This window comes from Mus caroli, unplaced genomic scaffold, assembly GCF_978045245.1.
Source record: "Mus caroli unplaced genomic scaffold, Mus_caroli_1 scaffold_4, whole genome shotgun sequence".
Lineage (NCBI taxonomy): Eukaryota > Metazoa > Chordata > Mammalia > Rodentia > Muridae > Mus > Mus caroli.
This window is the reverse complement of record NW_028227259.1, coordinates 143231476-143374695: the sequence shown is the minus strand read 5'-3', so window position 1 is coordinate 143374695 and position 143220 is coordinate 143231476. Positions and strand designations below refer to the sequence as shown.

The 143220-nt window shown below is 49.3% G+C and overlaps 2 protein-coding genes and 1 long non-coding RNA gene across 4 annotated transcripts; 1 reads left to right on the top strand and 2 right to left on the bottom strand.

Moving 5' to 3' along the window:
• Nucleotides 1-24103: 24103 nt before the first annotated feature.
• Foxl3 (forkhead box L3) lies at nucleotides 24104-25643 on the bottom strand. Of its 2 annotated transcripts, none has more exons than XM_021161704.1 (3): nucleotides 25537-25643; nucleotides 24710-24878; nucleotides 24104-24478 (listed from the first exon to the last, which is right to left on the bottom strand). In XM_021161704.1, exons 1-3 carry the CDS (start codon nucleotides 25641-25643, stop codon nucleotides 24104-24106), a joined length of 651 nt encoding a protein of 216 aa, XP_021017363.1. The 2 variants fall into 2 exon arrangements, with proteins under 2 accessions (XP_021017363.1, XP_085692461.1); XM_085836335.1 differs by having other exon boundaries at nucleotides 25455-25606.
• An 11157-nt stretch (nucleotides 25644-36800) lies between these two features.
• On the bottom strand, nucleotides 36801-91817 carry Fam20c (FAM20C golgi associated secretory pathway kinase). Its single transcript, XM_021163523.3, has 10 exons — nucleotides 90114-91817; nucleotides 88355-88533; nucleotides 78552-78630; nucleotides 52740-52832; nucleotides 50900-51015; nucleotides 40463-40643; nucleotides 39521-39630; nucleotides 39312-39393; nucleotides 38791-38850; nucleotides 36801-37755 (listed from the first exon to the last, which is right to left on the bottom strand). Exons 1-10 carry the CDS (start codon nucleotides 90701-90703, stop codon nucleotides 37506-37508), a joined length of 1740 nt encoding a protein of 579 aa, XP_021019182.1. The 5' UTR covers nucleotides 90704-91817; the 3' UTR covers nucleotides 36801-37505.
• LOC115031112 (uncharacterized) lies at nucleotides 54816-56612 on the top strand. Its single transcript, XR_003836712.2, has 3 exons — nucleotides 54816-55136; nucleotides 55656-55746; nucleotides 56239-56612. It is a non-coding gene; the product is annotated as an uncharacterized LOC115031112 (long non-coding RNA).
• Nucleotides 91818-143220: the final 51403 nt, after the last annotated feature.

Genomic DNA, 143220 nt, shown 5'->3' with positions numbered 1-143220 from the left:
GCAAGTTTGAAGGCATCCTGGGCTACATATGAGCCAATCTCAAAAACAAACAAACAAACAAACAACAACAACACCCAAAAAAAACCCAAAACAAAAAACAAAAAACAAAACAAAACAAAAAGCAGGTCAGTATCTGGAGAGAGGGAGGCAGGAATACAAATTTCTGGTCTGTATAGCAAGTTCTAGGCCAGACAGAGCTATTATAGTGAGACCCCCATCTTTTAAAAAGTTAACCAGTTAAAAATTAAGTGAGAAGACACAAGATGCCTTTGCTTCCCTGCATGTTGGGTGACTTGAAGATCAGGTAAGATCAAGGCCCTGGAGTCGGAACCCTCAGCCTTGGCATAGAACAGAGAGAAGGAGAGAGAAGAGGTGAATGCCTGGGTCTAGAGGGGAAGAGCTGCAGAAATGGGCTTTTATTTTAGGCACCTGGTGGGAACTTTTATTAAGGGGAAGGCATGGGGCATGACCAAGTTCAAAGGTCCCCTGGCAGCAAGAAGGTTGGTGGGAGGGGAACACGTAACAGGTGCATGGCCTTGGTGCGCTCTGGGGTGAAAGGCTCAGGAGAGGCTGGAAGTGGTTTTAGAGTTCACCATAAAGGCTGGGGATTTGCAGGGAGTGGGAGCCAATGAGGCTCAGGGCCAACTGCCAGCCAGGTTTGAGCTGGAATCACCCACAGGTGTGATGGGATCCCAGCCAGGACACTGTTTAAATGGCCCTGTTTTTGAGCTTGGTGTTACATTCCTCACATTATCTCAGTTACTGAGCATAAAAACCCAGGGCAAGGCGGCCCTTATCTACTCTGGTGGCACGCTACCAGCTGTGTGAGTAAGGCTTTATTACCCCTGTTCAAGGCACAAGGAAGCTGGCTGGGAGGTGACAGGGTTGCTGTTTTGGCAGCAGCCAAGGGCAACAGCAGTGACTTCATCTCAGGTCACACAGCACAAGTGTCGGGTGTGCGCAGTTTCAGTATTAAGATGCAACTCCCTTGATGGACGCTCGCCATTTCAAAGCACATAGTCCCACAGTGTTCGGTGTATTTATGGTGCAACACAGCCATCTCCACAACATTCACACAGCCCCTCTCCCCACCCCCCCAAGAAACTAAGGGACTAAGCAGGCAGCCCAGTCAGTAAAGCATCCTGCATAAACACAAGGACCTGATTTCAGGTCCCAGGATATGTGTAAAGGCTTGCATGGTGGCACATGCTTGGGATCCCAGCTCAGGGAAGCAGAGGAAGGAAGGTGGAGCTGCTCTGTGCAGCCAGACAGCCCAGCTCAATCAGTGAGCTCTAAATTCAGTGAAAGACCCTGTCTCAAAAACTAAGGTGGTCAGTATCCTGAGGCTCAATACCCAAGGTTGGCCTCTGGCCTCTCCGTGCACCCAGATTCATGAGCACGCATGCATGCGCGCGCGCGCGCGCGCACACACACACACTCACACACACACTCACACAAACACACGTGCATACACATACATACATAGGAAACCATGTACCTTTTAGCAGTTACCCCAACTCCTGATGGCCACTGAGCCTATGGCTTTTAGTTCTCTGGCTACATCACATATATAGCTTACCCAGTGTGTGGACTTTTGTACCCACTGAATGTCCTCAAGGCCCATGGAACATTTCTGTCTTGTGAAGGAGTGGCAGACCAAAGTGTGGTGTGGTGTGCCATTTTGGTATCCTGTCAACTGTTGATGGTTGCTGAGTGGTCCGTACATTTGAACTCTTACGATGCTGCTCTGAACGTTCATGGGGCAACTCCTAGTTTTAATTTCTAGCAAGTGGGGGCTGGAGAGATGGCTCAGTGGTTAAGAGCACTGACTGCTCTTCCAGAGGTCCTGATTTCGAATCCCAGCAACCACATGGTGGCTCACAGCCATGGGTAATGAGATCTGATGCCCTCTTCTGGTGTGTCTGAAGACAGCTACAGTGTACTTATATATAATAAAGAAATAAATCTTTAAAACAACAACAACAAAATTTCATAGCGAGTGTGTGAGAGTATGGATGGGGGTGGGAGAGGATTGTATGTACGAGGCTCGTATTTGGAAATCAGAGTACAGACCGGGGTATCCTCAGGATATCTTCCACCTTTGTTCAAGACAGGATCTCACTGGCCTTGAACTTCACCAAGTAGACCACTCTAGCTGTCCTTCAAGCTTCTGGGTAGCCTCCTGCCTCCATCTCCCATCCTGCTGAGCAGTGATTATAAGTATGTGTCACAGTATCCAGATTCTACATGAGTTTTGGGTATTCAAATTCAAGTCCCTGTGCCATCGGGACAGCTCCTGTTTCCAATTCGTTGGGCACACCCCGAGTGGCTAAGTTATCAGAGAATTCAGGTTAGCTTTTTCAGAAAATGCAAACGTGTTTTACAAGGCAGTGATTCCAATGCACATCCATCAACAGTGTAGGGCGGTCTCAGTTTGACCACACCCTCACCAACCCTGTTATGCCCATTTGTTTGTGTTGTGGAAGAGCAGAGCATGCTCTTAGGAGACAACTTGTGGAAGTCCATTCTTTCCATCACATTGTTCCCAGGGATCGAACTCATTGTCAGCCTTGGCGGCAAGTGCCTTCACCCACTACGCTGCCTCCCTGACCCAGTTGTCTCTTGTCCCTAGAGAATGTGAGGTAGTGTGTCTTGCTGGCTTTGATTTGTATCTTCTAGTAACCAGCATCCTGAACAGTCCTCATGAACTTGTCAGTCATTTCTACATCTTCTTTGGAGACATTTGTAGTCAAGTCTTTTGCCTGTTTTTATTGATTTTTGCGCGCGCGCATGTGTGTGTGTGTGTGTGTGTGTGTGTATGTGTGTTTGTGGGCACAAGTGCATATGCCCATATGTGGATAAATGCATGTGGAGGCAAGAGTGTTATTCCTCATCTTGAGTGCCCTTCCTCGGGAGTCTTGCTTTTTGAGACAGAATCTCTCATAAGACTGGAACTCATGGACTAGGCTAGCCTGGCTGACCAGTGAGTCCAGGGACCCACTTGGCTCTTCCTCTCCAGTGCTGCGAATACAAGTGTACACTACTGCACACATTTGTTTGTTGTTGTTGTTGTTGTTGTTGTTGTTGTTTTGTTTTCACATGGGTTCTGGGAATTGAACTCAGGGCCTCATGCTTGCAGAGGAAACAATTGCTACCCAAGCCATCTTCCCAGGCCCTTTGCCTGTTCTGAGATGGATAATTTGTCTTCATTAGTTAGCTTTTCGGGTTACTGTGACTGAAAAAAAAATCTGACAGAGCAGCTGTAGGAAGGGGAGGTTCCTGGTGGCTCACACTTTCAGGGGACACAGGCTGTCTCTGTGGGGAAGGAGGGACAACTTGGGTGGTGGGAGCCTGCAGGTTGGCCGGGACTTTTACAAGATGAAGAAGCAGAGGCTCACACCCAACCATTAGCAGCAGCCTGAGAAACCAGTCTCTAGGAAAAGCCATTCTTTGGGCTCTGTTTGTTTGTTTCTTTTGTTTTTGTTTGTTTTTTTTTTGTTGTTTTCCTGTTGCCACACCTTAGAAATAAAACATAGGGACAGGAAAACATGGAGAAAGCACTGGGTGGCACCTCGCAAACACTTTCCTTCTTCCCACAGTCCTCAGTGCAGGGTCCATCCCTGAACTTCCTGCTCTTGCCCTCAACCCCTGTGTCGTGATGGTGTAAGTCCCCTGCCAAGTCCTTTTTCTGTTGTGATGGGGGCTCCCTGAGTCTGTGGCTGGGATTCTAGGGCTAGGTTTGCACCTGAAGTAGGAAGGACATTGGATCTTATCAGTACCCACAAATGGCCCAGAAGAGGATCTGAGACCACATAGGGTGGCGCTGGACCACATCTTAGTCTCTTGTTGCTCTGTGATACAGACATAACTTTGGCTTCCCTGTGTGCCCTTGACCAGATAGGGTAGTTAGATGGACCTCCCAGGCTGGTTGGGAGCTCATTCAAGATTGGGTAGGTTCCAGGCCCAGGACACAGTAAGAGTTCAGTGAATAGGAACGTCCCGCAATCACAGTATGTTCCTAAATTCTCCTGGTGGGGAGGAGAGGGGGGCCAAGCTAGACCAAACAAAGGGATGCATTCCAGGTGCATTCTGGGAAAATTGAGATGTGTCTGCCTTTGGCACCTCTGTCTGCTAAGTAGTGAGTGAGTGTGAGAAATGATCAGGGGTTGGTAAACATGTGCTGGAATGTGTAGTGGACCGCTAGGGAGGAGAGCAACACAAACAGATAGAGTTACAGCCTGCGTGCAGGAGAGGAGTATGCTGTGGTACTGGAGGCTGCTTGGAGGTCTGGCATTGTTGACAAGTGTGGAGACCAGCTAAATTGTTCAAAGACCTCTGTGGAGGCAGATGGGCCCTTACTCTCCAGTGCTGTGTTCTGTTCCACAGCCTGCCTGGTCACAGAATATCAGCCCACAATGGGGTGCCACACAGTAGGGCCTGAGTTATTATATCTCTGAAGGCAGCACAGAAAGGGCCTCCCATGAGGGTTGCAACCCCCACAGCCTGAGCTAACTCCATAAAAACATCCCTCACAGCTGGGCCCTGCACAACCCCCAACCTCCCCCCAAAAGAGTCTCAATAAGTAGCCCAGAGTCTGAGCTGAATCCAGTCCTGACCTGCCATTACTGTTCAAGGCATTCAAGGGGTGTGCATGTGTGTGTGTGTGTGTGTGTAAAAATTGCTGTAGCAATGTATACACTGAAATTTCATCATGTACACTTTTACTTAAAAAGTCCAAACAAATTTTACTTTTTTGTGGTGCTGGGGATAGAACCTAGGGTCTAGCTTGTCTTTGCAGAGCCACACCCCAGCCCCTCACTGGGGGATTCTAGGCAGGTGCTCTACCACTGAGCCACGCCCCTAGCCCCTCCCTGGGGGATTCTAGGCAGGGGCTCTACCACTGAGCCACGCCCCTAGCCCCTCCCTGGGGGATTCTAGGCAGGGGCTCCACCACTGAGCCACGCCCCCAGCCCCTCACTGGGGGATTCTAGGCAGGAGCTCTACCACTGAGCCACGCCCCTAGCTCCTCCCTGGGGGATTCTAGGCAGGGGCTCCACCACTGAGCCACACCCCTAGCTCCTCCCTTGGGGATTCTAGGCAGGGGCTCTACCACTGAGCCACGCCCCCAGCCCCTCCCTGGGGGATTCTAGGCAGGGGCTCTCCCACTGAGCCACGCCCCCAGCCCCTCACTGGGGATTCTCGGCAGGGGTTCTACCACTGAGCCACTTCACCTCTTCACACCCCCGCCCCCAAACCAGTGAGAATGATTCAAAGGAGGCTTCATTAGCAAAAGCATGCCCACAGTTGATGACTCATGAAAGCTGTAACCCTGGTGCTCTCTATACAGCTTGTAGGCAGCTCAGCAGGTCAGACACAGCTCCTGACGGCTCTGCTGGTCACAGTCTCCAACCCATCAGTTGTTTATAAAGCTGGAGAGGAACCGTCTATAATTTTCAGAAGGAGCCATTGGCAACAGAGTGAAGCTGTCTGGCGTGTAGGTGAGCTGGGAGGAGCCCAGGCACACAACATTGGAGCATTCACAGGGAGCAGGCGGAGAAAGTCTTTGAGAAAATAAAGACAGAACAGTTTTCAAATGTGATGGTTTAAAACAGTAATAACAGGATGAAGGTGTGCAAGGAGCCCCACTTACAAGAAACCACACTGAGGCCCCTCCCATTCAAAACACCCAAAACAGATGAGATGGAGATTCCATAAGCAGCCAGAGAGAAAGCATGCTCCATATGGGGGGATAAAGGTAAGGGCAGCTGCGGGGTTCTCAGCAGCATTGGAATAGAAGGGAAGTTCTGTAGTCTGGGAAAGGTATCTTCAACAGTTATCTTCATATTCATCAAAACCATGCTTGACTATGAAAGTCTGAAAGCTTATCCTCCTAAGACCAGGACTCAGGCAAAGGTGTCCACTCTGGCATTCAACCTCAGGACAGACGTTCTAGCTAGTGTGATAAAGCAAGAAATGAGCAAAACCCAGCCAGACTGGAAAGTGATATATAAGGACAACAGGCACAACTTAAAAAGTCAAGAAATATCAGTGCAAAGAAACAGGCACAAACATGGCTGAATCTCAAAACTTCCTGAAAATGGTCTCATTCCCAAAGCTGATACAGTATAGGGCCTGACACAGAAGATGAAGAAACCTTGACAGCATCCCGTGACTTCCGGTGTGCTGAGCCACTGAGGGGTACGGGAGGACACTTTAGTCTCTGTCTTCATTCAGTATAGGTCATTGTTTTGGTCATTTTCCTCGTTGCTATAATGAAACATCCAACCAAACCAACTTGAGGAAGAAGGGTAGATTTTGGCTCACAGTCTGAGGGTTCACAGTTCATCTTGGCATTGAAGGCAGATGGCAGGAGTGTGAGGCAGCTGCTCACATTTTATCCACAGTCATGAAGCAGAGAGAGTTGGATGCAGGTACCAAGTTCCTCTGGTGGTTTGAATGAGACTAGTCCCCACAAGCTCATATGTTTGAATACTTTGTCCTCAGTTAGTGGAACTATTTGGGAAGGATTAGAAGGTGTGGTCTTGTCAGAGGAGGTGTGTGTGTGTGGGGGGTGGTGGTGGCAGGCAGGCTTTGAGATTTCAAAAACTCCTACCATGCATTTCCTGTTAGCTCTTTTTGCTTCACACATGTGGTTCAAGACATGAGCTCTTTGCCGTTCCTGCTGCCATGTCTTTATTTTATCACCATGGATGCAGACCTTCTGGAACTTTAAGCCAAAATACATACTTTTCTTTTATAAGTTTCCTTCTTCCATGGCGGTTTTGTCACAGCAATAGAAACTAATAATAAATAATAATAAACATAGTAACTAGAACAGCTTTGTTCACTTATTTATTCAGCCTCGGCCCCCAGACCATAGACAGTGCTGCCCACATTTAGGGTGGGGCTTCCCTCCTCAGATAATCCAGTCTACAAATTCCCTCAGGCATGCACAGAGTTTATCTCCTAGGTAATCCTAGATCTTTTCAAGGTAAACAGAAGGTCACATGTCTAGGAAAGTAGAAACTTGGAAGATTCTAGAAGGCCCTTCTCCAGCTTTATAAACAACTGCTGACAGTGGGGACTGTGTTCTGCAGAGCTGTCAGACCTGTGTGACCCTGTCGAGCTGCCCTCAAGCTATGACTACCAGGGTTGCAGCTTTTATGAATGTTTTCACCCACTTTGGAGTGTGCTTTTGGTAATGATGACCCTTTTAGGTTGTTCCTGCTTTTATAAGTAACATCTCCCCCAACCCCCAACACATTCCTGTTGGCAACACCACTGTCCACTGAGTTGATTTTGGTGCAACCAATAGTTTGCTCTACTGATGCTCTCTCTTTTGCGGTGACTAGTTGCTGGTCTGTGTACCAGAGGCTATCCGTGGATATCTCTGGGTGCCACTGCCCCAGCAGCTGCTGCTGCTCCAAGATACTGCACTGGCTGTGCTGAGCCAAGCTGGGCCGGGCCAACAGGGGGGCTGGCTAGCCAGTGACGGGAGTCCATGGGAGCTTCTGGTGGCAAAAGTTTTGGGAGAGCAGTTCTCTTCCCAGGCAGTGTTCCAGCTCTTATGACAGATGCTCTTAGATGACAGAGTAGTTCTCACACACCTTTATTGATTCCAGATAGGGTCTTCTATACAGTTTTGGGGTGGGTTGGGGTCTGACAGTAGATGCTTCCTATTGGCTTGGTCTGAGATGTTAGGGATGTCTCATCTACATGTGGCAGGGCTCGAGGGCACTTCTCCTATGAGACTGATGGACACAATTCTCTCGGGGTGGGGGTGGGGCTATGGCTACATGACAGGGGCCTGGTGACAGGAGTAGGTGAAGCTCCTACAGTGCAACCCCCAGGGTCCCCAGGGCTTCCAGTCTTATTTCAACCTTACCAGGCTTCCTCTCATGGTCCACCACCCCACACACCATATGTGTGCCTCCCCAGAGGAAAAAAGTCTCACACAACAGGTGGGTATATTGGTACCTTGGGAGAAAATGTGGGTGGTCTCTCACAGCCAGTGTTTACCATCCTATGCCCATACCAAACACCTGCCTAGATACTACCATGAACCAATTAGGACCACTTCAGGCCCCATGTTTCCAGAATCATTTTGATAGCAATACTCTTAAGTTCTACAGCACAGCATCTTACTGTCTTACCCCTAAAGATCTCCTTGTTACTTCTGAAGATAGATTCCTCTGCTCCCATCTATGGACTCATTTGAATCCCTTACAAATCCAGTGGTAGAGTGAACTCACCAGCCCTGGCCAAGCCCAGGTTCCATGCCCACACCCAACGGAAATCATACTGTGGGGGCTGTGCCAGCATGGGGTGGTGCTTCCTATATATGGTACCTATGCATGCATTAGTTAGCTTTCTGTCTCTGGTAAAAAAATTCCTGTGGAAACTGATCTAAAGGCTGGAAGGGTTATCTTGGCTCATGGTTTCGGAGTTTTCAGTTTGTGGTCACCTGGCTTTGCTGCTTTGGGACGATCTGTGGGGAGAAGAAAGCTGCTCATCTTTCTGTAGACAGAGTCCTGGGGGATGATAAGATGGAACCCGCCAAGGTCCACTCCTCAGTGAGCTCCAAGCATCTTTCCCTTTTCTTTCTTCAGTGTGTTTGTGTGTGAATGTGCATAGGTAGGTGTGTGTGTGTGCATGTGTGGACGTCAGAGGTTAACACTGGCTGTCTCTCTCAACCTCGCCAGCTGGAGAGATGGCTGGATGGGAAAATGCTTGTATAAACATGAAGATATCACATGATTCTCAGAAGCCATGTAGATGCTGGGCAGAAGGCCTGTCTGGAATCTCAGGATGTGGCAGGCAGGCAGAGGGGATCCTTGGAGCAATCTGGCTAGCTCGACTGGCTGCATAGAGAGCACATGGTTCAATTCCCATATGTCTATGCAGGTGCATGTGTGTGTGTGTGCATGCACATGGAGCCCAGGGGTTGAATCAGGAGTCTTCCTCGATAGCTTTATACTTGCTCCCCATGGCTTGTTCTGTCTATCTCTCTGTCTGTCTATCTATCTATCTATCTATCTATCTATCTATCTATCTATCTATCATCTACTATTGGTTTTTAAAGACAGTTTCTCTGTGTAGTGCTGGCTATCCTAGAACTCACTCTGTAGACCAGGATGGCCTGGAACTCAGAGATCTGCCTGCTTCTGCCTCCCCAGTGCTGGAATTAAAGGTCCATGCCCCACTACCTGGCTCAGCCTGCTTTCTTATACATCTCAAGACCTTCTGCTCAGAGGTGACCCATGATGGGTTGGGCCCTTCCACATCAAATATTAATCAAAAAATGCCCCCTCAGGCCTGAATACTGGCAATCTGATAGAACCAAGTCCTCATTTAAAATCCTCTCGTCCCAGATGACTTTGGCTATGTCAAGTTGACAAAAAACCATTACAGTCTGTATAGACAATGCTCTGGTCACCTGTCTGCCTGCAGTTTCTTTCATGGTATATGTTTTTCTGTTTTTTTTTTATTTTAATATTTTGTGTTCTTAGAGTTAAAACTCATTTCACATATGCAACATTCTCTCTCTCTCTCTTTCTCTCTCTCTCTCTCTCTCTCTCTCTCTCTGTATGTGTGTGTGTGTGTGTATGTGTGTGTGTGTGTGTGTGTATGTGTGTGTGTGTTAGAGACAAGATCCCTTGTAACGGAAGCTGGCCTTGAACTCTGCAGCCAAGGTTGACCTTGAACTTGGGACCCTTCAGCCTCCACATCCTGCATGTTAGGATTGCAGGTATGCTTCACTACATTTGTTCATGTGATGCTGGGATGAAACCCTAGGTTTTTTGAATGTCAGGCAAACACTTTACCAACTTAGCCACAACAGAAATCCTAATTGCATTGGACATCCAGGCAGATAGCCATTGGAGTTTCTCTGATTAAAAGTTAAGGTGACAAATAGTTCTCTTATTTAATGGAGCCCAGTTGGCTCCAGGGAGAGAAGGGATTGCTAGACTCTCCCTTCATCTTGAGTGTCAGAAAACTGCTGTAGTCACGATGGGAGGAACTGAGACTCAGAACTCAAAGGTCTTGAAAGAAGAGCTCAGGCTGGGTGGGGTTTCAGCTTGGGTGACTTCCTAGAGGAGGCAGACTTTGAGCTGAATCTTAGAGGGGGGCTGGAGAGGGGAGGTGCCTTGCCCAGCAGCACTGGAGGTGACAGAGAACCCAGAGGGAAGACAGAGCTTGGGAAGCTGAGGATAAGCAAGGTGTGGTCAGGAGAGAGGATGCTGCCACTTCTATCTGCTAACTGCTGAACAATGAAGAAATATTTTAAACAATTTAAGCATGATGACAATTCTTCAAACCTTAATTTACACACTCGGCAGTCAAGTAAGTTGGATGTCTTAGTGGTTGATGTCATGATTGGATATGTGCACTCTGTTGGATTACTGCAGTCTTGTGTGCACACACACACACGCATGCACATGTGAGTGGTGGCTATTGGTCAATGACAGTTGTCTTCTACAGTCACTTTCCGCCTTATTTTATTTTACTTTTTAAAAATTTGAAATGTTATTTTATGTATATGGGTGTTTTCTCTGCATGTTTACATGTGTATCACCTGTGCAGAGCCAGAGGAAGCCAGAAGATGGCATCAGATCCCCTGGAATTTGAGTTACAGACTTCTGTGAGCCCCCATGTGGGTGCTGGGAATAGAACCCAGGTCCTCTGGAAGAGCATCCAGTGCTCTTAACCACTGAGCCATCTCTCCAGTCCCTCCACCTTCCTTTCTGAGTTTCTCACGGAACCTGGAGCTCAACTGTTGGTCTCAGCTGACTGGCCAGTGAGCCCAGGGATCCGCTTACCCCTTCTTCCCCAGTGCAGGGTTACAGATGTGAACTGTCATACCTGGAGTTTTGTATGGGGTTCTGGGCATTTACTCAGGTCCTTGTGCTTGTGTGGCAAATGCTTTACCCAATGAACCATCCTGCCAGCTCCCATATTAGTATGTGTACATTCAGGATATCAACACATTGAGCACATATGTATGGAGCTGCGTGCACAGTCTCATGAGAGTTTGTGCAAAAAAATTTTTCTATACTCTTCACAAGGAGAGGCCTGGGGCCTCCTAAATCCTAGTGTTGGGGAGCCACACTCTCAGATGGCAGCAGCATTGACTGTCTATGTGGAGAGAGGTTCTGGGCTGATGTGAAGCCTCTGATGTGACCCAGGAAGGGGGCTGTGTCTGAGGTCTTGTCCTGGCAAGGCCAAGTGTGGCCTGGGGCTGCCTTGTCATGTGAGCTGAGCCCAACCTCAAGGATGCCTGTGGACAAGCTGTTCTCCCTGGGGCACTTGGAAAGTTCTCTGAGGTCCAGATGCTGTGCCTGTCAGCACCAACTGACTCCAGACACAGCATCCCCCTATATATCCATCCCTGGCATGCTCGCTGGAGCAGCTCTGTCCAGAGAGGAGGACCATCAATTCTGATGTGATTATGAACCATAAATGAACAAACGATAATTTCTTTTGTAGCCTGCTGTGGATCCATGTGGGTGAGCCCCTCGGACAGCCCCCGCCCCAAATTACATCTCAATCAGTGTTAAAAGCTGCCTGACATTTCCCTGTGATTTATGTATTAACCTTTACAGCGAGCGCTAAGCGCTGATGGCTGTCAGCCAAGCGGGGTAGCAGCTTCAGGCCCTCCCTTGCTCTCCTACAACACCCCTGCTGAGAGGAGCCTCAAGGACAGGAACTCACAGGGTGACTCAGGCCAGCCAGGGGAAGCTTGAAGCCAAGTATTGTGGGCAGTGCCTCCTTGGGAGGTTCTGGGGGTGGGGATGGGGGCTACAGAGGTTGTATTGTTGCTCCATACAACGTGGGCAAGAGCTATCAGACACTCTGAGGCCCCCAAAGTGTTTGATTTTGAGTTAACTGTGGGTCACTATACAGTGATTAGTCCAAAACCTTCCTTGTTATCAAAGTTTGTGGGAACCTCCCCGTATCACTGACGCAACCTTACATGGTGTCACAACTTAGAGTTTTATAATCAGGAATGTTTATTTTAAAGTTTCAGTATTTGCCTAGTGATAGTGCTGTGGCCAGAGAAACACACCAGCGGTTCTCAGCCTTCCTGATTCTGCGACCCTTTAATACAGTTCCTCATGTTGTGGTGCCCCGAACCATAGAATTATTCGCATTGATGCTTCATAACTGTAATTTTGCTACTGTTATGAATCATAATGTACATACCTGATATATAGGATATGATCCTTGTGAAAAGGTTGTTTGACCACCCCAGGGAACTGCTGGATTTAGCTTATGTATTAAAAATGTCTTGAAGAAATTGCTTCTATTTGGGGGTATATCAGCAGCTGGAAAGCCGATGGACAGAGGATCACAACTGTGCACACCAGAGCCATAGTTGGGGTTCCCAAGACCCCACCCAGCATTCCCGACATCTCCAAAGGAACGTGCATCTCAGATCCCACCTCTATCACCATTCACCTGTGCACGCCACACCTACACTCACCGTGTGCACCCTCAGCCCTGCCTGGGTGGGCATGGATACCCACATGTACCCAAGTTCCTGGTATGTGGTAGGTGCTGGCATCCAGGGCTCTACTCAGGTCACACTCTGTCACAACTATTCCTAGTAGCAGAGAGGCCAGGGACCTGGTGCCCAAACTGAATTGTGTATGAGAAGCCTTGGAGGGACATCTCAGCACCCAAGGGTGGGTGTTGTGCCATTCCAGGGAATTCTGATTCCATGGCCCATAGACCTCATTTCCAACACCCCCTTGACCTGGACCTCTGGTGTTTGTATGACTGTGTGGGCCACAAATCCTTCACTGAAGACATATTTTTCTGGCCAAAGCACTCACCATCATCAGGCAAATAGTGAAACTTTTGCAAAACACCCCTGGTTATAAAGCTATAGGTTGTGCAGTAATAGGGGTGGTGGTGAGAATTTTGGAGTTTTGGTTTCTTTAAAAAAACACAGAGATATTATAAGAATATGTTTTTGTTTTAATCACAGCTGTGGGATATGGGGCTGCTTGAGATTGTCCACGGCAGCTGACTGTGATTTGCCACTTGCTCGAGCAGGGGCGAGGCTTTGCCAGCTGCAGATAGTTTTGCAATTGTGTGACATTGGGAATTCTGGGGACTTTTCACAGGATCTATAAATGCTAAGGCCTCAAGAGGGGGGATTGGGATGGGGGTGGGGGTGGGTGTCGTTGGCTGTTGTTGGCCATGGTTTGTTAAATAGTCAGGCATAAAGAGGAAACAATAACAAGAAGAAAATAGATACTGTGACAGCCAAGATCAAACTTGCCCCAAGGAACTTGATGACCCTAACAAAAAGGAAGTAGTCTGATGAGCATGTTGCCCCTTTCCAACCTTTGACTTTGTTCAGGGATCCCTTCCCTTCCCTTCCCTTCCCTTCCCTTCCCTTCCCTTCCCTTCCCTTCCCTTCCCTTCCCTTCCCTTCCCTTCCCTTCCCTTCCCTTCCCTTCCCTTCCCTTCCCTTCCCTTCCCTTCCCTTCCCTTCCCTTCCCTTCCCTTCCCTTCCCTTCCCTTCCCTTCCCTTCCCTTCCCTTCCCTTCCCTTCCCTTCCCTTCCCTTCCCTTCCCTTCCCTTCCCTTCCCTTCCCTTCCCTTCCCTTCCCTTCCCTTCCCTTCCCTTCCCTTCCCTTCCCTTCCCTTCTCTTCCCTTCTCTTCCCTTCCCTTTTTATCTTTTATCTTTCTTCTCTAGTGTTAGGGGATTGAAAGGGTAGAAAAAGGAAGAACCCACAAAGTAGCAAAAGACAGGGGAGAGCCCCCACAAACTTTGGTAAGAAGAAAGATTTTGGAATAGGCACTGTACACTCAGCCACCCACCGTTAATTCAAAACCAACCCCATTGGGAACCTCAGCGTGTCTGAAGGCTCTTGTCCCAGTTGAACGGAACAATTCCCCTGCAGCCTTTTGACTCCACACAGCCTGTTCTCTGTACCACACAAGCCATCCACCACACAATGAGGCGGACGCTAGACTCCTTGCCTTTGAATTTTTAGGTGTCTTTGTTTTGTTGTAGGTGTATGGATGTTTTGTGTTGTGCGTATGTGCATCCTGTATGAGCTGGTTGGATCCCCTGGAACTGGGTTAAGGAGAACTGCCAGTCACCATGTGGGTTCTGGAAATTGATCGGAGTCCTCTGCAGGAACAATCACTCTTGACCGCTGAGCCATCTCTCTAGCCCAGGCTGTGGACTCTTAAGTGCAGAGTGTTTGGGACTTGAACAGTCTTCTGCAGCGTTTTAATAGTTTAATTACAGAAGAGACGTTTAATGTTTTCCTCCCATCATCCCTTGGGTGCAAGTATCAAATTAGCATATCTTTGGGTTAGTTTGTATTAGCATTTTTGATTTTTAAAACTCCCATTTGAGTTGTTGACCTGAGTCCCATGTAAAAACATTCAGTGGATTTTGGCTTGGGATTAAGATTGACCATGTAACAGTTTCTGAAATGGCCCTCAAAACACTTCTGCTATGTCTCCTTCACATGTATGTGATTCACTGACCTCAGCAAGGACGATCATAAAATCAAAATATTGACCAACTCTGAAAAATGTTGAAGTCATTTCTGTATCCTGAAGTATCAAGTATTCCATTAAGATTTTACGTAAAAACAAACAAACGTAGCTGTGCTAGGTGGTGCACTACTTTAAATTAATCCCAGCACTCGGGAGGCAGAGACTGACAGGCCTCTGAGCTGGAGGACAACCTAGTCTATAGAATGAGTTCAAGGATAGCCAGGGATGTACAGAGAGACTTGGTCTCAAACAAACAAACAAACAAACAAACAAACAAACAAAAAAACAAAAAAAAAAACCCAAACCAAAATCAACAATATCATTTGTATAGTAATACCATTTCACTAGTATGCAAATTTGCTTTCATCTTCAGCAAAAGGTAAATTATTATTATATATGCCAATATAGTATTGCTATATGTGATATATATGTATAAATATTATATGTATACCAAAGACTTGTTTGAGAATAAGCTTACCTATGATTTATTATCAATAAATTTTTAATTTTGTGTCTATTTTATATACCAGTGTAGCTAGAATTGTATAGACATTTCCCAGGTGAATGGAGACCCAAGGGCTGATGGGTATCAGCTGGAGGTATCTGACTGTAGCCACTTGCCATAAACCCAATAGAGAATGACTATAGCAGATAGCTGGAGAAGAATTCTACCTTCAGACATGGCTGGATCAAGGTGTCTCCATCGCTCCATCTAGTATCTAGTTCCATGCAGGCCATTTTCTGATAGGCTTTCCTTGTGTAGTTCCAGACCCTAATCTACCCAGCAGAAAATCCCTCTTCCCTACTCTCACAGTAGAAGTCACAGGGCTGGGGTCTAGTTTGCTGCTTTGGGGGTCATATGACTATCAGGCCATATGATCTTAAACCATTCTGTGAGGGTGGAAGTGTGGACTGACAGATCAATCAGTGTGGGTGGTCATGTACCAGCGAAGAATGAAGATGGGTGGAGCTGGCCTGGGAAGGTTGTCACAGGGGCTGGACAGACAGACTCCTCACTCGTAGCATGGGGACAGATCTGCCTCCCTATTGGTTCAGACTCAGAGTCAGGGCTGAAAATCCCACAAGCTTCAAGGGCTGAGGGTATATGTAGGTGATCTGAGGTTTGTGGGAGCAGATGGGGCTGGGAGTGGAAAGCAGGCCATCTTAGGAAGCTAAGGGGCCGCTCATAGGGAGAGCATGGCTCCTGTCTAGCCTGTGGACAGGACTGGACCTTGCCACAGCCCTGCCACTAACTCTCCTGACCTAGTCTTAGATCAATCCCTACCTCAAGTGGCCTTCAGCCTCAGTGGACCGGGGTCCATGAGCTGACAGAGGACAGTTGGAGGCTAGAGATTCTAGGCCAACATCTGTCCCAGTCAGTTTATCTAAACAGAAAACCGAGAAATCATTCCAGACGTCTCAGAAGCTCTGAACACATGTGGCTCGTTCTGCCTTCGTGTCTGGAAACACTGACCCACATCTGTGCGCCCAGGGCTTTTGAGGGAAAGCACGTTCCAGCACCTACCCTGTGTTGGGACAGACCTAGGTCCAGGAAGTGTGGATGGCAAGGATGTGGAAGCTGGGGACGTTTGTTTCTGGTGTGCTTCTGTTCCTTCTCTTAGCCTATGTCCCGTGTGACCCAGACCCTAGAGCCAATCACTCACCTGGATCCACAAGACTCTGGGGCAGGTCTCCATACCAATGGAGGGAGGCAATGAAGCGTCTCACTGCTCACTGCTGTTGCTGTTCACTGTCCTGCCTGGGCTGGAAGCTCTGTCCTGCCCTAGGCCACAGAGGCCTGGGCTGAGAAGGATGTGTTCCCACACTTAAAAGCCACAGGGGTGTTTATGAGGCTGAGCAGAGGAGAAAGGCATTACAACAAGGGGTTGCATGTGTGAGGCAGGAGGTGTGACGTGACAGCAGCAGGTCAGAGAGAGCCAGCAGCCTACCCTGGACCAGACACCATTCCCTCCTGATGGCCTAGCTGCCATCCTTGCTCTGCCATATGTATTTCAAACATGCTGGGCCTCTGGTCTGTGACCATATGTGTTGCGTGTGTGTGTGTGTGTGTGTACGTACACGTGACTGCAGGTGTGTGATGTGCATGTCTGCGCTGTGCATGTATAGGCATATGCTGTTACACTTCCTGCCTCACAGATGCAATCCCTTGTTGTAATGCCTTCCTCCTCTGCTGGCTTCATAAACACCCCTGTGGCTTTTAAGTGCAGGGACACAGCCTTCTGAGGCCAGGTCTCTGTGGCCTAGGGCAGGACAGAGCATCGCTGTGTGTTTTTGTGTGCACATGTATACACTTCCACTTGTGTGTGTGTGTGTCCAAGCATGCGAATCTGTATGCTTGTATCAGTGAATGGGTTGGTATCAGTGCCTGGATCTGCACCCTGTGTGCTGGTGTTGAGGACGCATACCCACTCGGCCTGCCCTTGCACTTCTGCTGGACATGCAGGTCCCCTGGCCAGCTGAGTCTACCTGCACTCAGGCATTACAGGGGCATGGTGAGAGCTTCCGTACCTAGGAAATGCTGGCTGGGGACAAGTGGAATTGGTGGCCTGGGTGGGAGAAAGCATTAATCTTTCCTACTTGGATGCAGCTAGACTGGGAACGTGGAGGCCTGGCTGATCTCTATACGCCTCAGCTTCACCTGTCTGAGGAGAACATTCACTCAGGTTGCTGGGTAAGGCCACTCTCCTGGTAAGTCCCACATGAGGGGTCCAATCTTCCCCTGGCTGATGCTGCCTGCAGACTGGCTTTTGTTGTTTCAGGGACCTTCCAGAGAGGCAAAGGCTAGCAAGGCCTTCTGGGCCCCTTGCTGGACTCTTAGGTTCCTGCAGTGATCCCAGTGCCCCGTGCCCAGCCTTTTTTCCAGTGGCTCAGCCATCCCTTGGTTTGTACAGAGTCCCAGCTGCTGCCCCTGCCTCCCAAGTTCAGAGGTCACCCTGGTCAGGAAAGAGCTGTCTTGCCCATCCAACTTCCTGTCTGGCGAGCGTTGCTCCCCAGTTCCTTCCAGCCACGACCAACCACATCTACATTCGAGGTTAATAAGAGATGGAGGCCTTGGGGGCACTGCAGCAGATTGCTCTGGAGGGTAGAATAGTCCTCAGTGGGGGTCCTCTCACCAGTTCAGGGATTGCAAGAGGTCCAGGAGGATGGAATATGTGGCCTCCAAAACACTGTCACACATCCCTTGCTCCTTGGATTCCACTGACACTTACAAAGAAAGCCTGGGAGTTGGGGACTCAGATCAATGTCACAATACTTGCCTAGCAGGTGCAAGGCTCTGGATTCCATTCTGAGTGCAGATTGGGGTAGGAGGACACAGAAAGAGTCTGAAGTTGGGCGTGGTGGTGCACACCTGTACAGTGAGCATCTGGGAGGCAGAGGCAGGATGTTCTCCGGTTCAAGACTACCTCTGTCTCAAAAGAAAATGTAAACCCAACTGTGATATCAACGCCCTGGAGGCAGAGACAGCATTATTTCAAGTGAGAGGCCAGCCTGGACTACATCGAGAGGTCCAGTGACAGAGCCCGGGACGTGGCAGGTCCCCAAGCTGGGTGAAGACAGGGCTGGCTGCATCACCCTTAGCTGAGGGCTCTTCTTTGTCACCTGGATTCTACACAGAGCACAGGGCCAAGCTGAATAAAGTCCTGACATTCTCATTTAATTTCCTCTTGAGAAATGGCAGCACCATGTGACCTCTCTCTGTGTTTATTATAAATCTAATACCCCGTGTTTCAGTTCAGTGAACGCACATCTTATTTGGAACCTAGGTTTGAAGTCGCCTAAAGCTGGCCAGAATGTAATTGTACTGGTGCATACAAGATCCTGTTAATTTCTGTTGGGCCTCACAAGCTCTGCACTGGTTTGGGGACTGTCCCTCCTGCACAGTGGAGCATGAGGACCAGGCACTTTTTGCCCAGGATGTGACTGGCATTTTGTGCAGTATGAAAATGAAAATGTAATTTTGAAACTGTTCACAGATTGTTAGTTTGTTTGGACAACAACAAAAAGTCATATCACAAGCCATTAGGTCAAGCCCTCTCCTCCCCTCCCCTCCCCTCCCCTCCCCTCCCCTCCCCTCCCCTCTCCTCCCCTCCCCTCCCCTCCCCTCCCCTCCCCTCCCCTCCCCTGTCCTCCCCTCCCCTCCCCTCTCCTGTCCTCCCCTCCCCTGTCCTCCCCTCCCCTCCCTTCCCCTCCCCTGTCCTCCCCTCTCCTGTCCTCCCCTCTCCTGTCCTCCCCTCTCTTGTCCTCCCCTCTCCTGTCCTCCCCTCCCCTCCCTTCCCCTCCCCTGTCCTCCCCTGTCCTCCCCTCTCCTATCCTCCCCTCTCCTGTCCTCCCCTCCCCTGTCCTCCCCTCCCCTCCCTTCCCCTCCCCTGTCCTCCCCTGTCCTCCCCTGTCCTCCCCTCTCCTGTCCTCCCCTGTCCTCCCCTGTCCTCCCCTCTCCTGTCCTCCCCTCTCCTGTCCTCCCCTCTCCTGTCCTCCCCTCTCCTGTCCTCCCCTCTCCTCTCCTTCCCTCCATTTTCTCCCCTTCCCTCCTGTTCTTCTCTTCCTTCCTTCCTTCCTTCCTTCCTTCCTTCCTTCCTTCCTTCCTTCCTTCCTTCCTTCCTTCCTTCCTTCCCGTCTTCTTCCCCTTTTTGGTGTAACTCCTCCTGAGGAAGTGGTTGATCATAGTGCAGCAGCAGATCAGCAGCTGAGCCACAGTGGGGGTTCTGGACTGTTCCAGGTCACCTTATCTTCTGAACAGTGATTCAGCTAGTAGATAGCATGTCCTGTTTTTCAATATTGCATCTAATTATGTTGTGTGATTGTGCATATTTGGGTAGGTTGTCACAGAGTACATGGATGTCAAGGGACAGCACTCAAGCGTTGGTATTTTCCTTCTACTGTGTGAATGTGCAATGTAGGAAACCAGGCTTGGTGGCAGGCACCTTACCCACCGAGTCATCAAAACAGGTTTTTGTTTTGTTATGTTTTTGAGATAAGATGTTACTATGCAGCTCTGGTTAGCCTGGAACTCACTGTGTAGCCTAGGCTGACCTGGAACTCCCAGAGGTCTGTCTGCCCCTGCTTCCCAAGTGTGGAGATTAAAGGTGTGCAGCACCAAGCCCTGCCAGAGATTGGTTTTTTACTTTTAATTCTATAAATTCATGCTCTCTCTGTGTGGCTATGCACACAGTGCAGGTGCCCATGGAGGAGAGAGGAAAGTGTTGCATCCCCTGGAACTGTAGTTACAGGTGGCCTGGAGGGTGTGGATGCTGGGAGCCAAACTCAGGCCTTCTAGAAGAACAGTACCTGTTCTTAACCTCCGAGCCACTTCTCCAGCTCAGCAGACAGTATTTCTTTCTCTCTTTTAAAAAAGATTTTATTTATTTATGTATATGAGTACACTATAGCTGTCTTCAGACACACCAGAATAGGGCATCCGATCTCATTACAGGTGATTGTGAGCCACCATGTGGTTGCTGGGAATTGAACTCAAGGCCTCAGGAAGAAGAGTAAGTGCTCTTAACCGCTGAGCCATCTCTCCAGTCCCCACAGACAGTATTTCTAACCCCAGGTTCCTGGCATCCTTGAGATGAGATGCTCAGAGCAGTGGCAGGCAGAGAGAAAATTTGGCACACACTGGCTTTTGCTGCTGTGACAAAGAGACCTGTCTGCCTGTCCTTGGACCATGTAGTGGGGTGTCCAGGCTCCTGTGGGTGACTGATGTCCTTTTACTTCTTCTTCTCCCAACCTGTGTGCCCGCAGTGCTGCAGGGGATAGCTTCCCAGCACCCCCCACCCCCTACTGTGCAAGGGTGGCCCTGTCACCATGCACCTGGGCATGGCCTTGTGCTGCAGTAGCTTTCCTACAGATCCTCTAGCCTGACCAGGAAGGACACCTTCAGCCTCTCTCCAGTCCAGGCACTGCCTTCTCTGTTCCCCACGAGACCTTTGATGGCTCCCACTGATTAGGAGACATAGATCAGCTGCCCAAGGAATGTATGCCAACATCTGCTCAAAGGTCAGAATTCCAAACTGCAGATTCTCAGATTTGAGTCAGTAAACATTCTGCATGGGGCAGAGTAACAGATTTCAACAGCACCTACTTAGGGGACCATCTGGAAACTACCCAGGTAGAGTCAATGGCTGGCATAGGTGGGGACAGGATATATCCAGGATGGTAGGGGTCAGACAAAGATGGACCTGGGCATTGGAAGAGACACAGGACGGCCATGGGTCCCACAATGCCTACATTAATTTTTACAGTTTGGAGACACGTAGGTTCCAACCCATGTTCTAAGCTTAGACTGTATGTGCTGAGATCTTCTGGGACCCTGGCTTTGAGACATGCACACTTTGACCTCACAACCCAGGTCTGCCCTGGGGCAGGAAGACTTCCTTGTAGTATCATAATTCAGAAGGTGGGAGAGAACCTGATTTTGGTGAGGAAACTGTGGTGGTGGTGGGGGGAGGCTGGGGGGAAATTGGGGGGTTGGGGAGGGGAGTCTGAGAGCAGGCAGCAATTGGAAATAGGAGTGCATTTATAATTATAATAGGAGACTATTCCAAAAAGTTGGGATAGAGCTACAGACAGGTGACCTTGACCGAGGAAAACACCTTTGTCTCTCTGTCTGCCTCAGATGCCCTAGGGAGACTGCAAGGTAACTTCTCTGGGGAATAGGAAGTGGCTTCAAGGAAGTGAGGTGTCCAAGAGATCAAAGAGGAAACTACTCAGTCCTCAATTCAGGTTGCAGCCGGTTGCAGCCGGTCCACATCCCTTCATCTCAATCCCAGGCACCACAGGGCAGACACGGCTGGATGTTGAAAGATGGAAGTCAGAACGTCAGGAGGGACAGACCGGTATAAATGAACGAGCTGCATTCCCAAGGTTAAAGAAGGGCCAGTCTGGCCTGGGGCAGGCTGGAATCTATTCCCATGTCTCCCTGTGGCTGTCTGTGCTAGCTGATCTACTCTACAAGCCCCAAATTCTCTCAGTCTTAGGGCAGGGCTCCCACAGGCATGCCTTTTCTCAGGGCCTCCGCTTTTGGCAGTGTCTGTGCCCCTGTGGCCCATGGTGGCAATGCCAGCATAGGGCGTTTGCTACATTGCCCTAGTCAACAGTTTCCAGGAGGCAGACTGCACTTGATGGGCAGAAGAACCCAGAGGTGTATTCTGGCTTGCGGTGGGAAACAGACATCTTTTGCTGCCAGCTAGGGAGGTTGCTGGACCTCCCACCAGGTCCTACATAGAGAGCCACAGCTTGAATTAGGCGGTCTGCCCTCTGAAGCTCACTGTACTCCCTCTGCCTTCTTCTGAGGCTACAGAGATTTGCAACCCAGCTCAGGAACTTTCGGTTGGGACCGTGGTAACTCACACATATTCCCCCACCCCACCCCCGAACTTGCACTTGGCAGCACCTCCCAACTTTGTTAATGGAAACCTACTGATCCGTGACACGCGCATGGCAGACATCTGCTCGGGGTAATGCGCTGGTAATGTACGTATTGATGATCAATCTGTGGATTTGCAAGAGCGGCATAAAGTATTTAATTATAATCACGTTGAGCAAGTCTGCGTGGTGGCAGCGACATTTGAATAGGTCACGGCCAGCCCTCACCCCTGTTATGTTATCGATATTAAATGCCACTCACTCCTGACATCCTGGGATATCACACGTTGGCAAACTGGAAATGTCCCTTTGCTCCTAAGAACATGATTGATAGCCTCCACAAAGTGACCGCCAAACCTCAAGGTATACTAGCCTCACCTAGCACCGGCTTCACCTCTCCCGTCCGTGGTTGTGGAGATGGCTTTTGGCAGTGAACCCGTGTACAGAGTCTCCCTAAGGCCCCCTGTCTTGTTCAGGGAATGGGGCTTTTCTGTTTCAAAACAGACTTTGCTAATAAGAACAAACTGTACAGGGCAAGTAAGCATCCCAGAGATCAAACACAAATTTTATTTGCTCAGTTGGTAGCCGGAAAAAAAATGTGTCTTTGGATACTGTCTGAGCCACCGCTGATGTATGTACCGTCTGTGGCATGAGCCATCTAAAGTAGATCCAGTGTGATTTGAATTGATGCTTTTAGCATACATGATGGACAGACAAAACAAGGACACAGACAGACGCATGACCTCAGTGCCCACACACCATCCTGACAGCTCAGACAAACCAGGACAGAGGAGGGAGCCAGCATGGAGCAAGCATGGGTCTGGGATCCTGCAGGTGGCTTTGCTAGGTGGGGGAATCTGCACCTTTGGAAAGCTCTCCCTTTTCTTGGAAAAGGGCTCCCTCTTTTCTTGCCAGGCTGGGGTGGGAACAGCTTTAGGTAAAGGCTATGCTCAGCAGGGTCTGGAGGTCAGAAAGAAGCCATGCTGCCTTAAAGTAGATCCACAGCAGGGTCCCAGAGGCTCTCCCATTTTCCCTAGCCGGTAAAGACTCTATGGATCAGGTATTGGAACAAAGACATTATTCCTTCAGCCCTGAATGGTGGCTGGGTCTAAGAGATCTCTCCTGTGACTCTATCTTGCCTCTGCCCACCTTCCTTTTTCTGTGGCCCGTTTCTAATTCCAGTTTTCAACTGAGACAGCCAGACTGGTTGGGGAGTGACTTTGTCTTTCAAAGGACTAATCAGAGAGCGTATCAGGTGACTAAATGCTCAGATCAAGTCACCGCAAACAGTAAATGCTGCAAAAAAGGTGGGTGGGGTGGTGACAAATGGAAACAGTGGGCATATAGTATCTCAGTGCCTGATAGTGTTTCTTAAACAGCCCGCCCCAATGGCAATAAAATCGTTTACATTTCCCGTGGAGTTTACCTCTGCTCCTGTCAGGAGCACTTCACTGTGCAGTTGGTACCCTCCGTCCCCTGCTAGAGTCCCTGCCTGTAAGGAACCTGGTAGGGATGGAGAAGAGTCAGGAGGCCTTGAACTCATAATCCTCCTGCCTCAGCCTCTTAAGTGTTGGGATGACAAGCCTGTGTCATCATGCCTGGTCTGGGAAGTTCATTTCTGCTGAGGACAGAGGACACTTCTGGTTCTGTCTCTCACAGTTTGACATCACTGGTAAGTAATTGTTACAGGATAGATTAACATCTGTCTTCACCGCCTTAAACCTCGTTATTTTTAACGACAGGGAACTCCTTCACCAGCCTCACAAATACGTTACTGAGCACACTTGTAACTTTGGAATGGGGTGTCTACAAAGCCATCCTGTCACACAACTGAGGACAAAATGCTACCTGATTCTGGGGAGCCTAGGGCAATTTTACTGTTTGAGTTTCAGTGAGACCACAGCAAATCCTGAAGTGGAACTGAATCTGAGTCAGGTCTTCCTGCGAGAGAACTGTTTTTATTCTTTATAAAGTCACAACATCACCATAAATACCTTTTATAAGAAGGTCTCCAGATCTCTCCAAATGAAAGGCTGAGTCCCCCTGGGCAGTCTGGGAAGAAATATGCAGATGTGTAATGTCCAGGTTCTTGATTCAAGATGCCCAGTTCAAGTTCTGCCTTCAGGGGAGATTCAGGCCCGAGTTCTCAACTGGCTGCAGCAGCCACTGGGGCAGAGACCCAAAGGCCACCTCATGCAGCCCAAAACTGAAAGCTCATTTGCTGGGGTTCCAGAACCGGGTACCTGGCTTCCTGTGAGTGACAGGACGACCTGAGAGTTGGGAAAGGGTCCGGGGAAGATAGGATGTAGTCAATGCTGAATTTGATGTCTCTGTGTGTCGCAGGGCTGGCCTGGGCCTCGCGATCTGGGGCTTGAACGCTGTCGGGGCCCGGGGACCCGCGCGCTGTTGGTTCGAGGGGACCCGGGGCCTCCTCGCGCTTGGGGCCGCGTCTCCTGCGTCGCCGACGGAAGTTGCCGTTCTCGAAAAGGTCCAGGAGGGACTCGCAGCCGCCCGCGAACGTCCAGTAGTTGCCTTTGCCCTTGTCGTTGCCCTCGGTCCGTGGCACCTGCGGGAGTGTGAGGCTCAGCGAGTGTCCCCAGACTTGGGGCAGGACGCCTCAGGCAAGTGTGTGCCGGGCGGTGGGGGTGGAAGTAAAGGTGGGAGCAGCGGGAATCTGCTAGAAAGAAACTTTGGTGCTGGCCGTGACACCCCGCTACCCTGCCCCTCTGCCAGTCACCAGGGATGACTGGGGACACTCGGGGGTCCAGTGTGCACAGAGGGCGGGGGAGGGGCTCACCTTGACGAAGCAGCTGTTGAGCGACAGGTTGTGGCGGATGGAGTTCTGCCAGGCGCGCTGGTTGGCGCGGTAATAGGGGAACTTGCGCATGATAAAGTCGTAGATGCCTGATAGGGTTACGCGGCCCGCGGGGCTCTGTTGGATGGCCATGGCGATGAGAGCAATGTAGCTGCGACAGGGGTGCCAGACAGAGGGGGCTGCATCAGTCAGGGTGACTCTGAACCGCAGAAGCGCTGGTGAAGTCAGACCTGCCCTGAGACTGGCTGGAACCCTTGAGACCAGATGGAACCTCCATCCACTGGAGCCCCCAAGGACCTGCTCAGCAGACTGCCTTGAAGCCTCTACAGATCCTCTGGAGTCTCCCAGAAGCACCCTGGTCCCTTTACAACACTCTTTACCATCTGAACCATGCCCCACCAGCTAGAGACCCCCGAGACCTTGTGAATCCCGAGACCCTCTGAACCCCGAGATTCTTTGGAGCCCAGGAAGTCCTCCGAAGTCTCTGATACCCTCTAGACTCTGCGGGACCCTTTAAAACTGCCCTGGGCCTATTGGACTCCAGTGGGGCATTGAGGGTACAGAAGAAGCTGTGGTTCGATAGTCTCACTGCTCCGTACTTTTACCCAGACCCCACTTTTAGCCTGCTCAGCACTTGGAGGATTCCCCCCTCACTGCCCAGTGGCTATCTCCAGAGTGCGCTGAAACATACCCTTCCTCAGAGATCCGCATAAAGAACGAATCCCACCTCTTCCTAGTCCTGGTGAGGTCCTGGCTACACAGACCTCTACCGCTCCTGTGGGACCCCTGAAACCTGCCCCCGGGGTCACCTGTACGCTGGCCTTGTAAGTCGCTTTTCCTCGTCGGAGCTGCCGGCAGGGTAGTCGTCAGCGTCGTCATTGAAGCAGTTATAGGGATACTGTGAGCTGTCAAACATCGTGGCCGCCCTGTACTGGCCTGCACTGCGCCGCCGCCGCAGCCTCCTCCTCCGTGCTGGCCACCGGCTGCCAGGGCCCAGCACTAGGTTCTCTTGGCTGGGACAACAGCGTCTGAGTGCAGGGAGCGGGGAGCCTGGGCTTCTGGGGTCCCCGCCTGCTCCGCCTGGTTCTCTGGCGTCCAATCCCAGTGCGGGGGTTGTCCCCAGCTACCACAGAGTGGGAAGCACAGTTGGGGAGCGCTGCTACCTTCTGACCTTCAGGCAAGGGAGGCCAAGAGAGTGGTCTGGCTTCACAGTCAGGACAATCCCTCTCCGTCCTCCCCTGAGGCCAAACCTGAGACTATGGCAGAGTCCACGCGTGGAGTCTGGATTCGCAGATTCTAGGGTCATTGCTGCACCTACATCTAGAGGCAATGGGGTGCGGGGGGGCAGTCTTAAAGAGCTGAACTGCTGTCCCCTTTCCTACAGGCTGGCTGCTTTCAGCCCCAGAGTCCAAAGACTGGTCCAGGCTGATGGGGGCTCCGGCCCCAACCTGTCTCCCTGTTTCTGCATTGTACCAGGTAGCTGATGGAGATCCAAGGCCCTGGGTTCCTTCCAACATCCGGAGCCCTCCTCCCACAGTCCATCCCTGCCTAGAAATAGCCTCTCATGGGTGCTCTGGCATCACAGAGGTTCTTCTGAGCGTCCTAGTGGCTCTCTGGGTTGGGAGGGGTAAAGTGCTTGTATAGGGAGGAGGCATTTGAGTCAAATTGGGAAACCGTGGTGAGATGGGAAGTCTCAGGGAGTCCTTGGCATCTCAGAGACTTCTTTCCAACAATCTACAGAAGTCAGACTAGGAACCACATCTGTGAGCCCAGAGAGATGAGAGGCCAGGGCTAGTCTTAGTTTTTTTCTTTCAGGGTAGCACTTTGACTTTGTTGTTGGGGCCTAGTGCTACCTCTCATATGACAACAAGTGGCCACCTAGGTGGGTGACACTGAGATGCTTTTTGGAGCAGCCTGAGTGACCGGGTCCTGCTACTTTGTGCCATGGTGGGGGCGTGACTACTGCCGCAGCTCAGGAGTCAGGAACTTGGGGGAAATAAAGTACAGAGTCCCTCTGTGAAACAACTGGCCATCGCTTTAAAATTTAAACACGTAGTCAGTAATGGTGGCAACAGACCTGTAATCCTGGAACTCGGTGGGCTAAGGCAGGAAGACCATGCATTCCAGGTCAGCCTGCTTTATACAGCGAGACCTTGTCTCAAACAAACAAACAAACAAACAAACAAACACAAACACATGGTTTCCCATATGATCCACGTATCTCATGATACACCATTATACACAGCCACAAAGAAACTGGAAATCAGCTAGGTGCTCAGAGGTTCACTGCAAACAATGTCTGATTGGAAACACACCTTACAACAGATGTGAGGTTGAGAAAACTACGCAGTGTCCACACTGTAGAGTACTACACAGGCAGTAAAAATGGAGGGACTCTGGGTATATGCGAAAGACCAATGAAAACGCTGATTTCAGAAGTTTACCCACTTTAGAGTCTGACTCAGAATGCACGTGAGAGACCAGGGAGATGCAACAAAGTCTCATGATTGCTTTAGTGATGACACTGTCTTTCTTTCCATAGTGACAGGGTCACTCAGAACCAAGGGGAGATATCCAAACTGATTTCCACAGGGAAGAGTATAAGGTCACACCGTGAGGAGGGCAGATGGGATGGATGGCACTGTGCAGCCGTCATCTTTGCTTTGTGAGGAGAGCCACTATGCAGCTAGATTTGTAAAATACAACACCACTTCAGAGGCCTGAAGGGATGACAGGAAGGACGATGGAACAGAGGAAGAGAGAGGATGTAACAGGAGCCTATAGACTCAAGCTGCAAGCCCCATAGAGCAGTTGGATAAAAATGTAATGGCATTAGATAAGGATGCAGATCTTCTGTCAGACATGAAACTTCTTCTGTTCTCTCCTATGCTGTGGTTGCCACGTGCTTCATAGCATCCCCTGAGGGACTCTAATATGTTCTAGTCTTTAAAATTATTTTTAAAAGAGATTCATTTATGTTTTATGTGCATTGGTATTTTGCATGCATTCATGTCTGTGTAAGGGCGCTGGATCCCCTGCAGCTGGAGTTACAAACAGTTTTGTGAGCTGCCATGTGGGTGCTGGTAATTGAACCTGGGTCCTCTGAAGAATCAGCCAGCACTCTTAACCATTGAACCATCTTTCCAGTCCCCTTAACATGCTTGATTTTGATAAAACACAACTACGACTGGCTTGTTTTTTCTTGTTTTGCCAGAGCTTTTGTTGTTACTCCATCCCAAGCTATGATTTCCCACAGTGTCTTCTACAAGAGTGGTTCCTATTCAGCTGTAGGCAGGGATGGTATCTGGCCTGTGTCACAGTGTGGGGGAACCCGAGGACATTAGGGGAGAAAAATCAATATGACACAAAAGTCTCAGTTTAACTCGTGGTGCCTGAGACAGGCAGTTGTGGTTAGAAAGGAGGAGTGGGAGTGTTGTGCAGGGATGGTGGTGTGGTGGTAATTTTTGACAGCCTGATGGGGCATAGCACTGTGAATATATTAATGCTGTTGAGCTGTACACAGGTAATCGTAGCACTCAAGAGCAGTTCAAGGCCAACTTGGGGTGGATACATGAGACCTTGTTTCAAAACAAACGAACAAACCGAACCACCACCACCACCAACAACAGCAACACCACTACCACCAACAACAAAAACTGCTTGAGAGTGGCTGGAGAGATGGCTCAGTAGTTAAGACCACTAGCTGCTCTTGCAGAGACCTGGGTTCTCCAAATGGCATCAGACAACGATCTGTAACTCTAGGCCCAGGGGGATCTGATGCCCTCTTCTGGTATCCCTGGGTACTGCACACATGTGGTACACATACATGCAGGCAAACACATATAAAATAAAGTGAAATGCTGCTGCTAACAGGTAAGAGTGTTGAAAATGCTAAAGTCTCACACCTGCTTAGAACAGAGGGGAGATTAAGATTAGTAAAAGTCAGAGACTTTGTGTGTGTGTTTGGGGGAAGGTTGTGTCCACATGAGGAGGCTGGAGGAGGACACTGGGTGTCCTTCTCTATGACTTTTCTTCTTCATTCCCTTGAGACAGGGTCTCAAGCTGAACCTGGAGGTACACTGGCAGCCAGCCAGTCCTGGTGACCTGACTGTCCCCATCCTTCACAGCACTGGGATTACACACATGCATTTAACCATACTTGACTTTTTCCACCAGTTCTGGGGATCCAAACTCAGGCCCTCCTATCTGCTAAGCCACCTCCCAAGCCCTGGCATATTAATTTATTGACATAAGAGCATCTCCTGCCTAAGCCTTCAGATCATAGGGCTGGGGTTCCTCTATCCAGGGGTTGGTTCCTGTGTGGCACTGGACGTGTGGGAACAGCCTGGGTAGCCCCCTCCCTTGATCCCCTCAGACTTGTGTTCCACTGTGGGGTTTGGGGGGTGTAGGGAACTGTATGAGCAGGGGCTGTGGGGCATGGTACAGACTCTGTACACATTGCAGGTCAAAGCTGAGAGGCCAGTGTGTAAAGGGAATTGAGGGACAAAGGAGACCCCTGAACTTGGGCTGAATGGCTGAAGGACATGGACATTGTCACCATGGGAACTGGGGAACAGGACAAAGCATGTGAGAAGTCTAACACCTGATCTTACAGATATGGCCACATCTGGACCCTCTTCTTGTCACTAGATGGCTTGGGTTGGCTACTCCACCCAGCAGCACCTGTCCTGTCCCCTGTCATGCCTGGGTACATGTGTGTTTCTAGTGAGAATCTTAACTGAGTTTACATCTTTTTTCCTCTGGAGAGTTCTAGAAGACTGATGTGAGTTCACACTTGCCAGAAGCCAGAGGGATGCTGAGTACTACACACCTTGATATTCCAGAAACATCCACTCAGTTAGGCTCCTTTATCTCTGTGTCATGTGACCTTTCCTGGGGAGATGTCAATAGGCTCACCCTAGGTAGGACTAAGGACAGATCAAAGAGAATATTCCCCCCAGGTTTAGTTTAATGAAGCAGTGAGTTTATTGGAATTCCCTATAGAAACATGACTCAAATGAGTGACATTTAGGAAAGCTACAGCCTCAAATTTCCCTGTAAGACTAGCCCAGGCTTGCCCTGTGAGAGCAAATGTTGCTGTCTGTAATACCCTGGGAGAAGCCTTGTGAAGCTTGTCAATTTGAGGAACTGCCTGAAACTTGTGAGTTTGTTTGCTTCTTAACTAGCAGCCTCTATGGAGAGATTGGCTCCATTCCTAGGAAAGAGCTTACTCAGTAGAAAGCAAAGTCTTTGGGCAAAACTGCATTTGTCTCAAAGATGCTCTGGCAGAGGTGGCCAAAGATGACTGAGTGGTATCCTAGACTTTCCAGGTGATATTGTGATCACTTATCTTTTTAAACATTTTTTATTAGATATTTTCTTCATTTACATTTCAAATGCTATCCCAGAAGTCCACTGTACACTCCCCCCTCCCTGCTCCCCAACCCACCTACTTCCAGTTCCTGGCCCTGGCATTCCCCTGTACTGGAGCATATAATCTTTGCAAGACCAAGGGCCTCTCCTTCCAATGATGGCCGACTAGGCCATCTTCTGCTACATATGCAGCTAGAGACACGAGCTCTGGGGGTACTGGTTAGTTCATATTGTTGTTCCACCTATAGGGTTGCAGACCCCTTCAGCTCCTTGGGTACTTTCTCTAGCTCCTCCATTGGGGGGCCCTGTGATCCATCCACTAGATGACTGTGAGCATCCACTTCTGTATTTGCCAGGCACTGGCATAGCCTCACAAGAGACAGTTATATCAGGGTCCTGTCAGCAAAATCTTGCTGGCATATGCAATAGTGTCTGCCTTTGGTGGCTGATTATGGGATGGACCCCTGGATGGGGCAGTCTCTGGATGGTCCTTCCTTCCGTCTCAGCTTTGTCTCTGTAACTCCTTCCATGGGTATTTTGTTCCCTATTCTAAGGAGGAATGAAGTATCCAGAGTTTGGTCTTCCTTTTTTGATTTTCGTATGTTTTGCAAATTGTATCTTGGGTCTTCTAAGTTTCTGGGCTAATATCCACTTATCAGTGAGTATATATCATGTGTGTTCGTTTGTGATTGGGTTACCTCACTCAGGATGATTCTCCAGATCCATCCATTTGCCTAAGAATTTCATAAATTCATTGTTTTTAATAGCAGTGTAGTACTCCATTGTGTAAATGTACCACATTTTCTGTATCTGGGTTCCTTCCAGCTTCTGGCTATTATAAATAAGGCTTCTATGAACATAGTGGAGCATGTTTCCTTATTACCAGTTGGAACATCTGGGTCTATGCCTAGGAGAGGTATTGCTGGATCCTCCGGTAGTACTATGTCCCATTTTCTGAGGAACCACCAGACTGATTTCCAGAGTGGTTGTACAAGCTTGCAATCCCACCAGCAATGGAGGAGTGTTCCTCTTTCTCCATATCCTCGCCTGCATCTGCTGTCACCTGAGTTTTTGATCTTAGCTATTCTGACTGGTGTGAGGTGGAATCTCAGGGTTGTTTTGATTTGCATTTCCCTGATGATTAAAGATGTTGAACATTTTTTCAGGTGCTTCATAGCCATTCAGTATTCCTCAGTTGAGAATTCTTTGTTTAGCTCTGTACCCCATTTTTAATGGGGTTTTTTGATTTTCTGGAGTCCAGCTTTTTGAGTTCTTTGTATGTATTGGATATTAGTCCCCTATCAAATTTAGGATTGGTAAAGATCCTTTCCCAATCTGTTGGTGGCCTTTTTTCTTACTGACAGTGTCTTTTGCCTTACAGAAGCTTTACAATTTTATGAGTCCCCATTTGTCAATTCTCGATCTTACAGCACAAGCCATTGCAGTTCTGTTCAGAAATGTTTCCCCTGTGCCCATAGTGACCATTCATTTTATCTTGAATCCCTGTGCCAGCACCTGCCAAGAGAAAAATGCCTGCCCTATTCTCACACCCAAGCAGTGTGGCATCTTTAGGATATCCAGTCAAGGCCCCACTAAAACGTGTAGTCATGGTGACCTGTGGTGGTTTGAATAGGAATGGCCCCCATAGGCTCATACATCGGATGCTTGGTCATTAGAGAGTGGTGTTACATGGCTGGGATGAGGAGGTCTGGCCTTGACAGAGGAAGTGGGTCACTGGGGGTCGGCTTTGGGGTTCAGAAGCTCAAGATGGGTTTGAGTGGTCAATTAGGCTAGATGCTAACATCTTAGTCACTTGAGGGATAAGTAAACATTAATAGGTGTACTGGTGGCTTTGTCCATAATCATGGTGATCACAGCATGCAGCTGTCCCTGGGTCCTCATGGTCTGTGTCACCTGCTCACTCAGATGCAAACCTGGTGAAGGTGTGAGAAAAGAGCAGAATGCCCTGGGGTTAGAAGGCAGTAGCGGGCTGATAGTGGTCCCTACCTAATCTTTGCCCATCCTTGTTGCAAGCATTCCCAACAGATGTGGTGCACCCATACCTTTTCTTCCAGGAAGTGGCTTTCAGTGGATTAATGTCTAAGGCTAAAAAAGCCCCGGTATAGCATGGACATATTATATATATTTAGCTCCTTTATTGTCCATATGGAATGATTGGCATTCTGATTGGGTACTTTAAGCTGCTTGGCAGTGAGGCTAAGAATGCTAGAATGTGGGGAGGGGAGCGAAGAGGATTGTGGGGAGAGGCAGAGAAGCCGAGGGTACACACGTACATCGAAGGACTAGCCAACACTGACCAGTTTCTTTCTCTCGGGTCTTCGAGTTCCCGGCCACATTGTGAGTCTCTGAGCATCATTTTATTTCTAATGTATGTGAGTGTTTTGCCTACATGTATGTATGTATGTGTAGCATATGCATGCCTGGTACCCATGGAGGCCAGAAGAGAACCCTGAATTCTTTAGAACAAGAGTTACAGATGGTTGTGAGCCACCGTGTGCATGCTAGGAATTGAACTCAGGTCCTCTGCAAAAGCAACTCAGAGCAACGGAGCTATTTCTAACCCCCTAAAACCCTGTTATACATTCTAAAAATGTGTTTTGTTCTCTCTCTCTCTCTCTCTCTCTCTCCCCACCCTCAGTGATGGGATCATATAGGGTCTATTTTCTGTGATAACTGAAGATTTGAAGGACATAGTCCTGGCTTTAAGACCTGGATCCTCACAGTAAAAATGACAATGGGGTTTGGATTAAGGGCACACAGTCACTTCAGAGGACACATGGCAATACAAGTGGATATCAGAGAGGCTCCAGCTAGAAATGTCCCAGACAGAGTGGTCAATCCTGTCTGCACCCTGGTTTCAGACTCATACTTTCCAAATTTTTCCAACTGCAAGAGAACACATTTCTGTTGTTTTATGCCACAAGGGCTGTGATCCCGTGTCACAGGTGTGACCTCGGGGCATGGAGAAGCTGTAGTCAACTATCAAACAGATATATTTGGGCCATTGCATGGACCTATGCAGTAGCTCTTAGCAGTGGAGGTAGATCTAGAAGTGTAGTCAGAGTGATCATCAGGTCGATGGAGAAGTCTTTAGTTTTTGTAAGGCAGCAACCTTCCTAATACTATTACCCCTTAATAAAGTTCCCTATGTTTGTAGAGACCGCCAACCATAAAATTAATTTATTACCTTATAACTGAAATTTCACTACTGTTGTAGATTGTAATGTAAATATCTGGCATACAGAGTATTTGACAGGGGACCCCAAAGGGATCGTGACCCACAGGTTGAGAACCACCGATGTAAAGCCACAGCACGGTGTAGTAGTTACTTTCTACAACTGCAAATATGCTAGCTTTAGCTAACAAGACAGGTGCTTCCTTCTTTATTTAACACATGTGTGATATATGCATATGTATGTGGTATATGCATGCACACATGTGCATGGGTGCACTTGTCTGTCTGTGTGTATTTGTCTACCTCAGTTCTTTCTTTCCTTGCTGTTAAGCGGCTTCCTTAACAGCACTCACTGATTGGCTAGCCTGGCTAGCCAGGGACTTGCCTGATCGATCACCCATGCTTGGCTTATAAACTTATACCACAGCATCTAGATTTGTACATAGGTGCCAGGGACATGAAACCAGGTCTTCATGCTCACAGGACAACAGTGCCATCACAGGACAACTGAGCCATCTCCCCAGACCCACATGGAGCCTGCTGGCCAGGGCTCCTCAGCCCTCAAGTCTTTGTGCCACATAGAGATGAGAGAAAATGCACAGCAACCTAGATATCTCATCTGTGTGGCAGCCATGGGTGTCACTGTCATATCTTTCTGTGGTCTCGCAGCTTCTTGAATTGGGATAAAGGGCAGGTGTTTTAGGAGATAAGGATTTTAGAGCCTATAGAGTAGTGATTCCCCTATGCCGGGGCCTAGCAAACACAGAAGTGGATGCTCACAGTCAGCTATTGGATGGATCATAGGGCCCCCAATGGAGGAGCTAGAGAAAGTACCCAAGGAGCTAAAGGGGTCTGCAACCCTATAGGTGGAACAGCAATATGAACTAACCAGTACCCCGGAGCTCGTGTCTCTAGCTGCATATGTATCAAAAGATGGCCTAGACCATCACTGGAAAGAGAGGCCCATTGGTCATGCAAACTTTATATGCCTCAGTACAGGGGAATGCCAGGGCCAAGAAGTGGGAGCGGGTGGGTAGGGGAGTGGGGGGGAGGGTATGGGGGACTTTTGGGATAGCATTGGAAATGTAAATGTGGAAAATACCTAATAAAAATATTAAAAAAGAAAAAAAAGAATAGTGATTCCCAACCTTCCTAACGCTGCAACCCCTTAAAATAGTTCCTCATGTTGTTGTGACCCCCAACCATAACATTATTTAATTGCTGCTTCATGACTGTAAATTTCCAATGATTATGAATCTTAATGTAAAGATGTGATATGCAGGATTGAGAACCAGTGCTCCAGAGACTTGTAGTACCCATGACAGGGACCGTGGGATGGTGGGCCAGCAGGATGTATAAAAAGCAGGTGTGGTTAGCCTACCTTCTATGGGCACAGGCTTAGGTGAAGCACAGAGGCCAAAGAAAAGCCAGAAGATTGGCCACCATCCCATGAAGCACCTGGCCTGTGTTTGACCCTAGGCCACCGCCTGGGATTTACGCCAGTCTGAGTACCTATGCTGTCCCACAGTGGATACAGTAGATGCTAGAGGGCAAAAGACTGAGTTCCGCATCCCCTCTCACTGACCTCTTGGCCTTCCCTCCCTGTGAGCACCAACATTCTGCATGCTCTCCCGACTGTTAGCTCAGCATCTGGTCTTGCCATTTGCACTGCATCTGTGCCTGGTGGCTCACGACCATCTGTTCTCCCCTTTCATTCTGTGGGTCCTGGGGACTGAACTCAGGTTGTCAGCCTCGGTGGAAAGTACCTTTACCCATCTCACTGGACTTGTTTTGTTTTCTGAGATGGGGTCTCGCTCTAGCCCAGGCTGGCCATCTTCCTGCCTCGGCTCTCCAAATGCTAGGGTTACCCATGAGCTGCCACACCTGGCTTGACCTCATTTTATAAGGGATGTGCCTTGTACCTCCCTTTATCCCTTATGACCATCTGCCCTGGGTGACATCTGTCCAGCTACATTCCTCACTGGTCTAGTGACTTGAGCATGTCTCTATCTCTGTCACTTCTGCAAGCCAGGGATGAAGACATGCTTTTCAGCCTGGCTTGCCACAGGGCTCCGTGGGCCGGTTCATAGTGGAGGATCTTGGAAGGATGGGGGTAATGGTGATGAGATGCCCTGTGACCTCTGTGGTCTTGGACAGGACATCTGCATAAGCCAACACTTATGTCCCACCTACTGGAAGCCTGCATTGGGATTGACAAAGGAGGCTGGCCTCTGTTCTTGGCCAGACTGCTAGATGGCGGTTCAATGCTTCCTGGGCCTTGTGCTGAGACAGGAAGATGGGAGGCAAGTTTGGGGGTGGGGGGCAGGCATTCACTTACTGTTTCATTCCCTTGGTGGTTCAGTGGTCTTAGGCCATCTGCTGGTATGCTATGCAGAACATTCCCTGAGACCAGGTAGGGATTTGGGGTCTAGCAGGTCTCAGCATCCCTAAGTGTCTATCTGGCACTGAGTTTGCCAACTCAGGAATCTGCTGGCTTTCTGTTTTTCACCTCACTTTCTCCCAGATAGAGAGTGGCAGGGGAAGATTTATGGCCTCAACCTCTGGCTTAAACACACACATACACACACACACACACACACGCATACACGCACACACATACACACTCACACACATACACACACACTCTCACACACACATACTCACACACAAACACCAACACTCACACACATACACATACTCACACACATACTCATACACAAACACACACATACACAAACACATACACACACGCACACACACACACTGAACTACATATATACACCTACGTAGGCCATGTACTATTGCATCTGAGAACATCGAGGACTTAATTGTTGGGTTCTAGTGCCTCTGCTGAGCACCCTGCCCCCAGACCCCCTATTCCCTACTAGGGAAGTGGCACATGAACAAGCCACAGGGTGACAGATGTGTGGAATAGGGGCAGGTCATTGTTTCATTGTTTGTTTTTTTGTTTGGCATTCTTGTGACTCAGGAGTGCAAAACTGCATAGTGGGTCCTCCCCACTGTCCTCTCCTGGACAAGACCTGGCCCTTGCCAAGCACGGCAGCAGCTTATGCAAGGAAGTAGGACCTATCTTCTAGCAGAGGAGATCTGAGCCCTGGGGCCAGCAGTGCAATGGCCTGCAGCTCTCATGGGCCCCTGGGCAACTCCTTCTACGGTCTTGCTCAGGTATGTTGTGGCCCTATGTAGGGCTGTGTGGCTCCCACTCTTGGAGGGCCTCCTGTGGCTCACAGCCCAAAGCTTTGCAGAAGTGGGGCAAGCCATAGCTGACCTCCTACCCTCTCCCTTGCCCGGCCCCTTTGGAGTGTAGACCTTGTTAGCCTGCTTACCTTTTAGGGGCTTGGTAGGCAGTTCCCTTCACAGACCTAACAAGCTGAAGACCCATAACACACAGACACCATAACAGCAGAGCTCAGCCACATTTGGGGGCTGTCTAGGAGGACAGCTGTGCCAAGGAGTGAGTCCCCACCTCAGAGAGCCATGGCACACGCTTGCTGTATCTTTATTGCACTGTTACCTCACTGCAAACTACTCCACAAAAATGTCCCAAGGCTGGCCTGCTGGCCAGGGGCCATGGGCTCTGTGTAGTGTCTTGACACCCATTGTCCAAAGCTCAGCCAAGGCAGGCGGTGCCCACCACCAACTAATAAGGCTGACTGCTCTGCAGCAGCGGACAAGTGCATAGCTGCTCATTGGTATCCAAAAACCCATTCTTGGGTGCCCATCTGCTCCGACACAGGCCATGATGTCCATCACTGTCTCCCCTTCCTAGAGCGCTACAGTCTTTGAGAGAGGAGGCCCCAGGATGGAGGAGCAGAAGGTGGGTTGTAATTGGGGGCCAGAGTGTGATCACATCATAGAAGGTCCTTGAAGTGGCTCAGAGGTGATCTCTGGTCTGCTGGATGGTTCTCCATTAACAGGAGTGTGAGCCTTTTGTTAAGTACAAAATAGTGAGTTAAAGGTCCCTCCCTATGGGAAGGACGGAGCGCTGGCCACTCTGCTGCATGTCCAGAGTGCTTTGTCTGGTTTCTGCTGGAATTGGAGGCCCATACATCCCTATCAGAACCATGAGGGAGACCCCATGCTCCCTGCCGCAGGTCACCCTATGGGGATGACCGATCCCGTCCGAATTCACTGAATTCACAGGTGGCTAGGCTCTGTGCTCCTCCTTCCTCATGGGCAGCGTGGTCACTACCTCTCCGTGGAGGCTCTGTGCTCAGTGGCTAGGTCGTCCTCCACCACACTGCTCAGCCCGTCCTTCTCCACACAGTCTCGCACAGCCTGCAGCACTATGCGCAACCGCCGGTCCAGGGCCTCCAGGTGCAGCTGGTAGAGCACGGGTGCCACCTTGTCATGCTGCAGGGACTCGGCCATCAGCAGGCTCAGTTTGTGTTCCTCTTTGGCTAGCAGCTGCAGTCTCAGGTAGGTGGACCTCCTGATCCTGCAGGGAGAGTAGGGTGTCACTACCGGGAAGGAAAGACGGTGGGGGATCTGGTGGGGGTGCTGGGGAGGGAAGGAGAGAGAGAGAGAGAGAGAGAGAGAGAGAGAGAGGAAGATAAGAGACAGAAACATGGAGAGACAGACTTGAAGAAAAAGAGAGAGAGAGATATGAAGAGACAGAAACATGGAGAGACAGACTTGAAGAAAGAGAGAGAGAGAGAGAAACAGAGCGAGAAACAGAGAGACAAAGAGACAAGGAGGCCTGAGACCCCAGGCCTCATGGGTCTGTCACATGGAGATGGGTCGTTCTAGACCAGTGGTTCTCAACTTTCCTAATATTGCAGCTCTTTAATACAGTCCCTCATGTTGTGGTGACCCCCCCCCCAACCATGCAATTATTTCCATTGCGAGTTCATAACTGTAATTTTGCTGTTATGAATCAGAATGTAAATATATGCCATGCAACCCCTATGAAAAGCTCATTTGACCCCAGAGGGGTCGCGACCCACAGGTTGAGACCCCATGCTCCCTGCCGCAGGTTCTAGACATTGCTACAGTCCTGTCCAGAAAGACAGGTGGCAAGATGAACACCCCCTGTCCCGAGGGCTGACCCAAGACCAGACTAACTGGTCACCTAGGAGACTGCCCTTCCTCAGCTGGCCAGGTACACTCTGTGTCTCCCAAGGGAGATAAGTAATTTGCTTTGGGAGCCTATGTCCAGCCACCGGGGACTGGGGAAGGGGAGCTATGAGAGACTGTGGAAGGTGGGTAGGGTGGGTGAATCTGGAAGCCACAGTCAGGAGAGAAGGATCCTGTCTGGACTTACTGCCGATTTTGGGCCTTGGGTCCTTATAGGTGGGGGGTGCCCATGTGAGACTTAGGGAAGAGGGGTCAAGAGGAGGCATGGGCAGTGAAGTGGGATGGGCTCGGTCTGCAGATGCTCATCTGCTGGTGCTCCAATGGGTGGGAGCAGGCCTTTCAGGCAGTGCGGGCTGCCTTGGGGGCAGCAGGAGGCCATGAAAGGCTTGGCACGTACCTGCAGCACTGATGAAGAGGAGCTAGAATGGAAAGCTCATCGTGTGAGTATTTCCCAAACCTGTGGGATGAAGGTAGAGCAGTCAGAGCCCTAGCAGCTGGAAAGCCTAGCCGGGCCCAGGGCCCAGCCCTCAGGGTCCCACCTCCCAGTACTATGGTGTCGTAGGACTGTGGCAACCTCATGAGGTCCCTCAGTGTCGCGGCTGACTCCGGCCATGTCCAGCACCGGCAGTAGAGGCTAATGGCCTCTCTCAGGCAGAACTGACTGCTTGTTGGCCTTTCTCACTGAGCCATGGGCCCTTTGGCTCCAGTTCCCCCAGGGTAACAGGAAGGTATAATAGAAAGTACTCATGTGGTCACTGTCATGAATCCAGCACCCTGTGGGAGTCTCCACTTCTCCACTGATGCACACGCTGGTGAGCCCTAGGCCTTGCCTCTCAGGTGATTCCCCTGCCCCAGTGATTGCTTCTCAGGCTAAACTAGTCCCCCCGCCCATACATGAGGAGGGCCCAGAAGACTCACCCGCGCCCGTTGTCCAAGTGTATGATGAAGGTCTCATTCCCGAACTTCTCAAAGGTCTCATAGTGGTGCCGGTCCATGTTCCCTGCAGGGACAAGCACACACAGCTGCTCAGAGGCCTCTGCCTCTCCTCAGCTGGGTGTCACCGGGTGGTGCCCCCAGCCACAGGTGTTTAGGCATTCCTGGTAGCCAGCACGCCCTTTGGGACGTACCCATGAGGAAATCAAAGACGGTCATATCCATGATGTCCAGGATTCGGTGGCCACTGTCGTAGGGTGGCGTCTGCTTCACCTCCTCACAGTAATCAGGGTCGACTTCCCACCTGTGGGGGCAGGGGGAAAAGGGGACAGTATGAAACCAAGGCTGAGGGCATCTTCTCTGAGTGAAGAGGGAGTCCCAGGCTAGATTATATGGTGCTGCCTGGCTTAGCAGAGCACAGGGCCAGTAGGTTCACATTTTGTAAAGAGGACACACATTAGGACAGACTGAATAAGTAGGAATGAAGCTATTCTTCCTGCCCTAGATGGGTCCAGGGCTAACGGTGCTATCAGCTGATATCATGCTTTTTATCCCAATGGTTTGTGTGTATGTGTGTGTGTGTGTATGTGTGTGTGTGTGTCTTTTCTAGCACCTGACAGGCAGTAGGTGGGAGAGGTTGTGTTTTAATGGATACCAGTATCAGCTAGCACCACTTCTACATCTTAGATAGGAACCCTGTTGTGGTTAATATTGTCAACTGCATTTAGAGTCATCATGGAAACACACCTCTGGGTGTGTCTGTGAGGATGTTTCCAGAGAGGTTTAACTGAAGCAAAGACTGACTCCGAATGGGTGTGGGTGGCACCATTCCTTAGGCTGGGGTCCTGGGCTGAATAAAACATGGAAAGTGAGCGCTTCTCTCTCTGCTTCTGTCACCATGCCTCCCTCATGACGATGGACCAAACCCTTGAACTGTGAGCCAAATGCGTCTTTGTCACCCACAGTAACCAAGACATACCATGGCCACTATCTCACAGTGGCACAAGCAGAACTGGCTTTGCACTGTTCATGCTGCCTCTTTTGACTCTGAGCCACGGACTACTGACTCCCCACTCCAGGCCAGTGTCCTTGGTTGCACAGTGGGCAGAAGCTGGCCCATGAAGTCGCAGACTCACTCTGCCTTCTTTCGCTTGTGGTAGGAACGACGCCAGGGGTTCCGCCATGTCTTCCTCTTGGCCAGCGACAGGTCAGGCAGGAAGGCCGCCAGGGATCCTTCGATCTGGTCGGGCCTCCCACACAGGGCATGCTCGGTGGAACAGTAGTAGGAACACTCCCCGTAGAAACAGATGTTGTTGGCTGGAGAAGGATAGATCCAGTCAGTGGCCATCGCCCCTAGCGATGCCCAAAGTACTGCTCCAGTACCTCAGGCCTTGCCACACAGTGTCACCATCACCTCTCATCCCATACCCTGAAAGTCTACAGAGCAGAACTCCAGCCACTGGAAGTCAAAGTCATAGTGAGAGCTACTTCCTGCTCACACTCTGATCTCCCAAGATCTATTCAGGCTCCCAAGAGCAGAGAAAATGCCAATCATTCACCAGAGGAAGTTCTAGTTTTCACCTGCAAAGAGCACTTACAGCTTCACCCGAGAGCAACCACAGACACACATGAGCAGATAAGTTTCCAAAAGAATATGAATGGGGCCTGGATAGGTAGATCAGCGGCAGAGACCACCAGCACCATGAGGACCCGAGTTCCATGTAAAGAATTTCTGTAAAAAGCTGGGCATGACAACATGTGCTCATAACCCCCAGGCCAGGAGGTGAGACAGGAGGATCCTGTGGCTCACTGCTGGCCCACGTGGCCCACCTGGTGAGCTCTAGGTAAAGTGAGAGACCCTGTCTCAAAAAGAAAAGAAGAGAAGAGAAGAGAAGAGAAGAGAAGAGAAAAGAAAAGTACATGGTGCCTGAAGAAGGGCTCCCAAAGTTGACCTCTGGCCTACACACATGTGAACACATATGAACACACACACACACACACACACACACACACACACACACACACACAGAGTCATAAAGCTCACGGGAACACATTCAATATCTCTTTCATCTGGGAAACTCATACCAAACCCTCAGTAAGAAACCAGCTCACGCCCTCTTGGATGGTTGTGACTAAAGAGCCATATGGTGACGACATGTGTCAAGGAGGTAGAGAGCCATGGGATCCCAGCAGGGCCATCAAATGATGAAGACACTTGGAAGACAGCCTGGTGGCTGTCAGGGAGAGTACATGTAGGATCGGCTCTGACCCGGTTGCTCCAGCTTGGGTTCACAGCACATAAGATATATGTAGAAACATTTCCATGTATCAGCAGCCTTTGTGACTCACAAAGGAAAGAAGCCACATCAACACTGCCAGCCACCACCGGAGAAAGGAAACAGTTCTTTCTTTTTCTGATTTTGAGAAAGGACTTCAGGCTGGCGTCAAATTTACTATGTAGGTGATGAATTTGTGTTTGTGCGTGTGTGTGTGTGTGTGTGTTTGTGCGTGCGTGTGTGTGTCTGTGTTTGCACATGCACGTCTGCTCACAACTCACATAGGCAAGTAAGTATATACACCTGTGGGAGGCACAAAGGACAACCTCAGATGCCATCCCTCAGACACTGTCCGCCTTGTTTTGGAGACAGGGTCTCTTTCTTGCCTGACACTTGCTAAGCAGGTTAGGTTGACTGGCCAGCAAGCGCCAGGGAGGCCCCATCTCCACTTCCTTATAACTGGTATTGCAAACGTGTAGCCCCACTGTTAGCTTTAATTAATTAATTAATTAATTAATTAATTAATTTTAAACATGGAGTCTGGGGATTGAGCTAGAGTCCTTTGGCTTGCAAGGCAAGCACTTTACTGGCTGAGCTATCTCCCTGGGCCTCTGACTCTGAACTCTTGCTTCCAGTTCCTAAGTGCTGGGATGGCAGGTAGGCATCACTACGCCTGATTTATGTGGTGCTGGGGATGGAACTCGGGGCTTTGTTGGTGCTGGGTAAGCAGTAACCAGTAAGATGGAGAGACATTGAGGAAGACATCTGATGTCAGCCTCTGGGTCTCTCTCTGTCTCTGTCTCTGTCTTTCTCTCTCTCTCACACACACACACACACACACACACACACACTAACATAAAGCAAAGTCTTCAGAGCTCAGCTATGCCATACAGCCTCCAGAGGAGAAGGAGGCTGGAGAATCGCCAGGACCAGGTCTGGAAGGGGCAGGGGTAGGAGGGGGCATGCATTTTCTATGATTCCTGACACACCCATGGGCACACAAGTCCTGGCTGGCCAGGCTCACTGCCTCTCCTCTCCCCTTCCCTTCTTGGCTTCATCCCCACCCCCAATCTCTAGTCAGTGCTGGGTAATTAGGGTGGAAAGGATCAAAAGGAGACCAGCCCACTGCGCTCCAGGTGCTGATGCAGTTTACCCAGCTTCCCCCCCCTCCTTCACCCCTACCTAGGACAGAAAAGCATTGGAGGCCAGGTGATAGCACAGTCTCCAGGAGGAAAATTTCTATCCCATCTCTTGTTGGCCAGAACCATGAAATTGGATGCCTCTGTTAGCCTGCTGGCCCTACCTAAGCTGGGCTCAGAGCCTATCATGCTGAAAGAGGAATGGAAACCTGCTTCTGCTCCACACAGCCTGGTTTCACAGAGGCACTTAAGGTGGGGGTGGTGGGTTCTGAAAGCTGTGTGACCAGAGGTAAAGCCCAAACGTCTCTGTGCTCAGTGGCTTCTTCACCTGTGCTGCAGGGCTAAGAATTACACAAGGGGAACTTAGGGGCAAAGCTGAGATGGCCTGGTACCTGGGGTTGAATGAGCATCTTTTGAGACATATTAATGAAAGCAGAGCTATGGACAGCTGTAGTCTCTTAAGGTCAAAGAGCCTGCTGGGGCAATGGGTCTTCCTCCTCCAAAGGCCTGAAGACAGGGCCAGTGAGATCTCAGGCCAGATATCCATCATGACATAACACATGGCTACTTCATGGATCCTGTGCCCTGGCTGGAGAGACCATAGTATCCAAGACAGGCCAGGGTCAACTCAGGAGAGTCGGAGTCCCTACAGGGCAACATGTGCCCTTTGTGTCCTCCATGTTACACAAAGGCTGCAGACACACCGTCACTCTGATGTTATTCCTTCTATTGGGAGAAGATCCACATGGAACCTACTTACTCCTCAAAGCACATTTGGGCTGTACACTGTTGGGACAGACAGTCAGTCCCATGGCTACCTGCCAACCCCAGACACCAAGGAAGGAAAGGAAAAGCTGACTGACTGAGTGAGGGTCAAAACTAATCTATGTTGTGAGATGCCAAGGCCAGGGTGGGGGTGGGGGTGTAGGCTGGGACCTGTGGTCACAAAGGCACGAATGCTTTGCAGAAATAAACAGGGTGGGCATAGATGACCAGGGTATATGAGACAAGTCAGCAAAAATCCCAGCACTTAGGAGGCAGAGGTAGGCAGATCTCTGTGAGTTTGAGGTCAGCATGGTTTATAGAGTGAATTTTAGGATAACACAGAGACAGCAAAAAGCATGTTCCTTAGACCTGGGAGGCTTCCGAGGCGCTCTCTGGCCTCTCAGCTGTGTGGTGCTGGGGCAGTTATCTGCCCTGTCTGAACTTTATTTCCCAGTAGCTACCCTGAATTCAGGATGGAGTCGAAGGCTCCGAGCCAAGCTTATAGAAGGCCCATCTGAGGCCTGCCCCACCTGGAAGGGAGGGCCATGCTCCTCCCTGACTGACCCAGAGCAGAGCTGCTCACAAGTAGAAGGGTGTCTGCTGTGATCAAAGGCTTTCCAGCTGCACTTAGCTCTCAGAAGCAGCAATGGCAAATTTGGCAGCGGAAGGATCTAGAAGCGCAAGCAAAGCAGAAACGGGGAATCTAAACAGACCTGGCTTTCTAAAGTAAGATCAAAGCTGCCTCCAGGGTCCCGTGCTTCAGAGGAAACCAGACATCTGGAAGGCTCTTGGAAGAAATTGGCTCACAGGGCAGAGTGGTCTGGCAGGGACAGTTAGGTGGAGGCGACTGTGTTCAGGAGTGGCCAGTGTCATCCATTCTGCTTCATGTCAAGAGGGAACCATCTGGGCCACATAAGCCACCCACCTTAGGGGGGCCCTGACAGCCAGGGAAGATTCTTGGGGTTCCTGGGAGCTAACCAATGACTAGTAACTGACTGGGAGCCTCACCATGAGCTGCAAAAGGGGAGTTGTGGGCTAGCTGATTGGAGCAGCAGCTGCAGGAGGGACACGGAGAGGCGACATGACAAATGTTGGGTCCCCAGTGTGGGAAGTCCATGGGATGTGCAGGGCAATCAGCTGAGGTCCCCTGCTAAGGATGGGAGGGAGCCCACACCGACAAAAGATGTGTCTGAGCATTTAGCGTCATCCTTTGTTTATTGAACGAGATCCCTAGATCTCCTGCTTATAATGCCAGCTTTTGGGAAGGAGGAAATGGTTGGATCCCCTGGGCTTAATGGCCAGCCAGTCTAGCTGAATCTGTAAGCTCCAGGTTCAGTGAGGGACCCTGCCTCAAAAACAAAACAAAATGAAACAAAACAAAACCTAAGGATGAGAGCGATTGAAGAGAAGACAGCTGGCATTGACCAATGGGCTCCACGGGCATCTGCTTGTGCATGTTCATGGGCAAAACAAACAAACAAACAATAAAATAAAATAAAAACAAACCAGAATCCTTCATTGTTTCAAAATGACTAAGCCCACAGTACATTGACTCTGCAGTGGGTGACCTTGACGGTTCCTGTCTCAGAAGCCCACATCTACAACTGCTGCTTCTACCCCACATACCCGCATGAGATGGCTATCTAGAGCCCCTCAGCAGGGCTGCTGGGGGCCCTAGGCTATAGAAAACACAGTCTAGTGAGTTCCTGACTTGCTTCTGCCTGTCCTAATTCCTCTGATTCATGTTGGGTGATTTCCTCAACTGTATCCACCCAACAGCACCAGCAGGTTAAAAGCCAAGCTGGATGTGGAATGCCACTGCTGGCAAATCATCTCCAGGGATGCAGGACTGACCATGAGGACATTGGAAGTGACACAGGCAGATCTTAAGGTCACAGTACTGAGTCACAGAACCAAAGCTAAGAGGCCATCTGTGGGTCCACAAATGGACCAAAGCAGAGAGAGTACAGTGACCCAGCTGGGACAGCCGGCGGCATGGGCTGGCAAGGGGCAGGAGGCTGAGGGTCCTGTCCTGGTGGTGGAGGGAATTACTACACAGATGTCTGTATTTAGAGCACTGAGCTTGATAAATGGCATTTTAAATACTACATGGAGAGCCAGGGAGGTAGCAAGTAAAGCCGGTGCTGGGGAAGCATGAAGAGAGGAGCTCCATTTCCCAACCCACATGAAGGAGAAGAGGAGGGAGGGGGAGGGGGAGAGGAGGGGGAGGGAAAGGGAGGTTGAGGCAGAGGGGGTAGAGGTAGGAGAAGGGGAAGGGAGAAGGGGAAGGGGAGGGGAAGGGGATGAGGGGGAGGGGAAAGGGAAAGGGGGAGGGGTGGGGAAGGGGAAGGGGGAGGGGAGGGGAAAGAAGAGGAAAAGGAGGAGGAGGAGGAGGAGAAGGAGGAAGAGGAGGAGGAGGAAAAGGAGGAGGAGGAGGAGGAGAAGGAGGAAGAGGAGGAGGAGGAAAAGGAGGAGGAGGAAAAGGAGGAGGAGGAGGAGGAGAAGGAGGAAGAGGAGGAGGAGGAAAAGGAGGAGGAGGAGGAGGAGAAAGAGAAGGAGAAGGAGGAGAGAAGAAGAAGAAGAAGAAGAAGAAGAAGAAGAAGAAGAAGAAGAAGAAGAAGAAGAAGAAGAAGAAGAAGAAGAAGCAGCAGCAGCAGCAGCAGCAGCTGAGTGTGGTGGTGGTAGTGCACACTTGTAGTCCTGGCATTGGGCAATAGAGATGGGAGGTTCTCTGAACCTACTCAGTGAGCTCCAGGCCAAAGAGAAACCCAGTATTAAAAAAGAAATCAAGGTTAAATGTTTCCGAAGAATGGTACCCAGAGTTGACATCTGCATACATATACATGAGCACACATGTGCACACACCCTCACATACCTGCAAACAAGCAAGTGTACACACAGAACACCATGTGACACCTTCCTCACACCTGTCCAGGGAAGTAGGAGAGGCTAGCAAAAGTGCTTGGACCACCTCGGCCCTCCCAGTCTGGGCAGAGATACAGACATCGATTGTCAGGAGGTGGAGTGCAGGCCCTCTGTGTCCCCAGCTGGGGAATTCCCGATGGCTGTCTTACCGTCCACATGTTATCTGAGAGCTCTGGTGGGTGTATTACCTGGCCCCATGACTGCAGCGGGTGAGACTCTTGCTGCTAGCGTGAGTCCTGAGCCTGCAGCTCTGCTGTGAGTAGGTGGTCTAGGTGAGTGACATTCTCCAGCCTGTGTGTCCCTGGAAGGGAGTGTTCTCAGCAGTGACTGGCTTTTAGATCCCTGTCTGACCTGCTCAGAATTATCTTTATTTCCTGTTCTCACTTGAGAACCCAGGACTGAAGCCTGGGCTGAAATAGAGACAGAGACTTGCTGGGTCTGAGAAGCCACAGGTCAGCCATTTTGCCCAACAATAGTGCCTCTGAGAATAGGGTGAAAATTAGGCCTGGGGAGATGACCCAGCCAGTAAGAACTTTGTCACACAAGCATGGAAACCTGAGCTCATCCCACATAAAAACGCTGACCATGGTGGTATGTGCTTGTCAGCCCAGAGCTAGGCTAGTTGGGGTAAGAGGATCCCTGGGGCTCACTGGCCAGCCAGCCTGATGTGATCAGTGAGCCCCAGGTCCCAGCAAGAGACCCTGATTCAAAAGACAAGGTGGCCATCACCCAAGGTAGGACACCTAAGGGTGTTCCCTGGTCTCCATGTATGCATGTACACACCTGCAAAATGGGTAAGTGAACAAGTATGTGAAGGAGTGCCCACACAAGAATGAGTGTACACACCTATGTGAACAAATGCATACAAACATGAGTGAGTGCACACATCTATATGAATGAGTGCATGCAAACATGAATGAGTGCACACATCTAAATGAATGAGTGCATGCAAACATGAATGAGTACACACATCTCTATGAAGAAGTGCATACAAATATGAGCAAGTGCACACACCTGTATGAACGAGTGCATGTGAACATGAGTGAGTAATACGTACATATAAAAATGAATACAGATGCCAGTATACACACATGCTGGATCAAACTGTGCAGCAAAAGACAAGAAGCAGTGGCCTCCAAGCACAGGCAGGCTGCAGCTCAGCCCTAGGTACCTAAGTGGTATGCACAGCTGGGGGTGTGGTGGTCAGTCCCTGTGGGCAGTAGAAGGAGCTAGGGTTGGATGGCAGAGATGCCAAGACATGAGGCTGCAGAAGCGAGTGGTCATCAGGGCCAGTCCCTATGGCTGAGGCAGGCAGGGGACAAGAATGAGAATATTACAGAAACCCAGGGGGTTCCAGGTTGAGAGGTGGGCTTCAGCTCTTTGAATGAATGTTCCTATCTACAGCACAGGCTGTCTGGTGGGCCCAAGCAACTATGAGCAATATGATTCTGGTATAGCTAATCTCAAAGACTCTCCACCCAGGATTGTCCAGCTCTTGATAGATGGTCACAAGGAGCCAGGCACTATGGTCCAAGGAAAGATGAATGTGTGTCTCTACTTATTTAAAAAACTCTATTTTGGGCATGCATGGTGTGGTGTGGAGCAGTGTGTGTGTGTGTGTGTGTGTGTGTGTGTTTGTGTCTGTGTGTGTTTGGGTATGTGCATGTACACGCAGGCACAGAGGCCAGAAAATAGGTGCCCTATTCAAGCCATTATACTCTTAGACAAATTTCTCACTGTATCTGGAATCCCAGTGACCCTCCTGTCTCCACTTCCTACAGCACTGAGGTTACAGGTGAGGGTCCATGCCCAGCCTTTCTGTGGGTGCTGGGGGGGCATTTGAACTTGCAGCCTCATGCTTATGCACTAAGCATTCTCACCTGCTGAGCCAGCTCCCCAGCTCCTTTATCTCCTCTTATCAATGGAATCTGAGATGGTGGATGGTGGAAGCAGAGCCTCAGCACGGCGTGGGGTCATGGCCTCAATTCTGGCACATTTATGAATACAGCTAGGAAAAGAGTGCTGATCTGCAGAGGCGACAAGCTAGAGCTTTTAGCTCCGCTTTTGTGTGCCACCCAGACTGACGATAAAGCTAATGAAGGCCTTAATTGGATGTATCTACGGGAACGGCAGGGTTGTGTGGCACTGATGGAGTTCTCCGCCTGCCTGCACTATCAGGAGAGTGTGGCTCCCGGGGGTGGGGAGGGGGGCAGCTGCTTTGCACTCCCTCACCCCCCCACCCTGCCACTCCATTCTTCTTTGTAGGATGTCTATAGGACTTCTGGTGACTTCAGAATGTATAGTGCAGAGTATGTAGTACACTACAGGCTGGGGTTGTAGCCCAGTCGGTGGCGGGCTTGGCTCGCATGAGTGAAGCCCTAGTTTCCTTCCCCAGTGCTGCATAAAACAAGACAGAACAAAACAACAAACACACAAACACACAGAAATAGGTGTTGTTTCAAACCTGTCATGCCAGCACTTGAAAGGTGAAAGCAGGAAGATCAGGCACTTCAAGTTATATTCTTGGCTACTTAGAGTTCCAGACTAGCCTGGGCCACATGAGACCCAATCTCAAAAGCACAACGTGGCTCAGGGGACAAACTATTTACTGTCAAATGTGAAGACTGCAGTTCTGAGCTCTAGGAAAAGCTGGGCTGATGTAAAAGCAAGGCCACTTGTCGCCTTAGTACCCAGGTGACAGAGATGGGGGTTTTTAGGGTTAGCTGGCTACAGTTGTTGGCATAACAGGAATTGGTGAGATTTTGGTTCAAAAAGTAACCTTGGCTCAGTAGGAGTGGAGATCAACTGAGGAATGTATCTGAGGTCAACTTTGTGTGTGCATGCTCTCTCTCTCTCACACACACATGCACACACCATATACATACTATACACACACCCCATGTACATACATACCACACACGTACTATATATGCAGACACATAAAAATATACATACCACACACACTACACACAAATATATGTGTATACCACACTCACACTATACCACCCTACACACATATACCATACATATATACCAAATTTAAAAAATTAAAAAATAATAAACAATAATATGGTAGGTGAAAGGTGCATGTCAGAAGCTGAGAGGGCATCAGAGAGTCCTGAAATAAGCAGCTTGCCACAGGCCCAGAACCACAGGGAGACTCTGAGAGCAGATATGCCAACTGAGCCTGCGGCAGCATGGCTAGAATGCCCACTTAGATAAGTATGACACAACTTGGTTTCTGTGTGCTCAAAGGATTCACGGTGTGAAGTCTGAAGTCTCACCAGTGTGAATACCCCAGCCACACAACAAACAATCTCCCTGAAAAGCAGGGCATCCAGTGGTGACCTTCAAGGCACCAGAGACCTATGGCCAGCAACTCTACCCTCAAAGAAAGACAGCTGCCCACATCTCCAGGCGACAGTCTCCCTGGCTGGTCTAGAAAGGTTTGGGAGAGCAGGGCTCTGGTGGCCAGGCTACCAGAGGCTTCCAAGAAAGGCTAGAGTTCAAAAATATATGGCAGGTCAGCAGTAGTGGCATAGGACTGTCAGCAAGTACTTTGGAGGCGGAGGCAGGAGAATCCTGAGTTCAAGACCTGCCTGGGCTACACAGCAAGACTCAAACAAATAAAACAACAGCCACGTGTGATGGCTCACACCGGTAATGCTAGCACTTAAGATGCCAAGGCAGGAAAATGGAGTTTGGGGCCATTCTGGTAAACATAATGAGTTCCAGGCCAGCCTAGACTATTGAATGAGACCCTGTCCCTCCTCCCAAACCCAACCCAACTCAAACCAACCAAACAGCCTAAGAACAACAAAGATTCCAATCAATCAATCAATTAACTTAAGTCACTGGACCAACAGTGGAAACCCCTCTGTCTGGGCACAGGAAGGTGTCACTAAGAGACCATGTGTCTGCAGATTGGCACATACACAGGTCACACACAGGAGACAGCATGGCCACACTTAGTGGAAACAGCGCCTAGTTGAGTTCCATGGTTTCTATGATGGTTGATATCGACCGTCAACTTGACAGGTTCTAAAGTCACCTAGGAGACACATCTCTGGACATGTCTGTAAGGAATTTTTGAGATTAGGTTAACTGAGGTGGAAAGACCCACCCCTCAGTGTGTGTAGCACCATCCCACGGGCTGAGATCCCAGACTGAATGAAAAGAAGAAAATGAGTTGAGCTCCAGTATCCATCTCTGTCTGCCTCCTGACTAGGGATGCAGTGTGAACAGCTGCTTCGTGTTCCCATTGCCATGTCTTCCCACCATGATGGACTGTGCACCCTTCAACTATGAGTCAAATAAGCCCTTCCTGAGGGTGCTTCTGACAGGATAATTTATCTGAGCAACAGGAAGAGCAATCTAATCCCTAAGCTTCTTAGAGCTGACCAAGGCCAGCATGTGACCTAGGCCACATGAGCCCCCCCGCCCCCCATCCTATCCCATCCCCAGCTACCTGGAGACACAAAGAAGGTTCTCCATAGCTTCTTATCCCGCGTCACATCCCGGATCTCCTTGGTCATGTTGATCATCCTACCAGCCACTGGAGGGACTCTGCGGAAATCCAGGATCCTGGTGGGAAAAGGTGGAGAAAAGATTCCTTTATTCTTGAGGCTGGTCCTCACCGGTCTGTAGCAGCCAGCTGCTTGACCATTGCTCTCCAGTTTTCTGCCACAGAGACTCTCGGGCTCAGCACAGCCCAGCACCATCAGTGCCAGGAAAGTGTGCAACCCCAGAAGGATTGGAGCCTCTATGCATCATGCACTGACTCTGTCCCTGCCAGGCAACTCGATACTAAAATGTGCCCTCATTCCAGGGCTAAATTTAAAAGGAAATTAAATTAAATTACCCACTCTTAATGGGTGTCTTTCTGCACACATTGCTGCTTGCTTAATTAAATGGAGATGCCCAATGCTAGCTTTTTCCTGCTGACACAGGAGGTAGAGATGAGTTGTCCTTGTGGAGGGATGGACAGACCACATTCCTGTGATGAGGGGCCCCCAGCGGCTTCATAAGAGCTGCAGCCAGCATCCTGCCACCTCAAGCTTCATGACTGTTTTCATGTGTGTGTACACATGTGGGTTCCTACATGTGGGTGCAGCACATGAGATCAACCTGGGTTCATTTCTCAGGAGCCATAGACCTCGACTCCCAGCAGCCCAGGACTCACTGATTGAGCTAAACTGACTGGTTATCACACCCCAGAGGTCCTCCTGTCTCTACCTCCCCTGCACTGGAACTGCAAGTGTGTACCACCATCTGGGATAGACCCCAGATGTGTAAGCATTTTAACAGCAGAGTCATCTCTTCAGCATCATGGCTGGTTTCTAAGCAGGCAACTTGGATGACCTCATGGTGCAAAGTCACCATTGTCACAGAGAGAATTTCTCGGTTCAGGATGCTTAAATAGCTGGCTTCTGAGGATTTCTAGTTCCCATGTAAGCTCTGTGATCTCCCTGAGTCTTCTAAGAAAGATGGAGTCTGGACTCTGCAGTCTGGGCTATCACAAGACAGCTGAGATAAGATCTAGGTCTAGCCACAGCTGTGGGACAAGCAGGAGGGTCTCGAGGGATGAATACTGAGTCATATTTCTCTGCTATTGCCTGTCCCTCGGTGCCCCTCAGAGAGGACCCCAGGGTTAGGCCTGTGAACAGCTCCTCAGGGTACGGACAGGGCCATGTGGAACCTACAGTGATCCAGGTTCTGCTGGGTCAAGGCTGTCCCTCAAGAGACAAGTGACAAAGCCTTCCACCTATCGTCACCAAAACATCCTTCCCTCCAAGGTGCCTTCCTGACCTGTTCAAACCCACCCACGATGCTGAGCGCTTCTCTCTGGCCTGATTTCTTTCCCCTTTATTCCCAATGGTGTAGCATGTGCTCTTGCTGTTCCTTGCTGGGTACAGGGGGAAGGGCAGGGCCCACCAGGATCATAAGTGCAATGAGGGTAGCATGCATCGCTGGGGAGACAGCTTAGTTTGGGTTCAGTCTCTAGCAATCAAGTGTGGTGGCACATGCTTATAACCCCAGCACTGAGGGGCAGAGACAGGAGGATTCCTGGGGCACACCAGCCAGCCAGCCAGCCAGCCAGCCAGCCAGCCAGCCAGCAGCCTAGTCTACTTGAAGAATTCCAGTGATTCTGAATATGGGGCAGCTTCTGAGAAATGATACCTGAGGTTCTCCTGTAGCTACAAAGATTCCTAAGGCCAGGCCATGCTTCTCAGTAGGTGGCCATGCACGAGGACATAGATGAATCTGGATCCAGATGGCTCTTGGCAGTGTGAATAGAGGGGACTTACCTGTCCAGGTGGAAGGCAGCGATCTCCGCATTGTGCCTCTCATAGTCAGAGAAATAAAAAAAGTCAGGCGGCGTCTCCTGCTCTCTCGTCTGCCTGTAGAACACAGATAGAGACAGGAAGAGTCTGTCACAGAGGGGACTCTCTGGATTGAGGGGACAAGCAGAGGTGTGGGTGCCACTGGAACTCAAGCTGACACCCATTTCCAGGTGTTCTGCTAATCAGCTGTCAGAGGATCATCGAGGGTTAAATGAAAGGGACTGTGTGGCTCAGTGGCTAAAGATGCTTGCTGCCAAAGCCCAAGACCTGATTTCAACCCCCAGGACCCACATGGCCAGAGAAAAGCAATGCCTACAAATTGTCCTCTGACCTCCACATGTGCTGTGGCATGCATACTGCCCCCCCCACCCCGGACCCCATAAATAAGCATATGTTTCTTTTAAAAATAAATTATAGGCAGTGGGGAGATGGTTCAAATGACTAAAATGAATGCTTTGGGACCTGAGTTTAATCTTCAGGACCCACACTTAAAAAGCCAGTTCTGAGGGGAGGCAGACCGGAGGACCCCCAAGGTGCACTGGCTAGCCAATCCAACCCTACACCGTGAGTTTCTGGCCAGCGTGGAGAAAAGAAACCCAAGGTGGACCAGGTGTGGTGACACATGCTTTTAATCTCAGCACTCAGGAGGCAGAGGCAGGCAGATCTCTGTGAGTTCTAGGTCAGCCTGGTCTACAAGCAAGTTCGAGGTCAACCAGGGCTGCATAGTGAGACCCTAACTTTAAAACAAACAAACAAATCCAAGGTAGATGGTGCCTAAGGGTGACACCTGCTGTTGACTTGAGTCCAGGTACACACAGGCACATACACGTACATACACACTTGCACATGCGTGCACACACACACACACACTCCCTAAATTATTTAAATTCCCAATGTGTCACACATTCAAGGCACTAACCCCACAAGGCTCAAGGCTTCTTAGCTGTCTGTTTTGTTGCTCTGTTTCCTGAATTCTTCAGTGTAGGTCCAACACCCTATAGTAGCAGACACACTGTGTGCCAGGTGAGGACACATGCTTTTCCTGGCCCATACTTAGAAACTTCATCAGTAGGGGATTTGGGTAAAGAGCAGGCCCTGGGTTTCCATCTGTTGGATCCTGTTGCTCTGTCTCTATGGCTGTGTATTCATTCAGTGAGGCTGGGTATTTGTTGATGACTTTTGCCCTGGCCCCAGAGGAACAGAGGTAGCACACAGCAAAGAACACATACTGTGGTCCAGGATTCCTGGTAATTCCTACTCCTGCCCCACTGCCTAACCCTGCCCTGGCACCTTCTCTTGGATGGCAAGTCTTGGAGGGTTGACGCCAGGCCATCTGGGGCTGTTCAAGAGCAGTGAGCAGGGAGATGCTAGCAGGCACATCAGAATCTGCTCCCGAGGAAGAGAGGCTGCACTTGCCTCAGTCATGTCTGCGTCCCTGCTCAGAGGAATCAAAGTGGCGAGAGCGTTGGCCACATCTGGCCCTCTAGCAGATGGTCTGGTGTGGTTCACATCCACAACCACAGAAAGCCTTCTGCTGCACCAGCGGAAGCTTTAGAGCCCTTGAGAGGAGCAAGCCTCTCAACTTAAGACACTTTCTATATCAAAGGGCATGACCCTGAGCTCTCAGGACCCTGGGAGACCAGCTGAGAAGAGCAGGGAGCTTGCTGAATGGACAGGGGAACCCTCAGATCCCCACAGGGCCCTTTCTCAGTCAGGAAGTTCAAAGGTCATTTAATGCTAGCCAGGGACTTTCATGTACCCATCCTGGACTCACAGGCTGTTCAGCTTGGGTCTTGGCACCATGCCTGTGTGTATGTGTGTGCGTGTGTGCACATGGCACACGCCCATCCTCTCTAGGCACTAACACCCCTGCCTCCCACAGTGAGCAGGAGACAACCCTGAAAGGACTGGCATTTGACCTTCCCCGTCTCCTTGCCAGCCAAAGATACGAAGCCAGGTAGCTATGAAAGGTCACCGTCATCCCACAAGAATCAAAGTTCTCTCTGCTGACGTAATTTGACCTTGATGTGGAATTGTTAGCCTGCCATTGCCCGATGTCTTGTCTGAAGCAATGTTAGCATGAAATCTGGACCCTCCTTGGCTCCCTGCTTCCACACCGGGCCATACCTTCGAGCGAGAACTCCTCCCAGGATGTGGTCCTGGGGCTCAGCCCTGATGAGTGGGCACTTTCGGGCTGCCTAGGCCTGGATGCTCCCACAGTGGAGCCCCACACACCTTCCAGCTTTAGATCCTTCCTTGCAGAGACACAGCTGAGGTTGCTGGGCCCTCCTAGTCCTCAGTCTCACTGTCAGGTGAGGCTGATGCCCCCTACATTGCTGAGTGATTAGATTTATGTACAAGGTATGTGCAAGGGGCCTGGGTGGGGTTCAGGTGGTGGGCAGTGGCCAACTATCTCTGATAGTCTCCTGAATAAGACTTGATCAAAAGTATCCTCCTTAGTCTTCCAGAAGCCAGTGTGGGAAGGGGTGTGTGCGTATGTGTGTGTGTGTGTGTGTGTGTGTGTGTGTGTGTGTGTGTGCTTTCCAGTGCGTTGTGAGGGGTAGTATGGGCCCATGACTCAATGGCCATTCACCTTGACAGGCTGATGACTAGGAAAGGCAGTGGCTGTACACGGGTGCATGTGAAAGCTAGAGGAGAGCCCTGAGTGTTGTTTCTCGGGAGCATCCCATCTGTTTGTCTTTTGTTATTGTTTGTTTTCTCAGACAGATTCTCATGTAGTTCCTGGCTGTCCTGGGGCTCACTATGTAGACCAGGCTGGTTTCAAACTCACAGAAATCTGCCTGAGTCTGCTTCCTAAATGCTGGGAGTAGAAGTCTGTGCCACCAGGACAGCCTTATCCACCTTTTTTTTTCCTTTTAGGTCTTTCATTGGCCTGGAACTCACAAAATTGGCCCAGCTGGCTGGCCAGAAAGCTCCTGGAATCTGTCTGTCTCAGACTTCCTATGCTAAGGTTACAAATGTGCACCCTTATGTCCTATAGCGTAAAGATGAAAGAATCTGTCTCAGCCCTCCCTGGTCTCAGCTGCCTACTGTAACTAACTGTATGGGGCCTGTGCTCAGTGTTCTCTGAGGTCCATGCCTAAGCAAGCAGTTTAATGGCTGAGCTATGTTCCCAGCCTCCCCTCTCCCAGAGGGGAGGTGTTGACACACTGATAAGCTTGCTGAATGGATATCTACCACACAATGGCTGCTGAGGGTCCATGCAGGGCTGAGATGGTTAAATTATGACCACCCACAACAAGCATGCATATGCTGACACATGCATACAGTCTCTCTCTCTCTCTCACACACACACACACACACACACATACACAGGCACGCAGGAACTCCATGTATATTAACAATGTGCACATGTGTGTGACACACAGACACCCTACGGAACAGGCTGTTGGGGGGGCTTTAGAGAGCAGGGGTTAAGACAAACTCCTCTGATGTTTTCTAGGTTCAGCTGTGCAGAGGGGACTTGAAAAGACAGCCTGACTACCTCCCACCTACCTGAAAAGCCTCAAAGCTGGGGGAACCTATCAGCAACTTTCCTCTGGACTGCATGGGTCCTGTAGTTAAAATACAGCTTGTGCAGGGCTGAGGACATGGCTCAGTTGGTAAAGTGTCTGTCTAGCGTGCATGAGGTCCTGGGTTCTATCCCCAGTACCACATAAACCAGGTGTGATGGTGAGCACCTGTGGTCCTAGTACTTGCGGGGGTGGAGGCTAGAGGAACAGAGGTTCAAGGTCATTCTGGGTTACTTGTGAGCTTGTCTTAAAATTAAAATTAAAATTAAAATTAAAAAAAAAAGAAAAGGAAAGAACACCTGCACAGCCACTTTTGCTTCCCTCCTACCTGCTGGATGTCCCAGGAGGACAGCTGTGATCCCCCCACAGTTGGCTTTTGTCAGTGCTGTGCCTTCCCCTTCTGGAAAGCCTGACTTGGCTGACTCATCTGCAGGGTAAAGTCAGAGCAGGGGGTGGGGGTTCCCTCCCCAGGAGCACTTGGCAGTGTGACACTGGAGGGCATTGTTAGCCAGGCTCTGGTGGAAGCATAGGGGATGGGGATGTTTCCTCCTCAGGATCCCGAGCACAGCCAAGGCTCTCCTCAGAACTGCTGTCAGAGCACAAAGCAAATGGGCAGCTGGGCATCACCCTGCGGTCACCTCCACACACTGACCCGAGGACAATCAGGCAGCATTCATCCTGGTGCTGAGCAGGGACCAGCCTTCCTGCCCACAATCTGACCCTCTTCCTCCCTCCCTCCCTCCCTCCCTCCCTCCCTCCCTCCCTCCCTCCCTCCCTCCCTCCCTCCCTCCCTCCCTCCCTCCCTCCCTCCAGCTGCTTCTTTGAGGAGGTGACATTTCTCAGATCCAAGTGGCTTAGAGTCCTGTGGCTCCCTGAAAGAGCCTCTGGCCTGACCTGATTCCTGGTTCCGCATCCCTGAGTTCAGACACCCGCCTTCTACCTTCCTCGGAAGCTGGCTGATGTCCCAGACCCTAGGCAATTACCCCACCCCCACATCACAGCCTGCAGGTGTCCCTGCCTCCTAGGTACCTTCTTTCCTGGAATAGCCCAAGGGTTCACAGAAGTGGCAAGTGTGTTCTATTCAGAGGTGTACCTCTCTTGTTCTAAATGCCTCTTGGGCACTTCACGTTTGATCTGACCTGGGGCCCCTGGTGTTCTGTTCTTTCTTCCCTTCCAGAGAGACTCAAGACTCTGCCCTATGGAACCTTGTGCCTGGGGAGGGCCAGGAACTGCATTTGCCCCTCAGGCCTCATTTTCCCTTGCTGCACAATAATAGAGAAATATAAGAAGAGCCCAGAGTGAAGGTGCGGTAAAGGGAGGAAGGGTCCTCAGATGTCCCCCAAGACGGGGCTCCTTCCACCAGGCCACTAACCATTCTCTGGCTCTCACTGCACTCCACCTGGAGGCAGTTCATTCCAGACTCCAGGTCCCACATACTTCCGACCTGCTGGGCCAGAGTCTGAGTGCTGGGCCCAAGAAGCTGCATTTTAGCTAGTTTCTATGATTTCATTCAACCAAAGCCAGGGCTATTGCAATGGGCATCCCACTGAGGCTCTGGATCCTGTAGGCTGGCCCCCATCATCCATAATGAGTATGACTTGACTGTACCCAGCACGTCCGAGGAAGAATGCTCATAATCTCCCAACAGCACAGAGTATAAACCATGAGCCTCTGGTGGACAGGGCTCTATGGGATCAGGACCTTGCTGAGGGTTGGAACCTCTGCCATCCCTAACCTTCTACCAGGCTCTAGGGATCAGCTGTCCACTGACATGCTTGAGTCACCATGGCAGCTGCACGAAGACCCAAGACTTCAGATACTCGATGCAAGTCACATGAAATGTCTGGTTAGCATGCACATAAGGCAACCAAAATGGGCCAAGACACAGAACCCAGGACCTCATGTATGCTAGAAAAATGCGCTACCAACTGAGCCATGTCCTCAGCCCTGTGTAAGTTGTATTTTTAACAACAGGATCCTTGCAGTCTAGGAAGAAAACTGTCCTCTTGCCCTCTCAATTTTTCAAGTGACAATTCTGGAGCTGTTACCCAACAGATGGGCTTCCAGCTGCCCCCATACATGTCACTTAGATACAGGGATCCCCATCAATTCATCAGTCCTGTCCTTGAGGCTAGGTGGTGGCCCTTTGTGGTGGCCCATGCCTATTAGTCCAGCACTGGGGAAGCAAGGGGATCACCAATTCAAAGCCCAGTTTCTACAGAGTGAGTTCAAAATCAGCCTAGGCAACTTAAGATGACCCTGTCTCAAAACAAAACAAAGCAAAACAAAACAAAAAACAAACAAAAAGACCAACAAAACAAAACAACAAAGAACTCTACAATACAATACTGTTACCATGGTACCTTATGCTAGACACCATGTGCACTGCTGGCCTGCAACATAGCAAACAGGTCATAGCTTGTGGGAAGCAAGACCAATTACACTGGGCTCTGCTATGCTGAGGTTACACTCAGCCCTAACGGCCTCCAAACTCTATTCCCTGTTGCCCAGTGTCAGCCCTAGCCTGGGCCCTTCAGGGGGGTTCTGGACCCTGTGGCAGACTACTCAGGCTCTGGAATCTTCCATAGCATGTTGTTTCTGGGAACTGTTTCCCACCTTTCTAAGGCAGTCACTGGTCCACGGAGATGAGGCAGGGTAGAACTAACCCAGGTTCTGGAGGTCAGTAGGGCAGCTTCCCAGTGGATGGAAGCTCAGGAGAGGCAGAAATGGGGAACGCTAGACATTCTGGAAGATTCTGACAAGGTAGATCCCTGTGGGGCTACTGTTGTCAGGCAGGTCTGTATTGAGACCAGGTAGGAAGTGAGAAAGTATCCTCTTTCCTTAGGGGACACTCTAAGTTTCAATCACTCCACTGTCTGGTGCCTTCTGCCTGGCACCTAGCAGAGTTCCCAGTGGGCAGCCAGGTTCCAGAGCCATATGCTGCCAGGGACAAGCCCAGGCTACTGAAAAGACACACAGAGAGCTCTCTGAAGCCAGTGTTGCTAGGAGCCCTGTATGTTTCCCTTCATGTTCCTTCAGAGACCGGCCACCTAGCTTCCCTGGACACTCTTACCTCTGGGTGGTAGACATTGGCTTCCTTTGCGCAGGGGAGACCGAATATCTACTGCTGGCCAATTTCAGGGTGATGCTTTGGAAAAGTACTAGATCCACGGTGCCCCAGGCAGAGGACAAAAATTGGTGAACCCAGTCCCACAAGTCCCAAGAGCAATCAGGTATGGCAGGCAGGTGCAAGGGTGGGCCTTCACTTTCAGGAGGGAAAGATGTTATCAGACACTCAGTTGGCTGGGTACCCAGAACAAGGAACTGCCTGGCCTAGGGGAGGGATACGGCCACCAGGATGTGTGCTTCCTGGAACAGGAGGGGTCTTTAAGTAGGCTGGGAACCCATGGCCCAGGTTGGCCACCAACAGCTCCTTATAGGTTATGTCCATCCAGATGGCCTCACTCTGGTTGGGCAAGCTGCCACCCGTGGAGCAACATAGCCATCTCAGCGAGTGGGATGTATCATGCTCACCCAACAGGTTTAGCATGGGCAGCCTGGCTGTGCTTTCTGTAGGGGGAATAAGCAAGGCTTTAAGTTCACAGGAGAAAGTGAAAATAAATTAGTAGCCAGCCAGGCATGATGGTACACCCCTGTAACCCATCACTCAGGAGGCACTGGGAAAGGATGGTCATAAGTTCCTGGCTTACACAGGAAGTTCTAGGTCAGGTAGGTAAGATTTTACGGAGTAAGAAAAATCTATCCTTTCCTAAAGAGTAACCTGATGTATACACGAAATTTAGGAATTCTCTACCAGGACTCTTCTAGGGAGGGACTCTGGGTGTGGTGATCACAACCCACACATATGTCCCCAGGACTGTGGATGACAGTGGTAAAGTGGCATACCCTCCCTTTATAGAAGGAAGTTGGGGGACTGTGTACTTATGAGGATGGATGTTCGCTGCTTGTGCTGGGGACTTGTGACTCTGTCCTCATTTGGATGCCTTGGGAACCTCTAAGTTGCGAGTGGCCCATGAGCCCTTCTCAGTGGGCTATGGCAGACACTGGCAATGTGCCTGAGAGGGATTCAAGATGAGGTCCATGGTCCCTCTGCCCTGGCAGCATGGTCGGGCTCCACAACCTCACAGTGGTAAGTGGGCTGGGTTGCCCTGTCCCTTCTATGTCCTCATATGGGCTTTGGACTAACAGCTCAGAGTAGGAAGGGCCTGTGGGGGACTTTTGAACGCTTGCCTTTTGGTCTATGTAGGTCACTCAAATGCACACAGAGTAGCTTTGTGTGTGGGGTGCCAGCGAGGTAGTTGAGGAGCCACAGCTACAGATAAGACCCAGGGAGACCCAAGGAGTGGGTGGCCAATGGGCACACCTCCCCTAACAAGACGCTGTTAGTCACAGGGACCCTCTCCCCCTCCGCTCCTCCCCCCACCTTGCCCTCTGAGATCAAAATAAGCTCCAGATGGCCACACCTGGCTTCATCCTGAGACCATCAACTGTAGGAAGTTGCAGGTCTGGTTTTTAAACAAGCAGCCTGGGAAGGAGAGGGTCATGGGCCAATTCTGTGGTGGTGGCGGCAAGCAGGGTAATCTGTACTACAATTGCCTGGGATTAAGGGGAGAGGGAACCCAGGAAATACCAAGCGAGGTGGTTGAACAGGTCTTCTCGTACAGGGATGCTTACAGCACCACACAGATCAGATTTTGAGGGCCAAACGAGTCCCCAAAGGCCACTAGAAAGGCAGGCATCAGCGGGCCTACAGCTGATGCCTACAGCCGTTTACATTCTCTTTACATTGCTCCTGAGAGTTAAAACACCTAAAACCTCCTTAGAACAACTTCTCTGAGCTTTGATGAAAACACTCTAAGTGTTAATTGTGCTTATTTATAGTAAACTGAAAGTGGGTCTTCCTGGGTAACACATGGGACCGAACAATAATCCTGCAATGATATCCACATCGGACTCTCCAGGAGTCTGATCGCACAGCTCCTCACAGGCAGGAAGGAACTCTGCACACACACACTACTTGAGAACTTGGCATCATTTTCCTCGTGGTATAGCTAAGGAAACCAAGGCAGAGGGAAGAAATAACCTACCCCACAGCTACAAGGAAGTGGGGCCAAATTTTGCAGCTGAACGCGCTGACACCCTAAGTCCTGGCACTGACCTACCAAACTGTACTGGCTACGAACCAGGTGTGGGCCTGGGGCTGATGGCCCACGCCCTTTCTGGGGCAGCTGAGGCAGCAATGATGCCTGGCTAGAGGGCAGAGAACCGGCTGGGACCAGCCTGTTCTCGCCTGGCTACAGTGTCAGTAGGCTTCTGTGGCCCTCTTCGATCACTCACAATATGCATGCCGATCAGCTTGTGGATAACTGTCAATACACACAGAGAACCTTCTAGGTGTTGGGCTCTGTCCTCGGGGCACCAAGTGTGCTGCCTCATCTGCTCTTCACAGCTCAGTGGGCAGTGTTGTCAGAAGCCCATTCCACAGGCAGATGAGTAGATCTGGAACTCAGAGAAGGAGCCAGAGGACACCAGCTGTGAGTTGCAAAGCCAGAGAGAGTCAGTCTGTGTAGCCACGCCCTCTGTCCACCTGAGGCCTCCTGTGTGATCTTGACACTCTAGATGGTGGACTTAAACTAAAACAACAACAACAACAATAACCACCACCTTATCTTGTATGAGTGATGGAGGTAGAAAGTCCAGGTTCAAGGTTGGGCAGACATTCCTTGGCTCATGGCCTCATCCATACCTTCCTCTGGCTTCACGGGTTTTCTCTTCTATGTTCAGCACCTCAAATTCTCTTTCAGCTCCCATGCATAAGAACGTGTGGACTGTAAGAGGAATGCCGGAAAATCCAGGCACTCAGCTCACCCTGGAATTCCTACTTAGTCACATTTCAAAGACTCTATTGCAAAATAAAGGGCCGGGGCTGGGCGTGGGCTGATGTATTCGGAGGGAAAGTGCTTACTTTGAAAGTACAAAGACCTGAGTCTGATCCCCGCAGGACCCATGTAAAAAACGACTTGCTGCCAGCCAACTTAGGCTAACTGGTGAGTCCCAGGTCAGTGAAGAGACCCTATCTCAAAGGATGAGGATGGCTACCAGGGTCTACAAAGATGCACACGAATAAAAAGATAAGAGAGCATTTATAGGTTCCAGGGATTCCTCGCTGGTATCTCGGGGGCATTCCCTACCCTGGCGCTGATGTCAAGGACACAAAACCTCCGGGAAGACAAGAGCACCCCCTTTCCTGATAAGTGCACAGCGGGTCCCTGACTCACCAAATGAAGGCGTGGAGGCAGAAACCAGCCCTTCTGCCTCCAGTAATCTTCCTGTCACTCACACAGCAGAAAACAGCCCCCTTGTCATTAGGGAGATATATTAAGCTATTTAATACCAGGCTTTCTGCAAGTGAATGTGTTCTGGAAGGAGAGGGGGCTTCTCTTGGCAGGAGCTCAATGTGACCTTCAGTCCTGGGGTCTGAAGATGTACAGAGATGCCTCCTGCTAAACCTGGCATTTCTCATTTCAGCCCCGTCTTGTTTAAAGCCTCACCCACCAGGTTTTCCTGTCAGTCTCTACCCCGCGGAACACAGATGGGCCATTTCTAAGTTGGACTGAACCACGCCTGCAGACATGAGTAGGTCCCGAGGGCCTGGCCAGGTATCTGCTCTTTCCTGGTCTTCCTACTGGTTGTGGGTTACATTCAGAGGTAGGGAGTCCCAGAGGAGAGAGGAATGAGGGGTGGGGCAATGATGTGTTACAGTTCTTTGTGTATTGGCAGAAACATGTATGTACCAAGAGTCCTCACAAGGCGAAGTCCTCACAGTGAGGGGTTATATGACTGTGTGTCCCACCTTTGAAATGGACCAGGTCCCTGTGTGACTGGGGGCAGGGAGGGCTCCTTTCGTAGCACAACTTCTGTTGGCTGCCGCTGGAGGATCTCTGAAGGCTATGAATGTCCTGCCTGTATGCCTACATTGCTACTTGCCCAGATGGCTTAGGTGCCCTCAGACTGCTCAGTTTCCAGCAAAGCTTTCCTGGGTGTGGGACCCCCAAGCAGCATGGGCACGGGCAACATGGTTGGCTCTATAAACACATGGAGACCATCGCATGCCAGCACATGTCAACCGTACTAAAGCTGGGAGGCAGCCATTTACTAGGCCACCACTGTGGAGGAAAATGGATTCTGTCAGGGACAGTAAGGCTGACAACCCAAGAAGCTGTTCAAGTGATGATGACCAGATGTGGTCTCTGCTTCTCCCTGGGGTGGCATCACACCATAGCTCTGTAAGAACTGCGGCCCCTCAGGGTCCATTGCCCTCCTCAGCCACGCGTAAGAGGTCTGTACTCAGGCCAGACTCCATGCCCCACTGAGTCATGATTGTCTTGAGGCCAGTCTCCTTAACAGCTTAGGGGTGTCTAAATCAGGAGGGGAACCTGAACTTATAGTGTTCAAAACTGCCACAAGGCAGGGTCTCAATGACTCTAAGAACAGGGAGAATCCTGGATATCTATGTAGAATCTGTTCTCCAGAGGCACCAAAATGTACCTGCCCAGCTTCTTTATTTCGACTGTTTTATTGTGGTGCTGGGAACTGCACCCAGAGCTTCATAATGCTAGCTAGGCTCAGTCTACCACTGAACCACACTCCCAGCCCCTCACTGCAGGATTCTAGGCAGGGACTCCACCACTGAGCCACGCCCCCAGACCCTCACTGGGGGATTCTAGGCAGGGGCTCTACCACTGAGCCACACCCCAGCTCCTCACTGGGCGATTCTAGGCAGGGGCTCTCCCACTGAGCCACACACCCCTAACCTTCTTTTTACTTTTAAATATTAAGACCAAGTTTCACTAAGTTACCCAGGCTGGTCTTGAACTCACAGTCTTCCTGCCTAAGCCTCTCAAGTAGTTTGGATGACAGGCCTATGCTCCCAGTCCTGGCTGATTTATTACTTTGGGAAACTTCCTTGTTTGTTTCAGGTTTTATGAAGAACACTTCAGGCAGGTCTCCCTCCCGTTCTTTTGTTACCTAGCGAGACCGGTGCTGCTGCTCCCTTGGTTCGGATAGTCTGGTTGCACAGCCAGAACTTTAGAGTCAAGCGGAGAAATGCTGGCATTCAGACAGACAGCTCCTTCGAACTCCTGGCACAGCCAGCTCTCCACAGTGGGGTATAGGAGGAGAAAACAGCTGGCCTCTTTGTCATCTGAGGATGAACTGGAGGAGAGCCTCCCTGTCAGGATCAAGTCAATGAAAACCAATAATGACTCAGAGCTTTGTAACCTAGGGAAACTGGAAGTCATGCAAAGATGAGCACCAAGGGGAAGATGAGGTTTCAAAAGCACAGGGGGAGGCTGGGGAGTAAAGCATTGGCCTGCAAGTCCGAGGATCCAGGTTCAGTGAGATACTGCATCTCCAAGACTAACGTGGAGAGTGATGGAGAAACATGCACCATTGACCTCGGGCCTACACACACACACACACACACACACACACACACACGCATGCATGTGAACATCCCCTCTGGGGACATGGCTTAATGTGTAAAGGACTAGCTGTGCAAGCCCAAGAGAGACCTAGTTTCAAATCTCCAGCATGCATACAGATACTGAGACGGCATGGCGACCCACTGTGATCCCAACCTCAGGAGACTTGAGATGGGAATCCCAACCATAAGCCCTCTTTCTACACAAACCAAATCTTCAAGCTCTGCATTCAGTCGCCTCAGTGTATGATGTGTAGATCTGCCCCCACCCCTGGCTCCGTGTACACAGGTAAGGTGGCCTGAGCACACCTCTGTGAACATGAATACACATGCGTGCATACCCAAAATAAAGAGAGGAAAGTGAAAGGGCCCAGGGAGGGGTTGTCTTCCATAATTTTGAAAGTCTCTGCAGCTTAGCTCGGAGGAGGAACAAAGGAGAATGGACTGGTACTCTCTGGGCTCCAGGAACACGCAGGCCACTTCTGTGTACCTCATCTCTGAGGCTTGTCAATTTATTTAAGGATAATTTAAAAAAAAAGCAAGATGCAAGAAGCTGGGGGTTGAACAGGGACCCGCAATGTTTAGAAAATATCAACTGGAGAAATAAACTGGACCCGAGCCAGAAGGCCTTGTCTCAGACCATTCTTTGGCGTAAGAAAGGTCTTAAATCTAGACTTTCCTTTGGGGGCTGTTAAAAAAAAAAAAGAAAACAAAACAAAACAGAAAACTGAAATGAGCAGCTCTAATCAAACCATTTTTGGATGACACCCCTAACTTTCATTTTCTTCCCCCAGGATGGAAAATTAAGATGGTATTTCCTCTTCTCTCTTTAATCTCCTGCCCCCACCTCGACACTGTGGGTTCCCTAGCAACTATCATAGCCACAGGAGGTGGGGGAGAAGATGACACTTTCTGCGTGGCTGTTCCAAACAATTTTTGGAGAAAATGACTTGCTTGGATTTTTTTAAGTCGGGGGTCACCTTCCCTGGAGCATCAGGAGAAAAGGTCCCAGCATAGCTGATGCTGAGGTCCCTAGGAGATCACCAAGGATGTGAGGGTGCAGCAGGTGCAGCCTGTGGTTTTGCTCTGAGTTGGCTCTGCTGGGTTTTGTAACTCATTCTTGTCCCTGCCATTTCTCAGCAGTGCTACCGTTTGTTAATAATTCCTTTCTGTCATAAGTAAATAGCCTTCCAGCTGCTGAGTAAGAACAGGAGATGGCTAACTGCTGAAGTTAGCCTCAGGCAATGCTGTTTTGGCCATCTGGGAAACTTTGGGGTGCCAAGGGGGCTAGTGGAACCTAAGTAGCCATAGGACTGTATGTCAGGCATTAAGATGGGGGTAGGGCTCAACCAGTAGGGTACTTACCTATCATACATAATCCCTAGTACCAAGACCAGACCAAACCAAACCAACCAACCAACCAACCAACAACCAACCAAACATCCCAGAAGGCTGTCAGTGAACACCTGTAATTCTCGGCCTTACGAGGTCAAGGCAGAAGAACCCAGGTTCAATGCCACCCTCATTTACCTAATGAGTTTGAGGGCAATCTGATGTGAAAATCATCTCAAAAAAGAAGAAATGGAAGACAAATGAGGGTTAGGAATGTCTCGAAGACCTGTGCTGACCAGTCAGACGGTGTGGAGAGAAGGCAAAAGTGAGACCCAGTTTTGCAGACAGATGGTGGGGGAGCATTTCCTTCTGTGCTCAGGGTCCCTGTCTGTGAATACATGAGGACATGATGGCTCTTATGAGGCTGGCTGAGACCTTCTCACTGAGCTGGAGTCAGCATGGGTCCCTGCCCACTAGGATCACGGACTCCCAGAATGGGAAGTTACTGGCCAGTCTTTCCTAGAGGCTCAGAGAGGCTCAGAGATAGTAGCTGTGTCCTGCACAGTTGGACACGGGACCCTTAGACAGCAGGAGAAAGGCCATAAAGGCTCTGGCTGAACAAAGCAGGGAGAGCAAGGGAGACTCTTAAGCTGCCCACAGAGCCCTCTGATGGGTGAGCTCCGCCCCTCCCTTTCAGAGCGATCATCTGCAGATGTCATGGACCTCATTAAAGTCTGCTTGTTTTGCTGACAATGGAACTCAGGAGATAGCAGCTGTTAGAGTTGCTAGGCAGGCTACAAGCTCAGGGTACCTGCAGGCTGGCTCTGTGCCCAGGCTCAGCTGAGGATGGGTTCTCTGTGGGGGGTGGCTCCCCGCACTCCTGCTGTGTCCTGGATCTTCTGCTGCCTGGATGTCTAGGCTGGCTCTGCCAGTGTTATTGCTTGCTTGTTTTTCAAAATTAATATGGATCGTGTTCCTGTGACTACAAACCTAATCCTCAGATCTGGAAATGACTCAACGGTCTACACCTGAGCCATTGTGGTGCTCTCCAAGGCAGGAAGGTCACAGACGGTGCTCCAAAGAAAGCGACAGAGAAACGCCCTCGACACCAACAGCCCACTTCTGCAAAGTTACTGCAAGGATATGTCCACCCCCAACATCATTTGCTCCACAAGTCCAGGTCCCAGCTGCTACAGTGGAGTTAGTTACTATTTTGGCCCTGGGACCACAGAAATGTTCATATGCTCACCCACATGTATGTACATGTAGCCTACAAGCACACATGCATTAGACAGGAACAGTGCAATAACCCACATACAGAAGCATACATAATAAACACCTATACACACAAGCACACACATGTAATAAATATGAGCACCTACAATACATACCCCACAAAGAAGCATACATAGACAATACACATGAACCTATATATGTAATACATACCTGTACATATAAGAATACACATATAATACATACCCACACATGTGCAAGATATACTCATATAAGAACACGTGCACGAAATATGCAAACACATGAATGTACATGGAATACATACTTATGTATACAACCACATATACATATATATGTACACAGAGCTGTACACTCTCACCCAGCATGTTCCATGCATAATGTGTACTTTCTTCACATTGGGTGCTCCCAATGTCCCAGGTACACTGAGCCTTTCTACTCTGCATTGCTCAGACCTGGACCCTGGGTCTCCAAGCCCTCAGCAAATACCAGTGGCAACCCACTCAATACCACCCCAAGCCCTTAGGGGCTTTCCCCATTAGACATCTGCTCCCTGCAACAGTGCCTGGGAAATCAGACCACAGGCTTCAGTAAGAGGCTTGAGGAATCAGACAGAGGTTCTCAAGATGTCCAGAGGTGCTGCTGGGCTGCTGTAAACATGGTTCCCTCCATCTTCATGCCAGTGCCCTGGTGAGGCCCACCCCATCACTCATGGCATGTTCTCATTCCCTGGTCCCTACCAATTGCCATGTTCTTGGTCTCATTCTTGACCCTATGTCTGTAGCCTTGCCTCTGATGCCATCATGGGCCACCTCTTGTTCTTGCTGCTTAGTGTATTGCAGGGAGCAGCAGATAAAAGAGTGCCATAGCCCATGTTCTCATCAGATGCCATTCAGAAAGTGACTTAAGCAGCTTTCAAAGCCTCCTGTGAAGTCACAGGTTGTGCCTGTGGTCTGTGGCCAATCTCTACCTTCAATCCTAGTTTGAGGTGCTCTTTTCAAAATCTGTGCCTGCTCATGATCCTGCTGCTCCAGGACACTGCCTTCTAGACCAGTGGTTCTTCTCAACCTGTGCCTATCCTTGGCTGTTCTTTGGGGTTGAATGACCCTTTCACAGTTGTTGCATATCAGATATCCTACAAGCCAGAAGTTTATTTACACTGTAATTCATAACCGTAGAGAAATTACAACCATGAAGTAGCAATGAGATAACTTTATGGTTGAGGGTTCACCACAACACGAGGAGCTGTGTACAAGGGCCACAGTGTCAGGAAGGCTGAGAACCACCATTCTAGACTAGCCAGAGTGGCTGGCTACAAAGCAGCTCTGGACATATGGTACATAGAGCTGGTGGTAGGGTTACCCTGCCTGTCCCTAGGCCCTCCAGAGTTCTATGTTCCTCTGCTTGAATGTGCTCCCCTTACAATGAGGTGTACTCCCCTCTGAACTGCCTCTGCACGGTTCTGTGTTGATGGTCTCATGGGACAGGAAGTATGTCTTCCTCATGATGGCTCAGCTGAGAAAGCTGAACCATACCAAACAGGGAGCAGGCCTTCCCTGATGACTCTGTCAGACAAGTCCCATCTCCCAGAGGCCAGCTCTCTTGAGCATGATGAGTCACAGGGCAACCCAGATAAGATGAAGGGGTTCAGGCTGCCCCTTGATGAGTGACTGAAGGTTTAAGCTCTGACCTTTAGTCCCTATTCAAGAGCACATGGAAGCATCAGAAAGCCAGGAGGCCAGGCCTTATAACAGCCAAGGATGGGCACAGGCTGGGAGGCCAGTGTGAGCTGACAGTACATACAAAAGGGTCCTTGTCTACTTCTGGCCAGGCCCAGGCCTCTGTTGGCTCCACACCCGTGACCAGGATTGGGCAATCTGTTTGCTTTGGGGGCCTGGAGAAGGTACAGAGCAGCCAAAGTATGAGCTGTTCACCAGCAGGCCAGCTGATCCTTAGAAATCTCTAACCCTGTTCACCGGGCTCCAAACCTGAGTGTTGCTGAGCCTTGCCATGGCCACCCCCGTGTGATGTCCTGTTTGACTTGTCAGACTGCACTAAGGTCCCTTGCCTACCCCAGGAATACAGAGGTTCCCTGCCCACCCCAGGAACACACTGAGGTCTCCTGCCCTCCCCAGGAACACACTGAGGCCTTCTGTCCACCCCAGGAACACACAGAGGTTCCCTGCCCACTCCAGGAACACGTTCATATGCCCCTTCCTGACTTTAGAACTTCTCTGAGGTCTCCTCCTCAGTCCAGGACCACACTAGGCCTCCTTCCAGGGTAGGTCCAGCATCTGAAACTCTCTTACTTCCCTCCCAGTTTTCTCTCTCCTTCCTAATGTTGAACAACCTGGATGACAGGGTTCTGCCCTTTTTGGAGTAGATGGCTAACCCCCAGCAAGAGTTCTCTGCCTCAAATGTTTCTACTGTCTCAGACACCTTTTTATCCCCAGATTTATTTTATTATTTTATGTATATGAGTGTTTTGCTTGCATGTATCTCAGTGTGCCACAAATGTGTCTGGTGCCCATGGAGATGAGAAGAGGGCGTCAGATAACCTGAGGCTAGAGTTACAGATGTTAGGAGCTGCCATGTGGGTGCTGAGGGCTGGGTAAGAGCAACCAGTTCTCTCAGTTGCTGAGCCATCTCTCCAGCCCTGTTTCAGGCACTCTGCATTTTTCTTCCTTCACGCATAACGTCTGCTTTTGGGGCCAAACTTGAGTTTCTGTGAAATGAATAATGTCTCCATCCCACCCTTCCTTCTTCACCTTCTGCCAGCTCTTCCCCAACGCCTTCTTACTGGTGACCAGGCTTCCTGTCACCAAGCAAAGGAACACAAAGAGAAAAGGGGCCGGTAGTGTGCCGGGCTATCAGGATAGACTCTTACCTCAGAGGGTTCTGAGCAAGACATCCCTGGATCTAGGCTGGGCCAGATGAGCTGTAGGTCTCACTCTGTTACCTGCCACCTCCTACCTCCTGACCAGCCAAGGCCAAGGCCACAATCTGCACAGAAAGCATGCAAGGACACCCACAATTCTCGATGTCTGTCATGAGGACTAACTAGACTCAGTCTGGGGTATAAGATTCCTACTGTGACCTCACTGGACAGTGAGTCATACAAGTGTGTCAAAGGGCCACAGTGCTGGGTTCAGTGTAGACTACTGAGACCACCAGCATACTGTACAACACTACGGAAAGCCCCAGAGGTACTGGCCATGGTGGCATTCGCCGACAGTCTTAGCTTAGCACTCAAGAGCCTGATGCAGGAGGATTACTGCATATTGAAGACCAACCTGAGCTAAAGAGTGAGTTCCAGACCAGAACTGGACTAGAATGGTTATGTCTTTTCACCAGACAATGTCTGGCTCCAGGCTTGGGCAGCCTTTCTTCTAAGCGGTAGTGCCCCAAGGGCCTGGCACCTAAGCCAGGAACCCTGGCTTCATCCCTGGCCTCTGGCCTGGGCCTTGTTTACTCTCACCTGTTCAAGCTTTGTTCTTCTCCGTGAAGAAAAGTCCGTCACAAAAAAATAATACACATCTGTGGTCTCCAGGAAGATTAAAGAACATGATGTGTGCTCAAGGGGTGGCATGTACATACAGCCATCCAGCTGCCCACAGCCACCCAGACCACCCACCAAGCTGCAGAACCTAACCTTGTCACACAGCCAACTGTCCCAGACACAAAATCACCCAGCTACAATAATACTGCCCACAGTCACACAGCCACCTATGGGCATCCAAGCTATTTCTAAGTTCTCAATCACCCAGACAGGCAACTACCCACAGCTACGAACTGCATAGTAACTTGACTGTCCAGGACATCCTAAGTCAGACGCCTTTCATCATGTGAGGTCCACTTAGGGTAGCCCTTCTCCACACTATTGATGGCACCTCAGTCCCAGCCCACAGGTATGGAAAGATCTGAAAGATAGTGGGTCCTCAAATGTCATCAGCCACAAGACCAGAAGTGTTCTCTTCACTTGCTCCTATGTCCCATCACGGTGCCCAGTGAAAGGTCCCCCTCCCCCCCAACCTCTCTGGCTAGTCTGTCAACTTAACACAAATGAGAGTCACGTTGGAAAAGGGAACCTTAGTTGAGGAATTGCGTCCACAAGACTGGTCTTTGGTATGTCTATGAGGTGTTAATTACTGATGTGAGAGGGCACAGGTCCTGTGGGTGGTGTCACCCTTGGCCAGGTGGTCCTGGGTTGTATAAAAAAAAGCAAGCCGAGCAATCCATGGGTGTCAAGCAGTGTTCCTTCATGGTTTCTGCATTTTACATCCTGCTTCTAGGTTCTTCCTTTGAGCTCCTGCCTTGACTTCTCTCAATGATGGCCTATAAGCCACAGACACCCTCTATTCTCTTAGTTGCTCTCCGTCACTGTTTTGTTTTTCTTTTAATCACAGCTACAAAGCATCAGACTACAACAGTTTCCTAGGCATCCTCCTCCATCACACTGCCCAGCCTGCTTCCTTTCCTCACTCTTTCATCCCCATGCCCCACAGCATCCTTTCCATCTCCCCAGCTCCTCCATTCTGTACCAAAGCAGGAACTGTGCACCCTCAACCCTGAACACTGATCTGAGCCAGGAGCAAGTGTCCGTCCGAATCCTAAACGCCCTCAGGTCAGGCTGCTCACTAACCTCACTCAGTGCTTATGTCTGTGCTCAGACCCCAGATGTCTCCCACTGGATCCCACAGGAAGGTGTGACCTCTGTCTTTCAGCATGGCCACGTCAGCATCCAGCCCTGAACTCTTGCTAAGTAGCTGTAGGGGAAGGAACTGAAGTCCAGGGTGGACATCTGTGTCTAGTACCTGCTGCCTGTGCTTCAGACAGAGCAGCTGGAACCTTGTAGGGACCCAATCCTGATGGTGTCAGACAACCTCTTGTGTGCAGGGCTCCTTCTGTGGCCAGGACATATCTGACCTTCACACTCATCATGACTTCTCTGAAGGATGCTTTCAGCTGAGTGTTCTTGCAAGGCTGTCCTTCTTTCCAGCCCTGACTCTCTTCAGGGAAGCCTGCTGGTCCATCTGTCTGTGCCACAGGAGTTCTTCCTTCCATACATTCTGTGCATGACTACATAAGCAGCAGTCAGAGATGCCCTGGGAGGGGGGGGGGCTGGGCACACACTGCCTCATCCCCTCTCAAGCGCACAAATGACATGACCCTCGCTCAGGGTTCATAGCCCTGTGGCTTTCTCACGAGCCTGGGCCTTGAATCACCTCGGTGCCAGGCCCAACCCAGGAGCTCTGGAAGTACCTGCTGCTGCTAGATGAGTATTTCTGCCACGAGACAGTCCTACTGCATTATGGGGCAGCCTCAGGCATGCCCGGAAGGTTCTTTCCCAAGAAACAACTTGATGTTTGTATTGTTGAGGCCTGCACTGACCCCACCCTGCTGAGCTCCGCTCTTGCAAGAAGCCCCTGGAGAATCATCCCAGGGCATATCCTAGGCTAACTCCCAAAGGCAGACTTGGGATGAGCTCTCCGGCCTCATCTTGCAAGTCTTTGTGGGCAGAGGATAAACTGAATTCCAGTGAGGCCTTGTGGTTTCCCTAACAGAGACACACATTTTTTTATATTAAAGTTTAAATAGTCCACCAAAAGCACAAATAACAAATGGAATAAACTATACACTTTCAAAGTTCATATCCTATACCTCATTAGTTACCATCTATGTAATAAGAGTCATTTAACCCTCTGATAACAGAGACAAATAACCAGCCAATTGTGGCAACTCCAGAGAAGATACACACACACAGCACACACACACACACAGCACACACAACACACACACACACACACACACACACACACACACACACACACACGCCACTGTGAAGCCCTGCCTCATATCCATGAGGTCAACCATCATCAAAGAAAGATACCAGAATGTGCTGTTAAGGACTGGGGAAGCTGGTACCCTGGGCTGTGCAGGTGGGATAAAAAAATGGCACAGCTACCATGGAAACAAAATATAAACAAATGAGAGTGTTGAGAGATCCAGCAGCCTTCCAAGGCCCATGTCTTAAAGACCCAAAACACGGGGATGGCCAAGTTGATAAAGTAAGTGCCTTACAAGCATGAAGACCGAGTCTGGTGACCAGAACCCATTTGAAAATGTCAGGTGTGATGACCCATGATGATAATCCCTGTGCTAGAGAGGTGGAGACAAACAGATCTCTTGGGCTTTCTGGCCAGCCCTCTCAACGTACTTGGTAAGTTCTAGGTCAGCGAGAGACCCTGTCTCAAAGGAGGCTGATGTGTTTCTGAAGACAACACTCAAGGTTGTCCTCTGGCCTATGAATATGCACCATACATGTTGTTATAGAATGGGGTCGACTGAGTAAAACAAATGCCATTTTCACTGGATCAGCTCTGTCAGCTGCAAGAGACCGTTATAAGCAGAAGTGAGTTTGGGAGGTTATAGGACCACCATGGAGATTTCAACTACTCCTCACAGACATTTTATACAAATTCTTCCCTAATTGCATGTGGCAACTGGGACCCATGAGGTGTCTGTTAGAGTCTGTAACAGTGGGTCTCAACATTACCAATTCTACGACCCTTTAATGTTGGGGTCTTGTTGTGGTGACCCCAACTATAAAATTATACCATTGCCACACCACAACTGTAATTCTGCCGCTGTTTTGAATTGTAATGTAAATATCTGATATATAGGCTATCTGATATGTGACCCTCAAAGGTATAATGGTCCAGAGGTTAAGAACATCTAGTCTATAGTGTTGGGGGAGGTTAAGTGATGGTGGTGGGGGGCTCCATCTGTGCAGCTATAGATAAGCCATCATCCATGCTGGGTGAAGGCTTTCAGGCGTGACAGCCATGGTTTTCCACACCCATGCTCTGCAAGCTCAATAAACTTACTGGTTCCCCAGTAATAAATAAACTCTGGTAAAATTTTACTTTTCTTTATTGTCAGAGTGGGGTATATACAGTTTACTTCTCCCCAGGCAGGGAAAGTCTTCTTGAAACACACATGCATCCACACACACATGAACAGCCCAAACATGTCCATACAACCACATGGAAAGGATCAAGCAGACCTATTCATTACAGACCGTGCCCGTCAGCAGTTGGATGGATAAACAGGGCGTGATCCAGCCATACAATGGAATATTACTCATCAATAAAAAGGAAAGGAGGCATTGCTGCATGCTCTGGCATGGATGAACTCTGGAAGGATGACATCGCTGTAAACCAGACACAAAGCACCATACACGGCAGGATCCCAGCCCCATGAAAACCCAGAATAAGCAAATCCACACAGCGAGACAGGAGATTAGTGGTTGTCGGGTGCTGGGGGGAGGGGTGGGGAGAGTCAGCTAGATTTTAAGGAGTTTCCTCTTACAACAATGAAAGCTATCGGTGACGAATACCCAAGGCAGTCAGTATCAGAAGCTATGGGACTTAACTGAGCGGGTGGGAAGGCAGGGTGTGCATTTCGTATCAGGAAAGTCACATTTTCTACTAGCAAAAAAAGTAAATACCGTAAAGCAGAGGTTCTCAACCGGTGAGTCACGACCCCTTTGAGAGGGTCCAATAACCCTTTAATAGGGTTCGCCTAAGACCATCAGAAAACAGATATTTACATTCGATCTATAATAATAGCAAAATTACAGTGGTGAAGTAGCGATGGAAATTGTATGGTTGGGTCACCATAACATAAGCTGTCTTAAAGGGTTGCAGCGTTAGGAAGGTTGAGAACCCACTGCTTTAAAGCAGAAGCCCTCCCTCCCCTGCAAGAGCTCATGGGCTGCACTGCTGGCTGGCTGTTCCTCCTCCCTCTTCCCTCCTCCTCCTCCTCCACCTACCTCCTGCTTGTCCCTCCCTTCCTCCTTCGCTTCCTTCTTCCTCCTCCTCTCTCCTTCTCTTTTCTTCCCCCTCCTCCAACAAAGACTCACTCTGTATCCCAGATCATGGCAATCCTCCTGCTTCAGCTTCCAAAGTCCTGGGACCTCATCCATGATCCACTGTGCTTGCCGGGTATGTGTCTTTCAGTGCCTACTAAACTACATAACTACGAAGACTGAGTGACAGCGGGTTCTGGGTACCCCCCCCTGGCTTCAGCACCCACTGCTGGGATTTCAAGCATACACCACCACACCTGAATCTTTTACATGGGTTCTAGAGATCCAACTTAGGTCTTTACTCGTGCAGCAAGCACCTTACTGACTGAGCTGTCTCCACAGTGCCTATCATGGGTGTTGACTTTTTAAGGCCATTGACCAGAACCACGTCTATATCATTCCACAGCCTGAGGGGCAAGGACACAATGGGTAGCAGCAAACTCAGTCTTTTATGTGAGCATTCAGGCACATGGCTGTGCCCACCCGGTGGGGGAGACCTCATTATAGGGCTCACATATAGATTCCACACAGCCCCTCAGCACTTCAGGTTCCCTGTTTGTTGTAGTTACAAGCAGCCTGTTTTTACACTCCATTGCAGGAATGGAACAAAACACAAACACCCTGAGTGCTGAGCCCGACTCTTCTCTCAGAGCCCATCGGACACAGGCTGTTCAAGTGCCTGGCAATGACCATGGTTACAGCTGTCCACAGCTGGACATACCTTCCTCTCCAGTCACTCACACAGAGATGAGGCAAGAGCCAGAACCCAGAAGTGTCCCCATTTCCACGGATGCGGCCATCTGGATCCCCAGGACTTGCTGTCCTGAAGATCTGGACAGCTCTGGATGTGTCTGTACATTTCTGTCAAACTTGAAGATACACTTCTCAGACAAGAAGCCCAAACTCACCTCCCAGATCCCATGCCCTTGGAACTCGGCTGAAAAGGGGATGTATATGCTGTCATTTTCATTTACTGTCCCCAGATCCTGGCCAGCATCAGGCTGTTCTGATCCATTTGTCACCTGGCCTGGCCCTGGCTGTTATACAGGCAGGTTCTCAAGGAACTGTCCTTGAAAAAAACAGAGGCCTTAAAATAGCCTGCTTCAGGAGCTGAGAATGTGGCTACGTTTGTAAAGTGCTTGCTTAGTGTGCATAACACCCTGGGTTCCTTCCATCTTCAGTACTGCATAAATAGGGTGTGGTGGCAGCTGCCTGAAGTCCCGGAAACTATGGATGAGGAGACAGGAGAAGCAGACGTTCAGGATTATCCTCAGCTACAGATCATGTTTGAGGCCAGGGTGGGCTCATGAAACTCTTTACCCAAGAAAGGAGAGTGAGAGAGGTAAGGAGAAAGGAAGGAGGCAGGAGGGAGGAAGGGAGAGATGGGGAGGAAGAATGCCTCCTTTAAGCAACATGTGGACGTCCACATCTGTAATGGCAGCACTCTGACAGGCCTGAGGTAAGAGGATTGCTATGAGTGTGAGGCCAGCCTGGGATACAGTGAGCTTCTGTTCCTCCTGGAGAAACCACATGAAGCTATGTCCTCCTCCCAGGCATCTGGCCCTCTAGGACATCCTGGGATGGCCACACACGTTACAGGTTATGTGGGGGACCTTTCGCGCTGCTCCTAAGGGCCAGGGACATCCAACGCTAGACTGAATGTGTACACTACTCCTAAGTGGTGAACATCACCACTTAGCTCAAGGCTCTTCTCATGCCAAGCTCCCTGCACAGGGGCAGATGCTTGTGGGACATACTTTCATACATGAAGGAAAGAAGCCACTAGCCATGTAGTCACAAGGTACCAGTGGCCACTCCACCCTACAGGCAGTGGCATGGGCCACGTGGTCTCCTGGTTTAAGCCCTATGGCCAGGCTTTCCTTTCTCTGTGGAAGCGGGTGGTGCTCAGGGCTGGGTTCCTGCACGTGAACCGGCTGATTGTCCTCCCTGGGAACCCAGGTCCTCCGACTTTCTCCTCCTGAACCCATCCCGGTCTGCCTAGGGACACAGGACAAGCAGGAACAGCAAAGTGCTTTCCCTGCTTTCTGATTGGCATTTTTATTTTTTTAAATTGAGGATTAAACAAGGAAAGCTGGATTTGTAGAAAAAAAAATCAGGGCAGAGAGCTGAAATCTGGTCAGCCAGCACACAGCTGGGCTGTCCCTGGGGATCCACACTGTGCAGCCTGCTGCACTGCAGCCTCACTCCCAAGACTTGCATGTTTTCCTTGACCTTTGTTTCTGCAAACCATGCTTTAAAGAGCGTGGTTGGTTTGCCACAAAAATGCAAAACCTTGGGCCACACATGCACACACGCATGCATGCACATACACACTTAAGGAGGCCAGCCTACAGCCGGGCATGGTGGCACACGCCTTTAATCCTAGCACTTGGGAGGCAGAGGCAGGTGGATTTCTGAGTTCGAGGCCAGCCTGATCTACAGAGTGAGTTCCAGGACAGCCAGGGCTATACAGAGAAACCCTGTCTCAAAAAACAAACAAACAAACAAAAAGATATGTATGCTCTAGCAACTCCTGAGGGTTCTGGGTGATCAAGTGCTACACCCACGTTGGCTGTGGTGATAAGATTCTACCTCTTCTGTGACAGGCTGTGGGGTAGAAAGCCCACTCTAGGACCACCTTGTGTAAGGATGAAGGTGTGTGTGCGTACATGCATACTCTCCACCTAGTTTTTGAGTCAGGGTCTATCACTGAACTTGAAGCTCACCAATTCAGTTAGACTGACTGGCCAGTGAGTATCTCTGTCACCCCAGCACTGGATGACAGGCATGCAATACCCTGCCTGGGTTTTACATAGGCACTATAGATCCAACTTGGGTCTCATGCTCTACTGATTAAACCATCTCTCCAGTTCCCTAGGATGAAGATTTTTAGCTCACAGGTTCCCCACAGTTCCCTTAGTATGTGGACTGGACAGCAGGCTAAGTGAGAAACAGGCCGTATCATCTGCAGGGCCCTGGACGGCGACAACAGCCCCCTGTGGAGTTCCCCATAGCCTCTGAGCTTTTAGAAAATGTAGTCTCCTGTCCAGGGGTCTCTTGCATGTCCTCATTGTCAGCCCCTTGTTAAATGCAAGCATTCTTCCTCACAGAACAAGATGGAGAACCATCCCCAGGTATGTAATGGTGGTGGCAGGCTGGGGAGAGACACGGAGGGTGCAGACAGATTGGGTACTCACGTAACCATCAGCACAGTTCACACCCAGGTAAATGTTGCCTTCCCCACCCGGCCTGATGCCTGTATGTCCAGCCTAGGATCAGGCACTTACTTCATGGGTTTGAATAGCGCCTGCCCGTAATTCTGGAAGGTCATGATGAGCTTCAGCTGCGTGCCCCCTGACTTCATGGCTGCAGGAGGGAGGGAAGAACAAACACAGGGTGACTCAGTGGCTGCCTCGGGTCCCTGACTATTCCTGGGCAGCAGAGCTGGATCAAGGCTCTAGCTGCCAGTCAGCTAGGTCTTCTTCATGTGGCTAGGGGACCCCGATTGTGTCTGAGCAGTTAGGGCATTTGGCAATGATACACCCCAGCTGCCTGGGGCCCCTCCTGATGCAGCAGTAGGGTCTGAGCCAACTCCATAGTGTGAGCCCACAAAAGGCCCAGGGGATGGCAACTGCCTGCCAGTGCAGGAGTGCAGTCACACACACACACACACACACACACACACGCACATGCACACGCATACCTTTACACACGCACATACTCCACCAATACACCCACTCGCTCCTTGTACCCCACAAACACCTTTACAGTCACAGATACACCCCACACCGCCTCACCCCCATGCTTATATAAACATCCCCCACTTAAACACACCATCACAATCACACACCTACACACATACATACCTACACAAACACACACACTCACACACACACACACACACACACTACTGTGTTCCTAGGCAGAGGCAAATTAGGATTTGGTGAAGGTCTGAGTAGTCACTCTGAAGAGCCCCAAGGTCAGAAGCATCAATATCATCAGGACATGAAGGGGTATGAAAGCTTCAGAGAGTTCCAAATCGAACGTTGTTCTGGGATCTCACCAGATCAAGAATCCTATAGATTTGAAAAATGAATTTTCTTCCCCCCCAGCCTTGGATTTCCTTTTTGCTGATGCAGGAGATGGAAGGAAAACCATCAGGGGCTTTCCTGTTCAAGGTCTAGCCTTACGAAGGGCTCCCAGGCTGTTCAAGGCACAGGGACATGAAAGGGCTATCACTTAGCACAAACGTGGCCAAACCCATACACATGGTAGCTTGCTTGTTGTGTGTAGAGCCTGCCTATATCTATGGTAAACAAGGGATGGAAAGGCTATCTGGGTGTCTCTAGAATCCCTCAAATGAGGCTGAAGACAATGGGTGGTGATGGGACATGCTCTCACCATTTGGTTCCCAAGCGTAACAGGACTGGCAGAGGACTCACAGGTGTGTGTGTGTGTGTGTGTGTGTGTGTGTGTATGTGTGTGTGTGTGTGTGTGTGTGAGAGAGAGAGAGAGAGAGAGAGAGAGAGAGAGAGAGAGAGAGAGAGAGAGAGAGAAGAGGCAGTGTTAAATACCACAGAACAGTAGGTTGGAATGTTTGGTGAAGCACATCTTTTTTTTTTTTTTTTTTTTTCTCTTTTGGTTTTTCGAGACAGGGTTTCTCTGTGTAGTCCTGGCTGTCCTGAACTCACTTTGTAGACCAGGCTGGCCTCCAACTCAGAAATTTGCCTGCCTCTGCCTCCCGAGTGCTGGGATTAAAGGCGTGCGCCACCACGCCCGGCCCGGTGGAGCACATCTTTAATCTGAGTACTTGGGAGGTGGAGGCAAGTGGATATTTGTAGGTTCCAGGCCAGCCTAGTTAGCATAATAAGTTGCAGGCTAGCCAGGGCTATATAATAAGACCTTGCCTCAAACAAATAAGCAAACAAACAAATACACACACAAAATGTTCAGTGGAAGAAAATCAGAGGTGGTCCAGTCTGATGTTCACACTGAAGTCTGCTTAGATTCCCCAGGCTGGGCATCCCGGAAAGATTTTTGCCTTTTTAACCTCGGTTTTCCCTTCTGTGAAATGGAACCGTGGGTGCTGGTTTATCCTTGTGTAGATATTTCCTCCAAATTAAAACATTTCCCCCTGGTATGGTTGCACATGCCTTTAATCCCAACACTTGGAAGGCTGAGGCAGAGGCAGGTGGCTCTCTATGAGTTCAAGGCCAGCCTGGTTTACATAGTGAGTTCCAGGACAGTCAAGGCTACACAGTAAGACCCTGTATCAAAAATACAGAGACCAACCAACCAACCAACCAACCACCCAATAAGATTACTCCTGGTGGGAGGCTCATTAAGATTTAGCAAGTAAGTAAAACTTACAAGGCTTAGGAAGTTCCTGAAACTTCCAAGAATCACAAGTCCCCTCCTCCTAGTTTATATAAGCAGTGATAGTTGATGGGGCAAAGAGAACTCGTAGACAAACTGCTTGCAGGTCAAGCAGGGGGCTCTAGGGATGCAGCTTTCATGAGTCTTATTCATGTGGGGGTGGCCTTTCCTGAAGTACAGCTGCCTTTGCGGTATTCATGCTCTAGAAAGTAACCCAAACACATTCATTGGGTCACTAAGCTAGCCTAGACCTGTCACTGATGCTCTCTATAGGGGTAGTAGGTATTTTTTTCACAGCCCCCGCCCCCCTGAAAGTCACATAATCCTCTTTCACCAGGTTGTGGAGAGGATCAGGTTCAAAGAAAAGCAATGGCCTGACTCACCTAGACAGTGGCGACAGTTCCCCTGTTGGGATTAGCGAGGGACATTCCTGAAGCCTAGACCTTGGCCAAACACTAACTTGGCTGCTTGCTGTGTATGACAGGTTGCGTCCAGGGCTTAAGACTGACTTTAGGATCCACCCAACCAGAGTGGCCCGTACGAGATTGTTGTGCCCTCCTCAGGCCCTCACATATTACATGTTCTCCTTCAAACTCAGGATGCAACCACAGCATTAAGGGCAGGTGGTTGGTGGTGACCCCACAAGGTGTGTGACGACCACTCAGCCTTCCTCCTGAGTGACACAGCAAAGTGCTTAGGGTTTGACTATTAAGCAAGCAGCTTATGAAACATTCACACTCCAGGAACCTCATTTCCCCCTAAAGACAGGGACATGTGGATTTTTTTCTTTTTCAGTCCTGATACATAGACTGGCAGCAAGCCTGCTCCTCTCCCTTGGGAGACTGGCGGGGGATTTTAATTTTCTGTTTTTCCTTATCTGTGCTTTCTAAATTTGCACAATGAACATTTCACTGCATTTCTGGTAAGGTGAGAAAGAAGGAAGTGATAAAGAGCTTGTGGCACCGTTAAGTCTCCGTGCGTGTCCCATTTCCGTTTAATAATAGAGGCTTGCTGGGTTTAATGGTTCCTTCCTGAGCTGGGCTCTTTTTCCAGGTTTGTAATCCTGGCTTTCAAATTGCAAAATATTGCGTTAATCTGGTCAGTTTGGTCTGTCCCCACCCTTCCACTGCGCCCTGCTTTTCTTGCTTTGAATAGGCTCTCATGTAACTGAAGCTGGCTTCAAACCTGCTATATAGCTGAGGGTGACCTTGAACTCCTGACCTTCCTGCCCCTATATCCTCAATGCTAAGATTACAGTTTGTGTAGTGCTGCGTATTGAACCTAGGGCGTTGTTCATGCTGGCCAGTACTCTATCCACCAGGCTATATCCCAACTTAGTCTTTTTCTAAGGGGTTCAATCTGCATCCCTGTACCTCTGACATGGTATGGGATCAGCTCCCCCAAGGAGGCAACCAGAAACTCTAGCACACAGAACTCTGAGGTGCCAAAGGCACAAGTTTTAAGGTTCTTTCATGACTTGGCTCACCCTTACCCCTACAAGCTGTCTGAAGCTGATTAGGGGTTTTCTGCTCTGAACCCAGACCCCATAGATCTGACACAGACTGCTTGCTTATGTTACAGCAAAGGCTCAGGGGGTCTGTCTAGGCGGGCAACAGACCTGAACACCCACCAGCTTGGGTACTAGGCTATCCCCACTGGGCACTAAGGATATGGGTCATAAATGGGTGATCAGGGTGGAGGAGCCAAGAGGTGGCAGGGCCAGTATAGAGCACAGCCTTTCCTCACGGTGACAGAAGGAGGGATCATGTCTAGAGGAAAGCTCCTGCTCCCTACTAGAGCAGAGAGGTGGTCATGTGAGAAACTGAGGCACAAGCTCCAGTTAGGGCATTTCCTAACAGGGACTTCTGTGGTTTCCAGTGGACGGAGACCACATCTCAAACAAACTAATTTGATTTTCTTTTAAAAAGATCTATTGGGGGTCATGCATATAGTTTAATTGGTAGAGTGCCTGCCTAGCACTCCCTGGGTTCTATCCTGAGCACTGGGGAGGAGAAGGCAGGAATATCAGGAGTTCAACGTCCTCCTGGACTCCCCAGCAAGTTTGAAGTCACCTGGGATACAGAAGAATCCATCTCCAAACAATCCAATCAAGACTGGTGGGCCACACCTGAGATGTTGCTTGCTGGCCCTTGGGGACCCTTACCGCTGCTGAGCTTGGCCTTGGTTGTCTCATCTGGGAGAGGGAATTAGGGATTCTGTTTGGGGTCAGTCAAGCAGGAGTTAGACTATTTTCCCACATACCCTGAGCTGCCTTTTAAGGGACATTGGGGAGACTGTTTTAGAAGATTAATGGTGGCAGGTGTTTGCACTGTAAGTGAAGGCCTCCCCAGGGAAGGCTCACATCCAGAGAATTTGCCATTCGGCTATTCCAGGCCTGTCTCACATATCCCTGATCAGGAGAGAAAGACTGTCTATGGCTCAGATACTGGGCATTTACAGAGTCCCCTTCTACCTGCCAATCCTGGACTTGAGAAAATGGGTATGGGCCACATGAGCCACATTTACCTGGTGGCCAGAGACAGAGTCCCTGAGGCCGGCATTGCAGGAACCAGTCCTGACACAAGAGGCTGGACAAGCTGAGAGAGCAGGGGTTGACAGAGGCTGCAGCCATGTCTTCAAGCTCCTGGCCTGTTGTGAGGCCTTCAGGCTTCAAACCTGTTACTGGCTCAGACCAGACACACGTGGTGCAGCTTCTTCTGCCCCAGTGGCCTCCAGCCTGGTGTTACTATGTCATCCTGTCTGCCAGGCAGCTCGCTTTTATTTTGAGAGTGGCAGTCATAAGAAACACCAGAAATACCCTGATGGAGCTGGCTCTGGCTTGCAGAGAGCCAAGGGAGTGGGGGCTTGGCTCAACCACTTCACAAGGAGAAAATGGGGGAGAGGTGAGAAGTGGGGCAGCCAGGTGGACACCCCCACCTTTGCTCTTGATCTTCCATCCTATGGCATTGGGTAGAGGATAGCTTTAATGCCTCCCTGGTGAACCTGACCTTGGAACCCCTGTTATGTCAGGAGGTCGCTCAACCACTGGGGTCTGTGACTGACAGTCAATCCATTCCCCCAAACACACTTCATGCCCTGAGTCAGAGGCAAGGCCCTGTGACTCTATTGTGTCTGGCACTGCCTTGTGAGAGCTACATCTCTGTCTTGTCAGACAGGGATGGGATCTCCCCTCCCCACCCCAATTCATAGGCAGAATCTCCCGGGATGCCCCAGTCCTGGGCCTTTTGTTTCTTGAAGCTCACAGACAATTCTCCCAGATCCCATCTCCACCCTCTCTTTCCCTTCGGCAGGGCAGATTAATTAGTGACAAGGATGTCAGTCCTGTGGAATCGTTTTCTTTTGTTCTGCTTTGTTCTTGTATTTGTGGGGCCTTGATCTGACCTAGATGGAGCCACCTTAGAGATTGCTGCTTAGGCCAGAGCTGTCAGGACCCTCCACTTCCCTCTTTGCCATGCAATTTCAAGTGTCGAGCGTTTGCATCCATAACTGTACATGGATAGTGATTTGATTATCACGGGTCCCAGCCAAAGGTGTGGCGGGCCTGGCTTCCAGCTGAGCAGAGGTGGATGTGTGTAGAGTCTCTTTCTTTAAAGGCAGCAGTGGTCAGTTACCAGGCAGCCTGGAGCCTAGCTATAAATAAATCTCTATTGGCCTTGGCCAGCTGCGCTGTGGGCCACACAGAGCCTCACAAAAAGGAGCAAGAGGTTCTAAACAGGCGAGACTTAATGGAACCATTCCAAGAGGGCATGGAATCCCTCTGGCATCCTTTCCATCACAACCGTATTTCCCGGCTCCATATTTCATAGTGAGATGAATAACCTGAAGATGAAAGTTATTCCTCCTGGGGCGGGGGAGATGGCTCAGTGGATAATATGCTTGCTGTGCAAGCATACAGACCAGAGTTTGCAACCCCAGGACCCGAGTAAAAGGCTGTGCAGATGTGGTGGCTGCCTGTAGTCACAGCCTTAATGAGGCAGTCAGGGAATCCCTGGAGCAAGCTGGCTAACTAGGCTACTTAGAGCTGGAAAGGTCCAGATTCAGTGAGTGATCCTGCCTCGCCAAGTAAAGATGGTAAAACAACAGGAGCATGGAATGCCAACTTCAGACCTCCAGACAATGGGCATGTGTGTGCATGTGCCCCTGCACACACACACACACACACACACACACACCTAGACACACATGTGCACAGATGTTAACAAGCACAACCAGCACACATACTCAGACATGCTCACATATGCATGCATACACACACAAAATGAAAAATATAAAAACGAAGTTGTCACTGGTGAGCCAGAGGGAACCCTGAGCCAGGAGCAAGGGGATGCTACCCATGAGCAAATCTTCCTTCTGTGGAGCCTCAGTTTCCCTAGTTGTGGGGAGGAAGCTGGAAGGCTGCTCTAGCCTTTGAAAGATCTGTTTCACTTTGCTTTGGGTCACAGCAGCACCTGGGCAGAAGCAGATCCTGTCCCTGGGGTTGTCACCTGGGGCTATGTTAAGATGAACACCCAGGAGAGGCTATGTCTCAGGGAGTCAGGTGTCCACTTAAGACTTTGGCTTGATCTTTATACCCACAATGACCTCTGGGGTAGGTCAGGATGAGTCAGGTTGCCATGGCAGCAGGGAGTTGCCTCCAACAGGCAGCCTCCAGGAGAGTGTGCATTCTCCAGGGTATTACACTGCGGCCATGGCCAGACAATTCAGGATACTCCCTACAGAGCAAGATGCCTAGGCCTGGCCCACTTCTTCAGGTATAAATTGTGCGGGTCTGGGAAGATGTGGGTGCCTATCTGATTGCAGGTCCCTGGGTGAAGAGGCTCAGTATGCCTTGAAATGTGGTTGCCACAGGAAGATGCATCAGGTGGGAGCTGTGGACAGTTCTGCTCTTGCCACCCACTCATATTTACACACTGAAGTCTTTTCCACATGGGGTGTCAGAGTCCAGATTCAGAAAGAAAACATTCTGGTGATGCACACTTTGCTGGTAGGACTACCCAGAGCTAGGGGGTCGGAACCTTGCACCCAACACTCCTGGCCACGAAGCTCGAACAACTTCACCTTGGGAGAAAGCCACCTCTTTACAAGGATCTCAAACTCATGTTTCAACCCTAGACACGTTGAGGTTGGATCAGGTTTTGCTGCTTGGTAGCTTGGTGTGAGCCTCAGGCTCAGGTGGCAGTGACAAGGTCTTTTGTCTGCCTGGGTAATGGCACTCTCCACCAATCTATTACATCAAACTATTGAGCTATGGGGCACCTGCAGAGTGAAGGACTCAGCATGCCCATGATGGGTCTGGATCTACTCAATTATCCCTTAGTCCAGAAGAACAGTGGCTGACTCCAGGATGCCCCACCAGACCAAGGCCCAGTCAGAGTCTAGATGGCTCCCCCATCAGCAAGAGTGCTGTTCATCCCACTAAGAGGTCAGGCATGCAAGCACTGTTATGTCTCCAGAGTAAATCAGATCTAAGCATGTCTTGGGAGCCGGGGACTTAAGGTTAAGCACATGAAGAGATACAGAGATCCTTGAGTTAAGGCCCTGGAATTCCAGTTTTCTCTGATTTCTGAGCTCTTGAAATAGACCGGGCATGAGTGAGAGTAGAAAACAATAAATCAAGCCAGCACCCACAGGGGGCTGACCAGCTGTGGGGATAACACAGCACTCGAGCATCCTAGGCTGTCTGCACATATCTACGCATGTCACCCTCTTCAAGGTCACTGTAGTAGATCTTTATTCCTAGGTTGCTTTAGCCACAGAGGCGGCAGTACCCCTGAGAGCTGGCCTTCTACTAGCTAGGAAATTGCTCTCCTGCTAAGCCATGCTCTAGTCCCTCATTAGAAAATTCTAGGCAGAAGCTCTACCACTGAGCCACGCCCCCAGCCCCTCCCTAGGGGATTCTAGGCAGGGGCTCTACCACTGAGCCACGCCCCCAGCCCCTCCCTGGGGGATTCTAGGCAGGGGCTCTACCACTGGGCCACGCCCCCCAGCCCCTCCCTGGGGGATTCTAAGCAGGGGCTCTACCACTGAGCCACGCCCCAGCCCCTCCTTGGGGGATTCTAGGCAGGGGCTCTACCACTGAGCCACGCCCCCAGCCCCTCCCTGGGGGATTTTAGGCAGGGGCTCTACCACTGAGCCACGCCCCCCAGCCCCTCCCTGGGGGATTCTAAGCAGGGGCTCTACCACTGAGCCAAGCCCCCAGCCCCTCCCTGGGGGATTCTAGGCAGGGGCTCTACCACTGAGCCACGCCCCCAGCCCCTCCCTGGGGGATTCTAGGCAGGGGCTCTACCACTGAGCCACGCCCCCAGCCCCTCCCTGGGGGATTCTAGGCAGGGGCTCTACCACTGAGACATACCCCCAGCCCCTCACTGGGGGATTCTACTCTTAAGCTCAATTCTCAGTTCTTTTTTCAGTTTTGATTTTAAGAAAGGATCTTGTTAGTTATTCCGACTGGCTTTGGACTTTCCATCTTCCTGTCTCAGCCTCCCGAATAGCTGGATGACAAGTTTCACCTTCACATCTAGCTTAGATAGTTCTTTAACATTCAGACTCTGCTCCAAAGAGAAAGAAAGGGGCACGCGTTGTGGTTCCTTTATAACAAAGTACCTGTGCTAGCAAGGACTATGCCTCACTTAGCCTGAAACCTCTGGACTCCACAGGTCAGGTGAGGGTGCACTCTCTGGCAGGAGGAAGGAGGGTGGAAGACCACTAACTTGCTCTTTTTTCACTAACTTGCTCTTTTTTTTTTTTACCAGGTGAACTTGCCAAGCCCTGGAGGAAGCTGTGGGTCCAGGTTTATTTATTTATTTTATTCATTTTTTACCAGGCGAGAGCTCCGTATACAGTGGAGCCCCAGACACCACTAAAGCGGTAGGTGCTGCAAGCAGGCAGCTTCTAACTGCTCCGTGTCAGCAATTGGACCAAAGCCTGTAACTGGAGGGAGCCTGTTAGCAGATCTGCTTCCAAGACACATGGCAGGCTCTCCAAGCACGTGCAGCTGAGCACACCAGGGCCACCATTGCACAGCCCCAGCCCTCAGCCTGCCCTATGCCACCTCTCCATCACTCACAAGCGGATAACAGCCTAAAACCTGCTCAGAAGCTGCTCCTGATGTAGTGTTCTCGTGAAATTGAAAAACTGGATTTTTTTTTAAAAAATCGTTTCTTGTCTTAGTAGATCATAAAGTCCTGGAGACATTCCTTTTGAACTGCTTCATGTGGAATACCCAGGCTCCAACTTTGTCCTTCCCTTCCCAGGTATGATCTTTGAATCCTTGCTGAGCTCCGAAGGGAACAGGTTTGGAGCCTCAGGCCCTGGCTAAGCTATGCAATCTAGCCCCCCCCCCCGCGGGAGTTACAAGGGTGGCCCATGCATAGGTAATAGAAGGAGGTGCTGCAGCTACTATGGGTCATCAGGGTGTTCTTTAACATGAGAGGGAGGGCCTACGTGTCTGCTTGTACCCTACCAGGGGTCAAAGTGGTGGCACTCACATGCCAGCATACCCTGCATTAGTAGGGCGGAGGTTTCATAGTGATGAGCCTTGAGGCATCCATCTGGTTCATGGAATCATCAAGGCAGCCACCCAAACACCCCAGAAAGTGTGGCTCCCTGCATAGGAAGGAGGCTAACTTCACACAGTCCTGGTGTATCCACACCAAGGTACTCTTACACCAAGGACAAGCAGGTGGCTACCTACCGACGCTGGTGATCTTCTGAGAGCCGAGGTCCTGCAGTAAGGCATCGATGGCTGGGTTGTGTCTGGAGTACAGCTCATACCGGTTGATGCCAATGTGGAATTTGAGCCAGTTGGGATAGAGGTTCACAGCTGCCTCTCCAGTGGGCAAGAATTCTGCGCCTTCAGCACCTTCATGCGGCCTGCAAGAAACCAAGGCAGGCTACGGTCAAGTGTAGAAAAAGAGGCAAGAGGCCAAAGAATATGGGGTGCTGGTCCTGAGGGTCAGGGCTTGGGACTTTGAGTTCAAAGTACAGGTTCGCTAAAAGCTGCTTTTACACTGCCATGTCTGCACTTTCTTCCCCGGCTGCGAATCCACCACCTAATAACATACCTTAAGGCCTATAATTCCTATTTACCCTCTAGAGACGCCACAGACAAATCTAACTACCACTAGCCTAGACCCAGAGTGTCAGCGCTATCCCAACACCTCTGTCCTGGGGTCACCAAAAGTGCCCCCACAACAGTGATGTCAGCTGGGAGTGTGTGAGAAGGGACTGTCAGTTTTTCTTGCGACCAGAAGGCCTGGAAGGCACAGGCACACCCAGTCAGCCAGAAACCTCCCCAGTTTTCTGCCTTTGTTCCAAAGAACAGGGGCAGGAATGATGCACAGGCCTAAATCTGATTTTAACGAGTGCAGCCATAAGGTGGGGAGGACAGGATGATGGAGCCAATCACTCTAGCTCTGCTTCCTCTGGCCATGAGCTTGTTTGAATGAAGAACAGACCCTCTGGGAGTCTGCTAGGCTGGAGGGGAAGAGGGACTGCTTTAGCTCTGCTTCACTGACAGGTGAGGATCCTTCAACTCCAGCCTGTCTACACTAGAATCAAAAGGAGGGCTCTCCTCCGAGACGCCACACCCTCTCCACTCTTTCATCGGCCTTTGCTTGATGGTTTCTGGCCAGCGAAGTCCAGAAGGAACCAAACAGCTCGCATGGGCAGGCACAAGGCACAGGGCCTGGTCCTATTCCAGGGAGAGAAAGGATTTCTGAGGTTGTTTTGGACCGGTGACTCTCTCTCTGCTGCCCGGGGACCTTTGCAGGTTATTTGCTCTAGCCAGCTGGTGGTTAATATTTCACTCTGCTGGGCTTATTTGGATCTGTGCAGCTGTGGGGGTGGGGGTGGCCACAAAGCTTGGAAGATAACTCCAGGATGGTTTACCTTCCTCCAGGCAGGGTGGCCACAAAGGAAGGCCTCCACACTGCCAACAGCACTCCTCAGCCGCTTTTGTCCCCGTGACTGCATTTAAAAGACTTATTAGGTACATTCAGGCCTTCTGGAGACGTCCACCCTGAACAGCTCACCCCATCGCTCTCAGAGCCAGAAGCCCAACCCCTCCCAGGGGAAGGCTGCTCCCACTCTCCCTGGCTGGCTCTCCAACATATTCATTCATCTGCTTCCTCAGCCATCGCCAGGGCTGGCCAGCATGCTTCCTTGTAGGTGGAGCACTGGGCTCTCCTGGCTTCTGGTGGGCCGCCAGCTTCCCACACCAGGGCACTGGGAGCTTCCCAAACCCCATCAGCCAGTTCTCCCTAGAATCATTGTGAAGACAAAGGCAAGAGGCACATCTGCCCCGCCCACCAGGGATCCCTACCAGCCTCTTCTGAGGGTTCCCCAAAGGTACACAAAATGCTTGGCGTGTGAAATAGCTTTCTAGTGGGGTGTCTTTATTCCCGAAGGGTCGGACGCGCTAGCCCCACCCCAACCTCCTCTTCTCTGCTCACCAGTCAGGATTCTCTGCTGCCTTGGGGTTAAACCTGATGTCGCTGTTCACATTAAACAGGACGTCGTCCTCTGTCAGAGGAGGCACAGCCCCCTGGTAGAAAGGGTGCTCAAACAACTTGGCTAAGAGCGATCCGTCCCCGCTGGGGCCAGGGGGCGGTACCCGCGGTCGGGGCCCCGGGTCTCGAAGCAGCGGCCGATGCGCTGGGTCACGGGGTGGCGGGGAACGGGGCTCCTGACCCCGAGGAGCGTGATCCACCGGCTCTACTGCAGAAGGCAGCTTCTCCAAGGAGTGGGAGGTTAGGTTAGAGGCTGGATCTGAGCTGAAGTCTTGCAGGATGCGCAGTGTGTGTTTGTTGGGCCAGCCTGCGTCGCCACCGGCGGACTCCCCCGGTCTGCTCCTTGCCTGGGCCCAGCCTGGACCAGCTGCCTCTGCTGCCGGCTGAGCGCAGGAGCAACCGGGCTCCCCGGAGGATCGCGTGGCGCGTCGGTCCAGCTTGGGTAGCAGGTCAACAGCAATGTGCAAAGCGCAAGCCAGTAGGAATACTACCAGGATGAGCACGCGAAACCTGCGCACCAGTATCATCTTCATGGCCGCGCAGGCCAGCGGGCTGGGGGTTTCGGGACGCGCGCTCCACCGGTGCCCCTCAGCTTGGCACCAAGCCCGCAACGACCCGCGGGTCAAGGTCCATTTAGTGTACTAGCAGCTAGCAGCTCGGGGGCTGTCCCCAGACTTGGACGTCGTGGAGGACAACCGCCACCAAAGCACCGGCTCTCCAGGCCATTTCGGGGGGCGGCCAGCGGCCCTCGTCGGTGGAGCGGGTGGCAGTGGTGACAGGGAACGCAGGGGCGGACGAGGGTCTCCGGGACGGCGACCACACTCAGCGGGCGTGTAAGCAGAAGGCGCGGCTGTTCATCCCGTCCAGGGCGCGACAGATCCGATCCAGAGCGCGGTGCTCCCGCTGGGCCATGCCGGGTCCTGGGCAGGCGACAAAGCGGCTCCTCTGCGCTGTCAGACTGAGGCTGGGAGACCGGGCTGGAGAGACAGAGGCGAGAAGGGGAGCGCGAGGGGGCGCGCAGGGAGAGGCGACGATCTGGCAGGTGCAGCAGGCCGACCCGGAGCGCAGCGCCCGCACCGCCTAGCTCCAGGCGCCCCGCGCCCGGCCCGCTGATATCCGAGCGCGCCGGAGCCGCCCCCCGCGTCAGCGCCCGCAGATTGGCGGAGCCGTGGCCCCGCGAGGCCCGGCCGGCCCGGCGCTAGCCCGCGCTCCCCTCTCTCCTCCCCCTTGGCCGCGCCCCGCGGTGTCGCCGCGCCTCCTCCGCGCTGAGCCGGGAGCCAGAGAGGCCCGGGTGGGAACCCGCAGGCAGCGATGGCTTCGGCCCTGTGCGCGCGGCTCTCGGCCTGGTAGCCTGCGTCCCCGAAGCTCCGCGCGCCGCCAGCTGCAGCTGCACAGCTCCTCCCCGGCGAGTGGAGGCCAGAAAACAGGCCAAGTCCCTCCCCGGAGCCCGCGGGGCGTCTGCGCGGCCGGACGAGCTCCTCTCCGGGCGGTGTCCTGGCACCTCGGGTACCCGCAGCCCGCTAGGTGGAGGACGAAGGGACGACGTTGCCACGAGGCGGAGAGAACGGCGGAGGAGCGCGTTGGGCCCCCGATCCGATGGGACGCCAGAAGCTCGGCAAGGCTGCCGGGCCCACCCCACCCCAGGGGACACGCCTGCGCCTTAACCCTGGCGGCGCCGCGCGGAGCCTGGCTGAGTGGCGCGGATGCGCGGGCGGTGGGCGGGGCGCGTCTCGCTGCCTGCCCTCTGGGATGCTAAATCGGGGTGCACACTAAAAAGAGATCTGCTTTCACCACGTGGCTTCATCTGTGGCCACGGGGCTTCTGGATCCCCAACCCCTAGTAGGAAGTAGGAATCTATGGGAATTTCTGCTAAAATTCTGGGAAGGTAAGCGTGAGAGGGTCAGCCACAGATCCACAAGCTGAGCAGACCTCAGGGCTTCAAGCACCTGCAGATTTCCACAGCAGCCCAAGCCAAGTGCTGTGTAAGGGACTGAGGGGCGGAGTCTGTGCTCTACGGAGCCCCTCTTTGTCGTGCTTTCTTGGCTGTGCTCCCCAGCCCTGGAATGCACTCAGCTCGAGTTCTCTATGAATCAAGTGCACAGCTCATATTCTTCTTGAAGATTCAGCGACAAGTCTGTGTTAGTTGACGTTCAGTAGACACCCACTAGCTGCTTGTTAGGGACGAAGAGAGTCGCAGCCAGCTAGCTGGTCAGCAAAGGTGCCTCCTAGGCCTTTAGAAAGGAAGAGAGGGTGGAGTTCCACACTCCTGTAACAGGAGCCTGTGTTGGGCAGCATAGTGGAAACCCAAGAGTGCAGTGGGTGGGGTCTTAATAGAGATGCACTCCCCAAGAAGGTATGGCTTACATCAAGAAAACTGAGGCATTCTGCATTCATCCAGCCCTCCCACTCACACAGACAATGAGTTTGTGTGTGGAGATGGTGGGCCTGAGGTGGGAGTAGGACGGAAGCACCCACAACCTGGGACCTCTGGAGAGAGACGAATGCCATCAGGGTAGAGTTACCTGCTCCTGGGAGCATCATTTTGTGGGGCTTCCCATTGTCTCCTGGTGTCCTGGACAGTCCGTTCATCACAGCTGTGTGGCTTCTTAGGGGAATTCCTGGCTCTCTGGCTCCTACCCTAAGGAAGCAGGATGCTGTAGCCAGTGTAAATGCAGTGGACCTGCCTGCTGTTTTTTGTTTTGTTTTGTTTTGTTTTTTTGTTTTTTTTTGCAACAGCACCTGTTGCTGTCTGCTGACATAATTCTCTTTTGTTTCTTTCCGCCCTTCTGCCCCAGGACGCAGGCACTTCACAGAGGGTCTCAGAGGAGGCTCTGCTCTCATAGCTCCACCCAGAGGCCCCAAGAAGGCCAAGGTGATTCATGCAGAAAAGGTTTCTGAAGGTATAGTTCTCCTTCAGAGGAAGGCGGGGCACACTCTGTGCCCCAAGTACTTTGAGCTGAGGAGGAATTAACACAGAGACACATACAGATGACAGGCATGGGGAAACAAGAGGGAAAATGGTGACGCAGATATACAAACACACAGAGGCACATAGACATATTGACTCAGACACAGAGACAAACACAGGTACACACATACACACAGAGGTGACATACAAGTCAAAAATGGTGACATGGACATACAGGTGTGCATAGACATACTCACACAGATGTACAGACACAAGTACACACACAGATGACACACAGATACATATAAAAGCTGATCCCCCCCCCCACACACACACACAAGAACTGAGCCTCACTAGGCCTCTCTACCTTATGGCTGTCTGGGCAGATACCTTACCTCACTTGCCTGAAGAGGACCCTGATGTTGGCATACAGCACCTGTCAGAACCCAGGGGACAGCTCTGGAGCATTTTTTTTTTTTTTTTTTTTTTTTTTTTTTTTTTTTTTTTGCTGCCAAGCTGGAGCTCCAGTAAGCCATTGGGAAACGTGTCATGTGTTCAGGCTTACCAGCAGGATGGTATAGCTGTGAGAGAAGCCTGCTACTTTATCAGGTTGGCCAGGGAAGCCCTTGAGACAGTACACTTAATGCCAACTAGAGCATTAGTATCCCTTTGACAGGCTGCATCTGGTGCCTATACAATGACTGCTGTGCAAAGGCACACCAGAGCAAGAAGGCCAACAGAGCTAGGACTGAGTGAGGAATTTGAGTGAGGGACTGGGGGTGAGATGGAAGCAGTGACAGTTTTGGGGTACTCCCTTGGGAGGCCCCACAGATAACTCCCAAATAGTGTCTCCAGCAAGGCAAGCTGTGAGAGGGTAGGTGACAGAACCAGAATGGGGCCAAGTTCCTAGCTGTTGTTAGTAGTTTGGCCACAGAGGCGTAGAGAGGGTTCCAGAAAGGGGAAGAGTTTATAGTGTGAACATAGGGGGTCACCAGAGCCCAAGGACTGAGTCACCACACCTGTAGGCACAGATAGAGCTGGAACCAGGAATGGACTGGGGATTTCCACTTGCCAAAGGCAGGTTTGGTCCCAGGAACTAAAGCAGTAGAGGAAAAACTAGAGACTTCAGAACTGGGCTAGGCCAGGAGGGATGGGACTATGTTGGGAATACAGCTAAAAGAACTCCAAGTAAGAAATTCCAGAGCCCAGTGCATCTCCAGGAAGTCAAGAAGCACATCAGGTCAACCTGAGCAGCTGAAGGACAGAGGGACAAAGGAAAGAGGGGAGCAGAGCCCAGAGAATGAAGTATTATTATTCCCCAAACAAGACCGAGTGTGAGTGTGGGGAGACCAATCAGGGCAGCATGCAAAGTTGAACCTGCCAGCCTTTACTGAGGGACTCTTGGTTTTTTTTCTAGGTAGAGCAAGAAGAAGGGAGAGGGAGAGGGAGAGGGAAGAGAGAGGGGGGAGAGGGAAGAGAGAGAGAGAGAGAGAGAGAGAGAGAGAGTGTTTTCTTGGTCCATAGAAATCTCCTCCCACTGAAGGGGACTCCTCTTGTTTCCAGAGCTTTCCATGATCCTGTTGTATATCAAGGCAGCACAAAATAACCGATTTGCCAAAGAGCCACAGTTGAGGCTTATTCTAATCTCATGCAGTCATATCTTCATGCCCTGTACTCATATAAGGGCATCTCCCTGCAGACATACTGGAGCATATATCCTGGACCCCTACAGTTAGGTGTGGGTACATTCTTGTGTCCTATAGCTATATTTGCCATCTTATCCTGACTTCTGCATATAAGAGAAAGCAGAGAAGTGGGGTGGAGTCAGGAGATGCTGGTAGCACATATTTCCAGTTGCTAGGTGGTTGAGGAATTGTGAGGCTTTGAACTTCACGCAGGAACTCACAGAATCCTCTGGACACTTTTTAATGAACACTTCTCTCTATCACCCATCTGTCCACCAACTTAAGTCAAGGAGATCTGCCTTGGAAGACCTGGGTTGCCTGAGTCAATACTTGCCTTCTGCACTCAGGAAGGTAGCTGAGCACAGAGCAGTGGGGAGGGCGGGCTCAGGGTCAGCAAGGACCCCAGAAGGATTGTGAAAGGGGAGCAAGCACTTTGGGGGAGTCCAGTGAACTGAGAGCAAAGCCCTGTGGGGAGAGACGGACTATATACAAGATCAGAGCTGGGCTCTAGAGGGCTCTTTCCCAGGGGACAGCTGAGATCAGTGAGCTGACAAGCAGTCTCTCAACTTCTGCCCTCAGTTGCCCATTGCTCTTGGAACTCTTGGAGTCAGAGGAGATGCTATGTGCAGCTGAAATCTTGGAGAGCTATAAACCCCTGGCTGGCCTGCCTAGAGGTTCACTGTTGACCTTAGTAACAATGCTGCTTGCAGGTGAATAAAGGTTACACAAAGACCCAGGCCCAGTGAACATCTGCCTCTCTGTGACAAAGAAAGAAGCTGGGTGTGTATGGATGCTTAAAATGATGGACATGGCTGAAAAAAACAATCCAGGCAGTGGTTATCTGGGCAGGGATGGCACCATAGCAAAGGGAAGTTTGGGCAGGGAACAAACTTTCAGTGTATAGTGGGCTGGGGCTGACTGACCTGGGTGTGTTGGATGTACTGTCCATGTGCAGAGGGACCCCAGGTTCTCCAAAGCCCACTGAGACCAATAAGTTGTGGAATGCCAAACATTCCTATCAAACAGTAGAGGACAGTCCAGATAGGCCCAGGACTCCTTAAGAAGCATAATCTGAGAGCTGTCCTGTCTCCTGGACTCTCCTCTACCCTGGTCGGCCTTGGAGCTGCCCAGCCAGCAATAGAGCATGGCCCATTGGGGCAGACAGCCCTCCACTCACAGGACTCTGGTGTTTATTGAGGTTTCCTTGCCCATCAGTCACACAACTATTGGGGAAACAGGCCCTGGTATCAGATGTACCCTGAAAATCTAGCCAACGTCCTTGAGAGTGAGGGAGGAAGACCTCAAAGGGATCTGAGTCCTCTAGGCTGAGTCTGAGGGACCAGGGGAGGAGGATTTGGGCACGGCAGCTCTCAGGTTGGGCATGCAAGGCCATTGACTCGTCCATTGGTCAGCATCTGAGACATCCTTCCTCAGCTTCAGTCTGAGGATTCTGAAAAACAAGACTCCTTTGTTTTAAGTGAAAGGAACAAATACAGAAGCCAAAGAGGACACTGGCTTGGTGGCAGCACTGGGGAGGTGGAGGCAGGAGGAGGTTCCAGAACAGTTTGAGCTACTGAGGCGCCCAGGGTAACTTGGCTCAGGAAAACGCCATCAATAACAACCCAGAATCACACAAATATAACAATTAAGAAGCTTGACTTCATTTTAGACATTTTGTATGCTTTAAATACAGGGTTTATCCCCACCCCCTCCGTCATTCAGGAAGTAGTTATTAAAGCCGGCTGTCTTTGGACCATAATAAAAATGTCAAGGAATTCCAAAGGGCTGGCATAGTCCCTTTTACTCATTGAGCTGTGCAGACATGCATCTGGAAGGTACATTGTGCATTATCTATGTGTGCACTGCAGATTCTCCTGGCATGTGTGCACCCGCCTGGGGCCTCTGCAGCACACACATGCCTACCGCATACGCCCTGAGCAGGTGCACAGGTATCTGTTTGGGCTGGCATGTGCTGCATAGGTGTACATACATACCTAGCAGACTCTCTTGGTGCGTTCATGTGATTCTCAGAACCCATGGCAGGCATTGTGATAGCGTTGAGCTTTAGAAATATTTCCACCTGGAAATTGGTATCACAAATAAAAACACAATTTTTAGGCGATAAAAGAACCCAAAAGGGAAATTACAGCCTACTTAAAAATGCACACAGACAGCAGCAGAACCTATTAAAATCTGTAAGAAGCTGCTGCGGAGGGACTCGGAGGAAAGCCAGGGGGAAGGCTTCGTTTATTAGAAGTGATAATGACTTGAAATGAATGGACTGAGTTTTCAGTCTGAGAATGTAGAAGAAAGCAGTAAAATATGCCCAAATGAAGGAGGGCTGGCTTTACACAGAACAGACAGAACACAAAGGCAAAGAGAACAGTAGTGGGGTTGGTTAGAAAAGTATAGGCCAAAGCTGGAGAAATGGCTCAGCTGTTAAAGACTAGGCTCACAACCAAAACATTGAAAACGTGAGGGAGGGGCCTGGAAAGATGGCTCAGTGAATGAAGGCACTTGCTACCAATCCTGAGATTCGGGTGGTAGAAGGAGAAAGCCCCGCTTTTGAGAATTGTCCTTTGACCTCCAGACATGCTGCACTGCAAATGCACATGCGTGCATGGATGCGCCTGTGCAGATGTGCCTACTTTTAAAAAAAAAAATGTAATTTTAAGTGAAGGCCAGCCAGGTATGTTAGCATCCGCCCATAATCCTCACACCAGAAGATAGAATTGGGATGATCAGGAGTTCAAAGCCATTCTCAGCTACATAATGAGTCGGAAGCTAGCATGGGCCTCAGAGAAGGAAAGCAAAGAATGGCGAGAAATAGAGAGCTGTCGTGCCAGGGCTTCTGTGCCCAGTCCAGACGGGCACTGGAGCACCAGATGCCTCCTCACTCACTTCACAGAGCAAAGAGGACACCTGATATTCAATCAGGCCTGAAGAACTCTTGCTATCACCCAGCACCCAGCCGTGTTGAGCTTCGACAGACTGGAAGAGCAGGGTCACCTTACCGTGGCTAAGGCATCTGCTGGGCCTTTGAGACTTTGCAAGCCTCTAGGGAAGAGAACATACAGCAGGCATGTCCTTGCTCCTTGAGAAACTTTCCTAGGGACTCCCTTTGACATATAACCTCCGATGGTGAGCTTGCCTGCACATACTGATCTCTCATGTAGATCAGCAAGCACAGCACCACTGAGCTTCACCCATTGTTATTTAACAACTCGGTTTCAAGACTTCTATGTAGCCCAGGCTAACCAGGAACGTGCAAGTAACTTGCTGTCTCAGCCACCAGAGTGTTGGGATGACAGGGATGCGGTACCATGCCCAGCCCTCAAGACCACCTTTACCTCCCTTCAGGTTTCTTTGCAGACTTCTATCTCTGTTCCTGCCCTGGAAAAAGTCAGTTGTGGTTACTTCTAGCCATCCTCTATGTTTGTGTCAGGTCTAGCTAGTGCTGAGCGCTGGACACCAATGGCGTCTCCACACATCCAAGGCCGTGCTCTCAGCGCTTGCCTCCGGTGCTCTGCTAGTTCACCCTCTATTTAGCCCATGATTGCCAAGCTACAAAGCCATGCTTTGATGAATTCCCTGTGAACTCAATTTTCAAAACATGTCTCAGGCCAGCACTCCTCACCAACTCCAGTGTGCATGGCCACCCTCTCTCTCTGGGCCAGTGACAGCAGCCACTGAACAAGTTCGTGGGTTCTTATCCAACCAGGAGCATCAGCCCTTCTGCATGCAGCTGGCCATCTCACTGAGAGATGAACAGAACAGGCGGATGCTCTACTCTGAGCTCAGTACTTAACCTCCTTGGAGTGAAATCCTTGCTCTTGACTCCTGGAACACCCTCTCTTCCCAAACTACTTGCCTTACTCTCCTACTTCCTGGGCAGGCAGGCTCCTAACCCAGGACCTTTGCGAGGCTATTGTCATTCCGGAAGCAGCTTTTCTGCATTTAGCCGCTGCATGCTCACTCGCTTTTAACAGATCTTCATATAGATGCCACATTTTACTCAAAGAGTCTTCTCTTCCACCCTTAGGAGCCTCTTTGACCCTTAGCATGCTTCATGGTTCTCACACCTTCACCATCAGCACTTGAAACATTTATATGATCTACGTCTTCATTCACATACTACACAAGTATCCATGTGAGAGCTTACCTTTACTTAACTGACTGGGAACTAGGAATGGGCTTTGAGTCACCTGCCTCCCATTGTTCACCTTACAGAGAACACAGGTCAGCCTCCCTCGGGGATTGGCTTGGCAATTCTTGCTTTTGATCTTTCTTAGGGAGGGAAGTGAGCTGCAGATGCCTGGGTTCACGAGATTGGTGCTTGCTGTTAGGCAGGCCACGTGTTCTGGCCCCCATGCTTCATTGCTCCAACCCCTTCGAAAAAGCTCAGTCAGGAGTCCTCAGGACATTCTAGAAATCTATGGCATTTGTTGGTAAGTACCACGCATAGTGAGTGGGTCATGCCTGGTCATGTGTGAGATCACAAGTCCTTGGGTTTAGCCTTGAAGGAGGGAGATGGGAAGAATTAGGTTCTAAGATATGTGTTGTGTGCTGAGGGGGGAGGTGAGGGGTCAGTGACCAGGAGACCTACTATTTCACCACCACACCACTCTGTATGTGTGTGTGTGTGCTGTGCATGTGCACAAGTAAGTGCATTCATGTACAAGAAAGGAGGGGGATGTATACATGAATGTGTGAATGTCAAGGCCAGAGCCATGGCTTTGGTTTTGTGAGACAAAGTCTTTTGGCCTGGAACTTGTCAACCAGGCTAAATCCAACCATCAAGCCCCAGGGACCTGTCTGTCTCTGCCATCCCAGCCCTAACCTTTAAGCTGACTTAGCCACATTTCTTTTTTTAGGACTTCAGTTCCCACTGGGATGGCTTTGCTCTCTTTGCCCTCCTGACATGCAGGGAGAGCAAGGGAGGAAGGGAGGCGATGAAGATGAGTAGAACCCTTCAGGCTCTGGTCAAGATGCTGTCAGGGTAGGTTCGCAAAGTCGGAAAGGTCTGAGTGAACTGGGGAATGTGGCATCTCTGGGATAAATCCAGCCCTCTGTAAGTGATACTGGCTCTTGACCTTGGTGGTGCCACCTTTGAAAGACAGTTTCACGTCAAGGTATAGACTGAGGCACGGCCATCACATGACTGTTCACAGGGTAACTTGGGCAGTTGGGGCTTCTGCCTGGCTCCACACTGGATCCCCTGAGATCAGGGCTGGAGTTGGGCACCCTGGGATCACTAGCATGCACACTGTTCACCTTGTTACTGGAGTTATTATGTTAGAGTGAAGGAGATATGTTCAATGTGGCCGCATTGAGAAGATGGGCAGGGAGAGCCAGCAACCCCTCAAGTCCATCTTTGGGGTCTTAAGATGAGGACCACATTTACATAGAGAAGAAGAGCTGCCGATCATGGTATGGTCCTGTCCCTCATCATTGTCTCTCTGCTGGTCCCCTTGCAAAGTGATCTGGCAAATTGTTAGACTTGTATGAGATCTCTTTCTACAATACAGATTCCCTTCTGGCTGGCCCGGGTTTCAGCCTTTCCCTCCTCCCAGTATAAAATTCCTGGGATAAGTTCCATTTCCTTGGCACCTACTGTTTCAATAGTCTGATAGTCAAATGGATAAACATATGTATCTCTTTAGAATAGCTTCATTAGTGAGAGTGTAACATCCACACTTAGGCTCTGATGGGCTTTCCTGAACTCTTCTTCCCATCTGGGCTTGTGCTCTCATCCCAGGGCTCTTGGGGTCCACTGTCTATCATAGAACATCCCAGCTCTCTCTGAAGGGCCAGGTGTATCTGGTGAGTGGCCAGTAACCACAGTCTGCTTCTCACCTCCTTTCATGGAGTGGAGCCCACAGACTGCTCCACTCCCTCAAAGGCACATTTCCAACATCAGTCAAGTGCCAGGTCCTGGGCTAGGAGCCCAGCCTATGTATTCTATGTCTTGCTTCTGCCCTGAGACTTTCCAGTGAGCAGCCATTGAACTGGAAGCACTGGAGAGGAAGGGAGCCATGTGAAGAGTAAGCTCGGAGGATAGAGAGACTCAGCAGAGGGTGGACATGTCTCCAGACTGAAAGAGAGCAATAGGAACCTCCGGGGATCAAGTGGAGACCCTCAGTTTGGCCCAGTGAGTGTCAGAGGCAGCAGTTCTCATGAACATCTATGCCTAGCTGCTGAGATCCCTGGTGCTGGCTCAGCCTTACTATGGCAGTGTGAGTTCTAGTATGGCAGGAAATAGGGACTGGAAACTGTAGTATCAAGATTGACATATAAAGGAAGTCCGTTGGCTGAGAAAGAATGGATACCCTTCCCCACGTGGGCTTCATACAACAAATAGCATGTTCAGGCCACTTGCAAAGGAAGACTAGAAGGTCTTCATCACCTGGGTTATGTGAATGAAGAAAGCGCGTGTAAGATAAACCGTCTCTTCAAGAAAGTCAGATGCCATGACAATAGCCAATCAAGGATCACGCTCCTCACAGCCTACAGCTTTTGGGGACCCCCCCCCACACTCACTAGCCTACTTCTACGTTAGAGAGCACTTTCCCTTTTTAAAAGGTTTTTCTCTATTTCTAACTGTGAGCCTCTAGTATGATTCTTTGTCCTGGGACTAAAGAGTCTGGAATCATGTGCCCTCTAGACTCAATTGGCCAGACACTAAGCATATTTTCCCTTCTCTTTCTCGTTATCTCTCTATTTTTTTTCCTGACTGGCTAAAAGCCTAAATATGCTTTCCCTGACAGCCTGGGCTTTCTCCTGACTGGCTCTGACCTTTGTGCCTAACTTAAAAGGCTCTCAGCCTTGTCCCTCCTCTTCGCAAGCTGCAGGATTTGCATTTTTGCCTCCCTGTTGTTTTTCTCTCAAACACTAATAAAATTATCCTGGAGATCCCTGTCTTAATTATTTCATTAAAGAGACTAAGAACCCCAAAGGGAGCTCCACTTCCCATCAATAGCCTGTAGAAGTATAGCCCTTCCTGTACACATACAAGGAGGCACCTCCAGACCCCAACAGAGACTTGCGAAGAGTATTGGGGTGTGTTGCTGAATCTTCGAGAATCTGTACCCCTGCAGCACAGAGGGTCAGAGTGTGTGGGTGGAGGCCCAAGAATGGAAGATGTTGTCATGTAGCTTGCTGCTTTCCTTAACCGGGAGATTCTAGTGTTCTCCAACGCCCACTGATTCGGCCTGGAGATGCGAAGTGGGTAAGACTCATAAAACACTTTATCTCACATTGCTCAGGATACCATTCCTTCCCTGCCCCAGGCGCCAGCATCACCCCAGAAGGAGGCATTTGGTAAAAATTAAAAGGCATTCGCGGCATCTCATTTTATGCATGAATGCAGTCTGAAGGTTTGGTGATTAGAGTGGAAAATGCAAATATCAGACAAACGTGATAGAATATTCAGAAGCAAACGTCAAATTTGAGTTTGTGAGTAAATCACGGGGAATCGCACCCGTGGCCTCGGTGTCAGACCTGGAGCTGACACAGGTGTCGGGTGTGCAGGGAGTAGGGCTGTGCTCAGCGGTTGCTCTTTCCTCCTCCATCATGGGGTGGATGCCCTGCCAGGTGAGGGGAGAGACAGTCCAGCTGCAGGCTCCACAGCTGCTCTCCAGTCACCCCTTTCTGCTTTTACTCCCCTGCCAACCCCTACTGTGAGAGATCAGGATCAGAGAGCTGAGCACATGCAAGTTAGGGACACACACATTCCACCAGGAGAACCTGCTTTTGCTTATACCCCCTGAGAAAACAAGCAACTGTGTGCCTAAAACATTTCCTCTTTCCCTAGAGGATTGGGAGGTGGACACAGCTTCCAGCCACCTGCATGTGTCTGATAGCAAAGGCCTGGGTGAGCACAATTCTGTTATTCATCATCAGAGAGCAAGTTCCACAATTGACCAGCACGACACAGACGCTTTAGTGCCAAAGAGGGGACTAGGCACTGTCTCTAGCATAGTGCTGGGTGTGAAGTTATTGCCCACAGATAAATTCTGCAAACAGCTGCCTGCAATAGCATTTATGTTGGAACGCATGCATGAGGTCATTATCCGGGGTTTTATAGGCCATTCCTTGGCTCAGCCCCAGGGCTGCTTATGGCTTTGTAGAAAGGCAACATCACACTTTATGAGTGACAGATGGTATTTATCACACCTTGCATGATTATCCATGGAGATAGGGCTGGGGGGCCCCTGCAGGTGGAACTTGAGTGGGTGCCCATGGGCAGAGCTGCTCTAGTCAGAGATGGGACTGTCTTACTGTCTGAGCGAGTCACAGCCATGGTCTTGTCACTGTGCCTCAGGCTTTCTTAGCTCTGGGGAAGGCCACTATGTCTCTGAGCTGGCTCTGTCATGTCCTATCTCTTTGGCTCTAAGGCATCTATATGGACTTCCTTGCCCAGGACTTAACTCTTCTTGAAGAAGGCCAATCAGAAGCCTGAGCTCTCACTCAGGCCACATCAAGAAGTAAATACCACAGTCCCTTCTGTTGTCTCACTGTGGCTGGATGCAGGCTGAACAGTCCTCCTTTGGGTTCAGGGTAACACCTGCTCAGATATGCCTGGTGCAGCTTTGTGGGTATCCCGGCAGAATTTGGAAAGCGGGTTCAATTTGCTTGGCTCAGTGAGTTAACAGCTTAAATACCAGTGCAAGCTACAATTCCCTTTTGCTTTTCTGCTCCAAAGGCTCAAGGAAAGACTGAGTGGGAAGCTGGGACTGGGCCTCAGTTGGTAGAGTGTATGCTTGGATTGTACAAACCCTTGGGTTTCACCCCAAGCCTTGCATAAGTCAAGCGGATTGATGAATGGAGGTAGAGGTGGAGACAGGAGGATCAGAAGTTCAAGGTCATGCTCAGTTATGTAATGAATTGGAACCATGGAAACATGAGACTATTTCTCAAACAACAGATGAGAGCAGGCTGGAGAGGTAAGTCGGTGGTTAAGAGCACATACTGCCTTTGCAGAAGATCTAGATTCCGTTTTCAACACCTACATGGGAGTTCACAACCATCTGTAACTCTATTTCTATGGAAAACATACTCCTCTTACTTCTGTGGGCATCGGACACATGTGGAGCACATACATATACATGCAGGCAAAACACTCAGACACATGAAATAAATAAATCTTAAATTTTAAGAAAAGGTAGTAGGACAGACAGCAAGCTCAGAAGGGCAAGGAACACGGGTCTCACTCTTAATGTTGACTGTCTCATTGTGTCTTGGGGTCTATACCACACAGACCCCAGGGCTCCTGAGTGTTCTCTAAGCCTGCACATGTGGGGACCTATCTCTTTGTTTCTTTGCATGGTACTGCTCTACACTGTTGATCTCTGAGATGGTCTGATCCATCCACACCATTTTCTTTTTCTTTTTCTTTTTCTTTTTCTTTTTCTTTTTCTTTTTCTTTTTCTTTTTCTTTCTCTTCTTCTTTTCCTTTTTCTTTTCTTTTTCCATTTTTATTAGGTATTTTCTTCATTTACATTTCAAATGCTATCCGGAAAGTCCCCTATACCCTCCCCCATCCTGCTCCCCTACCCACATATTCCCACTTCTTGGCCCTGGTGTTCCCCTATACTGGGGCATATAAAGTTTGCAAGACCAAGGGGCTTCTCTTCCCAATGATGGCCAACTAGGCCATCTTCTACTACATATGCAGCTAGAGACATGAGCTCTGGGGGTACTGGTTAGTTCATATTGTTCCACACACCATTTTCAAAGAAATGATGTCCTCATACTGTGGCACTATGGGTGACTTAATTTTGTGAGTGGACCTAGGAAACTCCAGGACTGTGGTGTGTCACATGAACTTTAGAAAATACCCTAGCTGTCATGATCTGAAATATCTAGAGCTTCTGCCATTGCCACAGGGATGGAATATTGTTTGGACCCTCACTGGAAAATATAGTTTCTTCCCCAGCTCTGACTGTCCTTCTGGTCCACCCCCAACAAGCATCATTTCCTAGCTACAGCTCCAGAGATGGTATCCAGTCTGGATTTATGGACTCTGGAGGTCTGGATGAGATTTCAGGGGCATGTGGCCATGCAGCAGGCTATCTGGGTCCTCACATTATGCCAGGACCCAGCCAGGCAGATTGTTCCCACCAAAGGCTGCAGGATGAAGCTGCTCATAGGTGGCAGGGCCCCTGGGGTGAGGACATGTTGGTTAATTTTTGTCAATGTGCCACAACCGTAGACATGCCCAGGAAGAAGGAATCTCAATTGAGGAACTGACTTCATCATATTGGCATGGGAAGCATTCTGTTGATTTCTAATTGAAGTGGGAGGGCCCAGGCCATTGTGGATGGTGCTACCAAGGGCCGATGGTGCTAGGCTATATAAGAAAAGTATTGAAACAAGCCAATAAGCAGTCTTCCTCCAGGGTCTTGGCTTCAGATCTGTCTCGTGCTCCTGTCCTGAGTTACCTCAGTCACAGACTGTGACCCATAAGCTGAAGGAAAACTCCCTGGGTTGTTTCTGGTCAGTGTTTATCACAGCATCAGAGAAACAAATTGAACAGGGAAAGAATACCCAGAATTCAGTGGTGTCTTGAAACGTAGGAGGGAAATTGTGAGAGTTGTTCTTGACTGTAAACTTAATGAGATTTAGAATCACTAAGGAAACAACCTCTGGGCATGTCTTGGAGGGAGTTTCTAGGCTGGGTAAATTTGAGGCAGAAGACCCACCATGAATGTAGGTGGCACTGGGTTATGGGCTAGAGTCCTGGACAGCATAAGAAGCAAGTGAACTAAGGACCAGAATTCATCTCTCTCTGCTTCCTGACAGTGGATGGACTGTGACCAACCGCCTCATACTCCTGCCGCCATGCCTTCCCCAGCCATGATGGACTGTGCACTCTCAGACTGTGAGTCAGAGTAAATTAAATGGGTTTCTTTTGTCAGGTGTTTGTCACAGCAGTGGAAGTAATTAGTACAGAAACTGTGTCCCTTTCAGGTGTGTTCTTGAAGAGTCTTCCCGGCTGGACACTGAATATAAGGGAAGACGAGTCACACAACACAGTGACAACTCCCTTGGGCAGGACTTATAGGGGCTGGAGACTGGAAGAGTTCCACCAGGAGGAGGCTGTGTATTTAACTGCTCTGGCTGTGCCTCATGGCATTCTGTGTCTCTGTCTATCTCTCTCTCTCTCTCTCTGTGTGTCTCTGTCTGTCCTTCTCCTCTGGTCTGTCTGTCCCTCCCTCTATCTCCAAAGAGTCTTTACTCATGATCAATAGACCCTGACTGTGTGCTGGAGCTATTTAAGTGTGAAAGCCACATTAGAATCATGTAGCCCAGTTCTATGGAACCTCATCTGGTGACAGAAGATGGAAGTGAAGGGATGACTGCCCACTGCAGGGATTGGGGTCCCATGAGTCCACCTCAGCTCCTATGTAACTTTGCATGGGTAGGAGGGACAAGACAGAGGATTCGAGGTCTGAATGACTAGGAAAGTGGTGCTGGACCTGGTCATTTGTGCCATTGTAGGGTATCCATAGAAGGAGGAGGAAGAGGAGAAAGAGGAGGAGGAAGAAGAAGAGGAGAAGGAGGAGGAAGAGGAGGAGGAAGAAGAAGAGGAAGAGGGGGGGAGGAAGAAGATGAGGTGGTTCCACCAAGGATCACAGGGCAGGGTAGGCTTTGTAGAAGGCTTTGTAGGCCTTCTTCAGGGTTGAGTGAATAGGACTGGGGGCACAGAGTGCCCCTTCTGTCACCCTTCTGTCCTGACACTGCAGCAGGAATCCATCTTACATATTCAAGTTTTTAGATAAGAGGTTAGTGTCCTGAAAATCTAAAGTCCAGTTTATGTTGGTATTGTAGCTCTGTTGGTAGAATGTTTGCCTAGCATGCAGGATGCCCCAGTTCTATCCTCAACACTGTATAAACCACGAGGTAGTTTTATATGCTTGTAATCCCAGAACTGGGAAGATGGAGGCAGGAGAATTAGAGATTTGAGGCCAGCCTGGGCGGTATAAGACTCTGTGCCATTTTTACTTCTCATAGGTTAAATAAATAATCTTACCTCTGAGCAGCCAAGGGCTGTCCTAGGCAGCTCTTGAGCTCAGATTCTTACAGGAGAAAAGGCACACCTCTGTGTTTTGGGTTTTTGAATTATTTTTTAGTATATATGCGCTCATGTGCACACATGCGTGCCTCTGTGTGTGTGTGTGTGTGTGTGTGTGTATGCTGGTGCTTATTAAGGCCAGAGGACAATATCAGACATCATCATTGATCACCCGCTACCTTTTTTACGGAGGTTCTATCACTGATTCCAAAACGTGCTGATTAGACTGGACTAGCTGGCCAGCTCTAGAGATCCCGGCCTGCCCCTCCCACTGCTGGGAGTCACATGCATCACACCTGCCTATAAATCCGTGTCAGGGACCAAATTTAGGTCCTCATGCTTGTGCAGAAAGGATTTTACCAATTGATTTAGCTCATCCTTTTTTTCTTTTCCTTTTTTTTTTTTCCTGGTTGGGGTTTTACTCTGGCAATCCTGCCTGAGACTTCACAATGCTGGAATGTCTTAGGTTTCTATTGCTGTGGTAAAACACCATGACCTTTAAAGGAACTTGGGGGTGGGGCGCGGGGAGGATTTATTTCAGCTTACAGTTTGCAGTCCCTCATAGAGGGAAGTAATGTCAGGAGCTCAAGCAGGAGCCTGGAGTAGGAACTGGAAAAGAGGCAGTAAAGGAATAGGGCTTCACTGGCCTGCTCTCCATGGCTCGCTCAACCTGCTTTCTTGTACCTCCCAGGACCACTTACCGGGAGATGGTACCACTCCAGCTGGTGTGTGTAAAGGTAGGGCCTTATGTTGTCCAGGCTAGCCTTAAACTGTCTAACCAGGGATGTCCTTGAATTTCTAATCCTTTTCCCTTCAGTTCTTAAGTGCTGGGATTTCAGGTATGTACAATCATGTTGCATATGTGTGGTGCTGGGATGGCATGTTAGGCAAGCAGTCAGTCAATTGGGCTACAGCCCCAACCCCTCTGCTTGTGTGCACTTATGAAGTCACCACCTAAGATGCTTCAGGGCCCTCCAAGCCCATCTTGACCTGAAGTTCTTTAGCAGCTGCTCACCAGGCTCTTCCTAGTCTCTTGTGCCTTGGATGTCCAATTGCTCCTGAGAGGGGTGCCTGTGAGCTTCGGAATGCTTTCTTACAGATTTTGTCAGTCTGTGACACACATCAGCTCCTTTACCAAACAAGGACTCTGGCTGCTCGCAGGCCAGCTGCTCAAGGCTTCACAGAGTTGAGGAGATGCAGAACAGTGGGGTACTCTGTAGACCTTCTGCAGCAAAAATGAGCAGCTTGCAGCACCGGGGGGGGGGTGGGAGGGACAGGCAGCAATCTGCTCTCCCTGGGCCCAAGAACCTCTGGGGCGCTAGGGGTGAAGCAGGTTTTCTTTCAACCACTCACTGGGATGGAGGGGTTGCTGACGAGAGCCTCAGGAGATTGAGAATTGTGTTCTCTACTGAGGAACCCCTAAGAAGGAGGCTAGTGAGGAGGTCTGTTATCATAATTATTAAAGTCAGCATCTACCTCCCTAACAAATCAGGCTCTGCACTTGTCCGTAACAGAACAAATAAAGAGAGTTCACTGTGCAAAGCAGGCAACGGAGATGAACTCAACGTGGCCACATTGGGAAGAGGAACAAATGGGTCCAGTGATGCTCCCTCCCTCAAACCCTAAACCCATCTTCAGGGTCTTGTCATGTTTAAGTTTAAAAGAGCAAAAGGTAGGCATAGCTGAGCAATTCCTGGTCGCCATTGTCTCAGATCCAGTCTTTCCTACGGGGGTCTGAGAAGTTTTCTGAACTGTGTAAAATCTCTTTTCCTGGAGACAAGTTCCCCCTCTGATTGCCACAAGGCCTCAAACCCTACTCTCCCTTTTCCCCAAGGTGAGACTCCTGGGGAAGTGTCAGTTCCTTGGGCCCATGGCTTCAATAGTTTGGTAGCCAAATGGAAGAGCATAAGAGTCCCATTAGAATGTCTTTATTCAAGAATGATAGAGACTTTCTCCCCACCCCTGACTCAAACTCCCTGCAGGTTGTTGCTTCCTCTCTCTATCCTAGGCCCAATGACGTGCTGGAGCCAGCCAATGGCAGTAGTCTTTATAAAGGATACAGAGCCTGAGTAAAAATGGGCCAAGTAGAGTCAGGGGTGTGAGGATCACTTTTAGGGACTCAGCCCCAACTGGGACAGGACAGGCTCCACCAGACCAATGCTGCTCCAGTGACAGAGCCTCAAGGGACCCCTCCCAGCTTATATTACATTAGGCTCCATTTCTGTCATCACTGTTGGACCATCCTTACCTACAGACGCCCACACCACTGTGGCCTGGCACATGCAACTGCAGGTGCACAGATTTAAATAGAATCCAGAGAGGTCATAGTCTAGACTCTAAAAACAGAACCTGAGGACAGGAGTGACTTGGGTGCCCACAGTATTGCCAGATGACACACACTTTTCAAATGATACCACTTGTACAGATCCCAGCCTTCTGACCTGTGTTTGACCCCATGGCAACTTCCCACAGGCCTTTCTTCTGCAGTGCAGACAAGGAGCTCAGCATCCCATAATAAAGCTGCTGCCTATCTGGGATATAGCACGATCTGAAATTTTCCCTTTCCCAAATCTGGAGAGAGAACTTGGGTTGGCTGAGCAATCTCAGCCCAGCAGCTAAGAACCAGATGTTACTGGCAGCTGAACTCCCTCCCAAATCCCAGTGAGATGACCCCCAAATATGCAGCTGACCTAGCCTCTACCCCTCCCATGGTTCTCATTGAATCTCAGTGCTGTCCAGTGATTGTGAGGACTCTGGAGATGGAGGAGCCATGCTGCAAACCAGAACCTGGAGCCACAGTGAACTCCTCAATCTTAGGATGTTTCTAGTCTTACTGAATCAAGAACAAAGCAAGAATGTGGGTTGTGGCCAGGGTTGGTTTAGATGCCTGTGGAGCCAGCTGGATCAGAAGACAAAAGCTATTTTCTGCAATGAGTGAATGTGGAGGAAGTGGAACTGCTCTGATGACCCCAGGCTCCGTGCTGTCCCTACACGCTGGTTCCTTGGCTCAACCTTATGGGACCCTCACTGTGCAAGCAGCTGCACCTCTACTGTCCGTCTTTCTTGGCCAAGGGCATATATATGTGCTCATGGACCATTTGCCACAGCGGGAAATGAGTGTGAAGAGTTGTGGAGTCAGGCATCGTGGTACACAACTGTAATCCTAGTACTTGGGGCTAAGGCAAGAAGATGGAGAGAGTTCAAGGTCAACCTGGGCTACTTAGAAAAAGGTAGAAAGAGCACACTGCTCTCATCCCATCCCCAAAACTCCACACATCCAGTAATGAATCGAAGAAACAGTGACCTTCCTGAACAGCCACATCCTTCCCTCTTGTTCCGTACAAAGATAAATGAGGGGTCTAGGGTCTGGGGATGTAGCTCAGTTGCTAGAATGTGTCCTTGGCATTACAAAGTCCTTGGGTTACATTCCCAGTACTGCACAAACTGGATGTGGTGGTGGCACTTGCGTTTGGCCTCAAGACTCAAAGGGGTGGGGAAGGAGGAGTGTGCATTCAAGGTCATCCTTAAGGACACAGTGAGTTACAGACCACCCTGGACTGCAAGAGACCCTGTGTCAACAAACCAACAAAACAAAAAACAAAAAAAAAACAGATAAATAAACAAAAAGCAAAAACAAAAACAAAGAAAACAAAAAAACCTCAAGAGGTTCAAAGGCTTGGAACGTGAAGGTGAATGGCTTTGAGCTCCTCCCAGGTGAGGAGACCCAAAGGGGCTTCCTAGAGGAAGGCATCTGAGTGATGTAAGGAGCCATTGGGCTATGCCTTGCTCTACTTCCTGCCCACTTCCTAGCTGCTGGATCTTGCCGAAACTCAAAGGAGCTAACCCTCCTCAGGAGTTAAAGCTCTGGTCCTAGTGTTAAGGACAGCTCTTTGTGCTAAGCACCTCTTTTGTTATTACTTTCCCTTAAATTAGCTGAGATGTCAGCCCCAAGGTGATTTGACTCCCAGAGGAAGCTGTTAAATCCATCCCAAGTGTCTAGCTGCCCTGAGCTGATAACTATTAACTAGCCTGTCTGGCAGCCCTGTAGCTTTGAACACTTCACCAGCACCTTGGTGAAGCTAAAATACAACTTAGCTGCTTGCTGTTGATGCACAACTCCAGTTGATACTGCCCTAGCCATGACTGGTTCAAACAGCTTACACTTAGCCTTTTGCCCTCATAAGCCTCCCTGGTCACTAGCTGCCTCCCCTCATGCACACACGCACATACGCATGAGCATGCACTGTTTGACTCACTTTTCAAGCTAACCAGAAGACAATCCCCCTACCTCTGGGCTTCCTTGTAATGTTGTAACCTTAGGCCAGTGGTCTTTTTTGGTGGACTGTCAGTCTTTATCACTAGTGGGGTGGGCTGAGTTGGTAGCATGGCGAGAAAACAGTAGATACAACAGAGCAGCGCCAGAAGCAGGACCCAAAGAGTGGCCATGAAGCTTGAAACAGCAGAGGCAGTGGTACCATGTGTGGTGGTGGAGATAGTGAGTGGGAGAGGGCAGGGAGCCAAGGCTGAGGAAGGATGGATGATTGTGGACAGCCAGAGATAAGAAGCTGCAGACCATTATGGCTGGGAGAGTGCCAGAGAAATATCCAGGCTTCAGAGCCAAAGGCTGAGGGTCCCAGCACCCGAGGCCTATTTTGGGAGCAACTGATACCAGGAGATGCTGCTTACTGCTGCCTTTTTGGAATTGGAGGATTGCAATAGCTGCCAAGTGCTAGGGGGACTAGTGGTTAAAGTCCAGAGCAATAAATGTCTGGCTTGAACACCTTGCGGCATAAGCCCATGGCTTCTAAAGCCTAGAGCAGAGCAGTGGACTTTTAGTTCTCAGGGTTTGGTGCTGTGCTTTAGTTAAGGCTCTCTGGAGGAAAAGAGCAATAGAATGTGAACTTTCTAGGCTGGCCTCCATGATACAGGCTGGGTAGTCCAACAATGGCTGTCTGCATGCCAGAGAGGCTAAAAAAATTGGGAGCTGCTCAGTCCAAGAGGCTAGATGACTTAGTACTCCTTCTGATTGGGTGTTGAAATCCCAGAAGGCTCCTGGTGAGCCGTTGGTTTTTGGTTTACATGGGAAGGCCAAAGAAGTTGGGTTCTGATGATCAGTGAAGATCCATGGCTGTATTGCCCGGAACACAGCCAATCTCATTTGATGTCGGCAAAGGATGACAGCAGCAGTAACAGCAACACAGTAGATATACTCACCAGCAAAGCAAAGGCGGGAAGGCCAAAAGCAACACTGCTTTCCTCTCAGACCTCTTTATATCTGGACCACTGGTGGAGGGTGCTCAAGGGATGGGCCTCCCCCCACACCCCCAGATAATGCTTTTGGGAAATGTCTTCCTAGCCATTTCTGGGAAAAACCCACCCAGAGGGGCAACCAAGTTTACAACCAAAATTACCCATCACAGAGCTGTCAGTCTCTGGCTTGCCAGTACTCGGGAACTCAAGAGCCCTGAACTTCCAGCCCTGGAAGAGCTTCTCCTTGCCTATCCAAAATGTAGACCGATCTATAAAGATAGATCAGGACTCCAGAGAGCGTATTAAAGACATGGGCAAGAAGAGAGGAGCTGCCACCCTGGATTCGATAGCTGCAGACTTCGTGTTTCTTTGTATTCATAGGGGCATATGTTAGAACCAAGGAACTTGGAGGCCTCTGTTCCCAAGAAGCAGCTTCAGATTCAGCACGAGTGAATCTGTGAGATCCACAGGTACCTCTTAATGAGCATAGCAGCCATTACCATCTTCATGAGAGCAGCAGTGACTCCCTTCAAGAGATCCTCAAGACCTGCCCTGTTGGCCTTCTGTCACTGCCTTGTTGGCCTCTGTCATTGCCCTGTTGGCCTTCTGTCATTGAGGAAGGACTGGGGAAGGTCATACAACAAACATCATCTAAGGTTCTAGCTACTCCCTTCTGTGTTGTTTTTTTTAAAAAAAAACAAACAAACCATCCATTTAATTTTACCAGGAGCCAGATGCTGGGGTGAAAGGCTGCTAGCTCAGAGAGGCAGAGAAAGCATCCAGCTGACCTTCCTCTTCAGCTGACATCCCAGAAGGAAAACACTCGTTGTTCTCCTTAACCACACTGTCTGAGATACCCTTCAACCCAATGTCTTGCCTTTCTCTTTCCTGGGTTTTCTTATGCTCACTCCCTGTCAACTGGTTGCTTGCTCTGCCTCTTGAACTATCATTGACTTAGTTCTAGTGTGTACTAAGGCTGGGCCAAACCACAAGTACTTGTTACAGTAAACAGAAAGCTCTTGGGTTAAAGGTGTGTGCCAGGGATGAGCCACACCACAACAAGTTTTTTTCTAGCTCACAGTCTTGGGGTTCACAATGTGATCAAATATCCTGCCACACTTCTGTAGCCCCCTTCTAGCTCTGTGTAATTCTGACCCATCTCTAGATGATATGGGGGAGTGTTAGAAGTTGGAAGGTTAGCAAAAGGAGGAACATCATTTATGCAGCCATGCAGAAGTATAATTCATACTGAGGTGAGACTATTTAGTGATGTGGCTGCTTTGGGCTCACTTACACTCCTGTAGGTAACCCCTTACCTATACTCGATACGTAGGTCCAATAAAGTCATTGCTCACCAGGTTGGACTTGGATAGAATCGCATACTGGTCTGTCATTGGGTAAGAAGGTGCTCATTTGCATCTCCCCAGGAAAAGTTCACACCTAGGACACCCAGGTCCTTGGATTTGTTTATCACCTTCCTCCATTTTCCCTTAGCCCAATCTTAGCCTCCCATTCCAAGAATACTGTCATTATAGTGCGAGGTAGGATGTTCAGGATTTATAGCCACAGAGTGCACATGGGAACAACTCCACAGAGCGTGAGTAAGTCAGGAATTTTACTGCCACTTTCATGATGGACAAGGGCATAGCTGCTACTGGAGGACAGGACAGGCTATAGTGGACCTCAGACCCTGACTGGGTTTGTCACCAAAGTCTGCCAGAGAAGAATTAACCTTGACTTTTGACTTTGTTTTCTCTTTTATCCTCCAGACTGGCTGACCTTCAGCCTCTGTGTGAAGGACTCTACATTCCTAACATGTTCTCCTTTACTGTGGATACATGAATATGTCCTGCCTCTACCCCTCCTTTGGTTCATGGTGGCTAGGCTGATTGGCTAAAAATGCCTCCTATCACCACAGCACAGCCACAGTTTCCACACGAGGGTGGTTTGAGGAAATGACCTCTTACACCAGGCAACTAAGACCACAGGGAACCACCCAACCGCCACTTCCTGTTGTTGTGTCCTCACTGAGGATGGAGTTCCCAGGAGACTGGAAAGGCCACTCAGGGGGTGTGGTGGGCTCTGCCCAGTTTGGGTCATGTACAGTGGCGAAGGTGGGAAGCTACATTAGCTCGCAGAGCACGTACAGCTGACAGACCACATCCCCTCAAGGGCCACAAGCTCCTCCCATTCCTTGCTATCTCCTGGACAATAGTGATAAATAAGCTCACTTTTTATTGGGTACCTCAAAGTTGCCTTTGTCCTCAGAGGCTTGGATAAGTATGAAAGAAGGATTCAGCATAGCTCTGGGCTACAGATTGCTTGTGGATCAGAGCTGGGGTGATGATTGCAGCCATCTGCCCCTAGGTAACATGTAGCCTGTCCACCTAACCCACCTGTCTCCCTGCTGGATTGATACTAGTTTTAAATCAGGGTTTTTTTAGAGCTCAAGTGACCAAAGTGCCTGAACCTCAGCACCAATAGTTTCTTGGGATTCTGGGAAGCTCCTGATACAGAGAGTGTTGTGATGGGCTATGGTTGAACCAGTCCTCTGTAGAGCTGTCCAGCTTCCCAAATGACCAGCCATGATCTACAGTGAGGACACTGCTGTAGAATGGGCTCCTCTGAGCAAAATAGTCACTATCTTCATCAGATCAGCTGTCTTTGATTTCAGAAGTTTATTACAACTATAAACTGTTGACATTCCTCCTTAGGAAAAGGACATAGAGGACATGGGAAGAATAGCTGGGCCTTCATCTATAGTCCAGCTATCCCTCCAGCCATTTGTATGCAATACTACTCTAACTGTAAGAGATGTTAGAGTCTATAAGCTAGGAAGCTGCATTAATATGGCTATGGGAAAAGCCATCATTTGGGACGTAGTGGTTTGAAGGAGAATGACTCTTGTTTTAGGGATTTATTGCTATGAACAGACACCATGACCAAGACAACTCTTTTTTTTAATTACGTATTTTCTGGGGTTGGGGATTTAGCTCAGTGGTAGAGCGCTTGCCTAGCAAGCTCAAGGCCCTGGGTTCGGTCCTCAGCTCTGGAAAAAAAAAAGACAAAATAACGTATTTTCCTCAATTACATTTCCAATGCTATCCCAAAAGTCCCCCATACCCTCCCCCCCACTCCCCTACCCACCCATTCCCACTTTTTGGCCCTGGCATTCCCCTGTACTGGGGCATATAAAGTTTGCGTGTCCAATGGGCCTCTCTTTCCAGTGATAGCCTACTAGGCCATCTTTTGATACATATGCAGCTAGAGTCAAGAGCTCCGGGGTACTGGTTAGTTCATAATGTTGTTCCACCTACAGGGTTGCAGATCGCTTTAGCTCCTTGGATACTTTCTCTAGCTCCTCCATTGGGGGCCCTGTATTCCATCCAATAGCTGACTGTGAGCATCCACTTCTGTGTTTGCTAGGCCCCGGCCTAGTCTCACAAGAGACAGCTATATCAGGGTCCCCAAGACACCTCTTATAAGGACAACATTTAATTGGGGGCTGGCTTACAGATTCAGAGGTTCAGTCCATTATCATCAAGGAAGGAACATGGCAGCATCCAGGCAGGCATGGTGCAGGAGGAGCTGAGAGTTCTACATCTTCATCTGAAGGCTGCTAGCAGAATTCTGACTTCTAGGCAGCTAGGATGAGGGTCTTACAGCCCATGTCTAGAGTAACACACCTATACCAACAAGGCCACACCTCCTAATAGTGCCACTCTCTATACAAACCAACACAATTCTTATAAGCTCATATATTTGAATGCTTGGTGTCCAGCTAGTGGAACTGTCTAGGAAGGGTTAGGAGGTGTGGCCTTTTGGAGGAGGTATGTTACTGGGGATAGGCTTTGATGTTTCAAAAGCCCATGTCATTTTCAGTCAAATCTCTCTCTCTCTCTCTCTCTCTCTCTCTCTCTCTCTCTCTCTCTCTCTCTCTCTCTCTCTCTCCCCCATGTAAGCTCTTAGTTACTGTTTTGGCACCGTGTCTGCCTGCCAGCTGCCATGCTCCCTACCATAATGGTCTCAGACTCTTAATCCTCTAGAACTGTGAGCTGAAGCTAAAGGCTTTCTTTTCTAAGTTGCCTTTGTCATGGTGTTTTGTCATGGAAATTGTAAAGTAACTCTGACACAGGGTCACCTACTCTCCAGCCAGTAACTCCTTATCCATGCTCTGTAAGCCTGATGACCTCATTAGTTCCCTAGGGTGAATTTTAGTAAACCTGTACCTTGGCTTGGCACTCAAGGGAGTTGACATTGTTTGAATCTCCCCTGGGAAGTCATTCTCTAAGCAGACACCATGGACTGTGAGAAAGGCAATCTTGTATAAATGTATACATGTGTACACATGTGTATAGATGTGGGCATGCATGAAATGTGTGTGCATGTATATGGATGTGTGCAATGCATGCACATGTATATAGATGTGGGTATGCATGCAATGTGTGCGCATGTATATGGATGTGGGTATGTGTGCACATGTATATGGATGTGTGCAATGTGTGTACATGTATACAGATGTGGGTATACATGCAATGTGTGCACATGTATATGGATGTCGGTATGTGTGCAATATGTGCACATGCATATAGAAGCCAGAGATAAGCCTCGGGTACTGTCACTCGGGACATCAGTTTTCCTTGTTTCTTTAGGACCTGGGGTCTTGTGAAGTGTTTACTGTAAGCTGCATCCCGTACCCAGAAATAACACTCTGAGACTCAAATACAGTTACAAATACCTAGGTCATATAGTTAGGCTTGTTCCCAGACTAGTCCATAGCTTAAAACCCCATTATTTTAAGTTCTTCCATATGACTGGTTACCTTTGCTTAGCTTTCACACATCTGTCCTCCATGTCTCAGGATGCATTCTCCCATGCCTGACTCTATCCCAGAATACTTTTTGCCTACTGAATGTTGCACCTTCTATTTCCTGCCTCACTAATATGCCAATCAGCTTTAATTGACAGGTGTTGTGTCCATATAGTACATAAGAGATTTTTCTCTACAATGGAACCTGCCAATTAGCCTGTGCTGGCTGGCCAGAGAGCTCTGGGGATCATTTTTTCTACATCTCATCTTTGCTCAGATTACAGATGAGCACCATCCTTCTTGGCCTTGTATGTGGGTGCTGGGGATCAAGCTCAGGTCCTCACACTGAGAGGGCATGCACTTTCAGGATCAAGCCATCTCTTCAGTCCATCCTGTTATGTCTTAAAGGCATACTGGCTTTCTGAGATGCAGTTGTGGGGATGGAACACTGTTTTCTCTGCTCCTGTCCTTCTTCATTGTTGTTCTCTCCTTCTGGGGATCAGGAAGCTGCCATAGCCATGGCTTCTAAAGATGCTGGAAAGGTGCCTGGGAGACTGGGGTGGCTAATCACCAGACTGAAATTGCATTCGCCAGCCTTAAGGTGAAGTTGGCTGACTTGACCAGAGGAAGACAGGAGGAAAAAAAAATTGAAATGCGAGGAGCAGTTGTCATGCTGACCAACAACCAAGCTCTGAACATCACTACAAGATAGACCTCCTAGTAGTGAAGGTTTGAAGACCAGGGATCTGTTCTAGATGAGAATGACAGTGACTTGGTGGCTTGCATGATCCTTCTGGGATTAAACAGAATAGTAGTTCCATCAGTGCTAAGCCAGCACAGACACCGACATCACTGCTGCAGATGCTTGTGTCTCTACTTTAATAAATGGACTTAATCAAGGGAAATGCACTTTGAGCAATGTGGACAATTGTGCAGGCTTGGGTACCGTTTGAGCACACAGTGAATCCTTATTTCATGTTTCTGCCTCATGGGAAGCCTTGGGAACCTCACGAAGCCTGTTTCCATTGTTGCAAACCTTTGTAATGAGGTCATGCCTCCCTCCATGGTGATGGTGGAATGTATCACTAAGGAGTAGCCTGGAAGGACTTTCTAGGCAACAGTCTTGTGGCTACATGACATCTCATTATGAGCCCTGTGGTGGTTTGAATGAAAATGGATCATTTATATGCTCACAAGGGGTGACACTATTGGGAGGGGTGACACTATTGGGAGGTGTGATCTTGTTGGTGTAGATGTGGCCTTGTTGGAGGACTTATGTCATTGAGGATGGATGAGCTTTGAGGTTTCAGATAGTCAACAGAGGCCCAATCTCTCTCTCTCTCTCTCTCTCTCTCTCTCTCTCTCTCTCTCTCTCTCTCTCTCTCTCTCGCCTACTGATCCAGATGTAGAACTCTTAGTTACCTTGCCAGCACCATGTCTGCTTGCATGCTGCCATGCTTTCTGCTATGCTATAATGAACTAAATCTCTGAACTGTAAGCCATCCGCAATTAAATGTTGTCCTTTATAAGACTTGCCATGGTTAGAGCAGGCTTCCTGGGAGACAGGCAGAGCTGTGGGATGGGGGTGGGGTAGACATGCCAATCTGTATCAAATGTAGGTGGAGGTGCAGATAGGAATGGGGCTCTGACAGGGCAGGGCAGGGTCTATGTCTGCTGGCCTCTGTGGGGTCCCAGCTTGCATGGGGGTTGAGGCAGGGGTCTCACCTGTGTCCCTGGCTAGAACAGTTCTCCTGGGAGAAAAAAAAATTAATTATTTAATTAATTTAAAAGAGAGAAGAGAGAGTTATGGCATTTCTTCACAGCAATAGAACCTTGACTGCAACAGGCCCCAACTCTTTCCCTTACTTTAAAGACTCTTGATTTTTCAGGGATAGCCATCTGAGAGTCATCTCCTTCAAGGGGTTTAGTAGAGATGGTAGACCTTCTGGTTCTCAGCAAGTGGCTTAGGCTAGCACATTGCAACAGATATGTGTTTGCATACACTCTACACATGTTGAATTTATGTAAACACTTGCGTGTCTTCTGTAGTCTTCATCTGCCTTCCATAGGAGAGTGTGGTCATTTCCTTGTGAGAAGATTGTGACTGATGCTCAGGCAAGAATGTGTTACCTGGGGCTTCATGAAGGATGATGACCAACACTGAATGGTATGGGGCTTATACTTGAAAGCCATAGAGATTGATATGTGATCAGGCACGTACACACACACACACACACACACACACACACACCTGTATGTATGTGTAAAGGAACACATACAATACACATGCATGCATGCATGTGTACTTCTGTGTGAATGTCAAATATATGCACACATCTGTGCATGCTAATGGCCTCTGTGCACAGACAGCCATGTCTTCTGTGTACACGCATGTACTTGTGTGTACACCCAGAGAGCCACACATACCTAACAGCCACACAATCTTATGTACAGAGACACTAAACAGGAGGTTTGGTAGAGTCAAGTGTCTCTGGCAGCCTTGAGACTCTTCAGAGCTTGCAGGAATAACATATATAAGACATTTCACATATAGAAGCCTTGTCTCTAGATGCTCTAGGCACTTGCATGGTGTTTTTGCTGCTGATCCACTGTATACTGAGCTGATTTCATGTCCTGGGTTCCCAGCCTCTGTCTCACTTGCAACAAAGCCCTTTCACATGTTTCTTAGGAGAACTGGAGTTGAGGAAAGTTTATGTATGCCACACCTGAAGGCAGGGGCATGACCATGAGTCTAGGTTGAGCCCTGGTGTTTAAAGAGGTGCAAGTCAAAATCCCTGGAAACCAAGGGTATTGCTTTAGGACTTAGGGTGATGTTTCGGCTCAGTCCCAGGTACCATAGATGGGGCCTGCCCTCTCTCTATGGTCTGGGACACCATTTGGGGCACAGACCATGGTGGGTCCGAGTGTAGTAAAAGGAGGTGCGTTGCCCTTGAACTCTGAGGCAGGTGGTATCTGGGAGGCCCAGGCTTTCTCAATGCAGGCCTGTCTTCCAACCTTATCTTGCATTGAGCTCCTGCTCCCAGGATGCTGGGGTCCTGTCCACCTTCGTTTAACCTCATCCTGAGGCACCTAAAAACCATCAGAGTTGACACCAATGTCCCAAGCACCTAGTCTTTCAGGGGTCTTCTTACCCTTCAGTGGATGCAGTTAGCTTAGAATAGATTTGTGTGGGGCTTGAACCCTGAGATTGGTGCGTTATGCTGGCTCCCAGCTGGCTGTCATGCTAGGCTGCAGAGCACCTGAACTAGACTGCAGAAAGTGCCTGCCAGGGAGTGACACACAGGGGAAACTAGGCAGAGTGACACCTTTCCAGCTCTCCTTTATAAAGAAAAGAAAAAGTCAGAAACTTTCTCTCCAGGCCAAGGATAAATTAGCTAAGGACAAATGCAGTGAGATGATCATTTATCATCCAGCCCAGAGAGGATGCTGGGAGCTGTCCTGGCCTGTGACTCAAGGTTAGAAGCCTTGCTTTCCCTCGTTATTTCTATTTTTAACAATTGCGTTCAGGCCTTCTGCAAAAATAGCAAGAGGTGAGACCATTTGGAGAGCTAACGTGTTCCCTTTTGTCAGGAAACCGCGGGATGCAGGGAAAATGTGGCCAGGACTTCAACAAATGCTACTGAGTCCTCTGCCCACTGAGCTAAAACTAGCCCTGAGCATTACTCTGCTCTATGGCTAAAGACTGAGGCTAGACAGGGCAGAGGGTGCTATTTGGTGGGGGAAAGCCCCTTGTTCAATGCATGCAAGTGCATGTATGCCTGCATACATGTGTATGTCTGGAGCAAAAATATGCCAAACAGACCCTACAAGTGCCTCCAGCATTCCTATCTGTCTTCCAGAGTATGTGATGGGAACCTGACTAGTACCCAGTTGTGGGGTGGGCAAGGATGCTTCCTAGAGGCTGCCCAGAAGACATTCCTGGAACATTGGGCAGTATTGAATATCTGGTCATTCAGCTATGCATATTAAGGGCTCCAGGGATGAGTCATGGATGTAGAATGTGATTGACAATGGGGTCCTGAGAGCCTGGCAGGGGAAGGTGCTATAAGGACAGGCAACCACTGTCTGTTTGTGTTCTATATTCTCTACTGCCCAGTGTTGGTGACATATCTTCTGCAAAACCTCTGGGAATGCATTTTACCCACCCTACCACTGGACACCATTCGGGATCCCATCACAAGGAAATTACCACATATCATGGGAATGCGGATAGGAATGTAGGCGGTGCTTGCAGAGTCTGAGGACACACTTTTACTCCAGACATGCAAATGTATGCAGGCATCCATGCACTTGCATGCATTGAACGCTTGTGAACTGTGCCTGCATATGTTTGCATGGGAGTTCGTGTGTGTTGCAGCAGTGCTAGCCACTACCAGAAAAAAAAGAACACCAGACTTCTCCAAAAGCCCCAGGAAGCTCTAGCCAAGATCTTTCCGTCCCATGCCTGGGGAATGGTTGAGATCTAGTCAGCCTGAGACCTGTGAACCTAAGGTATAAAGTCACTGTGCAGGACCATGTAGCCAGCTGCAGATCCATGTCCATATGGGTGGGTCCTATATGCACAGCAGGGCCTGGAGCCTCACAGACTGTGGTGGTTTGAGTAGGTATGGACCTCCATAGACTCATGTGTTTGAATGCTTGGCCCATAGTGTGCCCAAGAAGTTATGGTCTTGTTATAGAAAGTATGTCATGGTAGGGGCAGGCTTTGAGGTCTCCTATGCTCAAACTACACTCAGTGTGGCATATAGTCTCCTTCTGCTGCCTATAGACCAAGATGTAGAGCTCTCAGCTCCTGCTGTAGCACCATGTCTGCCTGCATGCTGCTATGCTTATTGTCATGATGATGGACTGAACCTCTGAAACTGTAAGTCAGCCCCAATGAAATGTTTTCCTTTATAAGAGTTGCCCTGGTCATGGTGTCTGTTCACAGCAAGGAAACCCAAACTAAGTCACCCACCCATCTCCTAAACACCACACAGCTCTACTGGCCCCCCTCTGCTCTGCCTGCTCATTTCTTATCTCTCTCCCTGGGAGAAAGGGTTGGCCCAAGAAGACTGGAGAAAATGTTCCTTAACCATTGCTCTGTTATCCTCTGGAGTCCTCAGTGAATGGCTGCTTGCATCGTTGGTGGTGTTTCTTGTCTTTTGTGCATACCACCTGGACTCTACCTGCTCAGTTTGTCTATGACCTACTCTTGTTTGTGGATGTACTCTTTTCTGATTTCCTAAATTTCTAACTGCCTGTGTTGCATTCCTGATCCCCATGATGGAGCCAGTGTGACAGAAGGGCCTGGGATAGGCTACTAGGAGGCCCTAGCAGAGCCTGTCTTTACTATTTGCTCCAAAGGCTGCTGTGGCAGCTGGGACTGAGACCTCTATCAGGGGCTAATCACATAGAGTCCCGTTGGTAGAGTACTTCATAAACCAGGTATGATGTCTTGTACTTGGGAGGTAGAGGCAAGCAGATCAGAGAAGTCATCCTTATCTAAGTAGCAAATTGGAGTCTAGGCTGAGATATATAAGACCGCTCCCGTCTTAGAAAATAAAAGGGTTCAGGAGATAGTTTAGTTAGTGGTGCAAGCACATTGACCTAAGTTGGCTCCTCAGAAACCATATTTTAGAAAAGCTGGGCAAAGTGATGTGTGTTTGTAATCCCAGCCCTGGAGAAGCAAAGGCAGGTGCTAGCTTAGCCTACTTGGTAAGTTATAGGCCACTGAGCTGAGTGTCCCTACTAAAAGAGAAAGAGAGAAAGAGAGAAAGAAAGAAAAAAAGAAAGAAAGGAAGGAAGGAAGGAAGGAAGGAAGGAAGGAAGGGAGGAAAAAAGGAAAGAAGGAAGAAAGATGGAGGGAGGAAGGGAGCAGGGGAGAGAAAAGATAGATTGAACCAGAGGACAGAGACTCAAGGTCATTCTTTACACAATACATGTGTACCTGTACACACACACACACACACACACACACACACACACATGCACACTACTGCACATAAGATCAGGCTCCCACCAGCTTGGTCCATAGGAAAGCTTGTGTCAGGAAAAAGCAGTCTGTGGTATTAGAAATCAGAACAGTTGTTATTTGAGAGGTGAAGGGACATAGAAGCAGAGAAGCAACACGATGATGAAGGAGGCAGCCCAGGCTGTTTCTTCCCCAGCTTGCTTCTTGGTCATGTTTTGTGCAGGAATAGAAACTCTAATTAGGACACTGTTTATTGTCATCTACAGGGGGAAGGAGCTGTGTCCAGAGTTTAGAGGACCATTATGCTGCTCTTTCCCCTGGCTCTACCATCCCATGGGCTTCTGAGGAAACCCACAAATGTGTCACTCCACATAGGCGCTTGAGGCATTGAAACTGCTAGGACGCCCCCTCCCCAAAGCTGTTTGTACAGGCTGGTTCTGTATGTCTATTTGACAAAAGCTGGAGTTATCACAGAGAAAGGAGCTTCAGGTAAGGAAATGCCTCCATGAGATCCAGCTGTAAGGCATTTTCTCAATTAGTGATCGGTGGAGGAGGGCTTATTTTGAGTGGTGCCATCCCTGGGCTGGTAGTTCTGGGTTCTATAAGAAGGCAAGCTGAGCAAGGCAGGGAAAGCAATCCACTAAGCAGTCCCACTCCATGGCTTCTGCATAGCTCCTGCCTCCAGGCTCCTACCTTGTGTGAGTTCCAGTTTTGATTTCCTTTGGTGATGAACAGCAATGTAGAAGTGTAAACTGAATAAACCCTTTCCTCCCCAACTTGCTTTTTGGTTATGTTTTGTGCAGGAATAGAAAAACAAAGACACTATTTATTGTTACCTACAAGGGGAAGGGCCTGTGTGATGGAGGAACAAACAGAAAACATAAGGGCAGAGAAACTTCCATCCCTGGGTTGGGGGCCAGCTCAGACAGTGAAATGCTTTCATTGAAAGTCTGAGAGTCTGAGTTCAATCCCCAGAGCCTACACAAAAAACTGAGCCTGTTGTTGCAGGCTTTCAACCCCAGCCTGGGGAGTAGGGGTGGAGATGAGGGTGGCATACAGCCTAGATGAACTGGCAAGGCCCAAGGAAGTGAGAGATGCAGTCTCAAAGAGCAACATGGATAGCTTCTGAGAAACAAAATCCAAGTTTGATCTCTGGCCACACACACACACACACACACACTTTCAATCTCTAAAGATGTTGCTGGCATGCTGGCATAGATTCATTTGGGGAAAATTTCTGTTTTCAGCATTTGAGGGTATAAAGATAAGTGATGACTTATGGAAATTATTAGAATATTCACAAAGCTAGTTTTCAAAATGACCCAGCTCTTAAAGAAATGATGCTGACTATAAATTTTAGAAAGTTGTGCACTTGTGCCCACATCAATTCAAGTTTTACCAATAGAATGTGCTTACACAATAGATGTAGGTGTTTGTGGTGTCTCCAAAGTAAAAATGTCTTGGGAGGGAGGGTTCCATATAACCCAGTCTGGCCTTGAACTCTCTATGTGGCTTAGGGTGGTCTTGAACTTCAGATCCTCACGCCTCAGCTTCCTGAGTGTGTAGGATTATACATGTTCCATATCGTGCCCTGCTTTCAAGTTTGCCTACCTAGTCCTGCTAACATGGTGGAAGTCTGGGGCCTGGGCAAGTAAGAGTCCACAAGCATCATGCAGGGTGTGGGTGAGAGCAGATGGTGGTGAGAGTAGAGCCTAGCCCAGGAGGACATTTAGAGCCATTGCAGAAGCAGCTGAGGTTGCCCTGAGGGTGAGAGGCTTGTACTCAGCGCAGCCTCTGACCCAGGCTGTTCATAATTACAACAACAGAGATCGATGGTGTGAACATTCTCTCAAAATGATGCAGAAGAAACTAATTACTTAGAAAAAAAGCTGAGATAATGGAGAATGAGGTGTGTGTAAATATTTTTATCTTCTAATCAACTGTGATTAGAGAAGCCTGATGTCTTAGCTGGAGTCTGGGGAGATGTTCGGCCTTCCTCCCATCCTGGCCACTTCTTAACCAGGGGGCTGACAGCAGGGGGAAACAAATCAGGGCTGGTTCATTTTACGGCTCATTAACCAGCATCACAGATACCCATTTCTGCTTTTTGGCATTAAGGGGATTTTGAAAATGTATACATCGCTAATGACACTGGAGTTAGTAAGGTCAGAGCGAACATTAATGGAATTCTCTCCGCACAGCCTAAGTGGTCCCATTTCCTCCTCCTGGAAATGAGTGGTGCTATTAAAAGCAAGGCTGAGCCCACACTGTGTGGATCGGCTGCACCCAAAGCCGCCTACCGCACCATCCACCCATGATTCCTCCAAGAGGGGAGGGAGGCAGAGGCTGTGTCCCTGCAGGACATCAAAACTGACCTAAGGGTCTCATCTCAGTGAGAGCTTCATTTAGGTCTGCCTCCACAGCACCTTCCTCAGGTGGGAAGAGCTCAGCTCACTTCCTTCTAGAAAGATCCTCTTGGGTCTGATAATTCCTAAGGTTGGTGTCATCTGATGCCTTATACGGTTTAAAATAAATAAGTAGACCTCCTGAGGGTTTGTAAGTAAAATTGAACTTCACAATGGTACCATAATGGGAGCTGCCACACCAATGGGAGCCGCTGGATGTTCTCCCTCATCAAGTCCCAGCCTATATATACATCAGGGTATTCCTCCCAGACTAATGGACCTCAGCATCCTCCAAGACTTGGGGAGTCTCATTGTCCCCTTGAATGGGCTGCCAGCCCAGACGGTAACCCACACATGCTTTCTTCCAATTAGAAATCGGGGCGGGGTGGTGGTGGTGGTGGCACTCAGTGACTATGGTCTTTCCCAACATTTTCAAGAATAGAGTACTGCTAAAGATTGACATATATCTGCATGGTGATCCCCTAGCCAGCCCAGCATCCATGAGTGCCTGCCTATATCCTCTGCAGTAGTAAGCTGCATGGCTGGGGGTTTGTCTTAGAGTTTCTATTCCTGCACAAACATCATGACCAAGAAGCAAGTTGGGGAGGAAAGGGTTTATTCAGCTTATACTTCCACATTGCTGTTTATCATTAAAGGAAGTCAGGACTGGAACTCAAGCAGGTCAGGAAGCAGGAGCTGATACAGAGGCCATGGAGGGAGGTTACTTACTGGCTTGGTTCCCCTGGCTTGCTCAGCTTGCTTTCTTATAGAACCCAGGACTACCAGCCCAGAGATGGCATCACCCTCAATGGGCTGGACCCTCCCCTTGGTCACTAATTGAGAAAATGCCTTACAGCTGGATCTCATGGAGGCATTTCCTCACCTGAAGCTCCTTTCTCTGTGGTAACTCCAGCCTGTGTCAAGTTGACACACAAAACCAGCCAGCACAGGGTTAATTAGCATTACAAGCTGGCCTGAATTCCCAAGGCTTCATAAATCATATGCAACTCAGGACCAACCAAAGAAGTGTAATGTGTCCTGACCCACCACACAGCATTCTCAGTCCCCAGCTTATGCATATGTTTCTCCCTACAGCACTCAGCCACTTCTTCCACTGCAAAACTCATGGTCTCCTGCTTGATGTTGACCTCAACTTCAAACAAACAACCTCTGCAGACATCATCTGAGCATCTTTAGGTATCACAACGTGTGCCAGAAATTATAAAGAGGGGGCTAGGAGATAGCTCAGTGGATAAAATACTTGTTGGACAAGCACCAGGACCTGACCCAAAACAAAAAGCATGGTGGCACATGTACACAATCTCACTGCTGAGGAGAAGGAGACAGGCAGATCCCTGGAACTCATGGGCCAGTCAGTTGAGCCTAAATCAATGGTCTCTAGGTTCATTGGCAGACTCTGCCTAAAAAACTAAGGTAGGCAATGTTCAGGGAATGAATGAAATCAGGGGTTGTCTTCTGGCTTCCACAGTTATACACCTTGAGTTTGACCATCCGCATCACAGAAACCAGGCATGGTGGCACATGTCTGTAATTCCATCACTCTGGAGGTAGAGACTGGAGAATTGGGAGTTCAAGGTCATCCTTGGCTACATAGTGAAAGTGATGCCAAACCTTGGATATACGATAGCTTGAAAGCAAGAGAGAGAGGGAGAGAGAGAGAGAGAGAGAGAGAGAGAGAGAGAGAGAGAGAGAGAGAGAGAGAGAGAACAAGAACCAAACAGAAAGCTGGGGCTGGAGAAATGGCTCAATGGTTAGGAACACTGGCTGCTCTTCCAGAGGACCCAGGCTTGGTTCTCAGCACCTACATGGTAGCTCATGGCCATCTAAAACTCCAGTTGCAAGGGATCTGATGCCCTCTTCTTGCCTGCACGAGTTCCAGTCATGCATGTGGTGAACAGAAACACACTCATACACACAAAATAAAGTAAAATAAAAAGAGACATAAACCCTAGGCATGTTCTGCAAATGTGTTTTCTAAAACGCCCAGTATCTTTCATTAAGCCAATCTAGGGCTTTTCTGCTGAAGTTGCAGATGGTGGCGTCTTTTAACTTTTCTATTGCTGTGACAAAACAATATGACAGAAGCAACTTATAGAACAGAAGCAACTTACAGAAGAAAGTTTATTGGGGGATTGTGGTTTTGGAGATAAGAGTGTATGATGGGGGATTGGAGGTAGCAGGCAGCAGGCATATCTTGGCCCACAAGCAGAAAGCAGAGAGAGCTAACTTGAGACCACAAGGCACTGCCCTGTGACACACCTTCTCCTGCAAGGTCACACTTCCTAATCCTTCACAAACAGCCAAATGGGGACCATATATCTAAATGCCAGAGACTTATGCAAGGGGAATCACATTCAAATGACCACATTTCATACCCTGTCCCCCATAGCCTCATGGTCATATCATAATATAGAAATTGGTATCAGAAGTGGGATATTGCTGTGACAGACCTGACCAGGTGGGGTTTTTTGAGGATGGTGAAAGACTTCAGGACTTTCGATGAGAAAAACAGTTGAACGTTGTAAGCATAATGGTCACTCACAGTAGTGGTGAGAGCTAGGTGGACTATGGAACCCCAGCTCAAGAGGCTTCATAGAGTAACAGTGTTAGCAACTGGACTGAAGATTGTTCTGCAATATTTTGGCAAAGAGTGTGGCTGCTTTCTGTCCTTGCCTGAAGAATTTGCCTGAGGCTGAATTTAAAATTAATGGACTAGAGTTTTGGAGGAAGAAATTTTAAGACAACTTAATATTGATTATGTTGCATGGTTAATAATTACTCTTACACAAGTCTACAGTGAAAAGCAGCAAGCAGGAAAAGAAAGAAAGAAATACAAAATGTACAATTCAGAGAGGAAAAGGATGCTGGCAAGCTAAATGTTACAATCAGCTTGGAGAGGTAGCTCGGTCATTAAGTGTTTTTTCCACTGCTCTCCCAGAGCACTCGAATTTGATTCTCAGCACCTACACCAGGCTACTTATAACCACCTGCAACTCCAGTTCCAGGGCTCTGATGCTTCTAGCCTCCAAGAGCTCCCACACTCATGTACACACGTGTGCAATTAAAAACAAAATAGATCAAGCTATAGTGAAGACTTGTGCAGAAGAGAGGCTGTCACTGGTAAGGAGATTAGCACCTTTTAGGAGAGTGCACATTTGCATCGGAGTAAAGGAGTTCCCTTCAACATCAGATCCCATCTAGCTAAGCTGCTGCTAATGTTCTAGGAGGCCAGAACCCATCCCAAGCCAAACTTGGCAGTGTTGTCTGTCCATGTGATGTAGGCTTTATAGTCATAAAGAATCTGTGAATAAACAGGTCATGGAATCTTCTTCCATGAACAGGAACGGGCTGTCCATGTGTCAGGGCAGTTCCTGAGTGTTTGTTTGATCCAAGAGGGCACAAGATACTGGGAAGCCATTATACTAAATCTAAATTGTGTTAGAGACCCCAAGTTATTGGAGATGCCAGAGTTATGGGTTATCTACCAAGGAGACCTGAATGCAGAAAGTGGAACAAGCCCAAGAGAGATGTATTTTACACACAGCACAGCTGGAGGGGCTTTGACATCTAACGTGGAACTACAAGCTTTGGAGCTTGCCTTGCAGGCTTCAGTCTCATTTCGATACAGTATTTCCTGACTGTGCCACCTCTGTCTTTGGAATAGTAATGTATATTTTGTGCCATTGAATGTTGGAATTATGTAATTTGTTTTGATTTTATAGAGGGTTACAATTAAGAGATTGCCTGGAGTCTCAGAAGAGACTTGGACTTTTAAACAGTGTTGAGACTGGAAAAGCTGCGAGGGCTCTAGATATTGGACTGCATATCATACTGCATTTTGCAGTATGATATGACTATAGCTGTTGTTAGACTATACAAGCCATATCCTTAAGTGGGGATACTAGGCAGGTGCTCTGCCACTGAGCCACACCCCCAGCCCCTCACTGGGGGATTTTAAGCCGCTGCTCTATCACTGAGCCACACTTCCAACCTCTTTTTATTGTTTATTTTAAGGAAAGTCCCACTAAGTTGCCCAGGCTGGCCTTGAACTATAGTTTAGCAGGCCTTTACTTTCCAGTCTGCCTTCCTCAGCTTCCAGAATACTTGGCCTACCTAACGGGACCAGAAGCTCTGTCTACAGGAAAATGAAACAAATGATTTATAGAGTCGCCTCCTAATCTGTTTCCAGGAACTTCTCAGCCTCCAGTGATGAGATGCAGGAGCTAGAGCTCCATCAGCTTCTTTGAAAGCGGGGGTGGGGGTGGGGTGGGGGGTGGGGGGTTGGAAACCCTGAGGGAGGAGGTGATAGGGAAAGAGCCCTGGAGACTACCATACCCGCTGTGACACCAACCTCCGCATTTCCTGTGTCTGAGACAAAACACTGTTTCTTTTAGCCTCTGCTAGTGTGGGCTTGTTTATGCAGCTGAAGCTAATCACAGGGCCACCAAATGACACTGGCGAGGTGTGGTCTGACAGGGAAATTTCTCCTAAAAACATCCACCTTTCCTCCCTTGTCAACATCACTCTTACCCCAGTTTCGTGGTGCACAGTGATCCCTCAAACCTCAGGATGCCGCGTCAGAGCATCTGGAAGTGTCCCTGCTCAGTGTACTTTCAAAGGTATCTCTCAGGACCCACACACCGCTGCTTCGGGAACCTTCCTTCCAAGCTTGGTGATCAGATTTAAGGGCTGGGGTGCCATAGCCAGTGACTTGGTTTGCTTCTTCTTCTTCTTCTTCTTCTTCTTCTTCTTCTTCTTCTTCTTCTTCTTCTTCTTCTTCTTCTTCTTCTTCTTCTTTTGGCTTTCCAACTACATCAGCCTGAAGGGAAAACATATTGCTATTTCACTGTTTCCAGAGAAGTCAACCAGATAGCATGGTCAGTGTCCGGTGGTGCCTGGAAGCCAAAGTGGGCTGTGCCAGGTCAGGATTCCAGGCCTGCCTTTGGTTCGATTCTGGTCCTTCCAGACTGCCTGTTCCACAGAAAGAATGACACTCGCAGATGGCTTTGTGACACCCACACAATTTCCTACATAAGACCCCTTTTCATGGAGAAGGAAGGGTGTGAAGTGTGTGTGTGTGCCATGTATGCATGTGTGTGTACAAGCTTTGTGTGAGTGTGGTTGTATACATGCCTGGTGCATGTGTGGAGGTCACCTTGTTTGAGAGAAGATATCTGTTTTGTTTTTCTTTCTCGTAAGTCAGGCTAACTGGTCTGAAGCTTTCAGGGATTCTTTTGTCCCCTCCATCCTCCTATAGGAATGTTGGGACTACAGACACTTGTACTGTGAGGGCCCACATTTTATGTTCTGAGGAGTCAAATTCAGATCCACACGCTTTAACAAAAAGGGTTTTACACTCTGATCCTCATCCCCAGACTTCTTCCCCTAAGAAATTTTTATGTAACTTTAAGTTGTGTGACACTTCTCCTGGGTGTCACGTGCAAACATCTATTCTCCTCAGATAGGGAACTGACAACAGACCAAAGTAACAAGACCTCTAAAGTCCAAGTTGGTGGGCCAATGAATTTACTGAGGTTACTTGCAAGTGTGTGGCTGAAAGGTTTCTTACAGGACCATCACCCAAATGCAGCTGCATCACTGAGAACCCACCCCACTGTGGGTGAAGACAGCTGGAGCCCTGGAGGTCTCTGCATGACTTGTGTCCATTCAACATGGCAGTGGCCATCTCTGTAGTCCTTAATACTTAAAAACCTTGAGGAGGGAGGGGCCTGGTGTATTTGGTGCCAGGGGGTTTCCTGTGATTTGTGAGTTGCTATTTGCTCAGTTTGTTTTTCCAAGACAGGGTTTCTCTGTGTAATCTTGGCTGTTCAGGAACTCACTCTGTAGACCAGACTGGCCTCTAACTCAGAGATTCACCTGGCTCTGCTTTCCAAGTGCTGGGACTAAAGGCGTGCGCTACCACTGCCCGGCTACTTCTTGAGTCTTAATGAGCATCCCTCTAGGATAGACTATTTCAATTTAGAACACACACACACACACACACACACACACACACACACACACACAGACACACACACACACACACACACACACACACACACATATATATATATATATATATATATATATATATATATATAAAAGCAGACACATAAATCTAACATTTAGTGATATAAAAATCATAAAGAAATTGGTTTTATATATATGTATGTATACACACACACACACATATATATATGTATGTATATAAAATCTTATAATTTACTAAAGATAAAACCAAATTTACATAATCAATGATATGGATTATGACTGTTGGTTTAATCCAATCCAGTTTAAAAAATATACTACTAATTTGATGCCTGCATGCGGAGGAGTGGTGATAGGAAAATATGGGAAGTCTTCATTTTCTGTAATTAATGCATTATATTTCTATAAAATCAGAAAACTTGGTATGTACAATGAAAAAGAAATCGTTGCATTTCATAACACACAATAGACTCAAATCCTATCCAAGGAGTATAGGACAGCATTTGCTGCATGCATTACGTGTGTGACATCATGCACAGTGCATGTTGTCTGATGAGCACTGTTAGTAACACTGTGAAATCATAGAGCACTTGATTGCTTTTCTTTTAAAAGACACTGCCACAGAGCCTGGCCTTAAACTTGCAATGTAGCCAAGGATGATATTGAATTTCGGAACCTCTTGCTTCTACCTCTCAGAGGTGGGGCTATAGACTGTGCCACCATGCCTGGTCTGTGCTGTGCTGGGATGGAAGCCAGGGCTTTGTGCATGTCTGGGCAAACACTCTACCAACTGAGATATGACGCTAAACCCTTGTAATGTTTTTGGTTCTTCTTGACTATTTTTAAAAAGATTTTTCTTTATTTTATTTTGTTTCCTTGAGATATGGTCTCTCTATGTAGCCCTGGTTGCCCTGGAATTCACTATGCAGATCAGGCGGTCTTGAATTTACAAGAGATATACCTGTCTCTACCTCATCAGTGCTGGGATTAAAGGCATGCACCACCACAACTGTCTAAGGCTTATTTATTTTTATTTTATGTCTATGAGGTTTTGTCTGCATGTATGCAGTGCATATGGAGGCCAAAAGAAGGGGTTAGATTCCCTGGGACTGGAGTTAAAGATGTTTGTGATCTAATACATGGGTGCTGGGAACTGAACCCCAGTCCTCTGGAAGAGCAGTGAGTGCTCTTGGCCACTGAGTCATCTCTCCATTACAGATTTGGCAATGATTTTTTGATTGTTCCATGTTCAGAAATATTTTATTATTGCCAAATTTTTCATAACACCCACATTGAGTTGTGCTCCCCAGTGGGGTTATGCCCCACAGTTTAAGAAGTTTTGGCCAAAAAGCAACAGGGCAGCTGTCATCTTGGCCAGGTCTGTGAAAGCTATAGCAGCACCTTCTTACTCCATGTTTCTTGACAGCCTTCTGGGCTGGGTATGTCTGATGGTTAATATCTACCATCGATAGGATGTAGAATCATGTAAAGACCAGCTCCTGGTCAGATCCATGAAGAGTTTCTAGATTAGGTTAACTGAGCTGGGAAGACCACATTAACCATAGGTGAGGCCTTCCCACAGGCTAGGGTCTAATATGGAATAAGAGAGCAAGTGAGGTTAGCACCAGCGTTCATATCTCTCTGCTTCCTGACTGTGGATGCCATGTGACCAGCCTCATGCTCTGATGCTGTGCCTTCCCGACCATGATGGACTGTACCCTCACACTGTGAGCCCCAAAACAAGCCAGTCTTTTTTTTTTCATGTTGCTTTTGTCCTGATTTAGTCACAGAAATAAGAAAACTATGGTGCTTTGAGTGAGAATGGCTCCCCAAAGCGCATGTATTTGAATGCTTAGTTCTCACTAAGTAGGAATTGTTTGGGAAGGGTTAGGAGGTGTGGCCTTGTTGGAGGTGCGTCACTGGGGATTGGCTTTGAGATTTCAAAACAGGCCCAGTCTCTGCCTGTCTGCAGCCTGCAGAGCAGATGTGAGCTTTCAGATACTTCTCCAGGACTACCCTTGCCTGCTGGCCATGCTCCTTGTCATGAGGACAACGGAATAACCCTCTGAAACTGTCAGCAAACCCCTAGTTAATATAAAATAAATACTTTATTTTGTAACTTGCCGTGGTCATGGTATCTTCCCACAGGTACAGAATAGTAAGTAAGAAAGTAGCTAAAAAGCCGGGCAGTGGTGGCACACGCCTTTAATCCCAGCACTTGGGAGGCAGAGGCAGGTGGATTTCTGAGTTCGAGGCCAGCTTGCTCTACAGAGTGAGTTCCAGGACAGCCAGGGCTACACAGAGAAACCCTGTCTTGAAAAACCAAAAAAAAAAAAAAAAAAGAAAGAAAGAAAGAAAGTAGCTAAAATAGATTGTGATGCCAGTTTTGGTGATTTTTTGGTGCTAAACAAGTTACGCCTGGTCCCGGTCCGGAATGAAGCGACTATTTTTAAGCCTGCTCACATAAGCTGTGCAAACTGGCTTTAATTATATCCACTGAGGCCCCGAGTTGGCAGTGACAGCTGGACACCCTGAGGAATAAATGTTCTGCCCACAAGCCCCTGAGCACCACAAGAGGTTAGTCCAGGTCTGAGCTAAAACAGCACAAGCCCAACAACCTAGGATCTGTGGTGGGTCTCTGTGCTCAGGAAAGCCCACACACAGTACACGTCATTGTAAAACCAGGAACTGTGGGTCTTTCCTTTCCTTTCTTTTTTTCCTTTCTTCTTTTATTTTATTTTATTTATTTATTTATTTATTTATTTATTTATTTATTTATTTATTGGTTTTTCGAGACAGGGTTTCTCTGTATAGCTCTGGCTGTCCTGGAACTCACTTTGTAGACCAGGCTGGCCTCGAACTCAGAAATCCACCTGCCTCTGCCTTCTTTTCTTTTCTTTTCTTTTCTTTTCTTTTCTTTTCTTTTCTTTTCTTTTCTTTTCTTTTCTTTTCTTTTCTTTTCTTTCCTTTCCTTTCCTTTCCTTTCCTTTCCTTTCCTTCCCTTCCCTTCCCTTCCCTTCCCTTCCCTTCCCTTCCCTTCCCTTCCCTTCCCTTCCCTTCCCTTCCCTTCCCTTCCCTTCCCTTCCCTTCCCTTCCCTTCCCTTCCCTTCCCTTCCCTTCCCTTCCCTTCCCTTCCCTTCCCTTCCCTTCCCTTCCCTTCCCTTCCCTTCCCTTCCCTTCCCTTCTCTTCTCTTCTCTTCTCTTTCTTCCTTCCTTCCTTCCTTCCTTTCTTTTTTTTTTTTTTGAGACAGGGTCACACGAAGTCTTGGCTGACCTTGAATTCACCCTGTAGCCGAGAATAGCCTTGAACTTCTGATCTTCCTCTAGCACACAACCCTATGTGTGCTAGGCAAACACTTTACCAAGTGAGCCACCAGGCCTTATTACAATTAAAAAAAAAAGAGAGAGAGAGACAGATTCTTACTATGTAGCTTTAGCTGACCTGGAGCTTGCTATGTAAATCTCTCCCCCCCACCCCCACCCCAGAAGCACTAGAATTAAAGTCAAGTGTTAATACATCCTGACTTAAAATATTAAAAAAAAATTTTATTATTGTATGTATGTCTGTGGACTTCATGTACACTCAGTGCCAGAAGAGGGTGTTGGATCATAGTTACAGATGGTTATAAGCCATCAAGTGGGTGCTAGGAATTGAACCCAGGTTCTCTGGAAGAAAAGCCAATGGCTTTAACCTCATCTGCCTCTGCATCTCACCGCCACCCCCAATTTGGTTTGAAAAAGCTACACATCCTCACTAAAACTTCCCAAGCCTTTAGCGCCAGGAGTATCGTTAAATACACCTGTCTCCCTAGAAACCAAGTGTGTTGTGTGCTTTTCTCAGTGCTGTGACAAAATACCTGAGAAAAGCAACTTCAGGCAGGGAGAGCTCAGTCTGGAGCACACAGTCTGTCACAGTGGCGAAGGCACGATGACCCCAGCTTGCAGGAGAGGATCACTGTGTGCCACAGCCAGGAGGCACAGACGGATGGATGCACGTGCTCGGCTCACTCTCTCTGTTTTATTCAGCCCAGGTCCCAGCCTATGAAATGGTGCTGTCCACGTTTAGAGTGGCTCTCCCGTCATCTGTTAAACCTCTCTGTAATGCCCCCAGGGACAGGCCCAGAGGTATCTCCCACTTGGTTCTAGACCCAGCCTAATTAACAGTCATAGCTATCAAATGTGCAAATGCTAGAACAGCTCATAAATTACAGATTTAAAAAAAACCTGTGAGAGATTGTAACCCCAACTTTGGTGATTTTTGGTGCTAAACACCTGATCCTGGTCCCGAATGAAGTGTCTGTTTTTTAAGCCTGCTCACATAATAAAGGATGCTGACTTAATAAAGGATGGAGATTTACCAGTGGGGTGACAACAGAACTTAATAGTCAAGCTCAATATGCATAAATATGAATATGAATAAACGATCTAGGCATTTTCATGGTAAAAGTAAGTAGAGACAGTGATATGGTTCAGTGAGGTAATATGTGTTCCTCAGTGCTTGGGAAGTAGAGACAGGAGGATCAGGAGTTCAGGTCATCCTCCATTATGCAGCAAATTGATGTCAGTCCAAGCTCCATGAGACTCTGTTTCAAAAAGCACCCAAAGTATATGATCTATGAGTGATTCAAGAGACAGTACTGCAATGTCCATGAATCCATCTGTTTGTGCTGACTCTTGGGGCTGAGTCTGTGGGACGTTCTGGCTAGACCTTTATGAAGGGGTCCACATACATGTGATGAGAGAGGTTTTGATTTGAAAAAAACTGGAAAGATGGAAACAGAACAGTGGGGATATCAGACAGATCTCTTGCTGTCCAGCGACTCCTTAATTAGAGATTGTTCTTATTAATTTATTTTAATTGCTATTTAAAAATTATCTAGGGGCTGTATCGATGGCTCAGCAGTTAAGAACATTTGCTGATCTTTCAAAAAAAAAAAAGTCCAAGGTTTGATTCCCAGTTATCCATGTTGGCTCCCCCACTCCAGGGGGCCCAACACCTCTGGTCTCTGAGAATACCTTCACTAACATGTGCATACTCAACACAGATACACATACACATAATTAAAATATCTTCAACCTTTAAAGAGATCTGTGTATGCCTTGACATACGTGGAGGTCAGAGAACAATGTTTGAGTGTTGGTCCTCACCTTCTACCTTGTTTGATACAGGGTCTTTTTGTTGCTCTCCACTGAGAATGCCATGCAGCTGGCCTATCAGCTTCTGTGGATTCTCCTGTCTTTATCCTCCACCTCACTGCAGGAGTGCTGGGATTACAGACACACCTACCACAGTATCAGGCTTTACATGGGGGCTGGGGATTGAACTTATGTCCTCATGATTGCATGACAAATACTTTATCCTCTGATCCCAGCTTAGCTCCTGAAGATCATTTGTAAATACAACATCTCCTTCACTTACTGATGGTGTTATTCACAATGTGATGGCTTCAGTTCTGTTAAGCTTCACTGGCATTTATCCTTGTGGTGGTTTGAATATGCTTGGCCCACAGAGTGGTACTACTAGGAGGGGTGAACTTGTTGGAGTAGGTGTGGCCTTATTGAGGAACTTGTCAATTTGGGGGTGGGCTTTGAGAACTTATCCTAGCTGCCTGAGGATGGCAGTCTTCTCCTGGTTCCCTTCAGAACAAGATGTAGAACTCTCAGCTCCTCCTGAATCGTGCCTGCCTGGTTGCTGCCACGCCGCATCCTTGATGATAAAGGACTGAACCTGAAAGCTAGCCCCAATTAACTGTTTGCCTTGGTGATAGTGTCTCTTTACAGTAATGAAAGCCCTAACTAAGACACTCATTAGCATTTTCTCTATTTAAGTCTAGCCAGTCCACAGAGAACTAAGCCACAACTTGATCCATATCTTCTGCCAAAATCTACATGCGTTCCTGCTGGGAATGTTGCCAGAGCTGTTCGTGTCATAGCCTGGGCCTCTCAGCTGCCCTAACCGCCAGCCTCTGCCACTTGTCCTCTGTAGACCAACTATACAAGTCATAGTGGAAAAAAATGAAGAGTTTTATTCAATGTGGTTACACTGGGGAAAAGGAACAAGCAGAGTCATGACCCCATGTCTATCTTCTGGGTCCTGATGTGAGGCTTAGATTTAAATAGAGGGCATGAGGTGCACATAGCCAAGCAGACTTGTCAAGGTGTCTTGTCTCAGCAATCATCACTGTCTCAGCTCTCAGCTCTCATACAAGGTAGTCTGACAAGTTGTTGATCTGTATGAACTCCATTTCCTGGAGACAAGAGCCTCCTCTGGCTTCAACTTCACTTTCTCTTAAAGATGAGGTTCCTGGAGAATACCAAGCTTTTGAGGTCCATTGTTTTAATGGTTTGCTAGCTAAAGGGATGGTTTTGTGTGGCACTATTCCTGGGGAGGTGGGAGCAAATGTCTATTCATATGTGGGAACTAACAACAGCCCAAAGTAAGGATGCCACTGACTTAGGCTTTCCGCTACTGTGAAGAGACACCACAACCACAGCAACTCTTATAAAGAAAAACTAGTTAACTGGGGCTGGATTACAGTTTCAGAGGTTTCATCCATTATCATCATGGCAGGATCATCTCAGCATCCAGCAGACATGGCGCTGGAGAAGATGCTGAGAGTACTAAGTCTTGAACCACAGGGAACAGAAATAAATGCCACACTAAGCCTAGCTTGAACATATATGACTTCAAAGCTTACCCCTATACTTCCTCCAACAAGGCCACAGTTACTCTAACAAGGCCACACCTTCTAATAATGCCACTCCCTATGGGCCAAGATTCACACAGATGAATCTAGGGAGGCCATTCTTATTCAAACCAGCAGAGCCGCCACAGGACAATTTGAAGAATCACATGTTGTTTTGGGTTTACAAAACATGGATGAAAGGTTACTTACAGGAACAACAGTGATTCCAAGCAACTGTATGGCCAAAGCCCACCCCAGCAAAGCTAGGTATAAAGGATGGATACCTGGAGTACTTTGCACAATTTTCAGGCAGCTCAACAGGTTGGAAGGAAGGTATCCTTCCCCAGTGGCTCAGCTGCTCTGAGCCTCTTCCAGGCAGATCAACTTGTCAGGCAGTCTACACTGCAGCTTCTCTTATCTGAGAGTGACTCACACTCACAAAAATCTTTACAGCTTGCGTATCTGTTTGGGGAGGGAGAGGCCTGGTGAGTCTGGCCAGTTTCAGGGGCTTCCGGAAGCTACTTCAAGTGGTTTGCTCCCTGACCTTAGGAGCTTCTGAGCAGGGTGAAATGTCTGGTCTCCCAGTAGAACACAGTGCTGTCTCACTTTCCTGTGAGTTTCTTGAATCCCAATGAGCTTTTCTCCAAGGTAAAAGATTTTAATCTTGGAGGAAAGTGTCCCACAGCAGGGAGGTGCCAGGGTCTCTTCAGATGGTATTTCTACATGCCAGGAGGTTTCTAGGCCCCATTACTGGTATGACGCTGGGCCCCAGAGATGGCAAGCCTGTGGTACACCATTTCCTATCAATGTTGAACAAGGGGTTTTTAGTTACAGCCATGGGACACAACATGCAGATTGTATCCAGTTTGCAAAATAAAGGTACTAATTTGATAGGGTTTGAGAAGAAAAGGAGGGGGGGTCCGAGCATAGGGACCACCAGACATTCAAGACCTGATGGGAGAAGCAGACTTCAGGGAACTGAGCCAATATTACAAAGGAAAGCAGCCCTGCCCCGACCCAACAGCAGAGGTCAGGGGGTCTCCATCTCTCAGAAGTATTGGTATTGGCTTGTGGAGATGTCCACTCACCTGTGTCTGTCTCTGTGACTCCAGAATCCCGACTTTGTCTGATTGGCCCCATCTGCCCTGGTGGCTGTCATCTTGTCATGAAGCTGTCTGTCTGCCCTGGTGATTGTTGTCTTGTCTTGATGGCCATCTGCTCTGGTGGTTGTCTTGTCACAGTGGCCCTGTTTGTCCTATCTGGTGGCTTCTGCCTTGTAATGGTAGTCCTGTCTTGTCTTGGTGGCTATGATTCTCTCTCGGTGTCTCTTTTACTCCCTGTTATTTACCATCCACCCCTATGGTGAGATGCTATAAAACAGCTTTTCTTTATTAAGACACATTTATCCTAAAGCTTTTAGGCAGTGTTAGAAATCATGGTTTAAAGCATAAGCTGAGGAATATGGATAAAATAGAAAATGTTTCCCAGTGAAATTTCACCTAAAAGATGCCATTTTCTACTCTTGTGTATCACAGTGGATTACAGCCACTAGGACTCTGGGACCTGCATCAGGGAAGGTCATTTTATTGTGTCTCTTATGGGATATTCCCAGAAATAAACCAAGATCAGAGTGGAAACAAAGACACAGGCAAGACATGGTGCTGGACACCTTTGATCTCAACACTTAGGAGGCAAGAGGCAGGCCATCAATCTGTATGAGTTTGAGACTCTTATTGTCTACCTAGTGAGTTCCAGGCAGCAAGAGCTACATAGTGAGACCCTGGGTGCGAGTTTAAATGAGAATGGCCCCCATAGGCTCATAGATTTGAATATTTGGTCCCCAGTTAGTGGAACTGTTTGGAAAGGGTTGGGAAGTGTAGCCATTTTGGAGGAGGTGTGTCACTGCGATTGGGATTCTGATGTTTCAAAGACCCCATATCACTACCAGTTAGGTCTCTGTCTACCTTGTGTTTGTGGATCAGGCATGGCGCTAAGCTACTACTCCAACACCATATCAGCTTGCAGTGTGTTCCTCTCCATGATGGTCATAGACCATCTGAAACTGTAAGCAAGGTCTCAATTAAATGCTTTCTTTATGAGCTGTATTGGTCATGGTCACAGCAATAGAAATGTCACTAAGACACCCTTGAATAAAAGTAAGGTAAGAGATAATAAATGTAAGATAAAAGCAAAGAAACAGATAAAACCCTGATATTGGGATGTAGATGGGTAATAATAATTGCATCCCCAAGTAGGTCTTCCAGCTAGGGAGAGAACCTTTGCATCAAAGCTCTAGCATGTCTGAAGGCATGCTGCTGATGGAGCTTGGAGCCCTCGAGTGTGGATGCTGGATTTGGAAAAGCCCACACTGAAGGTGTCTCACTTTACTCTCCTCGGCCTGTGGGCACTTACCAGCAACCCAGAATCCAGCGAGGGGCTCCTGGAACAAAAGCTGAAGAAGTCGCACTTGTGACCAGAGGCCTCCGACATAGGACCAGTGAGTGACTCAGATCTACTGGGTTACAGATAGCCAGCTCACCAGTTAGGACATCAGAGTCACACAAACTTGACTTCACTCTCTATTTGTGGCCAATGGAAACTGTCTTGCAACACTGCCAGGAACCCGAGAATACCACTCGTCAGCCAAATCAAAGTTTAATAGGTGGTCATCTTGCTGATCCAGAACCTATCCAGCCATAGAAGCACCATCTACTCCATTAAGAAGGATTATTGACATGCTCATGTGTGTGAATACTGTGTATTTAGGTGCCTGGGTGTAGAGGTCAGAGGACAATTTCCAGGAATCACTTCTCCTCTTTGGCTTTAACTTTGTGGGTTCTGAGGATCGACGTCAGATTGTCAAACTTGGGAGGCAAACAAGTGCCTTCCCTCACTGAGCCACGCCGCTGCCCATCAAGTCTACTTTTAAGATGAGAGACAGGTAAGGCAGAAATAGAACTGAAAAACCCAATTATGCTACCCTTCCTGGACCAAGTGGAATCTACTTGGTCTAACCTCGCCCACTCTGTAAAGGGTTCTGGGAGGGGACAGAGGGAGTGAGGGGCAGGTGTTCTAGCAGACCCACCCCTTCTCTGGACCAGCCATCCAGGCTTTTGTCCTGTCCAGGACAGGAGTGACACACCACTTTCAGCCACATGTCTACCTAGGCAGGGGGTTCTTTAGATCAGGCCCTGACCTTGGCCTCTTTGGCCCCAGAGTTGTTTTTTGTTTGTTTTAAGGAACCCCTTCTGGGCCAGTTCAAGAGAAAAGTCTTCATCACTGACATCTGGTCATTGTTTTGGGCCCAACCTGGGCACAGTGGGCCATCATGTCACTCCCAGACAATAGGGATAGATACCCTGATTAACAGGCACCTGACCACCGTGGGATAGCCTTATCCCTCCAAGAAACCTAAGACACTTTGGTCCTGCAGAGTGTCCAAGCAAGCAGGGCACAGCGCTGTGCCCAGCCTTCATTCACTCATACATTCATCTCGAGGCACCCCAGGCTTTAAAGGGAACCAGACTTGAGGATGACCAGCCAGATGGTTGACATTTATAGTTAGTTCTCATGACTTCCTTGTTAAGGAGCAAAATTATGTTTGGAGCGAAAAATCACAAGCCCTTCAAGTAGGATTGGGCTGTGTACCCACTCACACCCGGGGCCAGGAACACCTGGGTAAAAGCCTTTGAGTTCGCTCGGAGTTGGGGAGGGAAAAGACGAAGAGGTGGGCGCAACTGCAACTCACACCCAGCGCCCGCCCCGGGCCTCTCGCGCAGGCGCAGAGCACAGTAAGTGACCCAAGTGCGTGGCAACGAAAAGTCAAGCGAACTCTAGGAGGGAGGTTGGCTTAAACCCGGGTTCAGCGAACTGAAGGGTGTTTTATTTATTTATTTAATTTTGCTGTCTTGTGGGTGGATGTGCACCAGGAGCTAGCGCGGTGGCAGCTTTGCACTTGCGCACAGGTGAGCTAGGCAGGGGAAGGGGTGTGTGTGTGAACCTGCCAGCCTGGCGAGGGGTGGCCTTCTGTGCCTTTTTGCTGTTTGCTCCCTCAGCCATCCTTCTCCAGGGCTGTGGGCGGCAGCAAGCGCTTGCCTATTGATCTAGCTTCCAGAAAAGTGGCAGGTTCGCTGTCTTGGGCTTTAGCCACTTGCAGCTGCAGCCCTGTTAACCCTGGATTTCCTGCAGTGCTGAACGCTAAGCAGGGTCTGCTCCTCTTACAGTTCTGACCAGGCCTAGGGACCTCAGCTACCCTACAGTGGGCACTTTTGCTCTGCTGCCGGCATCTTCAAGTTAGCAACTCAGCCCACTGCAACATAAGGTTAATGATCAAACGTAATCAAGAGAGCGGGGTAGGTGGTACACTCCTGCAATCCCAGCATTTGGGCAATGGAGGCAAGGGGAATGAAAATTAAGTTACAAGAGCTCTTGTCTCAAAAACAAACAAACAAACAAACAAACAAACAACAAAAATCTAGGCAATCTAAAGCCTCTGGTGGTGACTATGGAGAGTTCATAGCAGCCAATCTGGTGTGAGGACAGTCGTGCCAGCTGCAGGCAAGTGGCACACTAGAGAAGGACCTGACACCTGCTAATTAGGGAGTTAAGTCACTGGCCAAAACACTTTTAGCCTATTTAAAAGAAAAATAAACATGAAAAGGGTGGTTCCTGGCAAAGGCCTATTGTACATTAACAGTGCTTTAACAGCATTTAAATGCTGTTCTTAGCCAAATACCCTCGGGGAGTGTCAGGTTGTTTTATCTGTCTCAATAGGTGGTGGATTGAAGGCCTTTTAACTTCCTAGGTGGCAGCCCTAGAGTCCAGTTAGTGTGTAGTCTTTCCCTCTGGGTTAGATTCCTCCCTGGGGTGAGGGATTCTAGATGCTGGAACACATTGGTGGCTTTTCTGTCCATCCCTCCCTTGGAGTTACTTGAGTATGCAGCATAGACTCTCAGGCTTGATCCAAGAGACACGTTCCATTGTGGAAATGTTTATGTGAATTTTATGTGATACAGAACAGAGGCAGTCATAGATTAATGTGTTTATTACATACATGGGTGGCAACCTCAGGTAGGCAGATAACAGAAAAGTGGGAAATCTCTGCTATAGGTTTCAAATTCCATATCTGGTGACGTTTTTGGCTTTGGGATTTGTAGTAGCTAATAGTCTAAGACTAGATTGTGGAAGTGTTTTTTGTTTATTTTTTGAGGCAGGTTTTCTCTATGTAGCTCTAGATGTCCTAGAACT

What these genes read in the sequence shown, in the direction of transcription:
- Foxl3 (XM_085836335.1), bottom strand. Translation starts at nt 25,606, where the DNA reads ATGACGACGCTGACGACTACCCTGCCGGCAGCTCCGACGAGGAAAAGC. An exon ending in CTCACCAGGACTAGGAAGAG is followed by an intron (nt 24,879 to 25,454) that starts GTGGGATTCGTT and finishes CCCCTGTCGCAG; the next exon opens with CTACATTGCTCTCATCGCCA. An exon ending in TCAACAGCTGCTTCGTCAAG is followed by an intron (nt 24,479 to 24,709) that starts GTGAGCCCCTCC and finishes ACACTCCCGCAG; the next exon opens with GTGCCACGGACCGAGGGCAA.
- Fam20c (XM_021163523.3), bottom strand. Translation starts at nt 90,703, where the DNA reads ATGAAGATGATACTGGTGCGCAGGTTTCGCGTGCTCATCCTGGTAGTA. An exon ending in TCAGAAGATCACCAGCGTCG is followed by an intron (nt 78,631 to 88,354) that starts GTAGGTAGCCAC and finishes TCCCTCCTGCAG; the next exon opens with CCATGAAGTCAGGGGGCACG. An exon ending in GCTGCCTTCCACCTGGACAG is followed by an intron (nt 51,016 to 52,739) that starts GTAAGTCCCCTC and finishes TTTTCCCACCAG; the next exon opens with GATCCTGGATTTCCGCAGAG.